The sequence below is a fragment of the Panthera leo genome, chromosome D3, assembly GCF_018350215.1.
Source record: "Panthera leo isolate Ple1 chromosome D3, P.leo_Ple1_pat1.1, whole genome shotgun sequence".
Lineage (NCBI taxonomy): Eukaryota > Metazoa > Chordata > Mammalia > Carnivora > Felidae > Panthera > Panthera leo.
This window is the reverse complement of record NC_056690.1, coordinates 80,290,708-80,434,886: the sequence shown is the minus strand read 5'-3', so window position 1 is coordinate 80,434,886 and position 144,179 is coordinate 80,290,708. Positions and strand designations below refer to the sequence as shown.

At 45.6% G+C, this 144,179-nt stretch overlaps 1 protein-coding gene and 3 long non-coding RNA genes across 7 annotated transcripts in view; all 4 read right to left on the bottom strand.

Moving 5' to 3' along the window:
- Nucleotides 1-2,332, bottom strand: part of LOC122203678 — a 7,428-nt gene extending 5,096 nt beyond the window's left edge. The window contains exon 1 of the long non-coding RNA XR_006195293.1: nucleotides 2,210-2,332. This is a non-coding gene — a long non-coding RNA (uncharacterized LOC122203678). The remainder of the gene's footprint in view (nucleotides 1-2,209) is intronic.
- A 49,865-nt stretch (nucleotides 2,333-52,197) lies between these two features.
- On the bottom strand, nucleotides 52,198-57,342 carry LOC122203676. The gene is made up of 3 exons (XR_006195291.1): nucleotides 56,999-57,342; nucleotides 55,084-55,219; nucleotides 52,198-53,914 (listed from the first exon to the last, which is right to left on the bottom strand). It is a non-coding gene; the product is annotated as an uncharacterized LOC122203676 (long non-coding RNA).
- Nucleotides 57,343-64,056: 6,714 nt separating this feature from the next.
- On the bottom strand, nucleotides 64,057-67,995 carry LOC122203677. The gene is made up of 3 exons (XR_006195292.1): nucleotides 67,058-67,995; nucleotides 65,980-66,192; nucleotides 64,057-65,408 (listed from the first exon to the last, which is right to left on the bottom strand). It is a non-coding gene; the product is annotated as an uncharacterized LOC122203677 (long non-coding RNA).
- A 3,664-nt stretch (nucleotides 67,996-71,659) lies between these two features.
- Nucleotides 71,660-137,317, bottom strand: ZCCHC2 (zinc finger CCHC-type containing 2). 4 transcript variants are annotated; one of them, XR_006195560.1, is made up of 15 exons: nucleotides 136,321-137,317; nucleotides 121,154-121,265; nucleotides 118,274-118,350; nucleotides 115,921-115,992; nucleotides 111,765-111,877; nucleotides 99,122-99,216; nucleotides 96,638-96,721; nucleotides 95,122-95,179; nucleotides 92,688-92,823; nucleotides 91,688-91,752; nucleotides 91,223-91,317; nucleotides 86,026-86,154; nucleotides 78,627-80,117; nucleotides 77,507-77,651; nucleotides 73,586-77,195 (listed from the first exon to the last, which is right to left on the bottom strand). XR_006195560.1 is itself a non-coding variant. In XM_042911545.1 (14 exons), the coding sequence occupies exons 1-14, from the start codon at nucleotides 137,035-137,037 to the stop codon at nucleotides 72,081-72,083; spliced, it is 3,255 nt and encodes a 1,084-aa protein (XP_042767479.1). In that variant the 3' UTR covers nucleotides 71,660-72,080. The 4 variants fall into 4 exon arrangements, 3 of the variants coding, with proteins under 3 accessions (XP_042767479.1, XP_042767478.1, XP_042767477.1); XM_042911545.1 differs by lacking the exons at nucleotides 73,586-77,195; nucleotides 77,507-77,651 and adding an exon at nucleotides 71,660-72,091 and having other exon boundaries at nucleotides 136,321-137,037; XM_042911544.1 differs by lacking the exons at nucleotides 73,586-77,195; nucleotides 77,507-77,651 and adding an exon at nucleotides 72,813-73,011 and having other exon boundaries at nucleotides 136,321-137,037.
- Between the last annotated feature and the right edge of the window lie 6,862 nt (nucleotides 137,318-144,179).

The window sequence follows — 144,179 nt, the reverse complement described above, 5'->3', positions numbered from 1 at the left end:
TAATTGGAACACTGCGGGGGGGGGGGGGGGGGCGGGGTGCAGAGGACAGGTGAGTGTGAGGTCCGGCCCTCATTCTCCAGCTCCCTCTGTCTCTGGCCACTGCAGGGTGGCCCTGTGCCCACCAGAGGCCTCAGCTCTGCCCCCGTCTGCCCTCTGTTTGGGTTCTGGAAACTGCTCCTCCCCCATACCTCAGGGTTCCTAAGGGGACGTAACACCCTATGTCTTGCGACTTAACAGATCAACACAAACTCAGTGGCTTCAAATAACAGGCATTCACTCTGTCACATTGTCTTAGGGCATTCGGGCTGCTATAACGAGGTGCCACAGCCTGGGCACGTACCAATAGCAAATTTGTCTCAGTGTTCTAGAGGCCAGGAAGTCTGCGATCAGGGTGCCAGCCCAGTTGGATGCAGATGACTGCCTTCTCGTTGTGTCCTCACACAGCAGAAAGAGGGCAACATAGCTGCCTGGGTTTCTTTTATGAGGGCACTAATCCCATTCTTGAGGGCTCCACCATCATGACCCAATCACCTTGTGAAGGGTCACCTCCTACTCTGTCCTAACTGCCCCCTAACATTGGGGGTTAGGATTTCAATTTAGGAATTTTGGTCGGGGTGGGGGGTGGGGAGAGTTGTCACAAACATTTAGGCTGTAAAGCAGCCCAGCCAGGGTGCCTAAGGGGGGCGTGGCTTAGCTGGGTGCTCTCTTCAGGGTCTCACAAGGCAGCAATTTAGGTGTGGGCCAGACTGCACTCTTTCCTGGAATTTAGTGGGGTTTTTTTCTCTAAGTTTATTTATTTTTGAGAGAGACAGAGACAGAGTGTGAGCGGGGGAGGGGCAGAGAGAGCGGGAAACACAGAATCCGAAGCAGGCTCCAGGCTCCAAGCGCTCAGCAGAGAGCCCGACGCGGGGCTTGAACTCACAAACCGCGAGATCATGACCTGAGCTGAAGTCGGACGCTTAACTGACTGAGCCACCCAGGCACCCCACTTAGTGTTCCCTTCTAAGCTCATGTGGTTATTGGCAGAATTCAGTTTCTTGCCATTGTTGGGCTGAGGTCTTGCTTTCTTACTGGCTGTGAGCCTAGGGCTGCTCTCAGCTCTTAGAGGTCGCCCGTACTTCCCTGCCATGTGGCCCTTTGGTGGCAGGGCGGCTCACTTCCTCCGGACCAGCAGGGAGATCTCTCCTCCTGTCTACCGTGATGTAGGAGTCTTCCACCGTGACTTAACCACGGGAGTGACATCCATCACATCTGTGGCATCCCGTTGGCTACAAGCAAATCATGGGGTCCACCCACATTCAAGGGCAGGAGATTTGACAAGGCTGTGACGCATTGGAGGTCATCCTAGAATTCCACTGGGTAGTCAATTCACTCTTCCTTCCCTGGAGTTGTTTTCCTGAAACCCTGCCTATGCCTTTGTAAATGTTCCCTCAGTTAAATTCTCCTCAAATTACCCCATCAGAAAGTTCCATCTGTTCCTTCCAGGACCCTTATGAGACAATGCCTCTGCAAGTGGCCTGTTTTGGTAATGTGCTTTCCTGAGTCTTCTGTGAGCCCCGGGGCCAGCTGCTGGCTGGGCTTGAGGGAGCTGAGCTGGAGCTAATGTGCTCAGCATCACACAGGACAGGACGGCCGTGGTGTCCACTTGGCTGCGGCGGGGGACAATGACGGGGGGGAGCGTATGGCTCTGTAGTCAGTGGGGAGCTGAGGAGATGAGATGCCCAGTGGTATGCAACTAAGCCCTCTCACAGTCCATAAAACTTACATGGCTCACTCCTGCCTCAGGTGGCATCTTCCCTTGAGGGGACGGAGGGAGAACAGAGCCCTATGCTTCCCAGAGCACTTGGAACACTATTGTTGATCAACACCAATGTTGATCTTCTTGAAATTTTTAACTTTCATTCCCCCCCGCCAATTATATCATTTTCACACTTTTTAAGAAATTTTTCTCGTTAAAAAGTTCTCATGTTTCTAGACCACTGGGCACGACGGGTAGAGAGGCCGTCCCGGAAGCTCGGAAACTTGCCCTGTTACTTAGCACCCCACGTTTGAGATTATTCCATTAGCTGCCACCCACAATAATCCCATGATCTGTCTTCATAGGATTCCGAGGCCAGAGAAATAAAACTAGAATATAAGCAGCCTGAACAAGGTGATGGGTCACGTCTTGCCCATTTATGTGAGTATTTGAGAGATGAGGAAGCATTACCTTCAAGTCCAGTCTGCTGAACTGCTTCCTGATGACAAAGTCCTGGGAGTCACCAAGGCCATTCACAGACATAGCATGGAACAGTGTTCTTCAAAACATGGTATCCAGACCAGCAGCACCGACATCACCTAGGGAACTTATGAGAAATGCTTCCTTGGGCCCCACAGACCTACTGAATCAGAAACCCTGCAGGCGGGACCCAACCATCTGTGGTTTAACAAGCCACCCAGGTGATACGAAGAGATGCTCCCAGGGCTGGAGGCAGGAAGATAAAGGACTTAGTCACTTTCACCTGTCCACTCTTTAAAAACAGGGGGACAGGGGTGCCTGGGTGGCTCAGTCGGTTAAGCGGCCGACTTCGGCTCAGGTCATGATCTCACAGTCTGTGAGTTCAAGCCCTGCGTCGGGCTCTGTGCTGACAGCTCAGAGCCTGGAGCCCGCTTCGGATTCTGTGTCTCCCTCTCTCTCTGACCCTCCCCCATTCATGCTCTGTCTCTCCCTGTCTCAAAAATAAATAAACATTTAAAAATAAAAAAAAAATAAAAACAGGGGGACAAAGAGAGTTAGTCTCATTCCTCCAGTAGCCGAGAAGCAGTGGTGTGGTACCATCCGCTTAAAATCAGCTCTCCGGGATGTAGAGTGTGGGGGGCACAAGTCTTGCTTTGCGGTATTTGCCAATTTCCATGGTGTAAATACCGTCACTGCAGCCGATTTCTGGCCACCGACGTGAGGTCTCGGGACATGGGATCTTGTAGTCCGGCACAAGCACCCTCTACTACTTGGTCAGACTAGGGATGGGACCTGTGACGCGGCCCTTGATAAAGCCAGTCAAGCTCCCTCGGATTGTTTATCAGGTTGAAAAAGTTTCTTAGATCAGGGTTTCTCTCTCAGTCTTAGCACAGTTGGCATTCCAGCCTGGAAAGTTCTTTGCCCCGTGCGTTGTACCGTGAGCAGTATCCCTGGCCTCTACTCGTCAGATGCCAGGAGGAGCATTCCATCTTAACTCACTGCCTTAGACTGACCTTAGCCCTTCCCGATTCTTTGTTGTTTTTTTTTTTAATTGTTTACTTATTTTTGAGACAGAGTCAGAGCACACATGCGGGATGGAGAGAGAGAGAGAGAGAGAGAGAGAGAGAGAGAGAGAGAGAAAGAGAGAGAGAGAATCCCAAGCAGGCTCCATTTCACAAACCACGAGATCACGACCTGAGCCGCAACCAAGAGCCAAACGCTTAACCAACGAAGCCACCCAGGTGCCCCAACCCTTCTCAGTTCTTTAGGGCATCTTTTCATTGACATCCACCCTTTGGGCTCTTCGAGTTCCCTACGACTCCAGATCTGGCAGCTTTCTTTCCTCTGCTAACTCTACCCAGACACGGACAGGACTTTATGATCCGTGTGCCAGATGTGGCTTCGTATTCACTCTGCTTGTTATTATTATTGTTGCCCTGCCCTGTGCCCCCGATCCTTGTTTTGCGATCAGCAACTTTCAGGTGATGCAATGTATCACGATGGCATTTTCCCAGCATCTCTACAACCTGTTCTACCTGTTGCCTTTTCTTTGTTCTTCCTTGGTTGTCCCTGGATGATTTGACATCACTCTTCCTCCTCACCAGACTAGGGAGTAAAATGATTTATTTGTCTCTAATCTCCCTCTCCTTCTCCACTCCCTGCTTTAAAAAGTAACAAATGAGTCTTATCTCCACATAGTGTAAAAGCCCTTCCAGTTTGTTAGACATTCAATCGTACTTGCCAGGCACATCTGCCCTATGCAAATAGACCTAAATGAACAAAACTCAGGAAGATTTTCCCAGCCCCTAGCATTTGAAAAATCATTGTTAGCCGGTTCAACAGCAAGAGTGAGGGAGGCAAGTAAACTTGGTGCCCTCTCAGTGACAGAGATACCATCAGCACCTGGAAAAGTAAGGGTCCTTGCTCGGGGCCACCTGGAACACCAGACAGGAGGCGCAAGCCTCTGGCAGGTGCTCCCTGTGGGCTATTAGGCAATTCCACGTCTTCTCCACACCCAGACTTCTCCAGTCGGGTCCTTTGAGGTTAGTTTAGTGTCGGAATTTAACAGTTTCAGCTCAGCAGCTCCAGATGTTGAAAGACTCCTCATCCAAGGATGGTCTAAGGTATAGGAAACTATTTTTAAAAGGTCTTTTTTGGGGCGCCTGGGTGGCTCAGTCGGTTAAGCGTCCGACTTTGGCTCAGGTCATGATCTCGCGGTCCGTGAGTTCGAGCCCCGCGTCGGGCTCTGTGCTGACTGCTCAGAGCCTGGAGCCTGTTTCAGATTCTGTGTGTCTCTCTCTCTCTCTGACCCTCCCCCGTTCATTCTCTGTTTCTGTCTCAAAAAAAATAAATGTTTAAAAAAAAATTTTAAAAAAAGGTCTTTTTTTTTAATGATTTTTTCAACTATGTACTTTAGAAACTGGAAGTTGAGACAGATGACCTCTGATAATCCTTCCCAATTTAGAATTTCTAGAGTTCATAGGCATTTAAAAAAATTTTTTTTAATGTTTATTTATTTTTGAGAGAGAGAGAGAGAGAGAGAGAGAGACCATAAGTGAGGCAGCAGCATAGAGGGAGACCCAGATCCAAAGCAGGCTCCGGGCTCCGAACTGTCAGCACAGAGCCTGATGCGGGGCTCGAACCCATGAACTGTGAGATCGTGACCTGAGCCGAAGTCGGAGGGTTAACTGACTGAGCCACCCAGGTGCCCCCAAATGCTACTCTTAAAAATATTTTAGGGGCGCCTGGGTGGCTCAGTCGGTTAAGCGGCCGACTTCAGCTCGGGTCATGATCTCGTGGTCCATGAGTTCGAGCCCTGCTTCGGGCTCTGTGCTGACAGCTCAGAGCCTGGAGCCTGTTTCAGATTCTGTGTCTCCCTCTCTTTGACCCTCCCCCGTTCCTGCTCTGTCTCTGTCTCAAAAATAAGTAAACGTTAAAAAAAATTTTTTTTTAAATATTTTAAATGTCATGACTAAAAAAAAAAAAAAAAACCAGATGAACCAACAGTGTGATGTTTTCTTTTTGAAGTATTTCTCATGTTGTCTCTAGTTATTGCCTCTAATGTCTCTTTTGCCGATGCTTTCCCACAGAAAGGGAGGATAATCTGTATGTCATTACTCATTCATTCATTCATTCTACTAATTTTGAGGACCAAAACAATGTAGGAGGAACGGAGCCAGGTGACAGGTACACAAAGAAATTCCAACCCCCTTTCCAAGAGAAAGACATGGAAATAGATCACTACAGAAGGGGGTTTGGATGCAACCACAGGAAAGGGACCGACATGTAGCAGGACCTCAGAGTAGGGACCTTGAGGATGGGGTCAAGGAAGGCTTGGAGGACGACTTGAGTAGGAGTTACAGAGCAGAAGAAGGAGGGAGGCACAGAGGCAAGAAGCATCATGGCGAATGCACGGAGATGGCTGCAGTCCAGATTTGCTCTAACAAAGTCAGAGGCAGGACGTGCCGGAGATGAGACGTGCAGATCAAAGAAGGGGCTATGGCAGAAGAAAAGAATTAGAGGATGATAAGACTGAGGAGGAGACACTGGTGAGGATTCAGACATAGTGGTCCCAGAGAGAATGATGCCCGCCTGGACGGGGACATTGGCAATGAGGATGGAGAAAACTGGACCACCTTGAGAAATACTGAGTGACTGCTTGGGTGTTGATGGTACGGGACAGGAAGGAGTTTAGAATGACACTCAGGTTTCTGGCCTAGTGACAAGTGGTGTTCGCCTCTGTGATCAAGAACGTAGGAGAGGGCCGCCTGGGTGGCTCATTCGGTTGAGCATCTGACTTCAGCTCAGGTCATGATCCCGCTGGTTTGCAGGTTCAAGCCCCACGTCACTGTGCTGACAGTTCGGAGCCTGGAGCCTGCTTCTGATTCTGTGTCTCCCTCTCTCTCTGCCCCTGCTTCCACTCTGTCTCTCTCTGTCTCTCAAAAATAAATAAACATTAGAAAAAAAAAAAAGAACATAGGAGGAAGATATAGTTTAGGCTCTGTTTTAGCATTTGTGAAATGTGGAATAATCTAGCCCTCAAATAGGCAATAGGATAGCTGAGTCCTCTTCAAGGTGGGGACAAAAGTGCTAGAGAAAGAGATTTGGGAGTTATCCGTGCGTAGACAACGTCGAAACAATGAGTGTGGATGAGGTCACCTAGAGAGAGTGTAGCAAGGACTGTGGGTGAAGGATTAAGCCCTGGAGGACCCCTGGAGTTTAAGGACTGAGTGGAGAGAGTCAAGCCTACAGAAGAGAAGGAATCATCATAAAAGTCAGGAATCACAAATGAGCAAGTGTCACGGAAGTCAAGGGGGGCAAGTGTCAAGGAAGGAGGGATAGGTTAACAAGGAACAATAACGGGGCAAGAAGAGGAGTGAGACGCTGCTGAGAGCGATTGGGAAGTCACGTGCGGTCTTCAGGGAGCAGAGCTTTCATAGAAACCAGAACATGGGCATTTAAGGGGTGACAGGAAGTTGAAGCGGAGAGAGAGAATGTAGACAACTCTTTAGAGAAGAGAAATTGGACGGAGATGATTTGCTTTCTAGATGGGTGAGAATGGAATTATTTTTCACCTAAGGGAAGATACCAGAGGAGAGAAGAATCTTGAGGAAAAATTAGAGAAAGGAAATGACTGAGCAAAATCCAGTACATGGTTGATTGACATCACAAAAGAGGCAGAAGCACGTAAAGAGGAAAAATTGCTCGTAGATGCCCGGGGTAAGGGATGCGGGGCCAGGCAAGTGGCGGACAGACCTGAAAGCCTGGGAAGGAGGAGGCTTGGGAGGAACCACATTTTGGTGGCCCCTCGATAAGTGAAGCATAGAATTATCATAGGACAAAGCAATGCCACTTCTACGTCTATGCCCAGAAGAACTGAAAGCACCTACTTACTGTACCTGAATGTTCACAGCCGCATTGCTCATGATAGTAAATAGGCAGACGCAACATAAGTGTTCCTCAATGAACGAATGCATAAATAAACTGAGGGACGGCCATGCAATGGAATATTATCCAGCCAGTAAAAACCAAGTACTGATACATGGCATGCCTGGGTGGCTCAGTCGGTTAGGTGTCCGACCCTTGATTTCGGCTCAGGTCAGGATCTCACGGTTCATGAGTTCGAGCCCTGCGTTGGTGTCTTCGCTGACAGTGTGGAACCTGCTTGGGATTCTTTCTTTCTCTCCCTCTCTCTGCCCCTCCTGACTCATGCTTTCTCTCTCTCAAAATAAATAAATAAACTTAAAAAAAAACCAACAAAAACAAAAATGAATAAACCTCGAGAACAGTATGCCAAGTGAAAGAGGCCAGACACAAAAGGTCACTTATAATATGATTTCATGTATATGAAAGATCTGGAAGAGGTAAATTCATACAGCCAGAAAGAAGATCAGTGGTTGCCCAGGGCTAGGAGGACACGGAAATCGGGAGTGACTTCTTAATGGGTACAGGGTTTTACTTTTGGGATGATGGAACGATTTGGAACTAGATAGAAGGAACTGTTGCACAACATTGTGAGTGTGCAAAATGCCAGTAATTGTTCACTTTAAAACGGATAATTTCGTGTTATGGGAATTTCATTCAATGCAAAAAGTGTCCCAGTTGCCAAAAAAATAGAGGATCAAGGGGCACCTGGGTGGCTCAGTCGGTTGAGCGTCCGACTTCGGCTCAGGTCATGATCTCACAGTCTGTGAGTTCGAGCCCCGCATCGGGCTCTGTGCTGGCAGCTCAGAGCCTGAAGCCTGCTTTTGATTCTGTGTCTCCCTCTCTCTCTGCCCTTCCCCTGCTCATGCTCTGTCTGTCTCTCTGTCAAAAATAAATAAACATTAAAAAAAAAGTTAAAAAAAAAAAGAATAGAGGATCAAAACATAGGTGGAAAAGTTGACCTTGAACCAAAAATAGAAGACAGGATGGATTTTATTTATTTATTTACTTGAGAGAGAGAGCGCTCACAAGTGGGGCAGAGAGACAAAGGTAGAAAGAAAGAGAGACAGAGACACAGAGAGAGACTCTTAAGCGGGCTCCATGCTCTGTGTGGAACCTGACCCAGGGCTCGATCCCACAACCCTGGGATAATGACCTGAGCCAAAATCAAGAGTCAGTCGCTCAACCGACTGAGCCACCAGGGGCCCCAGCAGGTTGGATTTTAGATGTAGAGCACTGTATAGCTGGAAGGGTAAGAAGAAGAGGGAAACAAGCTTTGGTAATGGCCTCTATTTTCTTAGTAAATGAATAAAAGGAGAATTTGTCTCCCTTTGGGAAGCCAACCAACTATCACTAGTAGAGCTGGTGTTGTGACGATGGAAGGGTGGCCTGGACCAGAATAAAGACTTATCACCGAGCATCCTAATCTTGGAAGGAGGGGCTGTGGAGCCCTCGATTTGACTGGCTCCCGACACGGAGGTCATTCAAATGCGATTGTTTTTCCTCGTTTGTTTTGAGGTCAGAATAAGAAAAATCCCGCAAGTAGATTTTGCTTACTCTAGGACACTAGAAGGTACTACAGTCTCCCAACATTCCAGCTGCAGGGTCCTGACGGTTGTGTTGATCCTTGGTCCCTGACCTAGCCTCTGTTCATCACAAATCTTCCAGAATTTAACATGGCTGCTGTTTTATTATTTTTTTAAAAAATTTTTTAAATGCTTATTTATTTTTGAGACACAGAGAGACAGAGCGCGAGCAGGGGAGGGGCAGAGAGAGAGGAAGACACAGAATCTGAAGCAGGCTCCAGGCTCTGAGCTGTCAATGCAGAGCCTGAAACAGGGCTCGAACCTACAAACCGCGACATCATGACCTGGGCTGAAGTCCGACACATAACTGACTGAGCCACCCGGGCTCCCCTTAACACGGCTGCTCTCTTATCAGAGTCTCTCTGATAATAAATAGCAGGGATACTTTGTGGCCAGGAGGCAGGTTGGATTGTAAGACCTGTTTAATTTCTTCCAAGAAAAAACACAATACAAAAAATAAAAGAAAACAGTCTCTGATCACTGGCAAGAGGAAAAACCAGCCCTCTGCATAGAAATGTTTACCTTCTACAATTGCAGGAGATCCAACAAATTCATGGACTCAGATCATCATCATTATTACATTGGGTCACCTCACATAATTTTTAGAATGAGTGAAGGAAATAGATGAGTAATTGAATGAATGAATGATTATTATGGTTATAATGATTATAATTAATTAAGGCATAATAATGCCCAGCTCTTATTCTGGGTCAAGCTGCCAAATGCTTTATCCCCAAAAAGATCCCTAATTTGGAATCTGGTAAAACACAGAAGGCTTTCATTAAAAATGACTGATCACATTAACTCAGAATATGAGTCTTCTAATGTCACCCTGGGAGAAAAAGGGCCTCTATACAAGATCTGTAAGTTAAGAGTAAAACTAGGTGCCCAACAGCTAGAGAGAAAGCAGAACTTTTTCAGGAAATCGGACTCATTTGGACATAGTGTCTTACAAAGGGCTCTCAGCTGGCCTGTCATTTGACTTCCGTCCACCCTTGGTTCAATAAGCATAGAAACTCAGGTTCCCATGACAGGAGCCCTTAGATGGGGAGTGTGTGTTGTTCCAGGAAGTCTCTTGGATTAAACGGCAATTTTTACTCCCTTGTACTTAAGTGGCACGGGTTTGGGTGGAGTCCTATGTATAAAGTGTGCCCAGCCATTCCCACTTTACAAACACTCAGCTTACAACTGGCCTTTGCATTCGCCCCTGGAGATACCTCTTCACCTCCAGGCCTCGTACCTCCAGGGAGGGACACCGCCGCTGCCCCCAAACCCCCCCTTCTGGGCTGGGCTGCTCCCCACCCAGGCCCCGGAGTGTTGCAGTTACTGTGGCAACAGTGAGAAATATTCTGGTATTTGTGGGTTAGCCCTTCTGCACCTACTCACCATGACTCACGTTATTTCCATGGGAAAATGCTCTCTGAGGTCTGAGCCCACAATTTGCAACTCGCATTTGAATACTTCTATTACCCTTCTAATGCCTCTTCTTGGAATTTTGTGTAAATGAATGTTCCTAATCATCAAAATGAACCAGCGAAGTAGCTGAGCTCAGGGCTACAAAGCTCTAGAAATCTTAAAAACACAGCTCATCCGTGTTTCTCTAGGTAAAATAGTAAGTTACCTTACTATTACTATCTCAGGCCAGAAGCTTTAGTTTTCTCAACCACGCAGGGGAATGTTGAGGATCAACTGAGAGAATGTGAAAGTGCTTTTGAATTTATAGATGATCATGTACCTTCGATATTTTTATCCTTACGCAGTCATACAAACGAAGGCTCTGGAGTAGGACTTCTTTGGTTCAAATCCTGGCTTTGAACTATTCATTCTATTTGAACTCTTCTAGCCACGTGACTTGTACAAGATGCTTAATTGCTCCGTGCCTTATTATCCTGCCTGGGGTCATAATCCACAGTCACTGCAGGCAATGACGGTTGTGAGGATGAAAATGCGAGAAGTTCTGGGCACATACGAAGCGTTGTGCAAGTGTCAGCTATCATACTCCGTATCTGCAACTTTTCCAGCAGCGGCATCTGTGAGAGGCAACGCGGTCTAACGGAAAGACAATGGCCTGGAAAGACAATGGGCTGGGAGTCTGATAGTGCTGAGTAGAGTGAATGGTTCTTATTATTGTAACCATCTGCAGCTGCTTTATTGGTCATTCAAGAGGAAACTTGGTAACTATTTGAGATATTTGTTTAGTTAGATTTAGGCATCTCTAGATAAAACTGCGAAGTAGATCAATGCTTTTCTTTCTAACCTGCAATTCTTTTAATAATCCGTATGGGTGTGGATGTGAACTAAAAGCCTGAGATTTCTTAGCGTAGACTCGCCCAGGTTTGTCTTCTCAGCTACGGCTGTCAACTTCCCGTTAACTCTGCAGATTGAATGCATCTCTCCTCCCCCTCCAAACCCACTAAGGCAGCAACAAAGGAATAAGATAGGAGGAAGTGAATGGGAGAGGGAATGCAAAGAATATCAACACGTTTTTGGAAGATGTAAAGTGGTTGGACAAAGGGCGTCTACTTTTGTTTTAGTTTTCTCCATTCTGCCAAAAGTCTACACCCAGAGAAGCCAACAAACATACATTGAAACCATCATGGATCCTCAAGAGGCTGAGGGTTTGGAAGCACCAGACATCTCTGAATGCAGGGGTCAGGATGGGGCTAAAACCACGAGGAGTCGCTCATAAGTCTGTATGAGAAGGAGCTAGACTCAGACCTTCCTCCTTGCCCCACACAGTCAGGGGCTATTTATTGCCCCTTTATCATCCAGCAGATGATAGATCTGCTCTTGTCTGAAGGTGAGCCCGAGATATTCTGATCCAGGGGACAGGAAGCACAGCATAGGGCAAGAATACAAAGCCCTTCTGAAAACAGTAGGGCTCCCAGGGATCCTATCGGACAGACCACCTGCACCCACTTGCCCACGCCTCCCAACACCACAGTGCGGCACTGCTTTCTCTGTAGGGACACCGTATTGCGGACTCTAGGGAGCCTTCATTCCGTATACTGAGCGTGAATGGGGCTCCCTGGAGCTGTGCGGTGAAGTGGCCCTGGGGGAATTGGCCGGTTTCTGCCAACCCTTTTCCTATTTCAGGCCTTGCGATGGTGTGCCTCGCGGAAGAAGAGGGGCAAAATCTCTCACGCTGTGACAGCAGCTGACACCTCATTGGACAGAACTGTGTCACATGACTGCATCTACCAGTGAGGGTGGCTGGGAAACTCCAGTTAGGCACTGGCCGTCCTGTGTAGAGATACTCTGCTAGTAATAAAGAAGAAAAGATGTACTAGGTAGGCAATGAGCAATATTAACTGCAGAAAGAAACATTTTCTCTAGAATTTAAAGACATGCCTTGATAGATTTAAAGAGTCCGCTGAGCACCTAGAATGAAAACACACACACACACACACACACACACACACACACACACACACACACACCAAGCTATATAATATTGTAAAAGGAAAACACGAGGGGTTAAAAAAAAAAACAACAAAAAACTCCTAGAAGCTTTCAGAGAAAACAAGCAGGTAATGCATGGGGACCAGAATAAGAAGCATCTGTCCCCATAGCAATACTGGAAGTGGGCCCTTTAAATGGCTTGGTCAAGATGTTTGTTGATATTTACATCCACCATGGGAGCTGTTGTTCTGTCACTGATCACAGGAAAACCAGAAGGCACTGCTCAAGAAATAGCAGCGTCTCTTTCAAGGTAGCATTTATTTTAAGAAGTTAAGTAGCTATTCCCACAGACAACAATTTGACATGTGTAGCTGTCATTTGCACATCACTCTGTGGTGTGAGTGTTTGTTTATATCAAATAACTGTTCTCCTAAATTCATCTTGCTCTTTTTTATTTCAAATTCTCTCACAGATAGGAGACCTGAGGCAATCGCTCTTTGTGTTGGCTCCATTAGCAGCAACAGGACTTTGCAAAGGGCTGGTGACAGTGGTTTGATATGCGCATCATCGGATGTTTCAAAAAGAAAGGCAGGTCAGCCCAGTAATGGCATTTATTTGTTGTTTCTTACAAGTCATGGAATCGGTGTAAAGTTTGGGGAGGTTTATTCTGCTAAAGGTGAAATACATGATGTTATTTTATTGCTAATTCCTTTGTGAATTCAGGTCAAAAGGTCATCATTAAAAATAAAATGATTTGTTTTTGCAGGTAAAATGTAAATACAAGTTTTGGAGGAGCACTGCACCATAGGAAAAATAATGCACTTACTCTTAATATTAAAAAACCAAACGGTCTTGGCAATGATTTCTTGGATATGACAGCAAAAGCACAAGGAACAAAATCAAAAATAGATAAGTGGCATGACAGTAAACTGAAACGCTTCTGCGTAGCAATGGAAATCGTTCACAGAGCGAAAACGCAACCTACAGAATGGGAAAATACGTGTGCAAACCATATACAGGGGTTAAGATCCAAAACATATAAGGAACTCCTGAAATTCAATGGAAGAAAATAACCCAATTAAAAATGGGCAAAGGACTTGAATAGACATTTCTCTAATAGAAAGCATATGAATGGTCAACAGGTATATGAAGAGATGGTCAGCATCGCTAATCATCAGAGAAATGCAAATCAAAACCACGATGAGCTATCACCTCGCACCTGTTTTAATGGCCATTGTAAAGCAAAGAGAAAATAACCAGAGTTGGCAAGGATGTAGAGAAACCAGAAGCCTTGTGCACTATTGGTGGAAATGTCAAGTCGTGCAGCCACTAGGGACATAGGATAGAAGTTCCTCCAAAAATTAAAAATAGAACTACCATATGATCCAGAGATCCCATTTCTGGGTATTTATCCAAAAGAATTGAAAAGAGGATCTCAAAGAGATATTTGCATACCCATATTCACTGAAACATTATTCATAATAGCCAAGAGGTGGAAACTCAAATGTCCATTAACAGAGACGTGGATAAATATGTAGTACGCACTTACAATGGAATATTATTCAGCCCTATAAAAAAGAAGGAGGGGCGCCTGGGTGGCTCTGTCGGTTAAGCATCCGACTTCGGATCAGATCATGATCTCACGGTCTGTGAGTTCGAGCCCCACGTCGGGCTCTGTGCTGACAGCTCGGAGCCTGGAGCCTGCTTTGAATTCTGTGTCTCCCTCTCTCTGACCCTCCCCCGTTCATGCTCTGTCTCTGTCTCAAAACTAAATAAACATTAAAAAAATTTTCTTAAAGAAGGAAATCCTGCCATACATGGCAATATGGAGGACATGATGCTAAGTGGAATAAGCCAGTTACAGAAGGACAAACACTGCAAGATTCCACTCATGTAAGGTACCTAAAGTAGCCAGGCTCACAGAGGTGCAGAATATGATAGTGGTTACTAGGAGCTAAGGTGGAGTCGGAGGGAAATGAGTTGTTATTCAATGGATACAGTTTCAGCCGTGCAAACACGAAGCTCTAGCCATCTCCTGCATAACAGTGTTCATGTAGTTAACAACACTGCACACTTAAAGAAAATAGATTTCATGTTATGAGTTTGGGGTTGTTGTTTTTTTTCAGCCACTGTTTTAAAGAAAAACCAAATGGAGCAAAAATTTCTTTGAAATTGTTCATGATACACATAATTTGTAATTGCATCTGATCAAGCTGTGATAGTCTTTCATTCAACAAAGTGGTGGTACTTCCTCCTGGGACTTCCTTATTGTCTCCTCACTGAATCTCCAAATCTACCTGACTTTGTCTGACCTCTAAGCATGGCAGTGCCTTGTTTCACCCTGGTCCCTTTTCTCTTTATCTGCAGTCACTCCCCAGGTAATATTAATCAGTTCCATAGTTTAAATACCATGTATATGCTGATAGATCGCAAATCTCTAGGCCTGAAATGATCCATTCGAATTCCCAACTTGAATATCTGATCGATTGCTTAAATGCAACCTGTCCAAAACGAAATTCAATTTCCCCTGACTGAAACCCACCCGTCCCTAGTCTTTTTCCATCTCAGTGACGAGGACCTTCACCCATGTGGTTCCCCTTTTCCTCCACCCACCACGTGCCATCTGTTAGCAAGTGCTGTCACTTCCTCTCCAAAACAGATCCTGAATTTGCACCTTTCTTCCATACCCATCACTCCTACCCCAGTCCCAGCTATTATCATCCCCTTCCCGGACCTCAACAAGTCCTTCCTGACCTGCCTCCCTGCTTCCTACTCTTATCCCTTCTTCTTGCAAAACCATTCTCCTTGCAAAAACTAGGAGATCATCTGAAAACAGAAAGCCAGGCTTGGGACTCCCCTGTGTTTGAAGATTCTCCAGTGAGAGGATACCTCTTGTTCTCTACTCTGCTCTGACTTCTGCCAATTCCTAGAACATATCAAGATCTTTCTTACCCGAGGGACTTTGCACCAAATTGTTCCTTTTGTCGGGGATATTCCTCCCTCAGATCCACATGTAGCTGGCCCCCAGCTCCTCAGAGAGGGTTTCTCTAACCAGTCTATCCAGTGCCACTGTCTACCATATTACTCCATTATATTTTCTTACTTGTATCCACCACCACTGAAAAGCACTGCTTCGTTAAATAAGTTTACTTTGGTCTGTATTCCCCACCAGAATTGGAGTGCCACAAGAATAAGGTGGCCAGATTCAGCAAATAAAAATACAGAGCACCCAGTTCGATGCAAATTTCGGATAAACAAGAAATAATTTTTAGTATAAGTATGTCCCATGCGATATTTGGGAGATACTTATGCTAAAAACAATTGTGTTCATCACTTATCTGAAATTCACATTTTAACTGGGCCTCCTGTACGTTTATCTGCAGCTCTACCAAGAGCAGGAACCTCGACTGCCTTCCCATCCAGGCACGTCTAGTGATATCTGGTACATGCCAAGCACCCCATAAAATATTCATAAAATGACACAGTGATTGAAACGAGTGAAAGAAATTAAAGGTATCAATTTGCCTGATGCTCGATCTAAAGACTGGTTTTAGTTATGGTGACAGTTAATTTTATGTGTCAGCTTGCCTGGCCCAGAGGGCTGGTAAAACATTATTTCTAGGTGTGTCGGTGAGGGGGTTTCTGGAAGAGATTAGCATTTGAATCGGTGAACGGAATAAAGTAGATTGCCCTCCCCAACACGGCGGGCATCGTCCAACCAATCCGCTGAGGGCCCCAACTGAACAAAAAGGTGGGGAGGAAGGGCAAATGTGGCCTCTCTGCTTGAGCTGAGACACCCATCTCCGCCTGGCCTCAGACACTGCTGCTCCTGGCTCTTGGGCTTCGGGACTCAGATCAGGACTTACCCCATCGGCCCCCAGACTATCAGGCCTTTGGATTCTGACCGAATTCCAACACAGCTTTCTTGATTCTCCAACTTTCAGCTGGCAGATCGTGGGACTTCTCAGTCTCCGTAACTGCTGAGGCAATTTCTACAATGAATCGTCTCATAGATATATCTCCATATGTAGCCTATTGGTTCTGTTTTTCTGGAAAACCCTAATATAGTTAATTAGTCTGTAACCCAGTGGTCCTTGTATCAGGATCACCCAGGAGCTGATTGAAACAGATTGCTGAGCCCTGGCTGCCGAGACCCTGTTGCAGTAGTAGGTTTGGAGTGGGGCCTGAGAATATGCATTTCTAGCACCTTCCCAGATGAGGCCGTTGCTGGCAGTCCAGGGCCCCGGCCAGGCTTTGAGAACCACTGGCTTAGCTCAAAGCTGAGGTCTCTGACTTGCTTATTCAACAGACAACCTTTACTTCAATTCAAATCGGAGGACACAGAAAAGAACACTGGAGAATGTGGTTCTAGTCCATCCGGAAACAAAACACAGACTGATTCTCATCTGTAAAGCAGGATTACCTTTGACCTCATGCTGTATACAGTGGATTCAATGTTGTTGTTGTTGTTTTTAAAGACCCCCAAGGCTGAGGAGTAAATCTCTAGTCATATAAGAACGTATTTTAGGATGAGACACATACCTTTAGTGAAAACATACAACTATCAGAGCATCTCAGTCAGGGCAGGAAGCGGAAGAGTCACGTGATGGTGTCTTAAAATGTGGCCAAACAGAGAGAAGTCTCCTGAGGCCCCATTTATGTTTTCCAAGTTAATGAAATTTATTTCATCAGTTGTTTCAAAGCTAGTCCTCTCTCCAGGACCGGTAGCCCCTGACAACAGACAAAGAGGACAAAGGCACAGCTCCACCAGGTGGCCATGTAAATTGTGTATCAGTACAATTTACAGATGTTCAGGGACTCCTTAGACCCCTTCATTTCCATAAAATGACTCCTCACCCCTCTTCCTGAGCGACTTTACCCGTTTACCTTGGAGACAGTTTTTTCTCATCTCATTTTCTCTTGGTCCCATGTGGCCATAACAGCACCTTGTAATAAATTTTAATGTGCTTACAATTATGAGTTTAGAGACCGAATCCGAGGAGGCCTATATTGCAGGACTGCAAATACACCTCGAAGATTCCAGCTACAACTCCAGCCGCCCCTCCCCCTCCTATGTTCCCCCTGTCCCAGGTTTTCAAGCGAGAATCCATTTCCTGCCGCCAACTCCCATTCTTCTGCAGGTTCTACTACTGCATAGCCTTGACCCTCCATTCTTGTCTTCACTCCCACCCCCACCCCCGCCCCGGTTCAGGCCCTCGTAACTCTTTCCAGCGTTCCCTGCTCCCACTCTCTGCCAGTCCATCCTGAGCACACGTTTTTATTCGTTGATCCACTCAGTATCATTTACTCAATACTCACTCCGTGTCAGGTTGTGCTAAACACAACGAATGGGGAACAAGATAATGTCCCTCCCTTCTTTTCAAAGCAGTTGTCTGGTCATCTCATCCTTCAGAGCCAGCCTGAACTGGGACATGGCCTGAACTCCAAGCATTTGGATCCTGCCTGAGCTTTCTCCTCTTGGGAAGTGCTCTGTGCCTCTCTTTGTTGAAGTTCTTCCCCACATAATTCTCTCTCCTGCACTGTCCCCTATCATGTTAAACACATCATAGTCATTCATACTGGTATTGTTGTGGCATGTGTTGGGTCTGCTTCTTGGCTTCACATGCTACTTATCGTCAGGAAGTTTCCCAAGAAATTATTCCTCTAGGATTCCTTTGTGGCGGTAGGAGAGGCAAAACTTTACCGCTACTTGGCTTAGGTTTTCAGCTGGGACTCTTCAACAAAAAGATTAACAAAAGGAAAACAGTTTACTGACGTGTGCATCACACATCATACAACAGAAACCAAGAGGAAAAGTAACTCAAAATGGCGGCTTAGAATTCCAGCTCGCGTGGCATCTTCCACAAAGAACAATAACACATTTCTGGAGCTAAGACGAGACAAAGAGGTTTGCGCCTGGGTAGTAAACTGTGGAGCAGTAACTAGGAAGATAAGGGTGAGTTTAACAAGGTTTGTTCGTACAGATTCTCAGCCCCAGTTCCCCATCTCTGGTGATAAGAATGTCTTCTCTCTCCGGGGACAGAAAGGACACCTTTCACACAGGAGTTTATCCCCTGCTTTCAAGAAGAAAAGGAGGGTCAGGGTGCTTTTCTTACAGCTGCTATCCCTCAATGGCCTTTAACTCAAAATAATTAACATGCCAAAGTAGAATATTTTGGGGTGACATGCTCTGAATGCCTTCACAGTTAAAGGGTATTAAAAAGGGTACAATTGTACTACCCATCCACTGCAAGATGGCATAAAGGTCATCAGTATACAGTCTACGTCTGGAGAGAAAAAGCATGATGGGCTCATCTTTATTAAAGCACATGGAGGGGCGCCTAAGTGGCTCAGTCAGTTGAACATCTGACTCTCGATTTGGGCTCAGGTCATGATCCCGGGGTCACGGGATCGAGCTCCGTGTCGGCTCCACGCTGAGCAATGAACCTGCTTGAGATTCTCTCTCTCTCTCTAAAGTAAAAATAATAATAATAATAATAATAATAATAATAATAATAATAATAAGGCACATGGAATGCTGGTAAGTCCTCCCCACAAAGACATCCACCAAACAATTAAATCTGTCTTCTACTCCCTCGTGTTGGAAAACCCAATACGACAAGTGGCACTTAAGCAGCATTAGAGTCAACCGTATCACAAAATTGACTCGAGCCAAAAAATTCTGAGACCAGCAATCTGTTGTCTTTTTCTTTTGACTCTCCTTATAGTTGTTCTAATGTTGCATTTTATCTATTTTTGCTTATTACAAAACCTTTATTATAACAACATAAAAGGGGAAAGAAAAAAATCCCCACCTCAATTCTAGCGTCTGAATACATCTGTTCTGATTTTCTGTATTCCTTCTCAGGCTCCAGGCTCTGCTCTTCAGACATTAGTGTGTTTGTTTATATGTATATATAATATATAATATATAATATATAACATATAATATATAATACATAATATATAACATATATATTATATATTACATATTTTATACATATATATACATATATATATTCTTAATCATAGGACATGAGCAATTGTGCATTCTGTTGTTACCAATGAGTATTATATTATCAAGTTTCTCCTACGGTGTTACCTAATTACGACTTCTAATTGCAGCATAAAATTCTACTGGATAACATGCTCTAATTTATATAGCTATTCTACTAACACTGAATAATTGATGATATGTCCCTTTTTCCATATGCATCCTTCCTCATAGAGTCCACCGCAAAAAAAAAAAAAAAAAAAAAACCATCTTGAAGTAAAAATACTTCGGGGCGCCTGGGTGGCGCAGTCGGTTAAGCGTCCGACTTCAGCCAGGTCACGATCTCGCGGTCCGTGGGTTCGAGCCCCGCGTCAGGCTCTGGGCTGATGGCTCGGAGCCTGGAGCCTGCTTCCGATTCTGTGTCTCCCTCTCTCTCTGCCCCTCCCCCGTTCATGCTCTGTCTCTCTCTGTCCCAAAAATAAATAAAAAACGTTGAAAAAAAAAAAAATTAAAAAAAAATACTTCAAAATCAGCTAAACATTTCTTGGGATCAATTCCCCCAGCAGTGAGGGGTATTATTGTATGAGACAAAATTTTTTATGATTTTTGATTTTTTTAATGATTTTTATGATATTATTATGATATTATGAACATTTTTATGATTCTTGACACCACAGCTAAACTGCTTAAGGGACGTTATCAGTTTATGTGGTAAATTTGTACAATACATGGTCAGGATGCCCCCACACCTCACATCAACACGGGAAACGGTCCATTAAGCTGGTGTTCTCGGATAGGACTTTCTGAGCGCCACACCCCACATATGAACTGAAGAGTGTTATGTTCATACCCACTTACGGTCTGCCAAAACACAGGCACAATTTATGCAAAGCTATAGCAATGTGACCTCCGTTCCTAGACAACTTCCAAACTAACTGTATAGTTATTTCTTTCCCTTGAAGGGTGACATTGCTGGGTGTTCTATGTGTAGATCTCTACTGCAACTACCCAGGTCCCAAGCAGCGGGGAGGGAGGCATGTGAAAGGAGGGGATCCATACTGAGAGTCCACGGAAACGCAAAGCCATGGGATTTTCCACAATTGGCAAGAATTCAGGGAAACTCAATATGCAACAAAGTGCTAACCTCTGGGCTGCCATTGTTCCACCTCTTAAATATTTTCTTTGAAAATCAGATCTGGCTCAAAAAGCATTGGGGTAGGTAACTGACAAGGAACAATCTAACATTTTGCAATCTCTCCATGGGGGCGAAGAGCTACTTGAGGCTTCTACCTGTTACTCCTCCCTGTCTGTACATTTCCCACCCCAGTCCCCACCCCAGCCCTGCAGCTGGGTCTCTAAGAGCAGCTTAGACACTATGGTGTCTCCTTCACGGTAAACATTCAGCTCGTTAACCCTCTTTCTATTTCACAGGCATGTGTGAAGGTGAAATCAATCATATGAAGCCTTTTAAAAACTAGAAACAAAGCATTAAGGTTCAAGGATAAATATTTGTTGGTATGAATTAACATGAGCATTTCCAATAAAAGCAAGAAAAAGAGATACTATTGCTAAAAGTAAGAAATCGGGGGGAAATATTGCTGATGTAGAGGCCAATTTAAAAATCAAGTCGGACATGGTTTTGCAAGACAAGTCATAAATATATCAAGTTGGTATTAAAAGTGTTGCATTCTGGGTCAGTCCAAGTAAATAGCATTTTTTTGGCTTCCTGAGAAATTCGAAATCTTAGTGAAATATGGTGAAAAAAATCTGCTTTCTTGACATAGTCTTCTCTCCCACCAGACAGATATGTATGAAATTTTAGCTGATGTATGTTAACACGCCGTTGCTGAGATAGACACCAAGGCAATAACTGGGGGCCCGTTAGTAGGTAATATTCTAATATTTATCCCATAAACAACCCTTGAAAGCTTGCAATGCTCAGCTTGCTGTGGTTGGCACTTTGGAAGATTAGATAAGAAAAAGAAACCCTATCATTTCCATTTATAAATATAACTTTTTCTCATAAGGAAGGGATTGATGTTTGGGTGACGTGTGCAAATTGCTTGTTGCTATACTCAGGGCTGAGGGAGACCTGGAGTTGAACCAACTAATGAATCAATGGTTATTAAAATGGAGATGCAGGGAACATCACAAACTGTCATTTGCCTATTTGATGTGATTTCTGGGGCACCAGGATAGCTCCTTTGAGCAACAAACTCTCTTGCGTACTGTTCCCTAAAACCCTGAGGTGCATGACTCCTTTGCTTTCGGACCCTGACCTCCTTGAAAATGATGGAGGCAACTAGTTGAGCTGGTCGTTGTTGACAGTCACACCTGTCGGTATGACTTAGTTTCAGATTTTGTCTCGCAAGGGGTTTTGTTTAGGCAAAGAGCTTAAGACCCAAAATAGGGAGGTGAGACTTCTGACAGGTTGGGGAACTCCAGGGAAGGCTCTGGCTCGCACCACAAATTTGGTCTAGGATCAGCATTGTACAAAACATCAACAACAAATATTAAGCACACACATGCACACACACACACACACACACACACACACACACACACAACACGGAGCGCCTGGGTGGTTCAGTTGGTTGGGTGTCCAACTCTTGCTTTTGGTTCGGGGCATGATCTCAGGGTCATGGGATCGAGCCTCCGGTATACTCTGCTCTGAGCATGGAGCCTGCTTGAGATTCTCTCTCTATCTCTTTCTGTCCCTCTCCCCCACGTTCTCGCTCTGTCAAATAAATTAAAAAAACCACAGCAGGTAAGGGCGCCTGGGGTGGCTCAGTCGGTTGAGCATCCGACTTCGGCTCAGGTCACGATCTCATAGTTCATGGGTTTGAGCCTCAGGTCAGGCTCTGTGCCGACAGCTCAGAGCCTGGAGCCTGCTTCAGATTCGGTATCTCCGTGTCTCTCTCTCTCAAAAAGAAATAAACATTAAAAAAAGCACACACACACACAACAGGTAACTCTGTGGTCTTTCTGTAAAAATGTGGAACAATGTGATATTCCACAAGATGCATAGGGAAAAAGGGAACGGGTCTCCAAGAGAAACTTTTGGACCCATCCCGAGAGTACGTTGCACTAAGGTGGAACTTTGACAATCTAGAATAAATCGGGCCTGGAAGAGATCGATGGGCACAAGAGGGAGCCCCCTGAAGTACTTAAGTGCCATCCCAGCTGCCAATGGGCAGTATTAAATAGATGGGACTGCTTTGTGGGAAGCCAGCTGCCATGTCACTTGAGCGTGTGGCCTTTTTCAGCACCTGCCACTTCCACTGCATGATCTTAAAGAGACAAGAAAGTACAGAATGCCCAGTGGCTTTCATTCTCCAAACTTGCTTTCGTACAAAATCGTTTGGGACTGAACATGCAGATTCTTAATCACCGTGTCCGCCTCAGATGTGGTGACTCAGGTGGAACGTTCCCAGCCGCGTAAACCATGGCTCTGCCCACCGCCGGTCAAGGAGCGGTGCCCGGCTTTGCTCCGCGGAGGATCTGTTCCAAGACCCTTAATCTGCAAAGCCCTCTGTTACAGCAGCCTAAGGAATTCTTCTTAGGACTGAAGTCTTGTAAAACAGCCAAAACCTCCCTTACATTCTTTCTTGAGAGGCCCCCTATTATGTGGGGAAATGCCAGCTCCACCCTGGAGACGGCTTCCTGCTTGGCAGTTCAGAAAGAAAGCAGAACAGTGAGCTTTCCGAGCCCATTATTCACCTCTGAAAGGTAATCAAAGGGAATGCCTTTCCTCCTATTATCCTATTGTTCAATTTTATGGAGGACTGCCTCTGAATACAGATGTTGTCGAAGAAGCCAAGAACCCTAAGGTAAACAAAAATTTCCAAATAGTACTTGTTCTCGTTATCTTATCCCCGTGGTTAGCTCTGCCGAGTCCCTGAAGGGCAGGGGGCCATCGCGACTGGAGCCTCCATGTAACTCGATTCGCTTCGACAGCTCCACATTGGTCTGTGGGACGCCCAAGAAGGCCACGAGGGCACCAGCTTTCAATGTCATGTAAATGGAATCATATGATGTGTCTTCTTTTAGGTCTGGCTTCTTTACTCAAGATCACATCTGTGAGAATTTATCATGTTGTTGTTCGAAGCCATAATTGATCATTTAAATGTCTGGCTAGCCTTCCATTAGGGGGAATATACCACCATTTATTTGTACACTGGGCTCGTGGTGGACATTTGGGCTGTTGGCAGTTTGGACCACATGTTAGTTTCTTATTGCCACTGTAACAAATTAGCACAGATTTAGTGGCTTAAAGTAACAAAGTTGTTATCTTATTGTTCTGGAGGTCAGAAGTCTAAAATGGGTCCACAGGGCTGTGTTGCTTTTGGACCCTTTTGGAAAGAATCCATTTCTGTCTTTCGCAGCTTCTCCAGGCCACTTGTGTTCTTTGGCTCACGGTCCCTTTCTCCATCTTAAAAGCGAGTAACAGCATCTTTTCGCCTCTCTGACATCTGCTTCCATCCCTACCTCTTCTCTCTGACTTTGACCCTCCTGAGTCCCTCTTAGAAGGATCTTTGTGATTGCATCGGGCCTGCCTAAACAATGCAGAATAATCTCCCATCTCAACACCTTTATCACATCTGCAAAGTCCCCTTTGCCATGCAAGGTGACATATTTAGTTTCCAGAGATTCGATTGCATCTATACGTCTTTGGTGTGCACAATTCTGCATTTCTCTTGGCTGTATGCCTAATGGGATTGCTGAGTGATAGGGTATAAAAACATTCAGTTTTAGATTCTGTGAAGACAGTTTTCCAAAGTGGTACTAAGTTAACATTTCTACCAGCCCAGCAGTAGCATATGAGAGTTCGAGGTGACCCACATCTTCTCCAACATCTTCTCCAACACTTAATAATGATATTTAACCGTTACAACTATATAAAGGTATCTCATTGTGGTTTTAATTTGCATATCTTTAATGACCACTGAGGCTGAACAGCTTTTCATATATTTATTGGCCATTTGGATATTCTGTCTTGTGAAATGCCTAGGGCTTCTTTCTTTCTTTCTTTCTTTCTTTCTTTCTTTCTTTCTTTTTGGAGTTTTTGGCCCATTTTTCTATTGGGTTGTCTTTTCCTTATTGATTTGTAGGAAGTCTTTATATGTTCTGTATCCAAGCCCTTTGTCACTTATATTTGTGATAAATGACTCCTTCCCCCTGTGTGGTTTGCTTTAATGGTATCCTTTAAATGCATAGACATTCCTGATTTTCAGGTAGTCCGATATCCTCAAGGAAATCTCAAGAAATGCTATTAAATATTTTGAAAAAAATGAAAACAAAAACACAACATATCAAAATATATGAAGAGAAGCCAAATCAATGCTTAGAGGAAAACTTATAGTACTAACTTGGGGCACTGCTGATTTTATCACTCGTAGACTTATTTTCTATCCTACTAATTTCTGCTTTTTTATTTTTTTCCTTCTTTTTACTGTTAGATTTGACTTTCTGATTGCTTTTCTAAATTATTTAGATAGATTCTTAGATCATTGGTCATTGGTTTTTCAGCTTCTAAAACTTTTTCTAATATAGGCATTTAAAGTTACAAATATCTGGGGTGCCTGGGTGGCTCTGTCGGTTAAGCATCTGACTTTAGCTCAGGTTATGATCTCACGGTTTGTGGGTTGGAGCTCTGCATTGGGCTCTGTGCTGACAGCTCAGAGCCTGGAGCCTGCTTCGGATTCTGTGTCTCCCTCTCTCTCTGCCCCTCCCCCAGTCACGCTCTGTCTCTCAAAAAAGGAATACACATTAAAAAAAAAAATTAAAGCTACAAATATCTTCTACACTTGGCTTTAACTGCATCCCTCAAGTTTTGAAATGTGGAAATTTAATTATGGCTTAATAAAAATATTTTATAGTTTCCATTGTGATTTCTTTTTTGACCCATGGGTATTGTCAGTGCTGAATTTCCAAACATATGGAGATTTTCTCCTCAACTCCTATTCCTTATATTTGGCCTGCTTTCACTGTGGTCAGAGAAAACACCCTAACATTGGCACTGCAAATTCTCAATATCTTGGTGGTTCCCCAATGCCTCAAAAAATGTTCCTGTATTTAGTCCAGCTTTTCTAGCTGTTTTCAGAAATAAACGTGATACAAAATAACCTATTCTGCTATTTCCAGAAGCATGATTACCACCAGTGATCATTAGTTAATTATGGTGCCACCACACCCAGAGATCACCAGGAAGGAAGGAAGGAAGGAGGGAAGGAAGGAAGGAAGGAAGGAAATAAATAGTCATCACTGCATATGTGGTCGAGTTAAGTATTTCAATCTTAGAATTCCATCTTATCTTCTCCAAAGCCCATGTCATGCCACTTATCACTGCTCTTAAAGTCACCCCTGACAGACACCACATTTTCTATCTGATATTATTTCTCCTATATCTTTCTTTTATTGATTTATTTTGAGAGGTGGGGGGAGGCAGAGGGAGAGAGAGAATCCCAAGCAGGCTCCGTGCTGTCGCTGAAGAGCCTGACGCGGGGCTCAATCCCACAACCGTGAGATCATGATCTGAGCCAAAAGGAAGAGTCCGGCGCTTAACCTACTGAGCCACGCAGGCGCCCCTCTCCTGTGTCTTAACGTGGTCCCCCCACCACACTCTTTTGATACTCTTCTCCCTCCGGATGGCAAATACCAAATGCTGCACTCCCTATAATGTTCCTTTGTTACGTTATTCTTGGCCTCTCTTCACATTTCTTTGAAATGTCTTTCCTTTAATTATTTTCGTCCTACATGTAAGAAAACAGATACGTAAGTATTAAAGTAAAAAGGAAGGTCATCTCTGTGTCACTGACATTGTCTCAAACACCAGCAGTGGCACAGGCCACATTCGTGGGAATTGTGAGCTGGTGTGCAAGCCAGGGGCTTCACCTCACCTGGAGGGTAGGGGCAGGTCAGAGGGTTCATAGCGACCCGTGGGGATGTTATCAAAAGGAATTATATGTCTAACAGCATCACACGGCATGGTACCTACGATACTTTACATTTTGAGTTTCTCATTCCCATTTCAAACTCTTGGAAATAGCACACGGTTCTAGAAGCATTTGTTTTATTTAATTATAATTTTTAAAATGAAAATACTCTCTACAGCCCTCCTCCAAAGCTGGCAATTGCAGACCGCCCTCCAAGATGGGAAGCGCCCTTAGCTGGAGACAGAAATAACCGTACTATTCGTATCCATGGGCTCCGCAGTCGGGCAGATATCTGAGTGCAACCTGGGGCGAGGGCAGCCGACAGCAATCGCTGCATTCCCCAGACCAGAAGGCAAAGCAAACACACGACAAAATCACAACGGAACTCTCCTCTTTGGGGAAGAGGAGTTGGTGAAGTGGTTTCGGCATGACAGGTTTGTTCTTTCTTTCTGAGACTGTTGGGCAGGGTAACGCTGACCATGCCAGGCAGACTCACATCTCGTTGAGTTGTCAAGCCATGAGGAGAAGGCCACTCCGCCAAGCCCTTGCCGCTCCCATTCTAGGACTCGATCCTTCTGCTGTAGTCTGAGGCTATTTCCATTCCTTCGTTCCTTACTGGAGGTGGATTAGGTGGTCACCACGTCTATAAAATAACCCCCGAGGTTCTAGACATCACAATTATTAACCTGTTCCTCAGCCCCTCCCTCCAATAATCGCTGTCATTTTAGCCTTTCCTCATGGCCCTAAATGACCTGGACTCTAACGCTACCCTCTCTGACTCTTCTCTGAATCTGTCTCACCCTAAAGACAACAGAAGGGTGCAGACGACAGGATACGTATACATAGAAAACCCTAAAGACTCCACCAGAAAACCACTACAGGCACCAAACGAATTCAGTAAAGTTGCAGGATACAATAATATACAGAAATCTGTTGTGTTTCTATCAACTCAACGAAGTAGCAGGAAGAGAAATTAAGAAACCAATTCCATTTACAGTGGCACCAAAAAGGATATAAAGTATTAGGAATAAACTTAACCAACAGGGTGAAAGGCCTATACTCTGAAAAACTATAAAACACTAATGAAAGAAATGGCAGATGACATAAAACAAGTGGAAAGATAGTTCATACTCATGGATCGGAAGAATGCGTACTGTTCCGATGTCCCATATTATCCCAAGCATACAGATTCAATGCAATCCCTAGCAAAATATCAACAGCATTTTTTCCCAGAACTAGAACAAAGAGTCCTAAAATTTGTATGGAACCACAAAAGACCCTGAAGAGCCAAAGCAATCTTGAAAAACAAGAACACAGCTGCAAGTATCATAATCTCGGATTTCACAATATACTACAAAGCTATGATATCAAAACGATATGGTGCCTGTACAAAGATAGACACATAGATTGATAGGACAGAACAAAGAACTCAGAAAATGGTCTCACACTTATATCATCAATCTATGGTGAAGTAGGCAATAACATATAATGGGGAAAACCAGTCTCTTTAATAAATGGTGTTGGGAAAACTGGACAGACACGTGCAAAAGAATGAAACGAGACCACTTTCTTAAACCATACACAAAATAAACTCAAAATGCATTAAAGACCTAAATGTGAGATCTGAAACTATTAAATTCCTAGAAGAAAACATAGGCAGTCATCTCTTTGACATCAGCTTTAGCAATATTCTTCTGGATCTGTCTCCTCAGGCACGGGAAACAAAAGTAAAAACAAACTATTGGGACTACATCAAAATAAAAAGCTTATGCACAGCAGAGGAAATCACCAGCAAAATGAAAATGCAATCTAGTAAATGGGAGAAGGAGTTTATAAATAACATATTCTATAAGGGGTTAACATCCGAAAAACATAAAGAACTTATATGACTCAACACTAAAAAAGCAAATAATCTGATTTAAAAAAGGGCAGAGCACCTCAATAGACATTTTTACAAAGAAAACATACAGAAGGCCAACAGACTATGAAACGATGCTCAGCACTAATCATCAAAGGAAGCAAATCAAAACCTCAACGAGATACCTGTCACAGTGGCTAGAATCAAAAAAGATAACAAGTGTTAATGAGGATGTGGAGGAAGAACTGTTGGTTGGAATGTAAATTGGTGCCTTTACATGGTGGGAAACAGTATGGAGCTTCCTCAAAATATTAAAAATAGAACCATACGATCCAGTAATTCCACTACTGGCTGTTTACCCAACCAAAATGAAAACACTAATTTGAAGAGATATATGCACCCCTATGTTCATAGCAGCATTATTTACAATAGCTAATAGACAAACACATAAAAATGTAATACACATACACACACATACGTGCATGCACAACGGAATATTACTCCGCCATAGAAAAGAATGAGGTCTTGCCATCTGTGACAACATGGATGGACCTAGAGGGTATTATGCTAAGTGAAATAAGTCAGACAGAGAAAGACAAACACCATATGATTTCACTTATATGTGGAATCTAAAAAGCAAAACAAATGAACAAACAAAAAGTAGAAACAGACCCATAAAAGCCGAGAACAAAGTGAGGGTTGCCAGAGGGGAGGCGGGTGGGGGATGGACAAAATGGGTAAAGGGGAATTGGCGGTGCAGGCTTCCAGTTATGGAATGAATGAGTCACGGGGATGAAAGGCACAGCACAGGGAATGTGGTCAATGGCATCTTAACAGCGTCGTATGGTGACAGGTAGCAGCTATGCTTGTGGTGAGCGTAGCCTAATGTACAGAGTTGTTGAATCGCTGTTATACATGAAACTAAGGTAACCCTGTGTGTCAACTATACTTCGATTTTCAAAACCTGTTTTAAAACCCATTAAAAAAAAGAAGTGAAATCAGTTCTGAATGTCACAGGACAACAGAGGAAGGGAGTGTCTCACCCCAGAATTACGCACGCTGTGACAGACAGGGCTACCGTTCTGTGTCTTCAGAAGTGACGTATCACAGTGAAGAAGGTACAGATCCTACTGGATAAGATCCCTGACAAGGCGCAGCTGACACAATGATGTCATTCCCAGGGGAGGAAAACAAACATCCCAGGGTTTGAGACCAACTCCCCAGGGAGATGAAGCCAACAGACCAGGAGGGCACTTGCCAGCAAAAAGTTGTCAACCAATTGAGGCAAACGTGAGTGAGGCCTTTTGTTCGAGGAGATTATAACCCTGGGAGAGCTGAGAAGCATCATACATATGTCATGCATCACGGAACTACCATAGAGCAAGGCATATACAGTAAATACGTGCAGTGGTGTCTTACACCTTGTGATGCTTACGCTTCACAAGCAGTAAGGAAACGTATCAGCTGATAACAAGCAACCATTTCCTTGGCCTCCTTGCCTTACGTGAATCTGAAGTCACGTGCTCGGAGTAGAGAGGTGGTAAATTATTCAGGTCCTGTTAGGGTCTTCGAGGGCTCCCAAGAGATGGCATTCTTCTTCCCTGTCTGATTGATGAACCAGTTGAGAAACAAAGCAAGAGAGATGGCAGGGGTGGGCTCTAATATCACCTTTATTAATCTGATACTGAAGACGTAGCTTCTCTCTGTGAGCAAATAGGCTTTCCAATACTGAACTCCTGTCACAGCAGCCCAGACCGTGCTAGCCTCCCACACTGGCCTTGCCCTGCCCCAGCTCACCCCCTAATTCGTGCCTGGACAGCGGGCTGGCTCCCAAAGAGGAAAACAGAGAGGGTCTGAGCCAGTCACATTGGTTTGTTCTTCGCCGATTTTCTATCAACCAAGTCACTCCATCTTCTCTGAGCTGAGGGGTGTTACATAAAAAGAGCCCCCTCCTCCTGAAAGAATATAGAGAATAAGGGTACCTCAAAAATATAACCCTGGTGCCTCACCTCCCTTATTGGCTGCACTTGGGGTCCCTCACCAGTCCACATCCAAATGCTCTTGGCAAAACACCTCTTTAGCAGGTAATAATAAGGTGTGAGTGTCCATGTGTCTCCATGTGTGGGTTTGTATGTGTGCGTGTGTGTGTGGCCATGTGTGTGTGTGGGTCTGCCTGAGGTGCAAGTGTGTGCCCATGTGCATATTATTCACTGTGAGCTTGCATGTGAGCGGTGCATGTGAGTGTACACCCATGAGCGAATGTGTGTGCAAATGTATGTGTGCATCCTACGCATGTGCGTTAGCGTGTGCATGCATGGGTGTATGTGTGTGTGCCTGAACGTGCATTTACATAGGTGTGCCTACAGCACAGGTGTGCGTGTATGTCTGTATGAAGCTCTGGAGCCAGACACTCAGGTGCATATTTAGACAGACTCGCTTCAACAAACGTTCCTTGAGTACCTACAATGACCAATGCCTTTGACAACCAAGAAGAGGAGTATTATGTGTCTCTAGATGCAAAAAAGATTATAAGCTGGTAGAAAAGATAGACACATAAGCAACCATACTCAGCACGAGATCAAAGATGCTAAATGCCATAACAGCTCAAAGAAGAGGAGAGTCATTCTGACACGTGGGATGGTGGGGATATTTGAGCGCAGCTTGAGAGAAAATGGGAGATGCCAAAAGGGCATTCCAGGCAAAGGCATGGCGGGAACTCAGGTCAAAGGTGGAAATAGAGGGCCTGTTTAACAAGGAGACATTTGTTGTGGCAGGCCAGAAATAATCTGAGAGCTACTATATCGGGTCAGACCAGGGATAACATCTGGCCTTTCTCCACCTTATTTTGCAGGGTATGTGCTGATGAGAGATGGGCGAAGGTCAATTCATGGAAGATTTTGACTGTTGTACTAAGCACCATGAACTTCCCTTCTTAAGGCAAAGGGAAGCTGCTATGTTGGAGTGGAGATGGGGATTGGAAAGAGTCGTGTTGGAAATCTCGGGGGTAAGAACTTATTGCATTGGCTTAGCTGAGAGATAATGAGGACCAAACTAGGTGATAGAGAGGAGGGGTCATAGAGGGGAAATTTTTACAGATACACTCAAAAGTATTCTATTAGGGTGTGGTGGTTTTCAGACCTGGCAGCTGGCTATACAGTGATGTCAGCAACAGGAGGAGGAAGAGGATGATGGGGTAGGAAAGATGAAGTTAATTTTGAACTACTGTGTCTGCCCTGATAAACTACCAAAGCTAGGCTTGGTAATCCCAGAGCTTACACAGATGTCGACTCTTGGGAATTGTGTCCTCCTGCTGGTGAGGCACCAAGGAATGAATGTTTTCTGTTGCCACCCTGCTCCTTCTGCCTGAGAAAATCATTCACTTCTGGAGGAAGCCCATACCTCTCCCATCCAGAACCTTGGATCTGTAATGAATTTATCTCTACAGCTCTAACTCAAGAAGAGTCTCAGTTTGGGTCTTCAGTGGGAGTTCTGAAGAAGCACGTTTCCTAGAACACAGGAGATACTCTTCTTGCTCTGGTCTGCTCTGCTCAATGCCTAGCAAGCCACACCTGGACACTACAGTAGGCATGTCCGGTGGTTCATGACCTGACATGGGGATGAGGGGACATAATTCCCATTGGCTGTGAATAGGCACATTTGTGTGTCCAAGGGAAAGTCAAGTTCCAGTGGAGGACAGGCTGTAGGGTGGCTCCAGTCGATGGATAAGGATCTGCTGGGGCAGATGCAGACGTGGAACCTAGGACCGTCAATGCGCCACATCGACCGAGATGGGTGGGGAGAAGGTCTTTAGCTTCAGAATTCAGCAGAACTGGGGCTAAAGATAGGATGGAGTTGGAAAGGCAAACACAAGAGTAACCGAGGTGGATTCTAAGAACGAGGAATGGCCAGAAATGGGTCAGATCCCAGCAGTGGGTGGATTTCCTAGTTTGGGGACCTGAGAAGCGAAAGGGACTGAAAAGTCAAAGATCCAATGACACAGTCACGCACGGCTGAGGGGCTGCTGTCTGAGACAGCCAAGTGGACACTGGGGCTCACTGGCCTGGAGCAGAGACGGTGGCTGTTAACTGAATCAGAAGCCCCTGAAAGGCAGAGAAGGCACATGTGACATCTTGGTCAGTAGGCAATCAATAGATATTGATTGAGTGATTGCTTAAATAAGCTTTTCAAGAGTCTAGCCTCTAAATTGCTACCTTATAGCTTCGGAATGGCGTTGATTTCCTAGTTTCTCTCTCTCTCTCTTTTTCCCCTGGCAGCTGTTACTGCCTCAGCAAACTGAAGCTGTTGCTATTTCAGCATCATTGCTAAGAAGGGCATCAGAGCATCTTTATGTCAGGCTGAGCTCACTCATCCAGATTAATTCCTTAGATGTTCAGCATAATTTCTGGTAAAGTCACCTTTCGGTCGGAAAATACAGATAACTCACGTTATCTGTGAGCCTTCTATCTTGTCGGAAAACCGAAATTCTCATCCCTTCCAATTTTCATGGCAATTCAAGAAATTGCTAGAAGAGGAACCGTGGACTTAGGGAAGATAGGTAAAGCCAGCACTCTGCTCCTCACTATCCTGTGAATGCCCCACCGTCTCAGCAGTTTCTGATTCGGTTCCATAGGGATTACAGACACATGGTGATTACTGTATTTCCTAAGCTTCCCACTGGTCCGAAGAAGTGACCGATTTTCACTTTTATTTATAGAAACCTCAAGAATTATCTCCAAATGCTCAGAGTCCAAGAAGATACCCAGAATTTGTTTGAGAGGACATATGAGGTCATCTCAACCCTTCGTGTGTCACTTGGGTAAACGAAAGCTCAGAAAAGTGAGTCTTGCCTAAGGCCCACCCCAGTGGAATGCTGGCACTTTGAACTGAGCTCCCCAGGTCCTACTGTGTCCCACCTCTTCATTAGCTGCAATACTTGCCCTGGATCCGGATATTAAAAAATAAATGCAAAAAAGGAAAGGATTAAAAATATAGCAAAAAAGCAATCCAACCAAACAAATGCAAAAATCAGGGGGAATCGTCTTTAACAAAAAAAATTAGCCTTATGGTATTTGCTCCCCAGACCAGGTAATCATTCTGCTAAACGCACACAGGCAGCAACAAGACGAAGCACTCTCAAGCTGTCTAAAGATGTATTTCTCAAAAGGTTTGTTATATTCTCTTTTTCTTTAAAAAATTTTTTAAAATGTTTTTATTTATTTTTGAGACAGAGAGAGACAGAGCATGAGCAGGGGAGGGGCAGACAGAGAGGGAGACACAGAATCGGAAGCAGGCTCCAGGCTCTGAGCTGTCAGCACAGAGCCCGACGCGGGGCTCGAACTCACACACCGCGAGATCATGACCTGAGCCGAAGTCGGACGCTCAACCGACTGAGCCACCCAGGCGCCCCTATATTCTCTTTTTCTATGCAAAAAATGACAAGCAATGAGCTAGGAATGACAACCCCCAGCACCCAGCATTATGGAAATGCAGGTATATAAGTTTCGAACTTCATGTTTCTGTGTTTATCCCCCAGAACAAAGGAAAAGTACAGGCGTTGTGCTGATAATGGAAATGCAAGCTTCCGCCCCACCCCGGTTATCTGTTGCTGGGGTATAAGACCACGTGTGCCATAAAACTCGCTCCCATCTGGCTGGGTTTTGAAACTTCTCTGGGACCCAGTTTCTACAGTTGAGCAGTTAATTCTCCTGAACACTCGGGAACTGTCGAAATAAAGGAGACTCCGAAGAGGGTCATTCGTGACCTCGTGCCTGTGTGAGTTTTGCTGAGGCGGACATCTTGGGTTACCGGGAGAGAAAATCTACCAAAAATCTCTTGGGTGAACACTTCAACCAGATAATTTCACTCTGAAACTAACCGGTCAGTGCATTTTATTTTTTTTTTTTTTCAACGTTTTTTATTTATTTTTGGGACAGAGAGAGACAGAGCATGAACGGGGGAGGGGCAGAGAGAGAGGGAGACACAGAATCGGAAACAGGCTCCAGGCTCCGAGCCATCAGCCCAGAGCCTGACGCGGGGCTCGAACTCACGGACCGCGAGATCGTGACCTGGCTGAAGCCGGACGCTTAACCGACTACGCCACCCAGGCGCCCCTGGTCAGTGCATTTTAGAAGGTATGGTAAGCGGTGTTGCCTCAGATATTAATATTGTTATAACTCTGGATATTATGCTTTTTCCTCAGATCCAGGGCTTTACTACATTTCACTAATTCCATTAGGCCACACCTATAACACTTGAACTCTGGTAAAAAAAAAAAAAAAAACCAGGGGGGAAGAAAACCAACATTGTTTGGTATTATTGAAAAAACATCAAAAACTGTAAAATATCTATGAATTAGCCTAACCAAAAAAAAAAAATATATCACATGAAATTATGGATAATGACAGTAATGAAGGATGAAAAAGACTACCTAAATAAACAGAGATACGTGCCGATGGGACAGCTTAGCACAGAACAGATGTTAATTTCCCCTAAACTGATCTCCAAATCCATGAAATTTTAATCAAAATCTCAAGATGATCGCTTTATTGAGATAGAACATAACATTAAGTAAGCTTAAGGGGTGCGATGTGATGATTTGATACATGTACGTATACATTGTGAGATGTTTACCACAATAAGCTTGGCCAACACATCCTTCGCCTCAGATGATTACCATCTCGTTGTTCTTGTTACGGTGAGGACATTAATGGTCCATTCTCTTAGTAACTTGTGAATCTACAATACGGTACTGTTAGCTATAGTCACCATGCCGTACCTTCGATCCCCAGAACCGGACGAATTCAAGATGATTTTTTTAATTGGGATTTTTTTTTTTTAATTTATAAAGAAGAATAGAAATCCACAAAGAGCCAAGGGAATTCTGAGAAAGAAAAGCAAAAAAGTACTAGCTCTATCGGATAGTAACCCATATTACAAGCATCAACATAGGAAAGGCAAATAGAACAGAAAGTTTGGGGACAGAACTACATATATGTGGGGAATCAGTATATGACAGGTCTTCCATCACAGATCGCAGGGAAGAAGACAGATGCTAGAATAACGGATCTTGGAAAATGTGGTTCATTCTGGAAAAAAAATAGATTTAAATTAAAAATGTTTTAATTTAAATGTATTTTTAATAATTATATAATACGCAATTATATTAATGTGTGATAAGTCCAAATATGTAATTACAAGTGAAATATTTAAAAATTTAGACAACTTATTCAACGACATTCAAAATCACAATCTAAAGAAAGAAACACCAAATAGTTTTAAGCCTATAAAGCTACTAAGAGGAAATAGAGGAGGAAATCTTTATAAGCTTAGAGTAGCAAGGTAGATTGGGAATAATAAAACAAAATATGGAGCACAGAGGATTTCTAGGGCAGTGACACTACTCTGTATGATACTATAAGGTGGTCACATGTCATGATACATTTGTCCAAACCCATAGAATATACAACACCAAGAGTGAACCCTCAGGCAAACTATGGGCTCTGGGTGACAATGATGTGACAATGAAAGTTCACTGATTATAACAAGGGGGATGTTGAGAGTGAGGGAGGCTATGCATGCTGGGGGTGGGGGACTAGGTGGGAAATCTCTGTACCTTCTGCTCAATTTTTCTGTGAACCAAAACTGCGTATTTTTTAAATTATTTTTTAAGGTTTATTTATTTCTGAGACAGAGACAGAGCATGAGTGGGGGAGGGGCAGAGAGAGAGGGAGACACAGAATCCGGAGCAGTCCAGGCTGTCAGCACAGAGCCCGACGCGGGGCTTAAACTCACAAACCGTGAGATCATGACCTGAGCCGAAGTCGGTCGCTCAACCGACTGAGCCCCCCAGTCTTCTGGAGACCCTGAGGCCACCATGTGAAGAAGCCTGGGCTAGCCGCCAGGAGCCCGAGAGGCCATGTGGAGTGAGAAGCCCAGCCACCCCAGCGATGTCCCCATCGTGGAAGGCCACCACCCTTGACTATCCAGCCCCAGGAAGCAGGCCTGGTCCAGAAGACCCACCCCTTCCCCAACCCACAGCAATTAATCATCGTTGATTTAAGCCACTATGCTTTGGAGCGGTTCGTTTGATAGCAAAAACTAGCTGGTTTGAGCAGGGGCACAAAAAGTACAAACTTCAAAGGAAAAAAATAGAGGGATTTAAGGACATCAAAAGTAAAGCTCACCCTTTAAACCAAGACCCTAGACAAAGGTAGCACACAGGAGATGTGCTGGAAAGAAGTAGAGTTTGCAAAACTGGGACAAGAGCTTAAAATCCAGAATATCGAAGAAACTCTTGCAGTGTCAGCAAGAAGAAAATAGAAAAGTGGGCAAAACTATGAAAAAGAAATTCACAGAAGTGAATTGAAGTGAAACTGGAATGGCCAACAAATACGTGAGGAGCCCCTCAAACTCCTCCGTAGTCAGAGAAAGGCAGACTTGTGTTTAAAACAAGACACTGCCTTCCAACCATTAGACTAGCAAGAACTGAAAAGCTGTCGAACGGCAGGTGCTGCTAGGGATGTGGGGAAATGGAACCCCTTGCGGCACCACAGATGGGCAGGAGTCACCTGCTGCCACCATTTTGGGAGGTCAGTTGGGCGGTATTTGGTGAGAACATGGACGCGTGTATGCTTTGTGTGACCCAGAAATACTGTTCCTGGGGGACACCAAAGAGAAACCGAGGGTGCCCCAAGAGACGCACGTCAGCACGTTCGCATAAACATTTCCATGTCAGCAGCTGTAAACAATCTGTCCTTCCGAGGGAGAGAGGATAAGTAAACCGTGGCACGTGCATCGATGGAAAAACTAGACAACAGTCAGAAGCGGTAAGCTTTGCTCATATCAGCAAGGCTATATCTCAGACACACCACAGTGAGTGACAAAGTGAATACAGTGAGATGTATGAAGGTGTGCAAGGTGGGTTAGAACCCACATTGAGACCCGGAATGTGTGTTTGAGAGGAGAATCATATGGGCAGTTGAGGGACGAAACTAACATGAAATCAGAAAATTAATTTTATACTTGTACCTATTGCTTATGACAACATGAGTTTTACTGATAAAGATATGACTTGGAAAGCCATCAAAACACACACACACACACACACACACACACACACACAAGAAAGAGCCTCTTTTATGTAAACAGTACAAAATGCAGAGCAATCCCCCCAACATCGACAACATTCTACCGGTACCACAAAGCATCATCATTAATCTGTATCGCTGAATCGATGCCCAGTGCAAAACACGACAGAAGTCATCTTTCCTCTTCTTAAAGGAAGAACCCATGTAGGGAGCCCCCCCAGGCTCGCTGCTGAAATCATATGTGAAAAGGCCAGTGGTCCCCTTCCCTCATACCCAAGAGCTGGCCTCTGCTCACAGTGTATCGTGCTCGATGGCGGCCTTGTGGCTTTGTAACAACCACTGCCCCAAATATGAAACCAGGGCCTCCTACTTCATACCACCCTCGAGCATAATTTATTTCATCTAGTTTGCATCCAAAGGTCAAACCAAAGCTATTTTGTATTCTTACCTAAAAACAGCCATTTATGTAAGAATCAAGATGTTCTTTGAGTTAAGAGTTTTTCCCAGCCCTGGTCTTATCACTTGGGTTACATCTGGTTGACTTTCTCATAGCCATTTAAGTGTGTGGACCACAGATCCTCCCCTGCCTTCTCCCCCATCGGGTAACCCATGACAAGATTACAGGTATGAGTGTGGGGGCACTCTGGGTGGGGGAAGAGTCAGGGTGAGGACGGGGGAGTGCCCTGAGCACCCAGGCAGAGTGAATCTAAGCGTGATGGTTAATTTTATGCGTCAACTTGGCCGGGCCATGGTGCCCAGATATTTGGTCAAACATTATTCTGGATTTTTTTTTTTTGTATGAGTATTTTTAGATGAGATTAACATTTAGATTGGTGGACTTTAAGTAGAACGGCAGACTGTCTTCCGTATTGTGGGTGGGCCTGAATAGAACGAAGACTGATCTCCAAGAGCAAGAAGGAATTCTCCAGCTTGATGGCCTTCGGATTGGTACCACAACATCGGCTCTTCAACCTGACAGCCCAAGCTGCAGAGTCTGGACTTGCCAGCCAATCAGTTCCTCAAAACAAATCTCCTTTCCATATATACACATCCCATTGGTTCTGTTTGTCTAGAGAACCCTGACGAATACACCAAGCAACTCCCGTAAGGGGCTGATCAGAAGGAGATCAGCCAAAGGGTTTCTGCCATCAGCTTTTGACTTCAGGGTTGGTGGGCTGGGATCAGCGAGAAGTAGCAACTTCAGAAGAACAGAGTGGAAAGAGATGCTCAGATTTCATGTAGGCAGTGCCCAATTTCCAACAAACAGAAGTGTTTGTCTGAAGGAGACACATCCCTAAAGCAACAAGGACCCGCCACCAACCCCAAAGCTCTCTCAGTTTTAACCACAATAATTCACCAGATGGCTCAGCTTGATTTCCCAGGATGTGAGACAATTCTGTGGAGGAAAACTAAGCTGATTTTAAACATTGGAAATAACTCAATTACACAGAATGCTTTTTTAAGTTTTCTTAAGGTTGTTTGCCTTTTGCTTTAATCTCTCGGTAAGGCCCATTTGCCAGAATGTAAGAATCCTGTGTGGGTAAGGTTGGATCCCAGGTTAAACGTTAATGAAATCCCAGGAAAATCTCAGGCAGTGAGTGAGAAGAGAAAGTGGGTCACTCAGGCTGTTGGGATAGTAGGACCACAGGGAATGTTTCTCCCTGTTTTAAACCTCTAATATTGCTGTCATGAAATTGACCAATAAATAACCTTTTCTAAATTTAAGCATCCTTAGGGACAAACAAACAAACATGCTAATCTTTCCTTTCCATCATGTTCTGGAAAAGCTGGACTCACGCCCCGGGAGACTAGAATCAAAGCACTTTTTCCTGGTCATTCTACACGATTTAACTACAGGCAAAAGAGGACACAAAAAATAATCAGAGCCATAAAAGATGGGGAGGTGGAAACAGAATTCTAGGGTTGGAAGGAATCTTGGAAATGTCTTTTGTCCATCCCTCCAGCTCTCGGGCCACACCTAAACTTTTAAAGCCCTTAGGAATTTACCTCTAAAGACAATACCTAATCTGTTTTAGAAACTCATTCTGGAGTCTAAGAATACTTACTGTCAGGAAATTTGGCGTTGTAAGTTCGGGCTCCACTCACACCCATTTCCTCTGCCTCTGAGCTCTGGGAGAAATGGACAGCAGCTGGACACACGTCCTAGCCCACTCAGCGAACACACGTGAGACTTGTCACCAAAACAGCCTCCCCTGCCCCACCCCCACCCTCAGGTTTCTCTTCTCTGAGTTAAATGGTTCTTTACTCTCTTCTCATTGTTTTCACTGTCTGAACTGAACCTACTTGTGCTTAATCTTTGACAAATAGCCCAGTAGAGGCTTGATTACTGCCGGCTCTAGGGTGACCAACTGTCCTAATGTGCCACGAGCTTCCCAAGACACGGGACTTTTAATGCTGAAACCAGGAAAGTCCCAGGCAAATCGCGACAGACTGGCCAAGCTGGCTCTCCAAAGAGGAGAAATGTCTCACCCCCACGTCTCAAGGAAACTGCCAAAATAATAGATTCATGGCTGTGCCTCGGCTGTAATCCTCAGGTTTGTATGGAGCCTGACTCCTCTCCCTCAAATTCAGTGCCCAAAATGTGTCCCTGTTGTTGGAAGGGATATGGGCAATGAGCCATCCTCTGGTGCTAAAAGGAAGCATCTCAATTAATGACATGTCACTGTGCGGAGACAGGAAGATCCATCTTGAGTGCCTCGCTTGTTGTTCTGTTCTTAGCACAGACCTCCGTCAGGAGGGGACGCGGCAGGGCATCGGCCACACCGCGCACGGCATCTGCGTGCGGCCACCTGGGTGAGCCGGGCACACCCGGAGATACAGCACCTGCGGCTAGGGAAAACAATCCGGGGCAAAACCAGGAACAGATACGAAAGTGTGTGGAGGGGAGGAGAAACAGGGCAGGGAAGAAAGTCAAAAATAAAGGCGGGGGGGAGGGGAGAGGTGGCAGGAATAGCCCAAAGGGGTGGAGGGGAGGAAACACTTCAAGATTAACAAGAGGAACACCTGTATTAACAGGTGCATCATGTGTGCACAGAAGTGCTCAGTGAGGAGTAATTCACGGGGTAGTTGGGACTTGGGCTTACACAGCATCTTAACAAAAGAACAATAAATGTTTAGAGAAGTAGCGAGACCAAGAAAAGGACTGGGAGTTTGTCGGGTGGCGAACTGAGAAGGTTATCACGTCGGGGGACTAAGGGAAGACAAGGGTGATAGAGGCGTTAGGTAGGTGTGTCTGCTGTGGTCTAGGTAAGGGTCGAGAGTTCTCTCCGGCGGTTCACTTCTGTCCTTCCTGGCAGAGAGGGAAGCTGGGCGCCTTTACAGAGTCTTGTTCTGCGTTTGGGTGAAGAGGCGACAGCAGAGAGCTGTTCTTGTATCTGCTTCTTCTCAGTTGCTCTCAGCTCAAAATAATCCTGAGGCCAAAGTGGCATGTTTTGGGGGGGGGCGCATATTCTACTGCCCTGCAAGGGCTAGAGCAAAAGCAGGAGAGAATAAGGTTAGAATCTACTCAGAGAGAGGGAGGAGGGGAAAAAGGAAGAGCATGAGAAGCATGAAGAGAGAGGCTCCTGTTGGTGTGAGAGGCAGAGACACCTGTATGCTGTGAGCTCATGCCCGTGGGGCATCAGGCAGAATCTTCCAGAGAGCCCTGCCCACCCTCTTTGGATCTCCCTCACACCTTTTATTTATTTATTTGAAAGTGTATTTAGTTATTTTGAGAGAGAAGTGGGAGGGGCAGAGAGAGAGAGAGGATCCCAAGCAGGCTCCGCACCATCAGCTCTGAGCCCGACACGGGGCTTGAACCCACGAACCACAAGATCATGACTTGAGCAGAAGGCAAGAGTCAGACACTCAACCGACTGAGCCACCCAGGTGCCCCCTTCCCTCACACCTTTTAGAAGAATGGTTCCCAGATTCTTGGAGTTCACGGACCAGAAACGAAAAAAACAAGGGCTAACTTAAAGCTCTCAAGAACATAAAACCAAAAGTACCTTCTACTGGGCTCATTATTTATTTCCAAAAGCAAAGGACGTTGTGCATTCTCCGAGGAAGAAAGCTGTCGTTAGCTACCAAACGCTAACACGCACACATACGACTTCGTTCTTATTTCTCCCGTTTTGCCAAGTTACGCTGAAAACCCGTCACAGACAGGTGCCGGGTGTCAGCCTGGCGTCCGGGAGGCCCCGTTTCGGTGGATCGGCGAGTTCAGCCGTAAAATGCTTTAGAAAAATGGGAAAAGCTAACAGTTAGCGAGCACGTACCACCGGCCAGCCCCTGCCCTCAGTTGTCATCCCGGGCCTGTTTACTGTCCTCGTATTCCAAGTAAGGAAACGGAGGCCCGGAAGTATTGCAAAAAACAAAACAACTTGTCCGTGGTCAAGTGATAGAGGAAAAGTCTTAGTCTCGGTCACCTGACTCCAGGGCGAGCATTTGATTCCTAGACCACGATGCTGCATTTTGCAAACCTGCTCCTTGACAGAGGACGACTTTCTGGACCACCTGGAAGGGTTTTCACAAGTTCTGCGTCCATTCTGGTCACGCTTCCAACTGAAGAAATACAAGGGTCTCCCCAGAACTATCTTTCCTGAGGCAGAAATACGGGCTTGAAATGCAGTGATGCCCGTGTCTCCTTGGCCCAGCCCCAGCTGGCTTCACCTCTGGGCCCCGTCTCTGGCTCCCTGTCAGCTCGTCACTTTACATCCAGGGCGGGGCCTGTTCTCTCCGGTTGCTATTCCTATCTGTATTTGTTCAGAGGCTTCCTTCCTGCCTCCTCTTGCTCGTAAGGTCCTCCCTTCTCAGTGCTCGGCCTTGATGTCTAACTCAAACCGAACCTCAACACCCGAACTTCAGAAAGATGTTGTCAGGAGGGGTCCCTTTCGTAATTGTTTTTGTACTGGAGACTTGGTACTCGTGGTCAAATACGTGCTAAAGACAACAGCTGATGCCTGTGAGATCATCCGCAGGGGGGTTGGTGACTGGATCGAAAGAACTGGGTTGTCCTCTTCAGACACAGGTCGTGTCAGTGCGTGAGTACGTTATCGGTCCACCATTTGTTGATTTGGTTTTATTAGCAATCTGCTAACGAGGGAAGCTTTCACTGTGGCTCTTCCATACCCTTGAGGGAAGCGGTCTGCCTTAGTTTACTATGCTGCTGTGTATGGAACATCAGCATCCAAGCGGGAAGGGAGCCTAAAATCACCGCCCTCCCCACCAGCCCCCCAACATCCTTCCAGACAGATGAGAAAGGCTCCCAGCTCGAGAAGTCTCTAGAGAAGACTCTTCCACAATCAACTCTTTTAGCCCATCCCGATGTTTAATAATCCCCCATTGCTAGGAGATTTTTCTTGTTTTAATGCAAAGCCTTTCTGCTGTAGTTTAAACTTGTTTCTTACGGGGGCCCTTAGTAAAGCCAAAAATACTACCATCCTTTTTAATTTTTAGTGTAGATGTCTTATCTGAAGGAGAAAATTATTTGCTCTTTCTGCATTTTCCAACCTTTAGAAGCTAACCTTTCTAGCCTCTTTCAGACAGTCGTAGGACTGGGAAGGGATGACAGATACATCCTGTTTAGACATTCTCAGACCTAACACTTTAAAGCCCCCTGTGGGTCAGTGCAATGCCAGGGTCCCTCCCCAGTGGTGCCAAATCCGAATTGTCATGAGCGGGACTCCAGAATTTATTTTTAACAACGCCGGGTGACTCTGAAACTGACCTCCTTCAGGCAGTCATCTGGGACCCTTGACTGAGTCCCCTTCCTTCTAAGATTTCCTCATGGCCATCACGCGGAACCCACCCAACGAGGGTACAGTCACTACGCCCCAAGAAAACCCTCCCCATGACCAGGGCCCTCCAGTCATTAAAGTCTTTTCCTTTCACTAAGTGAAAGTTTGCCTCTTTGAAGTCTCTCTGAATTACACTAGGTGTGGTCTCTGGTGTCAGAGTATTCGTAATTCTCTTCATTAACTTTCCCAACCCAGTAACGCCCAAATCACATTTCCAGGCCAACATTAAAAAAAAAAAAAAAAAAAAAAAAAGAATAAACTGTCCTTTTCTTCAGTAACCAGTCACAGACGTGGGGAAACTACATATCCACTTGTCCAAAAGCCCTGGTTCAGTCACCAGCACATCGGTGAAAAAGGGAGGTGTCAGAAGACAGAGCTCACAGTTCTCAGACTTCGGCGTGACTCAGAACCACCCACAGGACTTGTCAAAGCACATTCCTGGGCCCCCCGCCCGTAGAGCATCCGCTTCAGTAGGTTTGGGGTGGGGCCTGAGAATGTGGTTCTCTAACTAGTACCCCGTTGGTGCTGCTGCTGCTGCTGATTCCTAGACCACACTTTGAGAACCAGTGGGCGAGGGCATCATTTCTTTCCCTGGGGAACGAGAATCTACTACATCAGAATCAGCTGGGGAAGCCTTAGAACATATAAATGTCTTGGGGCGCCTGGGTGGCTCAGTGGGGTAAGCGTCCGACTCTTGATTCCAGCTCATGTGATGATCCCACAGTTCGGTTTGTGAGATCTTCGTGAGATCGAGCCCCACGTGGGCTCTGCACTGACAACATGAAACCTGCTTGGGATTTTCTCTCTCTCTCTCTCTCTCTCTCTCTCCACTCTGCCTGCTCTCTCTCTCTCCCTCTCTCTCTGCCCACCCCCCCCAAAATAAATAAACAAACTTTTAAAAAAATACAAATGTCTAAAGGACTCAGGATTCTAGCATTGCAATAAAATTTCCACGTAAACCTTCTTGCTACGATTCGAGAACCCCTCCACTGTGGTTTTGACCCTCTTAAAGAGATTTGGATAGGCCTATGGTTCTCAAAGTGTGGTCCCCCCTCAGCGTCACCTGAGAACTTGTTAGAGATGCACATAACATTTGAGGCTAAGCTCACAGAAAGGGCCAACATCCCCCACGATTCCCCCTGCTCCTGCTTCTTCCCAGTTGTGTGCTGCTTTATTTATTTTTCCACCAGAGAACATGTTAGTTTATTCTTTTGGAGCTTGCTAAATCTCATGGGGTTGACATACCAAGTGGGGAAGATGACCTGGAAACGAATTCTGAGTTCGAAGGAAGCTTATCTACTATATTATGGACTTAAAAAAAAAAAAATGTATGGGTGTCTGGGTGGCTCAGTTGGTTGAGTGTCCGGCTTTGGCTCAGGTCATGATCTCACGGTTTGTGAGTTTGAGCCCCGCTTCGGGCTCCCTGCTGTCAACCAGAGCCTGCTTCGGATCCTCTGTCTCCCTCTCTCTCTGCCCCTCCCCCACCCATGCTCTCTCTCTGTCAAAAATAAACATTTAAAAAATGTATTGTGGTAAGATATACATAATATAAAACCTAACCATCGTAACCATTTTTATGCGTAGAGTTCAGTGGGACATTCACATTGTTGTGCACCCGTCGCCCTCATCCATCACCAGAACTGTTTCTACACCCCCTACACTGAAACTTGGTTCCCATTAAACACGAATTTCCCATTCCTCCCCACTCAGCCCCTGGCAGCTGCCATTTTACTTCCTGTCTCTGTGAATTTAACCATTGCAGGCACTTTATACGAATGGAATCAAACAGGACTTGTCCTTTTGTGTCTGGCTTATTTCACTCAGCATAATATTTCGGAAATTCAGCCACATTGTAGTATGGGTCAGAGTTTTCTTCCTTTTTTTCCCCTTACTTATGTTTTATGGTGCTTAGAAAACATGTAAAATTTACCATCTTAACCATTAAGTGTACAACTCAGTAGTGTTACGTATCTTCACATCGGTGTAAAACAGATCTCCAGAACTTTTTCATCACGAAAACTGGAAACTTTATCCATTCAACAATCCCCTCCCCTTTCCCCCCCGGAAGCCCCTGGCACTCACCATTCCACTTTCTGTTTCTATGAATGTGACTGCTCTAGGAACTGTCTGTGAGTAGGATCATAGAGTATTTGTCTTTTTGTGGCTGGCTCCTTTCTGTTAGCGTGATGTCCCCAAGGTTCATCCGGGTTGTAACATGGCAGAATAGTCTTCCTTTGTAAGGTTGAATAAGATTCCACTGTGTGTACAGGCCACATTTGATTTGAAATGTTTTTTAATGTGTATTTATTTTTGAGAGGGAGAGAGACAGAGCGTGGGTGGGGGAGGGAGAGAGAGACAGGGAGACACAGAATCCGAAACAGGTTCCAGGCTCTGAGCTGTCAGTGCAGAGTCCGATGCGGGGCTTGAACTCACGGACCACAAGATCGTGACCTGAGCCAAAGCTGGACGCTAACCGACGGAGCCACCCAGGCGCCCACATTTTGTTTTAGCCACTCATCCACGGACGGGCCTTCGGGTTGTTTCCACCTTTTGGCTGCTGTGAGAGTGCTGCTGGGAACAGTGTGCAGATAACCGTCTGAGGCTGCTTCCCGTGCTCTCCGCCGACCCACTGACAGCTCTTCTGTCCAGAGTCCCATCTTGTTCCTGAGCCACCCATAGTGAAGGCAGGAACTTGACTGGTAATCTGGCAGGGTTTACAATGAAGCCCTAGCTCAGGTGTGTGCTCTGGGACCTAGTTATTAATCCTAAATCCTGCTATCCATCCCAGCTCTCCCCCCAGAATGGTTTTGTTTTCATTTTGTTTTTTGTTTTCTTCATAGAAGCAGGAGCCATGCTTTCTACTATTGCTATGTCCCCAGCTCCCAGGTCACTATCCAGCTGTGAGAGGAGCTCAGCATATATGCTGAATGAGTGAACGCTCCTTAGTGCCAAGATCCCCCGTAGATGTTTCTGGGTCACAGAATCTCTCACCTTTACCGAGGGGTCCTGAACCAAGGTTTCATCTCAGCCCTTCCCACCTGCCCTGATAGGCAATCCGGCCTGTCTAGAAGCCAGTTCTCTCAGCTCAGCGCCCTTCCTGTTGTCCCCAGGCCCAGCCTTTTCTTGTTCATGGCAGACCTCTTCCCTGGTCCCGATGGCCATTGGAGTTCTACATGGACAGCCCCCTAGTGGACACTCCGGACTCGCGAGTCCGGAGTCCCACCTCCATCCTCCAAGGCTAGTGGAACTCCTGTCTTGCTTCGTCTTTGGCCCCTGGGAGCGATGTCTCAGAGGTAACATGGATGAGCTCCCGGCCTGCTCTGTTCTGCTGTGCATCAGGTCCCGCTAATGTCATGCAGAAAGGAGAAGGATAAAACAGATACTCGCTGGGTGACCTGAAGCCCTATGGCCTTAGCGCAGGCAAGCCACAGCAGGTCTAGTATGACTTCTGGGCAACAGACAGCTGTGAAGCGTAAAGTCTCCTGGACTTAGAAGCTTGAGGTGGGGGCCAGGCGAGACAGAGTCGGGAGGTGCGGAAGATACGTTGTACCACCCTTGGCCCACATCAGCCACTTAAGCCACTGTCCTGGGAGGCCACAAATGAGGGAGACGATATTCACTTTCCAAAGGACACTTTTTCATTTGCCTTGAATTGGCGGTTCAAGTTTTTTTGTGGAGAATTTTAAAATCTGATGGACAACGAAAGACAGACGGTCCCTGCCAGATCAAATTTACCGTTTTATAAATGCTAAGCTATCACCTCCACTCCACACCCACCCACCCCATCTGCAGCACGAGCCTGATTCTGAGCTATTATAGGTTGAGGATGGCCACGGTCTCCTCGCATGTTGAACACTGTGCCAGTTCAACCAGTCTGGCTCCTGGACAGTTACACCAGGGGGGATCTGGGAGAAAATGTTAAGTGCTGGGGTCTGCCGTAAAGTCAGAGGAGTGTGAAGAGTTTAGAATCAAAGCATTTGCCGGAATTCTTCTCCTGATACCTTAGACGCTTTGCTGTATGGGTCTGCTGGACCAGTAGGTAATTCCTAAAAGCGTTTATTATCTTCATCTTTATAATTATTACAAGCTAGGGATTCATGGCTGAGAGCTCCGGTTACGATGGACACGTATAGCTCATACCTTGCACTGGCCGTGCCAACTTTCAATTGGATACTAAGTGAAAGCAGTGACATTCGTGACCTCGAATACCCCTCCGCTGTCATCAGCACAGTGAAGTATCCAGAAGAATTCACTTGATAGGCAACATCATTGCCTTTACCTTCTATATTGCTACATACGAAACATTAAGGAAAGCTATGTTTGCAGAATTTGCGTGTGTCTTTTCACACACGCACACGCGCGGCTTGGAAGGGAGACAAGAGCTGAGGGCTATTTTAGAACCTGTATTTTCAAAGGAGAGTAACTCTGCAAGTGACAAGAGAGCAAATAGAACCGCTTTCCGAATGAAAGGGGAGGGGAGTAGGAGGGGAGGGGCCACACGGTTTGGGATGATGAATAAGACACAGTCTTTACTCTGAGGCTGGCATCTAGCGGCGTGGGTGCGACCAATGTACGGAAATAGTAGTGACCATATTTTCCAAATTCAAATCTGGGACGCATGGCTTGAAAAGAACGGGAGCCCTCTAAGGGGACAACTGGAGCCACTACTTGAAATGGCGGCAGATTGAGGACACGTGGTTGCCATACTTGGAACAGAAGACAGCAAGGAGACTCTTTAGCAGTGACCTGTAGTGTTCCGTGGCTTCACCAGGCCACACTCTCCTCGGTGTCCCCGAGATGCCGACAGTGCAGCGCTCGCTTCCCGCCGTCCACACTCTCTCTGCCAGGGGCCGGGGTAGGGGCTGGGGTGGAGGTGCTCTGGGCCAGCTGCACACTTCCCTCTGCCCGGTCACATGCGCTCCAACACGAGCTCCAGCTGCTCATCGCCACTTCCCAAATAAAAATTTTAACTAATTCGGGGGCGCCTGGGTGGCTCAGTCGGTTAAGCGTCCAAATTCCTCAGGTCACGATCTCACGGTTCAGGGGTTTGAGTCCCGCATCGAGCCCCACGTGGGTCTCCACACTGACAGCTCAGAGCCTGCTCGGGATTCTCTCTCCCTCTCTCTCTCTCTCTCTCTCTCTGCCCCTCTCCCACTGGCTCTCTCTCAAAATAAATCATAAATAAACTTTAAAAAATTAAAATAATTCTTTACGTAATATTTCATACTATTGAAGAAGGAGGAGGAGGAGGAAGAGGAGAAGAAAAGGAATAAGGAGAAGGAGAAAAGGAGGAAGAAAAGAAAGAAAAAAAAGTCTGTTAGGCCTCAGGGAAATTGGTTATTTATACATTGCCAGTGGAACTAAAAATAAGTTTATTCTTGCAGAAAAGAGATCTGGGAATATGTAATGAGATATTAAACCCTTTATACCCTTTGACCCCATAGTTTCACTTTGAAAGGCTATACCTCAAAATGGAAACAATTTCATACAAAATACATAGCACCACTATTTATAAAATAAACAATGAAAGCCATTAATACTCAATAAAGAAACATGAATCCATAAAATATTGTTAGCTACCAGATATTGGGATAATGTGCCAGTAAATGGAAATGTGTAAATGAAATACTTAGTGAAGAAAAGTAGAATGTGAGATTGTATGTACATATTGACTACAGCTTTGTAAACTGATATATATTATCAACACATACCCAAAGAGAATTTTTGTGAAACAAATAGCTGTTTTCAGTGTTTATTAGCTTTTTCTGTAAGTTACTTGCACTGGTATTGTGTTTTGTTTTGTTTTGTTTTGTTTTGGGGGGGGAAGGAAAGAGCAAGTGTGTGGGGGAGGGGCAGAGAGAGAAGGAGAGAGAATCCCAAGCAGGCTCTGAGCTGTCAGCATGGAGCCTGACATGGGCCTCGAACCTACGAACCATGAGATTATGACCTGAGCCTAAATCAAGAGCCAGATGCTTAGGGGCGCCTGGGTGGCTCAGTTGGTTAAGCATCTGACCTCAGCTCAGGTCACGATCTCATGGCTTGTGGGTTCGAGCCCCGTGTCAGACTCTGTGCTGACAGCTCAGAGCCCAGAACCTGCTTCAGATTTCATGTCTCCCTCTGTCTCTGCCCCTCCCTCCCCCCTCAAACAAATAAGCATTTAAAAAAAGAACTTTCTAAAAAAAAAAAGAGCTGGACACTTAACCAACTGAGCCACCCACGCACCCCACAACCTCACTGGGTTTCTTTTTGGTTTATGTTACTAAAAGGCACGATGCCAGTCATTTGTCATTATTAGTTAAAGTAATGGCCTTTTGGTTTATTACAGTATTTTGACAGATGACAGGCAATCCAGTCTTGTCTCTAAAACAAAGTCACCACCACAGGCATGTGTTTTAGGACGTTTTTTCTTTTCTTTTCTTTTCTTTTCTTTTCTTTTCTTTTCTTTTCTTTTCTTTTCTCTTCTTTTCTTCTTTTCTTTTCTTTTCTTCTTTTCTTTTCTTTTTTCTTTTCATGTTTATTTAGTCTTTTGAGAGAGAGTGTGTGAGCAGAGGAGGGGCAGAGAGAGGCAGAGACAGAGGATCCGAAGGGAGCTCTGTGCTCACAGTGCAGAGCCTGATGTGGGGCTCGAACTCACAAACTGTGCGGTCCTGACCTGAGCCGAAGTTGGAGGCTCAACTGACTGAGCCACCCAGATGCCCCTAGGATGCTTTCTTCAGCAGAGGCAGGACGGTCCCACCTCACCCCCGGGTGCATGCAGGCTCACGGTCCCGGAAGTGTGTCACTGCCATGTGAATGCCAGTTGCCGTGTGACAGAGGTCAGAACTGACAAGCCGTTGTGATACTCATACCGGCGTTGTTCCCGAAGTATTAATACCGTGCTACCTGATCTCTTCAGTCTTAATCATTCCATTTCCTCAGACCTTTTTGTAAAGGCCTTCACTGGGGTCCGTCTCATCCTCCTCTTGCCCACATTCTGCTCTGTCGGCCAAAGTCCCCACAGGAGCCAGCCGCTCTCGGCAGCTTCTCCATCTCGGGGACTTCCCAGTTGTAAGACTCGGCCAATGTTTTCCTCGAGCTGTCTGCAACACTGAGTGCTGGGGGCGGGGGGACCACCTGTCTCCTCAGCACTTTCCCCAGCTTGGGCCCGTGGCCGCCTTGCCGACAGCCAGGAGAAGCTGGCGTAGAGACCAGCAAGATAAGGACACAACAGAGCGGCTTCCCCAACAAGGTGTGCTATCGCTTCTGCCTTCCCGGGGCCACACAGCCGCCCCCACCGCCAGCTGAGAACAGGGGAGGGAGTGGATCCCCTGTGGGACCGGTCCCCTGCCAGCCCCACCCTGGGACCGCACCCCCACCGTTGCTGGGCCACAGGCAGGGGGCAGCAGTTTGGGAGACTTCCGACACGGGAAGGACACGACCACGAGAAACCTGGGGAAGCCAGGGGAACTCAGCCACCCCACCTCCCTGCCCCCTCTTCCTTCCAGTTGAAAGCTGGGCCACTGTGTGGCCAGGCCCTTCTTCAGAAAGTGCTGGAATTCCTCCCTGGAGTCCTCAGCTTCTATCAGTTGAATGTGCTGTACATGGAAAGGGTTTCCCTTGGCTTCCTAGAAAGCTCCCCACGACTGCAGAGGCAAAAATGGCTGCCAGCAAGGCTCCCACCAGAACAGTGGTAGGGATGAGGGGTGGCCTCCCTGGCTCCACGGAGGCCTCCAGGGCACCCCTGGGGGACAGCAGGTTCTCAGCTCACAGTTTGCAGACTGGAAGGGGGAAAGCAGTGGAACCCAAGCAGGTTCCGGGCCTCCCCAGCAACACCCCTGGGGTTGTGGTTCTGCCTCATGGTCAAGGCTAGTCCTGGTTTAGTGGGATGATCTCAGTTTGAAGGGCAGGGGCCCAGGGAGGGGCCTGGCTGTCCTCCCTGAGGTCCAATGGCTGATGCCCTTGTCACACACCTCAGAGAGGTGCCCACCCCCGTGCCTGCGTCCAGCTCCACTCAAAGGCTCATCTCCGCGAGTAATAAAGCAGAGACTTGTCTCTGGGATTCCTGGCTTGACCCTTGAACCTCGGGAATGGCGCTGGGCCAGAATTCCCCACAAAGCCCTGGTCTCTGTGGGCCTTCGGGTAGGACTTGCTCCTGGTGGTGATGACAAGGGGCGCCCGGAACAGAAAACTGAGAACAGAAGGAGGGAGCAGGGGAGAAGTGTGTGTGTGTGTGTGTGTGTGTGTGTTGGCGTCAGAGGGGTTGGTGGGGAGCTGCTGAGCTGGTCCTGCAGCTGGGCTGCCATGTGAGCTGGGCAGTGGTGGGCCCCATGATCCTGAGGGAACGGCAATACCGTGGCCTCCATGGACATTCGTTGTCTGCCTTGGGACCCTGAGAAAGAGCTAGAAAGTCTCACACAGTTTCCTGGACAGGCAGCCCGCAGAGCAGGCCAGCTGGCAAACGGCTTCCCACCTCTCACCCTCCCTGGCGGATGAGAGCTCCGGAGGGGGCCGTCGGCCCTAGAAGCTTCCTGCTGCCTGTGCTACGGAGGCAGCAGCCTCTGTGACGTTAATCAGCAAAAATGGCTGGAGAGTTTCCAGATCTCAGGGAAGAGCCTGCTCTGGACCGAGCGCATCCCCTTGCAGATTCACGTGTTGGCATCCTCCGCCCCACCGCGTGATGGTGTTAGGAGGTAGGGCCTTTGGGGGGGGGGGGGGCGCCTAGGTCAGGAGGGGGGAGCCCGGTGAGTGGGGTCAGTGCTCTTGTGAGAGACGCCAACCCTTCCGTCCGCCACGTGAGGAAGAGCGAGAAGTGGGCCGTCTGCAGCCAGCACGAGGGCCCTCGCCAGAACCAGGCCACGCCAGCATCCGCTCTCAGACACCCAGCCTCCAGAAATGCGAGAAAGAAGTTTCTGCCGCTTCCCAGCCACCCAGGCTGTGGGATTTTGTCATAACAGCCTGAACAGACGAGGACAGAGCCCAACTCGGGCGACTGGCCCATCCATGCACCCGGCACCCTGTTACCACCTCCTTAGATCCCCCTTTCTCTTCCTGGGATTTCTCCCCCCGCATCATGGCCCACTCCCGGCACTCGGACTGCACCTGTTGGGGGGCTCTCAGCTCTCTTCTTACTTTTCCTCTCCTGTCTCCTCCGTCCACCTCCTTCCTTCCCTCTTCCCTGATGCCGGGAACTCCTGGTTCTAACAGCTCAGAGCGCGCGGCTTGCAGCCTAATGATATCCAGCCCCGGGAAGCTGGCAAAACACGGAACAGACAGAAAGGCACCCCTCATCCCAAATCCCACTGTAGCCACCCACAGCTGTGCGCAGGGCAACTGCAGCGCGGACTGGCTGCTGCCCATCTGCTGTCACCCCCACCTTTCCCAAGTGACATCTTCCAAAATCAAAGACACTGCCCAGCTGTCAAAATAAGCGTTCGTATTTTCATACACAGGACAATGACTGCTGAAAAGAGATGATGTAAACACACAAACAAACGAAGTGGAGGAAGGGGAGGGCTGGTGGCTTGCCTTCCTCCAAATTCATCCTTCTCACAGAAGCAGGGACCGAAATGATGACCTTCGTGAGTCCTTAGAACAGCAACTGACAAGCACATCCTCCCAGCCATAAAGGCTTGCATCAAAGGAAACCAGAAAAAGGGATGAAGGTTTTGATCTCCAGAGGAGAGAGAGGGAGCACGCTAAGTGCTCAGGACAAAAGGATGGCCAAGCCCGCGAGTTAATTATTCGTTCTGCCCCGGCAGAACAATGTGTAATGAGCACCGCAGAAAGCAAAGTGAATTTCTAACAGAGATAACAAGGGCACCGAGACAGGCAACGAGGAAGCCTGGAGGCATAGAGGACGTTGACCTTCTTAAGCATTTAGTGAGGCTGCCCTTCCTTTCTTGAGAAACACCCCTCGTGGACACACCTCCTTGCTAAAATTATATAGACTTTCTCACATCAAACGAAAGGCCTAGAATAGGGCTAAAAGTGAAGAAATTAAGGTCCTTGCTCTTGCCCTGTCACCCTGAACAAATCACTTAAATGTTCTCTGCCTCACTTTCCCCCGTTATAAGATGGGGAATCCTAAAACCAGGATTGTTTGGAGGCTCACATGTGATCCCAATCGGGGAAGCCGAGTGTGGGCCACCTGGGGCCCTCCGTGGGGTGAGTGACGCTGTGTGTGGAAATGCCAACCCACTGACCACCTGCCAAAGTGACTGGGTTTATTTTTAAATGTCGTTGAACTTCATACATCATGATAGCCTGCAGTGGGTGTTTCTCTGTGCCTGCCCCACCCACAACTTGTGTGTCAAAGCTCTCCACCTGCCATCATGCAATAAGGTCAAAATCAGATCCAGGAGGAAAAGCACTCAAATGCTAGGCTCTCGTGCCCTCGCACTCCATGCCGGCCACTAGCGTGGGGAGGCCAGCCCGGGTCATTAGGAAGCACAGAAGGCTGTGGGGCTGTGGTCTTTTAGGCCCAGTTGTAGCTACTGAGAGCTGGCCGTGGTGATCCAAATACATGGAGCTGTAAAATCATCCATCTATAAGCCCAAATACCCCAGAGCAAGAAACTGAGGGGCAGCTCCCACAGGTTCTGCAGGGGCTAGAGCATCATAAAAATCCCAGACCTAATAAAAAGGGGCGTGTCTCCCTCAAAGGAGTGTTGCAAGGATTCTTGGTCCCTCAGTTAATCCGGAGACCTCGGAACAGAGCTGGAAAGCCAGGTGGCCCTTCCTGTGGTGTAGGCACCGGCCGCAGTGTGGAAGAAATCTTCCAGCAGGCAGAGTCTCCAGAAGTCACATCGAGCAACCAAAAGTCACTGCGGGGCAAAGGAGTGAGGCCACGTGGGGACCCCAAATTCTCCCGCTGCCCACAGGTGGTTAATCTAATAGTGGAGGTCCAACACCGTGAGGCTATGATGGCATCTGCAGACTCACGTCAGACTGCGGACAAGTCACGATGATGTCGCCACCCCTGCCATCGCTGGAGTTTCTGGGTCCAGGAGGTAAGTGAGAAGGTGGCTCTTTGTGCCCATGCAATTCGTCCTTTCTACTTCAGTGTCGTATGGAAACTACAGTGGCTGTGCTTACATGAACCATTTAGTAAATGGACTGCCGAACGGAGAGAAATATCTGGAAGGGACACCAACATAACCAGGGATGAAAGTGACTCTGTGATGAGCAAGCAGTTTCTGAAACGGCCCTGCCCTACTCTGTCTGGGACAGTAATTGGCAGTGGCTTTGGATGAGATGCCAGTGTATTTGAAACTATGTACTGGACGGCATGTTATGGGGTCTCTTAGATAGATGCTTGCCCTTTCTAGGAGAAGCAAGCTGTCCCCACTTGTAGGCAATGTCGTGCGGCCTAAGACACACTCTCCATAGCTGATCAGAACAGATGTGGCCCGATTCTGAGGACAGCCTTAGCAAAGTAATTCAAGGGCCAGTCCACTCCTCTCTCAGAAATCAGAGCTAAGAGGCAGTCGGTGATGGAAGGGGACTCAGAGATCTGGAGAGGTCTGGAGAGAACAGGATCCGTGAGTAGGTAGAGGAAGCCAGCGGAGGGCCGGGGAACACACAGGGGAGGGCGTCTAGGGAGAAGCAGAGACGCTCGGGGACTAGGGTCCTGCTGGCCAGCGTGCAGAGCCCCCAACCCCTGATAGTGTCCCATGCCAGTCGTCACCTGTCACGGGTATCCTGAAAGTGAACTTTTTTTTTTTTTTTAAGTAACTTAAGACTCTTACTATGAAAAGGGCCTAACTTGAGCAGATAGCATGGGCCCTACTGGTCTAGGAAAGGATAATATTCTATGTGGGTGATAGGGATCTGGTGATCTAGCAATTGCCTAGAAATTAGGCCTCAGCATTGTCATCAAAACACACAGGAGCCCTGGTTTCTCAGCATATCCACCCTGAGTACATTTTAATGCCCTAATGACTAAGATAGCTGCTTCCTTATTCTTGCTATCCTTAGTAAGGTTAAGGGCTGCTTTTATCGTGATTACTGTTTAGAGTCTTCATCGTCTCCAGTAAACGGGGGGCCAGGCAGAGAGAAGGAGAAGGCAAATGCATTGTTCCCTTTCCAGTGTGAAACAATGGCTGGGTTTCTTTAGCGTCAGATGAAAAGACAGGAAAAGACAGAAAAAGCCAGGGACTCCTGGGGACCCAGGGAATGAGACATGTCTGGCCAGCAAGCTAAGCCAAGGTCCTGCGAATTCCCCAGGGGCATCTGTGCAAACCTCTTCAGGCCTCCTGAGCAGGTTCTTTCCAGCTAAAGCCTGCTGCCTCCGTGGGGTTACTTACTTCCAAGCCCTGGTCCGTCTGCACAGCTGCCTTTTCTGCTCCCACGCGGAAGTGTGATTTCCAGTTGGAGGTGGTTGTTAATTTGGAGACTGGAAAAGAGCACGAAGCATCCATCGGGGGGACTCCCTGTGGGGCTCTGGGGGGAGGGTGCCCATAAGTCCTAGCCACGCCCCAACTGGCCTTTTGGGGTGGTGTTGGATGCTCACAAGACAGGAGTGCCCGGAAGCTTCCCAGACAGGGCTGCCTTGCTGACTGAGGAGGACACTTCCAAAGGGCTCCTAAGGACAGGTGACCTACTTAGTGCCGTGCGGGGGCTGCAGGATGATCTTCACGGGCCCTGGGTGGCACAGAGCCGCACAACGCCCACCCCCCGGACTCCCGGCTGAGGAGGCCCCTCCTCACTTTTCTGTCTAAATGCCTCCTCCTCTGCCCTGGTGTCCAGGCAGCAGCCAGGGAGATTTCCGACAAGGCGGCGAGCTGCGGAAACCGTGGCGTGGTCACCTGGCCCTTAAAACCGGCTCTACCGATGGAGGTCACATCAGGGCCACTGGGCCGTTTTGTTCCAGGACCAACCTGCCGTTCACCTCAGCTCTAGCTCCTTGAGAGGTGGAGGCCAGAGGGCAGGGCGTATCATCCTGAGGGCTCCGGATGGGTCTCAGAAAACCCATGACCCCTGGAAGCAGCGGGTGACACCTCGTGACCCCTGGAAGCAGCGGGTGACACCTTGCGGGCCTGTGCATTTTTCTGGGACAAATCCATAGAGTTTGTCCAGCATCTTGGAGGCATCTGTGAGCCCAGAAGGGTTTAAACCACTGACCTAGGGGTCTTCTTGGAGGAAAGGAAAGATGATTGGAGTCCTAGGGTTTTCAGGAATAGGAGGTAGACAAGAGACTCCCGTGTTTCCCACTGAGAAGCCTGGGACACAGGGGAGAGTCTGGGCTCTGGCATCAGGACTGCACCCCTGTCTTGTGAGCCTGGTGTGTCCACTACAGATCTGAGACCCAAAGCCTTTCCCCTGATGCATGAAGCCTTTCACGGTGTCGTGCGTCCCTCCTGGGATCCCGTCTCCTACCCTCTCCGATTCCCCAGGCTTCCTGCATTTACAACCCCTTCCCTGAATGTTCTCTTCCCCTTCACGCTCAGACCAAACCGGGCTCGGTCCTGAGGGCACTGCGGCTGGGAGCCCCTCAGGTGATGCCCGTCCTCCCCTCCGGGCCAGCGAGGGCCAGGTTTTCCCATTGCTCTTCCAGGGCTTACCCCTCCCTCCTCCCTAAGCCCGCCACACCTCACCCTTCCCTCCTCACTTCCCGAGTATGCCTTGTAATAGGGGTCTCCAGAGAGACAGAACCAATAGGATATATGTATATCTGCAGAAAGATTTATTACGAGGGACTGGCTCACGCAACTATGGCGGCCTGCCATCTGCAAGCTGGAGGCCCAGGACAGCAGGAGGCCCAGGATACCTGGGCCCAGGACAGGTAGAGGCCCAGGACAACCAGAGCCCCAGGATAGCTGGGCCCAGGACAGCGGGAGGCCCAGGATAGCTGGGCCCAGGACAGCTGGAGGCCTAGTCTTGTCTAAACACCTGAAAACATGGGCGCCTCAGTTAAATCACACCCCTGCCGAGTCCATGTCCGTGCTCACGTGGCTGCGTCTGCTGAAGAGAGTCACCAGCCCCACGGGGCCGCCTCTCCTTACGTACACACGCACACGACCGACCACCCAGGGCCCTTCCTGCTGCCCCACACTCGCCCATCTCCCCGGCCCACTCCCTCTCCGGCCCACTCCTGCCTACTTTCCCCTCGTCAGACCCCCTCAAACGCCTCTTCGTCCACCAACCGCCCCCCCCCAGCATCTGTGCCACACCCTGTGCCCTCCCTCTCTCGCGGTGTGGGGGCCAACTGTCCCTGCTCACCTTTGCAGCAAGACTCTTCTGTTCACAGTCACGGTCACTCGCTTTTCCCCTCCCCTCGTTGGCTGGAGCCACGCCACTCAGCCTCTTACTCCGCTGCTCCGTGGAAACCGCCCTCGCCAGAGTCACCGGTCGCCTCCTCCGTTGTCAAGCCTCAGTCCTCACCTTAGCGACCTGTCGGCACCCCTGCCTTGAGACACGTGCGTCACTTGTCTTCCCAGACACCACACTCTTCTGGATTTTCACCTACTCCCAGGTCCTTCCCTTCCTCTGTTGGTGGGCGCCTCCTCACCTCTCTGGCCACTGGAGTGAGCCAGGGCTCGGTCTTTGGACCTCCTCTCTGGCCTGTCTACGCGCACCAGCCTGCTGATAAATGCCAGCAGTATGGTGATGGCTCCCCAGTGTCCCTCTCCAGCCCGGACTACTCCCCACGGGCCAGACTCCTGTGTCCAACCAGTCAGTCCACATCTCTGTGCGGGTTTCCAGTAGGCCTGCCCTTTGCAGAGTTCTCCCCACCTCACCAAGCCCATGACCTTCTGAGAGAATTAGTGCCTGAGAAGTCATGAAGTCACCCTTAAAAACGTCCTTGACTCTGGCAGACACGTAAGCAAGAAGAACACCTCCAAGAGCTGGATGTTGTCAAGGAGAAGGACTTCCTCCCCAAAGAACGCTTCAGGTAGAGTCCGGGGGGATCAGGAGAAAGGAAAGACTCCTGTGAGGTGAGGATGAGATCATGGAGGAAAATGGGCAGGGCCTGCCCTTCAGAGGTCAGACCAGAACCTAATCCGGGAACTTCGCCCTTCCCAGAGCAGGGAACCCTCACAAAGCCTGTCTCACAGGAAGGAGTCTATCGCTTCCCTGGACCAGGGGCTACAGCACTCTCCCTTTTCTCAATGGGAGTTTCGTTATTTCTACTTCGTGACTGCGTGTCGGCTGTGGGGTGTGGGGCAGACAACTTGTCCCCCTAAGTGCACTGATCACCGGATCATGTGGTCTCAAGGGAGAAGAACGTACGTGACCTGGAGATCCTGGATGTGACTTTGGGTTGTCTCCCTAGAGAAGGGGATGAGTATTTCTGTGTGTGGGAAGAAGAATGAGATGGTCTGGTGACCAAAGCGACGTACTGTTGCAGAGACAGTGCAATTTCCCTTCCTCTTGGGCACACAGGAAAAGGATGTTTCCCAGTCTCCTTTGTAGCGGGTGGGGCGGCGTTACAAGATTAGACTGATGTAAGACAGGCAAAGACTGGTCCATAAAAAGTTACCCTTATGTAATTTTCCCTTTTATCCCCTCCCAAGGTGACCTTAGAGGCATATGTTGTGGACGTCAGTGCCACAGGATGGATGCAGCCCAGGTCCCTAAATGACTACATGACACAGAGTCCCTGGATGACCTACTGACCCTCCCTAGCTTCCACCCTTTTTCCATCTCAGATCCCATTGAACTTGAGGTAAGCGAGCAAGACTTTTATTGCATTAGGTCACTGAGCTTTTAGGGTCGTGTGTTAGTTAGCCGATCCTGACTTATATAGAAGGCACTCAATAATTATGGTGACTGAACGTTCTAATTTCAGAGCCCAAGCTTTTAACCGCTACACTCTCTTGACTGGCCTTCTGGATGCTCTCTCCCCTTTTCTTTATAACATTCCTTTCTGAGTTTAAAAATATTATGTGCTCAGAAACCAACACCACCACCACCAACAAAACCAAACTGATTAAAAAATGGGCACAGGACTTGAACAGACATTTCTCCAAAGAAGATGTACAAATGGCCAACAAGCACTTGAAAAGATGCTCCCAACATCACAGCCTATCAGGAAAATTCAAATCAAAACCACCATGAGCTATCACCTCACCCCGATTATGATGGCCACTCTCCAGAAACCAGAAAATATCAAGGGTCGGCGAGGATGTGGAGAAATCAGAATACTTATCCACTGCTGGCGGGAATACGAAATGATGCCATGCTCCGGAAAAGAGCACAGCAGTGCCTCAAAAAATTAAAAGCAGAACAACCCCTATGACCCGGCAATTCCATTTGTGGATAAATGCCCCCAACAACTGAAGGCAGGGCCTCGAAGAGATGCTCTGCTTTATTTACAGCAGGATTATTCACAAGAGCCAAAGGCAGAAGCAACCCAAGTCTCCATCGAGAGATGAAAGGATAAATGAAATGTGTCACACACATACACTGGAATTATTACTCAGCCTTAATAAGGAAGGAAATTCTGACCCACGCAACAACATGGTTGCCTCTTGGAGACATTTTGCTAAGTAAATACGCCAGGCGCTAAGACAAATACTGAATATCACAGATTCCACTCAACGTGAGGTTCCTAGAGTAGTCAAATTCACAGAGACAGAAAGTACAATGGTGGTTGCTGCAGGTTCACGGGGTGGGGTGGGGGGGGAGGGAATGGGGAGCCGTTTAATGGCTACAGAGTTCTAGTTTTGCAAATGCAAACAGCTCAGAGATTGGTGGCACAGTGTGAGGGTACTTAACACTGCCGAACTGTATGTATCCTTAAAAATTGGTTAAGTGGTAAATTTCATGTTAAGTGTATTTCACCACAATTAAAACTCTTTAAGAGGTTATTATGTGCTGGCTTTTAAAACATAACAACACAGAAAGGAAGTTTTAAAAACGGCATCCTCTCTCACTCCAGTAGAGATTGCCACTGTGGAGAGGCTTTTTATGGAGCCAAAGCGGAGTTGTTTCATAAAACACTGATTCCGCCGCACACAGCGAAAGCCCGTTCTGGTGGAGAAAGAAATCCTGTTATATAGGGTGAGAAGGAGCCCACTTTCCGCTCGCAGGCAGGCTGGAAGAGCTCCAGGATTTCTTCGTCTTCACATTTGAATTTGGTGAATATTGTCCTTGTAACAAGAAGCTCAGCGGCCCGAGGCAGAGGCCAGCATTTGGGCAAACCAGAATCAGTTCGATTCAGGACCGTACAGATTGATACCTGGGGCATTTCCTCCTTTCATTTACACACACGTTCACTCATTGAATAAATACTTGTTGATCGTCTACACACACTAGACGCTGTGCTTCAGGCTCAGGAGACAGCAGTGACTAGAAGAGGATGTTTACCTTCTCGTTGGGGAGAAGAACTGCGTACATGTAAACCAACAGAAATTGCAAACTGTGACGGGCTCTGAAAAAAAAATGGACAGGGTAGAGATATGGAAAGGAAGGGGGGAGTGGACATTTGAGCTGAGACCTGGCAGATGGGAATGAGCTCCCACAGAAAGTGCTGGAGACACAAGAGGACATGTGAACAGACCAAAGGAATCTGTGGTGATGGGGTCAGAGCAGTGGTTGCCTCTGGAAGGGTACTGACTCAAAGCAGAGGGGGGGAGCCTTCTAGCCTGCTGGCATCTATATCTTTACTTTGGTGAATATCTACGTACGGAATTATGTAAAAGCTCACCGTGCTGCACACTTTAAAGTTTGTGCACTTTACTACATGAAGGTTATACAGCAATAAAAATAAAATAAAATACCCCTTCCCGAAAGAGAAAAGAAAGGGCGGAGGTGGGGGGAGGTTCCAGGTGGAAAGAAAATTAAGCGCAAAGGCCTACAGGTGCGGCTGGCTTGGGTGGGACAGCAGGTGATCCCAGGTGGAAGGCAGAGGCCCAGGGGCCAGGGGTCAGAGGACAGTGGGTTGAGTGATCACGCCTCACATTAACAGCAGTCATCCCTGGGGAGACAATTAAGATCCGGGCTCCGAGACCAGGGTTTTTAACTGTTAACTCTCAACACAAAAATGTTTTTGAACAAGTCTTCATGTCTCACATGTATCATTTTAAAAATAGATAAATGAGGCCATTTGTTTTTGCTTTGTTTTTTTTCCTGCCTTTCCATCTGCTTGTTCTAAGGAGGCTGATGGCTCAGAAGGGCCTTTTCTTGTCTCCGTCGGGAAAAGATCCAGGGGTGGGAAGCTCTCATGATTTCTTCTTATCAGGCCTGCGGTCCTAAACCGTCCACTCAGAGAATCATCATTTGTTGCTTCTGGGAAGAACACTTCACTCACCCAGCACCGACCGAGTCCTCACATGCGCAAGACGTTTCTTGTTCCGCAGATATTCCCAGGTCCAATCTCTCCCTTCTCCTTTCAGGATGGAGCCAAATGCAGAGACCGCAAACCTGAGGCAGCTGGGTAGGAATCCGGGGCGATGGAGAAGGGGAGAAGATACCGCCAAAGGAAAAATTTCCCGACCTCGTGGGCCTGCCTGCCAGTCTGGGCTCCAGGGCGCAATCCGGCTGAGGCCCTGGGGATGGGCTGATGGGAGCAGGGGAGCGTTTTCAAGACCACCAGCCCTGGGGAAAGCTGTGTCTCGCGCCTCTTGGAAAGTGTCCTCTCTCGCCTCCTTGCAGGTGCCCACTGGCTGGCGCCCACCTCCCCGCCCGGCCTCCAGGCCCCGGTGCAGGCAGCCCGGCTGGCTCGTCCTCCCCGGGCCCCGTCGGCCTTCAGCAGGGGCGACCGCAGGTGGGACCGGGCTGTCGCCAGAATCTTTCTGGACAGTTAGCATCCTCCGTCCTGGCATTACAGCAGCCCTCGGGGCGGCCTCCTCTGGAGCGGGGAGGTCCTCTGGGCGCCTCTCTCTCGGTGCTACAAGGGGCAGGAGAGGCGAGCAGGGGTGTCCCCGCCCGCCTGGGGATCGAGCCGCGGGGAGTCTCACCCCCCCCCCGTGCGCCCACCTCGCCGTTCCCGCAGCCGCCCAGCGAGCCGGGGGACCCCACGGCCCCAGGCTGCCCTCGGGGCGCATGCGACCTCCCCCACCTCCCCCCGCCATGGCACCCCCCGCCGGGAGGCTGTGGGGTTGCGACCCCCCCCCCCGGCCGCCCACACCCTCTCCAGCCCCTGCACCCCCAAACCCAGCGGGACCCTCGGTCCCCTGCGGTTCCACGTGAGGGTCTCATCCCAGCGCTGCACTGAGGCCTCCTCCCCAACATATTTTTGTCAAATGGATATTTTCAAACACAGATACTGGAGGAGGAGGAGTTGGAGCCTGAACTTGGTCGCAGGACAGGCTGAGACGACCCTGCGGCCGCCCTCGGGGAGGGCAGGAGTCCTCTGTCCTGTGGGCTCCGGAATCGGGGTGAGAACTGCCAAACTGCCAGAACAGATTCACTGCGGGGCCTCGCTGGCCCTGCAGTGAGGTTCCCGGTCCCGCACAGAGAGGCTCTGGGCACAGAACTGCCTTTTAACACCCCCGGGGGTTTCTTTGTAATTCTGTGTACCTGGTTTCGCGCACTTAAACACTTATTCTCTGGAGGGGCTGTGGCTTCCCCCGGCCACACTGGACAGGTAGATCACCCAAGGGTGCGTGGAGTCTGAGGAACACAGCTAGAGAGCAACACACCTGTGCTCCCAATTGGTACGACTGAAGAAAGGGGCGTGCTCGACAGTCCTCACACAATCACAACGTCTACTTAGTTTCCTAATCACCAACACCTTAGATTCCCAGCGTCAGGAGACCTGGATTCTCCTGGCTGTGGCTTTTTGTCCTCAATCCTGTTGAGATCCGACCCCATCCCTTCCCGTCCAGGGTCCTGTCTCCCTCGTCCAGTTTGAACCAAAAGATCCATCGCTAGAGGAGAGGGAGCTTTCTACGATTCTGCCGCTTGTCAGTGCTACCTCTGCGCCCCTCCCTCCTCCTCTCCTTCCTCCCTCTCCTCCTCCCAAGTCACTTAGCAGGAGGTCTCCCCAGCCTCAGAGCTCATCCTGAGGTTTCCCTACCCCCTTTCCCTACCCTCCAGCAGCACCTGCCACGTGGCCCCTTTCTAACGGCCTGTCCTGATGGCAGACGATTGCTTGTGACAAATGTCCCTCCCCTCCACCATCCATTTTGCTCTGTAGACAAAAGAGGCAGTGGGCTCTTTGGCCAGAAGAAACGTTCCTTTTTAGTAGAACTTCCTGCCAGCCTGGGGCAGGAGATGCTGTGTTTGTACCAGCACTGTGGGATAGAACTTTCTGCTATAATGGGAATGTTCTCATCCAATACGGTGGCCACTAGCTACACGAGGCTATTGAGCACTGGAAATACGGCTAGGGCAACTGAATTTTAAATTTTGTTTGAACATTTAAAAGTTTCAACAGCCATTTTGAGGTATAAAAGGCATCAATGAACTGCACATGAAGTGTAAAAATTGATGTTTTGACACATGTGCCTGTGAAAGCATTACCACAATCACAGTAGTGAATATGCAGAGCATGTCCAGAAGTTTCCTCATGCCACCCCTTTATATCCCTCTGTTGTTGCCCCCTCCCCACCCCCCATGCACACACTCAGGTAAGCACTGTTCCACTTTCTGTCATTAGAGATTAGTTTGCATTCCTTAGGATATAATGTAAATGGAATCGTGCCTTCCATATATATATATTTTTGGGGGGGGCGGGATCTGGCTTCTTTCATTCAGCAAAATTATTTTGAGATTCACCCACGTGGTCTCTGTTGGTTTCCTTTTATTGCTGAATAATATTTAATTATGTGGAGATGCCACAAGGTCACCTGTTGATGGATTTTTCGGTGGTTTCCACTTTTTGGCAATGAACACGTGAAGCTGCTATGAGCATTCTTGCACAAATCTTTGCAGAGACATAGGCTTTCATTTCTCTTGGGTAAATTCCTACAAGTAGAATGGCTGGATCATGGTGGGCGTTTTGTTTACCTTGTGAAGAAACAGGCAAACTTCTCCAAAGTGGTGGTACCGTTCCTGCCTGGTCCTCCACGAACCGGCCAATGACGGGTATGATCAGTCTCTAATTGTAGCCATTCTAACGGGTCTATAGGGTTATCTCATTGCTGTTTTTTTTTTTTTTTTAATGTTTCTTTTTGAGAAACAGAGAGTGCGAGTGGGAGAGGTGCAGAGAGAGAGAGAGAGAGAGAGAGAGAGAGAGAGAGAGAGAGACACAGACTCGGAAGCAGGCTCCAGGCTCCGAGCTGTCAGCACAGAGCCTGACGAGGGGCCTGAACTCACAGACTGCACCATCATAACCTGAGCCAAAGTCGGACGCTTAACCGACTGAGCCACCCAGGCGCCCCTCTCATTGCGGTTTTAATTTTTATTTCCCTGCTGTCTCATGATGTTGAGTATCTTTGCATGGGATTATTTGGCATTGGTGTATCTTCTTCCGTGAAGTGTTCATTTTGTATTACATTGTTTTCTTATCACAGAGTTTTGAAGGTTCTTTACATATTGTAGATGCAAGTCCCTTATCAAATACGTGATGTGCAAATATTTTCTCCCAGGTGATTACTTGTCTTTTTAATTTCTGAATGTTTTTCAAAGAGGGGAGTTTTAATTCTGAGGAAGCCCAGTTTAATTTAGTCTCTTATGGGTCATGTTTTCAGTGGAGCACCTAAGAAATCTTTGCCTAGCCCAAAGTCGCAAAGGTTTTTTCACTACGTTTTCATCTATAAATTTTATAGATCTTTTTTCCTTTCGATGTATGGTCCATTTTGAGTTAAATGGACCGTTAAATGCACTACTTTGCATACGGGGCAAGGCGGGGATTGTTCAGTTTTTTCAATACGAATATACACTTGTTTCAGTACCATTTGTTGAAAAGATCACCCTTTGTCCACTGAATCACCTTTGTCCCTTTATTGAAGATCAGTGTTTGGTGTCTGTGTGGGGTCTATAGCTGGACTCTCATATTCCACTGATCAGTTCATTTAAACTTAAACAGCCGCCTGTGGCTAGTGGCTACCAAGCTGGGCATCTCAGGTTTAGACTGTAAGCATCTCAAGAAGGATACAATTTGTGATTCTCATCAGAGAAAGCTCTGCTGTAGGCTCCGGAATAATAATTATTTGAACATTCTTACCGTATGGTTGCTAAAGGGGAACTAGACTCCCCCTGTTGCCCAGGAAGTGGACTGCAATTTTCCTCCTTCAGTTTACTATCGGGCTGCAGACCCAAGGAGACGGGAGGGCTCCAGGCTCCGGGGTCCCACGTTCAAACCCTGACTCGGCAACTTACTGGCTGTGTGACTATAAGCCAGCTGCTTAACCTTTCTCTGCCTCAGCTTCTTCATCTATAAAATGGGTATCATAATCATAACCTATTTCAAAGGATTGTTTGAGGATTAAATAAGGCGTGGAGTGCTTAGGATAATGCCCGGTGCATGATAAGGATCAAAACCTCGTCATTACCATTACCTCCTATGGAATAAAACACAGTAGCAGAAGAGAAGGACGGTCTATACTTTCCGAGACCCCTTTCCCTTAACTTCAGAGAAGCTCTCGTATGTTTTAGCGCGTGTCGCAAACACTTTAGCCTCCGTACTTTCGGTAGCTTAATTAAGGTACTTACATATTTGTCCAAAGTCACACGGCTGCTGCAACTCCTACAGGAAGCCTCAGCTTAAAAACTGGCTCACTTATCCTTACTCCACGTGTCTCTGCAAATACAACAAGGAGGAACTCAGTCTTCTGTGTCCCACATAAGGTTCAAGGAATTATGAGGCAACACTGTAGGCCCACAATTAATATTGAATTAATTCATATTCAATGAATACTGAACTTCAGAGAAGATACTTAGCTATTCTGAAGCCTCGGGACATCGCATCTAAATCCACGTTTTAAGTTTCTAAACTCTGTGCTTTTAACTTCATGATTTTCAAAATCAGTGCACATCTGAGCAGCCCGGAAGCCTGTGAGATGCCCCCGCTCAGCACCCCCGCCCCTCCCAGGTATGCTGCACTGTGGGGCCGGGTGGATCCTGGAGTGCACGTTTCTCAGGCCCCCCAGACGGCGCGCGGAGGGCCCTGGGATAAGCCCCTGGCCCACTGCATTCTGCCACTTTCACTGGACTTTTCCAACTGTATTCAATCAAGAATGAATTGCCACAGCAAACACACCTCCACCTTCCATTAGGCGGAAAGTCCGATTTAGGAGGGAGCTGGGATTCAGAACCAGCTTTGCACAATGATTTGTTTTCCCTGGGGCCGTACACACTGCGGAGAATCTCACTTTCTCTTTGCCGTGCTTTCCAATACAGCCGAACATGTGCGTTTTCACACTGAACTTCAGAGCCTCAGACGCTTTGTTATTCGGAAGCATTAGGACACTGCCTCAGTTTGTCATGAGGTGGGTGGGGTGGGAGGAATGTTCTGGAGACCCACAGGAATAGCCCCTCCGTGAGGCTGGACTTCCCTTTCACTGCCCACGCACTGATTTTCCATCCTGTGGGAAGCAGACAGGATTAATGGTCTAGCTTATTGTCTTTTGTTCTGCCAAGGCCCTACGAAGGTCTGTGTGTGTGTGTGTGTGTGGGGGGGGTGTTCCAGAAAGGAGTCACAGATGCACTGAGGAGCCACAGGCCACACCTGCAGCCCCCGCTTGAAGCCTGCATTTAAAAACTGGCTTACTTCTTCTTTTACTACGCATGTCTCTATAAATAAATCGCGGAGGAACTCAGCCTTTGTGTCCCAAATAAGGTTGAAGAAGTTATGGCGGGGGGGGGCACGCCACTGGAGGCCCACGATTTCTGTCTTCCGGGCAAAGAATAAAAGGGGTCAGCAGTGGCCAAGCCCCCTGAAAGTGCCTGGCTGTCCCTACATGGAAGTGACTTGGATGCCCCCAGGGTCTACACCCACTGCCAAGTGACCTGTGCCAGCTCTGGGTCAAGGGCTCGGCAAACACTGAGGAATCCATTTCTGGCACATCAGTGAATGCACCAGGAAGTGCCACTGGGGACTGCTCGGTGTGGCATCCGACAAATGTAAAGACAGAGTGAAGCCCTCTGACCGGTTTCTGTCTCTTAACATTCCCACATTTCCATTTCATTGCAGTGGAAAGAACAAAGCAGAAACAGAATGAAAAGACAAAGATTTTCAAAACTCGTACTGGACAAAACATTAATATCCAAAATATACAAAGAACGCTTAAAACTCGGCATAAGAAAACCAACAACCCAGCTTTTAAGAATCAGCGAAAGATCTGAACAGACACCTCACCAAAAAAGATGGCAAACATATGAAAAGACGCTCCACGTTGTATGTCATTAGGCAACTGCAAATTCATACAATAATTACCACTACATACTTACTAGAATGGCTAAGATCCAAAGCACTGACAACATGAGATGCTGGTGAGGACAGCAGGAACTCCCATTCACTGCTGGCGGGGAAGCAAAATGGAAGTCATACAAAATGGAAGACAGTTCGGCAGTTTCTTATAAGACTAGACATATCCTACCATGCGGCTTAGCGACTGCACTCTTTGGTATCTACTCATAAGTTGAAAATGTACATCCACACACACCCTGCCCACGGATGTTTAGAGCAGTTTCACTCATAATCGCCAACTCCTGGGAGCAACCAAGACATCCTTCAGTAGGTGGATGGATAAATAAACTGTGGTCCATCCAGGCAATGGATTCTTCAGCAAAAAAGGAAATGAACTATCATTTCACGAACAGACACGGAGGGACCTTAAATGTGAATTACTTCACAAGGCGATCTGAAAAGGCTACGTGCTGTATGAATCCAACTAGGTGACATTCTGGAAAAGGCAAAACCATGGAGACAAGAGAATGATCACTGGTTGCTGGGGATGGAAGGATGAGTAGGCAGAGCATGGGGGAGGAGGCAGGGAAACTACTCTGTAAGATACAATGGGGCCAAAATGTCATACATTTGTCAAAACCCACAGAATGCACGACACAGCAGTGAACCGAACGTCAACTAGGGGCCTTAGTAGCCAAGTTTCAGTATTGGCTCATCCGTCATAAAAAGGAAAGCTATAAAATGCACGTAGAGAATGACTGTATGGAATAAAAACGGTTAACAAACAAAACAAAGTGCAGTCTGGTCCACAGAAAAGAGGCATTCCTAACTTTGAAAGGTCCTAAAATAGGAAGGCGGGTTTGGAATAGGAAAACATTTCTGAAGGAAATGTACCGATGTGTTAGAGCTCCCTGCAGGCTAGGGAGTGCATTAACGCTTGAGTGTATTAACCCTCACAGTGCCCCGTGGACACGCCTGCAACCTGTATGTTCAGGTAAGGGCGCTTACTCGGACGAGGCTCCAGCTCAAGTGGCCGTTTTAGGATTCAAACTAGTCTTTGACGATCACTATGTCACATTGCCTTTAAAGAAAATGAGCAATTGGACGGAGTTTAAAAGACTGTCCAGGGACCTCCCTAAAAACAGACGTATGGTATCATTTGTTGGTTAGTAATTAGATCCTCCCGAAATGCTTGCAAAGTGCTTGCCTAGCGGTGTCAACGTTGCCCCGGAAACGGAGTTCGTGCTCCTCCGTCAGGCAAGCTGCCCTCCCTCCCCTCCCCCTGCTGTCCTGAAGGCAAAGTTCAGCCACTCACCTTTTCCTATTACCATAAATCCCCCGGAGTCGAGTCAGATGTGGCTTCCCTGTCGGCCTCGCTGCTCCTGCATCGAGCCCAGCCCGTAAAAAGACAGCTCCTCCGGTGGCCCGGGGACTCTCTTCCGTCCCCCGGTGGCGTGAGGCTCAGGGGTGGCTTGTGGACCGGGTGGGGGCCTCCGGGGACCTAGCGGGGACCTAGCGGGGACCAGAGGCCGCGGCCGCCCGGAACCAGGCCCGCAGCCGCGGCAGCGCCCCCTGCCGGCCGCGGACCCGCGCTCAGGCCCGAGCGGGAGGCGGCGGAGGGACGGGAGGAAGGAAAGGCCGCGGCGGTGGAGCCAACGCACGGTCTCCGCGGGGAAGCCCCGCTCTCCGCCCCCCCCCCCCCCCCCCCCGCCGCTCCCTACGGCGGTAGAGAGGGTCCCGCCGCTGCGCTGCGCACCCCCAGCCGAGCCCGGCGACGCGGCTTCCCCGGCGCCCCGTCGGCTCCCGTTCCAGGCCGGGCCCGCTCAAGCCCGGCGCCCCCGGGTCGCCGGTCCCTTGCCCCCTGCCACCCCGCGCCCCTCCTCTAGGAAACATCGGCCCAGCCCGGGCGAACCCCCACTGGCCGCGATTCCTGATCCCTGCTGCACCTGCCAGTGATGGCCAATTCTTTCGGGGGCGGGGGGGGGGGGTGCTCATCAAGGGCACACCCTCGCTCTCTCCATCTTGGGGTACTTCGGAGTTCTCATTCTCAACCTTCTTGGACGGCTCTGCTTTGCTCCCACTCCCCAAACTCTTCCCAAACAGGAACTTCCGTTCTGTAGACCTGAGTTGGGGTAAGGAAGGGCGAGTCCAGGGGACCTGTGTTTTTATTTAAACCCTTCAGGTGACTGCAGCAGGTGATCTTTGAGACCAGCGCGGGACTAGCACGTGTCACTAAGCGCCACAAGTTCACCAGTGAGCAAAACGACTCCTGATTTTCTTGGCGACCTGCTTCTCCCGCCTCCCTCCCAGGTGCGGGATAGGCCCGCTCCTCAGTCTTCACGCGCGCCGTGCCAACCGCTCCCCACACGGCCCCCGCCGGGCTCCCGCTAGCTCCGCCTGCCGTCTCGGCTCCTGGCCCGACACACACCCTCCGTGGCAGTGTGTCTTCCGAGACCCATGTGTGGTCATGCGGTTCTCTTTGCCTTGCCAAGTCTCCCCTCTTTGCCAGGGAACATCGGACTTCGTCCTTCTCGGCCCAATGAAGACGTTGTGCCTTTGAAAACCCTCCCCCAGTTCTTGGCAGGCGGAGTTCACCTCTCCAGTCCCTGTGATCCCACGCTTGTCACCCCGTCACAGCTAGTTGCGCCCCTTAGGACCCTCTGAGGTCCCAGCCAACAGGTGTTTGCTAAGCGGCTGCCTAAATGTGTGCAGGCCTCCTCAAGCACCAGATGCTTTTATGGCGCTAAGAAGACGCAGCACCCAAAGGGCAGAGTGTAAATTCCTACACTCCCACATTTGGAACCTTAAAGACCTTGGGAAGTGCATCTTTATTTAGAGGAGGTCGATAGAGGTCAGGGGTACACAAGCTTTTTTTCAGACAGATTGTAAGGATTTCAGGCTCTGGTGTAGCTGTTCAACTTTGCCAATGTAGGACGAAAGCAGCCGTCATGACGCGTACGTGAGTGGCTGTGTTCCAATAAACTTAATTTGTAGACGCTGAAATTTGAATTTCATATACTTTGCACGTGTCAGGGACCTTATCTGTGGACCTTACGGGTTGCCAGTCTGAGAGCTATGTTCAACCCCGTGTCCTTTGGCACAAGACTCGGTATATATGAGCTTTATTTTTTGACTCAAAGGCCCCGCAAATGAAAACTTTACGAGTAGAGAAGAACCCAGAAACGTCACGCTAGAGGGTAAGGAGGAACAGAAACTACTCTTCAGGTAGATGGCACACAGCCAGAACTGTTCGTGCTGCCATCTAGAGACTGGGTAGCCTCGCCTGAGGTCTTCTCTCGGAACTCTTACCCCCCAAGGGCCCAGAAAACAGTCTCCCCTCCCATCAGCACACGGAGACGGCTGGGGTTGGGGTTTGTGTTCCTGACCACCCGCAACAAGGCCTTCAAATTGGTTAAGCCAAAAGTAAGTGTACAGGCAAAGAATTAGAAAACTTTGATAAACCTTTTAAAGTGAAAAAAGCAAGCTTCAAGTCACAGAATCTTGAGATCACTTAGTTCAATTTCTACCACCCTTTCCCAACCAAGCACTCAGCGTTCAGATAAGAAAAAGAAAGGTCTAGGAGGGCTGGTTGTTCTGAGGTGACAGAGGCTAAGACGGAGCCTGCCTGCGAGTCCCCCTTGTCCGATCCTGTCGCCGGAAGCCCCGCAGAATCACCCTGACGGGCCTACAAAAATCCGGTAATGTGGGCACAAAGCAGCGGAGACGCCCAGGAGGGAGGGCCGCGGGTTCCAATCCCACTGTGTCACACAACTGCTCTGTGCCCTCGGGTACTTGGCCTTCGTGCCATCTCCCCAGCTGCAAAGCGGGGCAGAACACCTGCCTCCCAGGCTTGTTGGATGCTTAAGTGGGCTAACGGTGTTTTGGCCCCTAATGGGCATTAAGGCTTTAGTAATCATGAATTCCTTGAGCACCTGCTGTGTGTCACATTTAGCTTTACAGATGTTGCCGGATTTAACCTTTGCAACTATTTTACAGAGTGAACATTATCTCCCTTCTGTAAGTAAAACCGAGAAAGGTCACGCGTGCCGTGGGCGGGCGCTGGAACAAAACGGCGACGGACGCCGCCTCTTACACAAGTGTGCGTGACGAAGGCACCCAGCATGCAAGGGACGTGCCAGGTTACAGCGGCAGGCCTCTCTTTCCCGCTTGCCCTGCTGCTCCATTTCTGCAGTTCTGTAGGCTTGCAATGAATGGAATATTTGCGTAATGCTCAACTTATCGAGACACCTGGAGATAATTTAAAGCTCAGTGTTTCAAGAGAGGTATTTGCACATGTTTAGTGCACGTAGGTGAGAGCTGCTGCTCCCCGAGTTTATCTGAGACAGGCGGATGCTTAAAGCCCAGCTCTGAAAGTCCCGGGGTTTCCCATCTCCGAAAACCTTCCCTCATCCCACGTCTTCAAGTCCCTCAGCGAGACACAGAAAAGACACGTTTGGACTGACCGGGCCTGGGCCCCGTCCTCTCTCAGCAATCCAGGGGCCCCAGGGTGGTCTCTCTCATTTTACAAGGCTGAACAGGTCACTGCCCCTGGCTGAGCGGAGAAGCACCAGTGGGGGGCAGGAAGCAGCACGTGAGATAAAGCACCAATGTGAGGCTGGGGCCGGTCGCCAACGAGGACATCGGCGTGTCTGTGGCACTCACCGCATCTGAACCCTGAGTTCCTGACCTGTGAGACTGGAAGGAGGAAGATCCCATACCCTTCACATTGTGCTGCCCAATGAGCACAGGGGAAAGTGCAGAGGAAACTGTGAAGTTCCAGCAGTACTGGATTAAGATGTTTGTAATAAATTGAGAATGCGGTCGCTGAAAGAGGAGACTGCTCAAGTTACATTTATGGCCAGCTGCCTGCGTTCTTTACGGTTTTGGGCACAGGCTTACAGTCTCAAATGTTTTCTGTCTTACGTTCAATTTTCTCTACGTTAGGTCAGTGGGAAAGAACATCCGTTTGCTTGCATTGTCCTCGTCCCCCACCAGGCGGTGCTGCTTCCCAATTAGCAATTTCTTTTGGTGAGGGAGGCTGGCTGAGACCTCCTTTTAAGCGGATTAAGTTGGAGCTGAAAGACGAAGAAAAAAAAAATGAAGAGCCACCCGGCCCCCCACCTCACCCCACCCCCCCCCCCCCCCCAAATTTCAAGTAGCAAAACGGGATCTGAGAATTAACAGCTCTGGTGACCGAGAACTGCTGTCACTGCACAAGAGGTAGATTGCGGGAAGAAGGGTCTTTGATGCCGTCTGTGATGTGCCCCAGTCTCCAGAGCAGAAAATTTCGAAGCCTACAGCCTCCGTGCTCCCAGGATGCACAGACATTTGCAAACACACACAGAGTTCAGGCAACATGTACCCACGCTCCAATCCAGAGGGCTCACGTTTTTCAAAGGAGGAATGCATTTAAGAATTAGGTCAGTGTCTCAAGACAACTTGCATGTTACAGGCACAAATGCTGTGTTGTAAGCAGTGAACAAATGCTGACGTTAGATGGACCTTCGGAATCCAAACTGCGTAAAGCCAATGTGCTAATGGGCGTTCTCTGGGGGACAGCGCTGCCCCCCTGTGTACGGACCTTGTGATGGGTACACCTGAGTTGACACCTTGGGACCCCAGAGCCCTTCATGTTCATAAGAGCCGGCCCCTCTACCCCCTCACCACCCGCCCCCCAAAAGGAAGGTCCGGAGATACGGCGACCACGTTTAAAGTCAGAGCACCCCTCTTCCTCACTTACTCCCCCACACCTCATTTCTCTGAAAATAAATGGCCCTTTCTGTGGGGTGGCCGGGGTGGGGGAAGTCAGCATTTTTCTTTATTCTTTGGAGATGAAGCGATGGAAGGGTTATGGGGTCGAACTACTGTCACCGCTTGCCTCCATTCGGCTTCACTGCCTTAACAACCTTAGAGTGCTTTTGTAACCAGTATGTAGAATTGAAAAAAGACGTCTTCCAAGCTCAAATGGATGATGCTTTTAAGTACTAGATGCTACCTGTCAAAAAAAAAAAATTATTTTACACTGTGCTTTCATCTTTCTGGAACCTTGTCAGAAAAATTTGATTTTTAGCACTTAACGTGAAAAGTTAAATGTGGATCTGCCTTGTGAACGAACCTATTCTACTCCAGTATCGAATAATCAGAACCGCACGACTCAGCCCATAGCCGCCATTAGTTGGTAGGCTCTCCGACTAGAGTTAATTTTTGAGGACAGGGAATATTTGGGGTCTTTTATCAGTGGACAGAGCTGAAATAACTGAGTCCAACGTAACGCAGAACTGTGTTTTGCTAGGTTCCTCACCACCCCTTCCTCCTAGATTCAGTTCCCCTCCGCATTTCCAGGTCTCTCAACCGGTGCAATTCTCCTGTTCATCAAAAAAGAATTCAACAGACATCGGCGTGCCTCCTTGGCGCTATTTCATTACGTTCGAACTTTCGCACGTGTGATTTCATTTGACCCTCATGGCTATAATTTAAAATAAAGTCTCATTTCCTCTCTGGGGAAAATAAAGCTCAGAGGCCCCAGGTTCCTTCCCCTTGCCTCCTTCTGTCCCCACTTTTCCCGCTGCCTCACCGGTGCCCTAACCAGCCTTCGAACGGCCAGACTTTCTTTCCTCAACCATCCACGTTTCTTTAAATACGTAAAACCCTGGATTGCGAGGAACTTGTTCTGCGAGCGTTCCACAAGGCCAGCAAACATTTCTAATAAATTTTAACTTGATAAATGAGTGATGTCTTGCCATACGAGTTGTACATTCGGCCAAACACCACATGATCGCAACCGAGTCAATGGTTCCTGAAATACGCTTTGATATATACAAGTACTTTGGATTACAGGCATGTTTCCGGAACTAATTATGCTCGCGAGCCAAGTTTTTACTGTACCATCATTAACGTGTTCTTCCTCTACTTAAAACTTGGTAATTTCTAATTTTTCAACTGACCTCAAAGTCTCCAGCTTGACTCTATTTTTACCTGTTGAACCACACACCTCACAACTCTTTCCATATGTTCCATCTCCTACACCGGCCTTCGTCTCCTCCTCCCACATCCCCGGCCACAAAACACAGTCGCTTCCATTCCCGAGCCTTGCCTTGCGTCCCCTCTTCTACACTGGGACCATCCGGACCCTGCCCCTCTCCACATTCCCCTCCTCCACAGAGCCTGACATGGGCTCTTCCAGGGTATGCTTGGCCCTCCCATGCCAAGCCTTCCATGGCACCGTCACCTCCATGCAGGAGGGTGTCAGGATACGGACTGAGGGACTGGATGCTGTCAGCACGAGTGTAAACCACTTGGGAAACAATTTGGCAAATCCTGGAAAACTGAGCATTTTTGTGTGTCTTACAACCCAGCACTTGGCACTCCTGGATTTATATCCTAAAGAACCTTCGCACGCACGAACCAGGAGATGGTACAAACACGCTCCAGTGAGAGCAAAAAAAAAAAAAAAAAAAGAAAAGCACCCACGTTTGTGGACAGAATGGAAATTGTGTGTGTGTTTGTGTTTTTCCCCCATGAGACACAACAGAACAGTGGAAAGTTAGAGACAATGAATACACTGCAGGAATGTAACATCAGGACCCCAAACCAGTAGAGACAGTCATGCAAGACTATGTACGAGACACCTTTTCCATAAAGCTCAAGAAAAGTAGTACACGGTGTGTGAGGGAGGAGAATGTGACATGTGAGGGGAAGGGCATGGGGACGATAAAGTTTACAGTCGTGGGCTCCTTGGTGCAGCGGCAGAAAAGGAGGGAGGAGGGGACACAGGTAAGGACACGGGCAGCCTGCGCATTAACGTGAAGGTGGCTTACGGCTTGCGTGTCCCACGTGTAGGTGCACGGGTGCCAGCCGAAGGGGAGAAGGGGAGGGCTGGGGCCTCGGGAATGCTGTGATCATTTGGAACCCACCGTCCGAATGGGGCCAGAGGGGACATTCATTAGATGCCTCTGGACAATCGTCTGCTGTCCGGTCAGCTGGAGCCCTTGAGTGCCCGCTATTGCGTGAATGCTGGGGGACAACCATAGGACAGACAGGGCCTGGGCCACGCGACGAGACCTCAGGGACCGCCACCAGACGTGACTGTATGGTGCACACGAGGAAAGGGTCTCCCCGTAAATTACTGACTGTGTAAAAACGGACTGGAGACTGGGTCACGGCCAACAGAACCGGTGAAATAAAAGCTAGTCAATAACGCACGGAGAGTCGCCCGGAAAAACACCATCGTAATGAATCTGCGAAAGCAAATCGTGTTCTCTACACTTTGGGGGAGGGAAGCCTCAACCAGAAACACAGCTCTGGGCACGCGGCGTGCGCTCGGTGGGCCCGGAAACACAGTCTCTCCTCTCCGTGGTCACACAGGTGACCTCCGAAGCAAGGCTGCTGGAGAAGAAACTGAAGAACATCGAGGTGGTAAAGAAACTTTGGGATTCGGCGCCCCACGTCCCAGGGGAAAACGGCTCGATTCGTTAACAAGAAAAAACAAATCACCGTGTGTGAGGCCCTCCTCCTTTTCATTTTTACAAAATCTGCAATAAACCACAATTCTTAAGCTGTTTTTCATTTTTTTTTATTGCTGTTAATTCAAGGAAAAAGGGTTGCATAAAATCCAATCTGTTCTAGAAATATAAGTGGCCTTTCCAGTACATAACATTTCAAATATCAAAGTATATGGTAAACATACAAATAAGGAGAAGGTAACATACCTCCTATATACAGTACAGTATTTTAAATCATAAAATAAGCTCCATAAAGTACAACTGGCAAGTGGTTCCCGACACGGCCCATACGTGGCTCATCAAAACTCTCACTTGGAACAACTCAACGGCAGCTTAGCAATTAATTTAATAATGTGGTCCAAAAATACCCAGATCAAATAAAATATATTTAATCAAAATAATTTCCTTTATGCGAACTTTCTTCTTTAAATTAAAGCTTTCATCTACCCCTTGACACCCACCCCTTTCCCTTCCCCCCGAACTCCCACCCTGAAAGTTAGTTTCAAAATGTACATTGCTGTTATAAATATAAATGCTACCCAGGAAGCATTAAATGAAGCTTCTCTTTTCTTCAAGTTTTTCCTTTTATCTAGCCATCTGCTAGGCTTCTGAACCCAGACCAAGGATTTAAGTTCCTCTGCTGGGCACTGACATTGCCCCACACGACACGAATCTATCCCTTCTGCTCTGTACTGAGGAATGGGAAAACAAAACCAGCCCGACCCCGAACCCCTGACTGTCCGGGGCAGATGCTCATTGCTGTTGAATGCAGCAGTTCCAAAAATACACCCAAGGCTTCCAGATAATCTCAGTGCACTTTAGGAAATCAAAAATTACCTGGAAGCAATTTAGTACATAGATTGGCTTTAAAAAAAACTTTTTTTTTTTTTTTTTTTTTTTTTTTTTTTTTTTTGAAAACAGCAGCATTAAACTTAGTGACAGGACACAGACATGATTACTACTGTCTGCACACACTCGGAAGCCGGTCTTTCACATTATGATCACGCAGAGTGGGAAACTTATCAAAGTGACTTTGCGACGAGAGAGACGGCTTAGGGAACGAACCTGACTTTCGCAGAAACCAGAGCTTCCGCTCGGACTGCAACAGACCACACACATCTCGAACACAACGTATCACTGCTACAGTCGGCGTGAGAAAAGAAGCAATCTTTACTCCGGTAGTGTCTCTTTAGCACGACACGGTGACAGACTACAAGAGAGATCAGCCGTCGACGTTCATCACAGACACAGACACACACACACACACGACACTCACACGTTTGTTCACTTTATGTCTCTCTGAAGCAACAGGCTAAAAAAGTATGACGAAGTAAAAACTTTTTTTGTTGTTTTGTTTTTTTTAAGAAAAAGCTCTTTGTCCACTTCATACATCATATTTTTTCAGTTTCATATGGTTTTACTTCTTCCGCTCTCTTCCACTTAACTTGAATTTTGATTTGGACAACAAGCACTGCATATATGTATTTACGTGATGCTGTTTATTACATATATACACACGATTTGGGGAACTTGATTTCTCCTCTCAGATGAAGGTGAAGCACTTCACCCTGGATTTACAGGCCACAGGAAAGGGGGTGGCGGGGAGACGTGTGTCCTTTGCGGTGAAAGTGAGAAAAGCTGGGAAGAAGCAAAGTTTCTCTTTTTCAAAACCATATGACTGTCACCAGTGTTGTAAAAAAAAAAAAAAGAAAAAAGGTCAAATACACAGTTTTAAAGATTCAGTAAACATTGCACACAGCAAGTATTCAGTGTAAAAAAAAAAAAAAGCACAGCAAACATTTTCCTTTTGATAGTTTGGAGGTTTAAATTACATGTATCATACAGATAAGCCTGTTGTTGAACCAGGAGACCAGAGGCTCAAAAGCAACGCATTCTTTTTTGTTTTGGACATCAGTACAACAGAAATGAAAAACCCCAAGTGCATAGAAATCTAGGAAATGTATAGACAAAGAAACACAAACAAAATACCTTTCCTTTCCTCCCCTCCACACCCCACCATGACTCCCCAACACGTCAGGGTATTAAGCAGTCAAGCTTTACGCGTTTCAGTCTGCAGAATCCAACGTATCATTAGAAGGGGGGAGGGGAGGTGCGTATCTCAGTCTGTAAGTGCCTAAAACGGGAAAGACAGAACTGCTAAGTCACTGCTTACAACGCAATGCATCACAAACCACTACAAGATAACAAAAGGGCATGCTCGCCAGAAGGCAGCTTCCTCCGCACTACTATGGTCCCAAATGGTACACAGGATTACCTTCCAAAGTTAAGAGGAAGTTTGTGCTTTAAGTCCAACCTAAAGCTAGCAAACCCAATCTTCCTTTCAAAATGCCAAATACACATTCGCACTTCAAGACTTCTTTTCTGGAGGAGACTTGGCAAAATTGACAAAAGCCAAATCCAAGTGAGAGAGAACAGTCTGACGTCTACGCTGAGTTTGTGATCTTACTCCCACTTATTTAAGAACATCTTTCTTGTTCCTGGTGGCGAGAACATTAAACGGAGTTCAAGCTAACTCCCTTGCTCCTAAACCAGTGCTTAAATATTTTGTTCCTTAAAATGCATTAAGCATCTTTTTTTAAGCATCTTCTGGGAAGGGAAGGGGCAGCGTGGCTGGGGCGGGGGGGGGGGGGGGGGGGGAGTGTGCATGGGACCAGCCGGCTGTGCATACGTGTACCACACTATAACTAACAATCATACCTGTCGGGTGACTAGAATTACTTCCCACTTCCTCCTATTTAAAACTTTCGCTTACTCTACAAAACAGGACTGTAGCTTTAAAAAAAAAAAAAGTGCTGCGAACAAGAGATCTGCTATCATGTGACACAAATTCCCATTATATTCCTTCAAAAGTGCCTCAACGGTTCTTAGGCTCTCACTGGAAACTCAATTCCTCAACTCCCTCGCGCTGGGTGGCCCGGGTCTACGCTATGTTTTCCCATTTGCCTCTGAACGATCTGTCACTGAAAGCACACCATCCGTAAGTGAGCACACACCAGCTCCTTCTGCCACAACAGGCTCCCCGCGCTCAGTGAGGTGGGGAGAAGCGGGCACACTCAAAAACAAGTCCTCTGGGAGCTCTCATGATTACCTTGTTGACTGGCCTCCATGGACGACTGCTTGCACTCCTGTGCGTAGTGCCCGCTTACACCGCAGTTGTAACATGAAACGTTCCCGTTCTTCTTGGGCCCCGAACCGCTCGTGTTGGCGACTACATTAGGTGCTGGATACACAGGGTAGAATCTCCCAAACCCCGCCATTTGTTGCATGCCGTAGTTGGCTTGGCTCCCCATGACCGGGTCGTGCACCAGGCCGTTCGCATACGGAGTCTGAGGCAGAAAAAAAGGAAGTTGGTTTCCATTGCTCTGATGTGCTTGGTTGAGGTAGCTGCCGTTGCAGATGGATGGCAGAGTAAAGAACGACGGGACTCGGTACATTGGTCCGGGCATCGGGTTGGGATAATAGTAACTGTTCAGCTGAAGGCTGCCGTTGGTCCCGCAGCTGCACCTTCGCCCGCAAGAACCGCAAGGACCCGAGCCCATCTGCTGCGGCGGCAATACTGTCCCGTTAGCGTTCGTGTTTCCCACAGCGCTGATGTAAGACGTGCTGTCGCTCTGTGCGGTGCTGTGTGTCAGGGCGGGGCTCGGGCTGGGGGCGGGGCCTGGGGTGTGGGTGGGAACCGCGGGAGGAACCGACTGGGCCTGACTGATGCCCGCACCCGCGGACTGGGCCGACGCCGCCGCCGTGCCGAGCACGCTGGAATTCTGGCTGGGCAGCACGCCGGCAGCAAGCGGGGAGCCCGGCAGGGTGTAGGAAGCTGGTGGCTGTGCGGCCGAAAGGCCGGCTGCTGGGAGAACTACCTTCACATTGGTAGGCTGAGGGACTGTCCCAGTGTTTCCCTCGATTTGAGGCACCATTTGATTGAGTCCTACCACCTGGGATGCAGATTTTGCGATGGGGTCCGTGGTAGCCACAGGAGATCCCGGAAAACTACCTGGGCTATGGACAGGGATAAAGGCAGTGTTTGGTGATCCGATGCTCAGACTCGCGGGTGGCTGCTGCGGGATGTTAACCGGGCAACTCTCGGAGGACCCCTGTGGCGGCGGCAACTTTAGCCTCTGAATTGTCAGGTGCAGAGCAGGGGCGCTGCTGTGCGGGAGGAACGCCGACGGAAGAGGTAAAGGGGAAGCCAGTAATTCGAGGTGTTTTTCGGATTCTCCGGTAGAAGCTGTTGGCCCCAGTATTCCAACAGGGGTAGAATTCGTGGACTCCCTTATTGCAGAAATTGCAACGGGACTGGGAACAAGCATCCCTATTGTCTTGCCGTCAGCAGATTTGGGTGGAGGGACGACAACGTCAGACTTCTGGGCACCATTGTGCATGACACAGTGTAAAGTTGGCATAAAAGAAATATGCTGATACTTGGGCGCATGTAGGGGGTCTCCTAGAAGGCCTCCGTTGTCGCTTCCTAACGAAGCAATCTGAACAGGTGGCTTGACACTGACGGTCTGGTTGACAGAACCACAGCCTGTAAACCTGGTTGTTGACGGATTCCCAGAATCCTCAGAATTGCTGTCTGTGTCTAAGGAAAACAAACACAAACAGCTGTCAAAGCGGAACTCCGATCTCTTGCTAGAAATAAACTTGAACTATGTATCTAAAATGAACTCTGAAGTTTGGAAGTGGAGGAAATGTGTCCCTCGGTTACCTGACAGCCAAGAAATTTTGGCTGTCTATGGACTTCGTTTAAAAGAGAATCGGGACAAGGCGAAACCACGGAGATAATAAAAAGACCAGTGGTTGCCAGGGGTGGGGAGCTGGGGGGAGAGATGAAGCACAGGGGATTTTTAGGGCAGTGAGAACGATCTGTAGGGTATCATAATGGTAAATGTAAGTCATTATACATTCGTCCAAAGCCACCGAAGGTGTAACAAGCAAGAATGAATCCTTAGGTAAACAATGGGCTTTGGGTTGGTAACAGTGCGTCAGTGGAGGTTCACCCTTGACAAAAGACGTATCACTTTAGTGAGTGGTGCTGATAACGGCGTAGGCTATTCATGTGGCAGAAGCATATGGGAAATCTCTGTACCTCCCTCTTTATTTTACTGTAAACCTGAAACCGCTCTAAAACAATTAAGTTTTTAATTAAAAAAAAAATCCATGGAGAGATCAGCAACAAAAAAGTTAACTGGAGGCTGAATGAAGCACAATACAAAGACTGAGATTTATTTGGTATCACCTGATTACTGAGAAAAGGACTGGATATTTTTTAACCTTCATCAATTTTAGGCAATTCGCTTAATTTATATTCTGTACTCCAAACCCAAGGTCTTCACAGATGTCTCCCGGACATGACACAATTTAAAGGAGCTCAATCACAAGATTGCATTTAACCCAAATATCTAGAGCAAGGGAATGGAAGACAATGGAATAAATGCTCTTACTCTTAAATATTTCAGCGGGGAAATAAAGCCACGGCTATAGTCATAAAACAAATGGTGTTAGAACACAAGAAGCAAGACAAATGTAAGAGTGCTGCCATTTCTCCAACGGCAGAACCAGTGAAGTGGCAAATACAAAATTATACTTCATACGGTGTTATTGCTGCAATCACTCTTATGCTTGTATACAGAAATAACTGCAATCTAAACTTCCCCTGGATTTCCTGACTTTTGGTATAAAAAGGGCAAAAGAGAAAGTCCAGTTCACAGCATGTAAACATCATAAACCCAGATACTGCAATAATATGTATGGAAACCATGCAATTAAATATTGTGCCTATTTCAATGTCTTTTTGCTCATAAATACAGGCAGAACTGGACAATGTACTTAAAATGTTTACATTTATTAAGGTAACAGTGGCTATAGTCAGCTGTTAAAAATTTTTGAAACAATACTAAAAACAAATCATTAACAGCAGTCTTTCTCAGGAAAGGTTAAACAGAACCTGCCTACTGACACAGAATGTCAACAGTTTATTAGCTCAATTACTAGAAAGAAGAAATTCAATTTATCAGTAAGTGGTTCTAGTAGAAACTTCCCTTAATAACTGAGGTGCTTCTTGCTAAACTTTTTTAAAAAAAGTATCCAAAATTAATAACTTATCCAAGGCATTTTATCTGTAGCTGTACCATCAGAGGAATACACAGTAAAAGATAAACATTTCATGGACCCACGAACACATGGCCAACTAATCTTTGACAAAGCAGGAAAGAATATCCAATGGAATAAAGACAGTCTCTTCAGCAAATGGTGATGGGAAAATGGGATGGAGACATATAGAAGAATGAACCTGGACCATTTTCTTACACCATACACAAAAATAAACTCAAAATGGATAAAGACCTAAATGCAAGATAGGAAGCCATCAAAATCCTAGAGGAGAAAGCAGGCAAAAAAACCTCTCTGACCTCTGCTGTAGCAAATTCTTACTCAACATATCTCCAGAGGCAAGGGAAACAAAAGCAAAAATGAACTACTGGGACCTCATCAAGATAAAAAGCTTCTGCATGGTGAAGGAAACAATCAGCAAAACTAAAAGGCAACTGATGGAATGGGAGAAGATATTTACAAATGACATCTCAGATAAAGGGTTAGTATCCAAAATCTATGAGGAACTTATCAAACTCAACACCCAAGAAACAAATAATCCAGTGAAGAAATGGGCAAAAGACATGAATAGACACTTTTCCAAAGAAGACATCCAGATGGCAAACAGACACATGAAAAAATGTTCAACATCACTCACCATCAGGGAAATACAAATCAAAACCACAAGGAGGTACCACCTCACACCTGTCAGAATGGCTAAAATGAACTCAGGCAACAACAGATGTTGGCGAGGATGTGGAAGAAAAGGGTCTCTTTGGCACTGTTGGTGGTAATGCAAACTGGTGCAGCTGCTCTGGAAAACAGTATGGAGGTTCCTCAACAAGTTAAAAATAGAACTACCCTACGACCCAGTAACCACACTACTAGGTATTTATCCAAAGGATGCAGGTGTGCTGTTTTGAAGGGGCACATGCACCCCAACGTTTGTAGCAGTGCTATCAACAACAGCCAAGTATGGAAAGAGCCCAGATGTCCATTGACAGATGAATGGATTAAGAAGATGTGGTGTGTGTATATATGTACATATGTATACACATACACACACACACACACACACAATGGAGTATTACTCAGCAATCAAAAGAATGGAATCTTGCCATTTGCAACAATATGGATGGAACTAGAGTGTATTATGCTGAGTGAAATTAGCCAGAGAAAGACAAATATTGTAAGACTTCATTCCTATGTGGAATTTAAGATACAAAACAGATGAACATAAGGGAAGAGAAGCAAAAATATAAAAACAGGGAGGAGACAAAACATAAGAGACTCTTAAATATAGAGAACTGAGGGCCCTGGAGGGGTTGTGGAGGGATGGGCTAAATGGGCAAGGGGCAATAAGGAGGACACTTGTTGGGATGAGCACTGGATGTTATATGTAGGGGATGAATCAGTGGATTCTACTCCTGAAGTCATTATTGCACTATATGCTAACTAATTTGGGACATAAATTTAAAAAAATAAATAAATAAACATTTTTTTAAGTTTATCTATTTTTGCGCGCGCGCGAGAGAGAGAGAGAGAGAGAGAGAGAGAGAGCGCGCGTGCACACATGTGCACGCGCTAGCAGGGGAGGGGCAGAGTGAGGGAGACACAGAATCTGAAGCAGGCTCCAGGCTCTGAGCTGTCAGCACAGAGCCCGACGTGGGTCCCAAGTGGCAAGCTGTGAGATCATGACCTGAGCTGAAGCTGGACGCTCAACTGATTGAGCCACCCAGGTGCCCAAAAGGTAAACATTTAAGTCCAAAGAAGATACAATATTTTTCAGGTGGTCAACTAAATTTCCATTTGAATTGGGCTTTCTTTAAATCTTAAGTCATAGTAAATGGCCCCATGAGTTTAAATGATACCAAGCGGTTTTCTGAGCACTGTAAGGACTCATGTAGCAAATCAGGGATGGTCTCTCCCTTTTTTGCACTGGCTTTGAAAAGTATAAAAGTGTTGAAACAAAATCCCATAATGACCAACAGAACAACAAAGTCACATGCTTTTTAAAGCAACCTTTTTGTGTACTCAAAATTCTAAAAATGATTAGAGTTTTTTTTATCACAGTGGACATCTCCCCCCCTGCTGCTTTTAGATATTCCAAATGATTCTTCATTCAGGGAAGGCTCATTTAGCCACTTGATAACTGATATCCTAAACTGATATCTGACGACACGAAAGGGAGGCTGCAAAGTAACCCAAGGTACAGATGCACTCCTCACAGTTCTCAGAGAGGCCAAATTGCACTACTGGCATAAGAACCCCAGGATTACTGGTACGTCCTCCAGAATTGCGCATGGCATGTGAAATGAAACACACCGAACGCTGGTCTATTCTGGAGAAGGCATAAAAATTCTCTCATTTAACCTTCATAATAGCTCTAGGCGGTTATTTCCTTTTTTTTTTTTTTCTTTCACAAGAAAACTGCAGACCAGAAGTACACTGTTGCCTCAGATGAGCAGAACCGGGGTCTGTAGAGTCACTGCACACTATGTCTGATAGGACTTCACAACAGCTGCACAGTAAAGATCGGTTTTATTTGTACGTGATGCAGGAGCACTTAGGGCCATAGCTCCCAAAGACCTGACCGGACGCTCTGACACAGAAGCTCAGGTCTCAGAAAACTATGGTAGAAGGATCTCTACAGATCTTCAGGTGGCCCGAGAGAAATCATTTAATACCTCCTACTACCATGGGTACACCTTAGAACCAAAATGTTACCAAGCAGATGTTCATAACCAAGATGTTACCAATCAGATGTCTTTACCATGTGTGAAGAATGACATCCCCATTCAACATACACATTTTTGAAATCTCATTTCCAGAATAGTAAGGTAAGGATCTCTGACACTCCACTCCTGCATAAAAGGAACAAGAATTCTAGCAAAAACTGTCAAAATCAACTTTTTTAGAACTCTGGAAATTAACTAAAGGCTTACAGCCATCTGAGGAGTGTTTATTCAAGAAAAACTACTGAATCTCTTAAGAAAAGTGAGCACTGTGGCATTTTAACTTGCCCTAATTCCAGCATACTTTCTCTAGCTCAGAAGTAGCCTTATAAAGGAATAGTTTTGCAACTACAGTAGCTATAAAAGCTAGCAGCCTAGCAGCCACCAGAAGAAACACGGGGGCTATTTAAAGCCCCATCCCCCCAAAACTGTCAACGTCTATCTAGCAGTTACAGGTCACTCTGTGTTAACAGCTGCTTACCCACAGGGCATTTGTCACAATCAATCAGCAGCAAATGTTTAACAACCTGGCTGCCTGAGGCAGCATTACCAGTTGGGACTAACAAGAGACTGACCAAAAACCTTAAAAGGAAAAACTGAAGAATGAGATGTCCGCAGGGAGCTTTGAAAAGCTTGCACATATTCTTGAAAATCTAGAAGGCCATGTTTAATGGCTTAATGTCAGGGCTGTTTACATACAGCCATTAATGTCGAGGGCTGTATGTAAACCCAGGAAAGCACTGAGAAAGCACTACAGTCTCACTTTTGGCCGACTCTGATCTTCTATTTGAGGAAGAAGTGAAGACCTAAGACATACAGAAAACAAATAGCAAGACGGCAGATGTGAATCCTCCGTTATCAGTAATTACAGTAAAATTAAAGGGATTAAACACTCCAATCAAATGGCAGAGATGGGCAGCATGGCTCAAAAGCCATAATCCAACTCTATGCTGTTGTATCCTAAGAGAGACACACTTTAGATTCAAAGACACAAACAGCCTTAAAGTGAAAGGACAGAAAGGGGCGCCTGGGTGGCTCAGTTGGTTAAGCGTCTGATTCTTGGGTTTCAGCTCAGGATCTCACAGTTCATGAGTTAGAGTCCCACGCTGGGCTCTGAGCCAATAGCGGGGAGCCTGCTTGGGATTTCTCTCTCCTTCTCAATAAATAAACAAACAAACAAACATAAAAAATTTTAAAACACACGTGAAAGGATGGAAAAAGTAGTGCCCTACAAACAATACCCAAACGAGAGCTGGAGTGGCTCTATTATTGTCAGATAAAATAGACTTTCGGCCAAAAACAGTCACTAGAGACAAAAAAAAAGAGTATTTTATAATGACAAAAGAATCAATCCACCAGAAGACAGGAAACTTATAAATATGTACCTCTAGCAACATACACATTTTCAATCTTTCTACACTAGTAAACTACTTTATTATGACTCTTTTCTTTCTACTTAATTTCATATGCAGTGAAATAAGCTTAAAAAAAATCAACACTGCTAGGAACTTCCAAGTCAGTGGTCATTAAGGCACCCTTTATACCAATTAAATTTAAAATTAATAATGACAGTTATAGGAGCATAAAATCACTTATGTTGGACAGATTTTAAGAGACAACACACATTTCCCTCCACCATCCCCATATCCCTTCCAAAGAGCAAACCTCTGTCTTTTTCTTCTTCGCTTTCAAAGCTTTCTCTTCCATCATGTCGTGGGCTAGAGGGAGAACTGTAACTCTCTGAAGAGGTTTCTCCACATGTGTCATGTCCAGATCCAATGTCCAAATTCACATCTAAAAATAACAATTCTATTCTTAAAAAATCATGTTAAGTGTATTAATTTCTGAATTGAACCATTAGAATCAGCTATAGCCGGGGCGCCTGGGTGGCTCCGTCGGTTAAGCGTCCAGCTTCGGCTCAGGTCATGAACTCACAGCTCGTTGAGTTCGAGCCCCGCGTCGGGCTCTGTGCTGACAGCTCGGAGCCTAGAGCCTGCTTGGGATTCTGTGTCTCCCTCTCTCTGCCCCTCCCCCACTCATGCTCTGTCTCTGTGTCTCTCTCAAAAATAAACATTAAAAACAAGAAAAAAAAAAAAAAGAATTAGTTATAGCTGTAAAAAGTTTTTTCTTTTAGTTTTTCTATAATCACCTAAAAAGCTGGGCCTTGAGGTAAAAATTCATTATTACAACACAATTTTAATTGAAAATAATTGAATAACAAGTATATTCTTAAGACAAAGGCACAGGGACAAGTCAATCTTACTGACTTTAAAAAAATCAGAGTTAAAGTTCATCATAGGGTCTGCTCAGTAGGAGCACACTGAGCCATTTTCTGAGTCTAGACATTTTAACTCCTCAGAGCTTGCTGGAAAATTCATTCTTTATCAGAACTCAGGAAGAGAACTGACTGCCGGAATGTTTATTTGGTCGAATCACTATGCCTGAGTATTTGAAACAGAGGAAGATGCTCCGCATCTAGTAGACTGATTAGTCCCCCGAGTTCCGCCCAGAAGCCAGCACGGGGTGGGGCAGGGGCTGTGGTGCAGATCTGCCCCGACCAATCAGCTGTTTCTGTTCGGGGCCCAGAGAAAAGATTACTGGTACACCTCGTACTGGACACTCCCGCACTGGCCCAAACTTAGGTCACTGTTCTAGTCATTCCTGTAAACCCAGCTGAGCCAGCAGAGATTCTGCCTCGCAGCAAGCACCCAACACACGTTTAGGACAGAAATCCCCACAGAAGGAATTCTGGAGAGATTTCAGGACTATAGATGAGTGAACCACTTCTTCGGCAACCTGGCAGAATCAATAAAAGGTAATCACTTGGACAAAATAGGTGTTAGAAAAAAGAGATGGTTTGTGTAATACGCAAATTAGTTGACTAATCTGTGTCTTTTAAAGGCATTAAATTATAAGGAGGTTAGTACTGTTAAAGATGACCCACCACTCAAATGGTAAGTCAATATTAAAGAATAAAGTCATCAAGAATGCAGATGATGCGGAATCCCTTTGGGTAATAAAATGCCAAACTGCCAAGGGAAAACTGCACAAGATCTCATGAGGCTGTAAGAAAAGTGGCAGAGGAGCGACTTGGACAAGAAATAATTTTACAGAAAAGTCATCTGGAGTACACTTACACACGGTAATAGGTTCTGAATTTCCAGGCACAACATGACTAAGGAAAGGGACGCAAGCGAACGCCAACGGCACCTGAGGACAATCTAATGTGCCACGGTGGCCAAAAAGCCTGGCATTAACTGGACTACTAAAAATGAAACCTCTCAAACTGTGGCATACGTGCAAACTGCGCATCTAAGTATTTCAACCAGCATAATGAACAAAATGAACAATTCAGTGAAGAGAATCAAAGATTCAATGACCATCTCAAGCCAGAAATGATGGGCTGACAGGGAGCCCCTGGGGGGAGGGTGAGCGGAGATCTATCTGCTCACTACAACTCAGACAGTGAAACTACAGTGGAGTTGTTGAAACTTCAAAGAGCTAAGTTTCAGACCAGGTTTAAAAAAAAAAAGCAGCTATTTCTCAAAATCACAGTTTACAGGATGATTTACTCTCGATTATATTAGCCAGTAAATATTCTCATCACCAAACTGCCAATATAATAATTTGCAGTTTTCAAAGAACTAAATACATAAATCTAAATCTATACTAAACAGAATTTTCTTTTTGATCACCTAGAAGGTGCAGAGTCTTTGGAATTTTTATCATCAGAAATCATTATTATGTGACCCTATAGAGTCAGAGTGTGGAAGGGGAGCATGAAACAATTATGCCAAAGGATGTTTCATGCACCGTCCTTTTCTTTTTCTAAGTTTATTTATTTTGAGAGAAAGAGAAACAGAGCACATGAGCAGGGAAGGGGCAGACAGAGAGGGAGAGGGTGAATCTCAAGCAGGCTCTGCGCTGTCAGCACAGAGCCCGGCGTGGGGCTCGAACTCATGAACCACAAGATCGTGACCTGAGCTGAAGTCAAGAGCCGGACACTTAACTGACTGAGCCACCCAGGCGCCCCCCCCACACTCTCCTTTAAATAGAAGCATAAACCTTTTTGTTTATTATCACGTCTCAAAGAGTAAAAGCTTGTGCGTGTTATTAAGAAGACGAAAAGCAAAACCTTACAATATTAAACACTATTCTAACAATACAAATCCTGGTTATTAGTATTTATGAACAAAGAGAAGTTGGGTAGACTTAAGAACCATTTAGATACATGAGATGACAGAAACACAGTGGGTTATTATAGGAAGCTGGAGACTCTGAAGTCACTGAAATCTGTCATAAGAATTACTGAGAGGTCAACCATCTCACTGCCCCCAAACTTCTTGGTGCCACAATCAGCAACAGATGAATGGGGTGGAAGAAACACAGGCGATGCAGTGGGAAAAAGTTCTTAATGCAGATGAAGTAAAGCACACATCCTTTTAGCGGAGAGTCTTAAAGCTTGAGGTTTTAAAAACAAACACAATGCAAAGAAAACAGATGACAAATAGCAAGCACTGCCACCGTTTTTCGGGGACACAACATGAAGGGAGGCAGTGAGGGACTTTTGGTCCCTTCTGTGTTTTTAGAATTTTCAACAATACAAATGTCTTATTACTCAAAATAGAAGTTAAATTTTAAAGTTAAAACTAAGACCCAGACAACCTACCAATCAGAAGGATCTGACATTTTTTTTTTTATTTTTTGTAATGTTTTATTTATTTTTGAGACAGGGAGAGACAGAGCATGAACAGGGGAGGGTCAGAGAGAGGGAGACACAGAATCTGAAACAGGCTCCAGGCTCTGAGCTATCAGCACAGAGCCCGACGTGGGGCTCGAACTCACGGACCGCGAGATCATGACTTGAACCGAAGTCGGCCGCTTAACCGACTGAGCCACCCAGGCGCCCCGGATCTGACATTTTTAACTCCAATACACTATCTACTACTTTATGACATGTAGGATTTGTTCCACAAAGAAACAAAACCTTAAATATATCTTACGTTTACTGAATGCTTAAAGGTAATTCCTTCTTTATAACCTAATATTTCCAAAGGAAATTAATCAACAGAGGTTTTTGTTGTTGTTGTTGTTGTTTTAAATTGGAGTCAGCAAACATCTGAGTTACATCTGGTATCCATGCAAAGCTGTACAAAGTATATTTTATTTATAGTCACACTTCATGACAAAGAATAAGGTTTATCTTAATAAGAAATCCTGAGGTTGTATTTTCAGAGTACTGGAAAATAAAGAGAAAAAGGAATTGGAGTTTGGGATGCTATTTATAAGCTCTTAATAACCTACAAGTGTATGTTTTCTTCTAACTTAGAATAGGGAAAAGAACTAAATTATTGAACACCTATGTGCTCAGCACTAGTTAAGTGCTTTTCAGATGTTGCCATATTTAATCCTTACAATCCAGGGCGGGAGGTTATTAGTCCTGTCTCTGAAATGAGAGAAGGTAGGCTGCAGAGAGGCCACACATTTATGAAACTGGAGGACAAGACTCAAACCCACATTTGTCTAAGATCAAAGTCCACAGAACTTCTCTGCAAGTATGAGGCTAAAGAGGAGAGAAGACTTGTGGCTTCTTCAGTGAGCAATAGTTCCCAAATCACACGAGGGACGAGAGACAGAGCGATCTTCTGAGGGTGGGATACGTTTGACAGAAATTTCAACTGGGGAATGATCCGATTTAGGATGTGACCTAGGAGATAAATATGCGGGCAGTGCAGGAAGTAGCTGGAAGGAGGAAGAACAGAGACAGGGAGATCTGCCACAAGTAATTTTCAACCATCCGCCGACAGAGACCTTTTGCCATTCTTATTTTAGCTTTTTTCCTCCTCCTTTTAGCTGCCACCACCACCACAGGAAACCTCAGAGATAGTTAAGTGTTACAATATACTCATAAACGACGTGTTTTTTTCCCCCATGTCATTTTTTCCCCAAGGACAGTTCAGTTAGTTAATTCAGTAAGTTGGCCAGCTGATTTTAGAGGAAAAATGTAACCGTATTTCCTGTATCAATATTCAATCTCTGTGAATAAGTACCTGGTTTAAAAACACACTCCATTAAAAAATATATATATTCTGGTTATTTATGTTGTATCATCACAACGGAATGTACTAATACTTGCATAGAATTTAAATAAAAAAAAAATCCTTAATTTGTGAAATCAGTCCAATCAACAAATGTGGGAGGTACACACATGAACAAAACATACTCCTAGGGGTCTAGGGCCTTTTATTCTCTTTTGTCTTTGCTATTAATGGTACACGTAACACAGAAAAGTTATTAATGAACCAGCAGAAAGGACACTTCTCAAATGAATACAAAACCTGAAAATGAAGAAAACTTAAAAGCAGGTAAATGGAAACTATACACATCTAGTACAATAAAAATCGGAGTGTCTGCATTCCCCTAGAACTCCGTAAAAGCCCACAGAGGACAGTCATTAAAACATGAAAACGTCAACAAGATTCTAAAAACGACTTTACACAAGGACAGGGACAGGCTTCCATGAGGGCTGAAAGGATCCCCCAGCTGCTCGGACCTGTGCTCTGGAGCAGGGACAGGCTCGAGAAGTGGACAAGTGAGGAGCCCGTGGCCTGCGGAGGAAGGAAACGGTGGGGAAGCACAACTGTGGCAAAGGAAAGGTTCGCCTCTATGGCTGCTTCCGACTTCCTAAATCAGTTCCGTTAATACTTCAGAATGGTTTAATTCAGAAACTGCTATTCCCGTCCGTGCAAGGTTAACAGTATAATTTCAGGATCTGACACCACAGCTCAACAGCTACTAAAACAGGTATCATGCCAAATACATGTAGGTGATGGGTATTTGAAAGAAAAACAAACTTTCTTACCTTTCACAGAACCACCATGGGCATGCTGGGAAGTTGAGAGTCTGATACCATTTATTCTACTATTCAATCTGTTGTCAGTTTTCTTAATTTTCTCCCTAAGCCCAAAATATACATGTTACTGACATTTTTTTATAAGGCTCTCTAGAGAACACAGTAGACAGTATTACTAAAATTCTGTTTTTTATAGTAACAAAATTTTTAGTAAGGTATAATCTAAATGCAAGATTCGCCCTTTAGAGTACAGTTCGGAGAGTTTTGCCCCTCCAAACTGAATATATTTTGACAATAGCTTTATTTTGATCATCTGCATTTGCTGACTATTTTGAATTAAAAAAATCAGGCCTAGAAATAAAAATGTAATGAAAATACTATTTATTCTATATAAACAAAACATGCCCATAGTCAAAGCCTACATGTTGCCTTTCTTACCAATTCCTATTACTGGAAACGTTAAATTGAACCTACTTTTCTATTTGTGGCTTTCCTTTCTTCTTATTTATTGAAGATAAGCTTCGTTTTTCAGTTGAATGCTAATGGAAAGAATAAAAAGAAATCAGACTAAAACTAACCCACACTCACGTAGATATCCTTCTATTCTCCTATCAAACATTAATCTAAGAAAAATACCTATTTTTGAATTTTGCTTTTCAAATGGCCCCATATTCTTTCTTCTGAGCACAAAAATAAAACATACAAGTAACTGGCATTTGCTTACACGTTCAACAGTGTTCTTCTGAAGTACAACACAGTTTTATCGACTTTAAGAAGAAAAGGTGTAGGCGCTGAAGTAGAGAGAGTAAAGGTATAACTGAATAGACTCTGAAAACAGGCCATTAAGTATGACTAAGGTAACATACAACTTCTCAAAACATTTCGTTTGTAAAACCACATTCCAGTAAAGGTTAACATTTGGAGCTGAGTGCTGACCAGAAATAAACATCAGTTAACAAATATATTTTCTGAAAAGAAGGTGGCTCTCTCCATAGCCTCACCAGTAAGCCTTCCCCTGCATCTACGGTGCTTGCGAGCATTCTGCGCTCTGATTACACCAACTCTGGAGAAAGCAAATATTTCGTAATTACATTCCTAAATTACAATGTAATTTCCTAATTACATTACATTACATCCAACTTCTCATGAGGGACGGTCAGGCTCAAAATTCACAACACCAACAGCAAGATAGTGACTGAAATGTGAATAATTCTTCCAAAAGCAAAAAATCTGGCAGAATCATTTGATGTATCCCTAGTTAGAATAAACATGATGATTCGCATTAAAATGTACTCCTTTTCTGGGCAATAAAGGCAATCTCAAGATATTTTTTTGGGTGTCAGAAGAGTTTAGACCATGTATTCCAATTAAGTTGAAAGTCTAACAGCTATACTATCTGACATAATAATACTTAAGAGAACTCAACTCTTGTAGAGCAGCAATGCATGGAGACAAGAACAAAACCCTCCAATACCTGGTCAGCTAAGGCCACACAGTGCTCCGGGTGCTGAACGGCGGGGCAGCTCTGCTTTCTCCAATCCACAATTCCGTTCTGTTCAGAATATTGCACGGTGAGCCCATCCAACGGAGAACAACTTGTACCAATGGTGCTATCAGAAGAAGTTTGTAAGGTGTGAAAATCTGTCCTCAGTACTCAAACCTATACTGTCTCATATAATGAAGAAGCTATAGTAACCCTTTGTTCAGTGTATGTACGTGTGTGTATGTTTTTTAAAGAATGCCTAGTGATATCTCTAAGAAAAAAAAGGATACTATGAGAATAAATTATCACACAGCTATCTTACCTAATAAATAACACCTGTCTCTAAGGAAATTAGTAACAAGTGCAAGTTGTCTTCAGACACTATATATGGTCACCTTGTGCCACTCACAGCTGGAGTGTGACCCCGATCTTGAGAGGATAGCTAAGTACTGTGTATATCTAAGGCATGTCAAAGGACAGGGCAATGTGACTGAAAAACACAAGAAACAGACATCGGAAACAGACTCCAAGAGAATCCAGAGACAGAAGTTACTGGACATGGCCTTTAAAATAACAGTGTTTAATAGGTGACTACAAGAAGATGGGAAATTTGGGGAACGTCCCGAGAAATACAAACAAGAACCACACTTAAATTCTGGAACTGTAAAAGAAACTGAAATTAAGAACTCAACGGATAGTGGGGTGCCTGGGTGGCTCAGTCGGTTGAGTGTCCGACTTCAGCTCAGGTCATGATTTCATGGTTCTTGAGTTCGAGCCCCGCATCAGGCTCTGTGCTGACAGCTCAGAGTCTGGAGCCTGCTTCCGATTCTGCGTCTCCCTCTCTCTCTGACCCTCCCCTGCTTACGCTCTGTCTCTCAAAAAGGAATAAACATTAAAAAAAAAAAAAAATTAAAGAACTCAATGGATAGAAGCAGACACACAAAGTCAGTAAGGAGGAACTTTGGCCAGAAGAAACTAGACTGAAGCTGGAGAAGAAGAAAATACAGAGAACACAGAAAAGCTTAGGAGATACACAGGGCCTGGTGGAAAGTCTAACACACGAAGTACCCCAAGTCTCAGAAGAGAAAACAAGAGAATCAGGTGGAAGCAGTATCTGAAAAGGTAGTGGCCTGGTCTTCTCTAAAATCAAAAGGTATCAGGCTTCAGGCTTAAGAAGTGAAATTCATTCAAAGACAGCCACAAACAGTATCTTAGAAAAGTGCTCAAAACCAGATGAGACAATCTTAAAAAGCAATCAGGCTGTGAAAAGCACATCCACTTCCAAAGAGCAACAAGGCTGAAACAATGAATGCCAGCTGTCTTTGTTAGTTCTCCCCAGAAGGAGAATCTGGGGTGGCATGGTTGATAGGGGAGGCGAGCTCAGGAAGCAAAACAAAAAGTGTGCAGAATGAAAGAGGAAAAGAGGAAAAACCAACTTGTAAGGGTCCATTACTGAGGTTGCCAACATAACAACAGAGGCTCAAACCAGCTGGGACCTCCCAGAATTATCTATCCAAAGGACAGGAAGCTGGAGCCCCCCCATCAGTTGAGTGCTGACCCCCTGGGCAAATTAACTTGCATTTCTGGACTATGCTGGTCTGAGTGCCAACCAGGTCCCCAGAATCAGCCAGGGCCCCGAGGCAGAAGGTGGAAAGTCTTACAGCTTGGGTGGGACAGGGGAAACTTGCAGAGGGTCCTAGAGCCGGGCTGAGGCTATCATGCGAGGGACCAAAGGCATTAAACAGGAAGACAGTAAAAACTTGACTTTCAAAGCACTTGCAGAAAGTCACTGCCAACCTAGAATCCTACATCCAGGAAAAGTGCAGGCAAAATAAACATTTTTTTTTTCCCCAGGTAAAAACAAAGTAAATGCATCAATGGCAGACAGAGCTACAGGAACTACTGCAGTCCTTCAGCAGGAAGGAAACAATCATGGACGGACGCTAAGACACATGGGAAAGAATGAAGGCAGTGGAACGGCAGAATCCAAGTGACAGGTGAAGGTAGGTTTCACAAGATCTAAACCACAGGGAGAATAACGTACAGGACAACCACAATTTGTAAGGTGGGAGGGGTAAGTGAAATAACAGCGAATAAAGGTCCTCACAGGGGAAGTGCTGCAAGCACCATTAGTACCAGACCTTAGAGAGTCCAAGATGTAGAATACAATCTCATGACCCCTCGTTACCACTAGAAGAATCGAAAACATTACCTAACTCTCAAAGTTAACAGAACGGAAAAACAGAATAAAACCGCCTTACAGCAAGAAAGGAAAGAAAAGGAGGATGACACAGAAAAGGCTGGACAAATAACAAGCAAACAGTAAAACAGCAGACTTCTAGGCAAACGTCTCAGTGATTAAAGTAAATGTGACACAGTGAATTCCAAACGTACAAAGACATTGTTTTAGGAATTAGATACGTACTTCACAAGGGGACTCTTGCCGGTGTGTTTCTTGTGGATTATGGTGTGCTGTAACACATCTACGGTAGAGGAAGAAACAATTATTATACCAAATGTTGCTGCCAAAAATCCAAGGGGATGACGCAACTAATTTATGTGACGGTGACAGGATCACCAGACCATGCAGAACGCTTCTAAGCACTTTTCACAGAAAACTCTTTAAAGGGGCAACTTTTCAAAAACCGGCTACAGTACTACTGTAATGTAAACGATTTTCTTAACATTTTCTTTTGTCTCGCTTACTTTATTATAATACAGTGTCATGATACATCTAAAATACAAACTATGTGTTAACTGTTTACATTTTTGGTAAGGCTTCTGATCAAACAGCAGGCTAGTATAGTTACATTTTGGGGGAGTCAGAAGTTATACATGGATTTTCGACCGCAAGGGGGGCAGCGCCCCTTACCGCTCTGTTGTTCAAGGGTCAACTATGTTTGCCTCTTTTCATTAAGAAACAAAATGTATCACAGAAACATCCGAAGGCCTTTCTCCATTCCACTTGACTTCCTCCCTCTACAGAGATAAACTAGCTGAAGTATTCTACGGCGTGTTTTTATTAAGATTCACCGCACCCGGGTGACACCCAGGTATTTGCTATTACACACAAGGCTGCTGTGAGGACTTCAGTCTCCATCCCCTGAACACACGGACAATTTTCACAGCAGCAGAAGTGCTGGGTGGTGGCATGAAATTAATTACTTCCAACCTCACTACACAGTGTCAAATTTCTGTCCAAATGAGTTGTACCAATTTATGTTCCCATCCGCAGCGGATCAGAGCTCCCATTACTTCATACTCCTGGTAATGTCAGACTTGAAAATGTTTTACCAATTCGGGGAGCATGAAATGATATCTCGTTGTTTTTACAGTGTGCATTTTTCAGACTACTCGTGAGGCTAAACACTGCCTAACTGCCATTCACATTTCCTCTTCCATGAATTAACTATCTTTATCTTTTGTCCTTACTGTCAATTAGACTGATGCTCTGAGTTTTTGGACGAATATTTCTATTGTCTGGATATAGTCTTTCTTCAACTGTGAATAGCCTGTAAATATCTTCTAACTGCCTGTTTTTTGGTTACAAGTTCAGTTCTATCTTAGAAAAAAGATCTCCACCACGGTCACGTTCTGCTTTGTCAAGAAAGCCTTCTTGTCCCAGGTTATTAACATCTAAAAGTTCAGTTTTACATTTTATATACTACATTAAGTTTATATGTACTTATCTTTTGTTACTTACTTGAAATTTTTGTGCATGATGTAAGTAGGGATCTAATTATATAATATTTTTTCAACTGGAAAGCCAGCCAACATCATTTATTGAATAGTCTATTTTTTCCTCACTTATTTATAATGCCACCTGTCACATTCCAAGTTTCCATATGTCTGTTTCTTGGCTCCTTAATCTGTTCTAATGGTCTGCCTATCCTTGTGCCTATATCAGGCAAAATGACTTATTCCAGTGAATCCACACTTACCTTCTTCTTGACTTGAAGCTTCTGAGCTGTCTTCCTTTAAGTGTTCTAATATTTTAGAAGTCTTCAGAGAGGACTGTAAGTTATCTGCAGGAAGTATTCAGTACCAATTAACTTTTTAGGAAAAAGGTAATAAAGAAAACACACAGAAGGATTCCTTCTGCCCCAAGAAGAGGAGAGTGGTGAGTCAGTGGTAAAGACAACATTTCTACTAGTTAGGACCTTTACAACACCAAGGTGACACAGCACAGAACACTGGACTGGGAGCGGGGACCCTGAATCAGGGAGCCTGCTCTCCCCATGAAAACCACAGGTCTGGAGCAAGGGGCTTCACCTCCGCCAGCCCCAGGGGCTCACGCGAAATAGGAGGGGATGCGCTAGATTAGTGCTTCTCAGACATCGGTGGTGTGGGAAGGCTTTGCAAATTTCTAATGTGTTGTGAAGCATTCCTTTTATAAAATATAAGCAGGTGTGGCAATGTCCAACTGCTATAAAGCCTCTCAAGTGTCCGCAGTGAGTTTCTATTCTATTACAGAGCAGTGGCCCACGGGGCACATTCTGAAAGCCCCGGACTAGTCCTCAGGTAAGGTGCAGACTGGTGGGGTTCCAGAGCGCAATATGCTGAAGTCATCTAGGAGTTAACATTTGTTTTCTCAAGTGTCAGGACACAGACTAAGTACTACTGTCTACCCCTGGGGACAAAAGGTAGAGCTGTCATTTTTTTCAAAAAAGTGCAAATGAACTTTGACAACAGTGTGTTCCCTGGTGAAACAATGTGGACATCCTGACCACATTTTCCACACTCCCAAAACATGTGCTTTAATACATTTTAATTTTGCAACAATTTGAGGTCTTCCAATGTACTACTCCCTTTAGCACCATGCATGTAATTTAAATACTGTAAAGCTCTCGTGATGAGTTTTCTCTTATTTATATATGCGCTACTCACTTGGGCCAGTTTTCCTGGGTCGCCTGTTAAAATCGGAATTAAAAGTTTAACTTTGTGTTTTCGGCATGTGTTAAACAAACGCTATTTATAGATATTCCTTAAAAAGTACTTCCACTCAGTTCAAGCAGAAGAAAGCACTGACTGTTAGATCTATACAGCTCCAGGGTGATTAGGATTCTCCTTAAAAAACAACCAGCTACTGTCACTGTTCAGACAGAAATTTAACCGTGGAGTCACTCATCTCGTCTCATCAACTAGTCATCAAGAATCTCCCACCCTCACCCCCCCCCCCCCACACACACAAGAGAGAGAGAGAGAAACTTTAAAGGTTAACCCGTTATCATATCCAATCATATTACTTTTTCTAAATTCTCTTTATTCCACCTCAAAATGAGCAAATATGCATTTTCTTTCCTCTTTAGGTACAAGAAAATAGCACTTTGTAGATAGCAGAAGGAAAGGTTAAAAAAATAAACAGCCACTTGCCATAATGGCTGTGCTTTAAGTTAGCACATTCTCCTAAAGCCCACATCAATGTTCCTGGCAAAATATTTGTTTAAAAAGGCAGCTGAGATAGATGTGCATAGAAGCACACATAAGGCTGACTGTGAGGAAGGATGAAACATGAGGGCAAAAGCAACTTACAGGAACAGAAGGAAAAAAATGGGGGAAATCTTCAGGAGGTACTATTTCAGTTGGGTCTTAAAACAGGTGTGATTTTAACAGGCTGTGCCAAAAGGAAGGACATTTAAAAGTTCAGGTGCAGAATGAGCCAAGACACTGGGACAGGAAATGGCAGGTATACTGAGTAGATGCCAAGCCTTCAAGCAGCCAGAGCCTGAGAGACTAGCAATGAGGCACAAGGAGGCTCACGGCAGGGCTTGAATTTCAAACCAAACTTTTAAGGTTTTGAAGAGGGGATTAACCAACTGATCCCTGAGGTAATCCTGGAGTAGGTTAAAGTCAAGTGAGAAACCAGAACTGGAGACATGAGTGAGGAGGCTTTGTGCAAGGTGTGCATGGAAGAAAGGCTTAACAGCCCACAACGGACTGGTAAGGAGGGGCAGAAAGGAAGGCACCCCCTGTCCAGCGTGGCTTGGCCTGTAAATGACTGAATGTGAAGAGGAAAAGTGGAAAGAGTAACGCCTGGTTTCCAGCCAGGGAGGCTGCGGAGGTCACTACGGGAACATGGGAACACGGGACCCGGGAGGAAAGGCAGATTCTAAGAGGTGACACCCCCCGTGCCCGGCAGGGCAGCACCTCCGCAGCCTGTACACCAGGTGTGACAAGGCCCTGGAGGACCCAGTATGTCCACGAGATGGAGACAGCTGGCCTTTCCCTTGCAATCAGTCTGTTTTGTGACTTTAGCTTTGACACGCTATTTTCTGTAAAACTGCAGCGTCAATTTCACTGAAAACTACACGTTTCTTAATCGTAGGCCGCTATTCCTCAACTGCCAGCCCCATACAAGGCAGCACAGTGAAACAGGAACGCTAAGCAAGAACACATCCGATTTCTAGAGAGGAGAAGACGCTTACTGAGGCTGTGCAGAGGGTCTGGTGATATGGACTGAAAGAAGCTGTGCACTTTCTGACTCTGTAGAAAAGCTTGGGATGAAGTTGAAAATAGCTGCCTGCACATAAAAGAAAAGAGAGGTGTTAATTTCACGTAATATAAACCCACAAGAGTCTCAGTTTAGACTGTAAGGCAAATTTATGTGGCAGTTTAATTCAGGCATTATAAGTATATCGGGGCGCTTGGGTAGCTCACTCGGTTAAGCGTCCGACTCTTGGTTTTGGCTCAGGTTATGATCTCACGGTTCGTGAGTTCGAGCCCCAAGTGCTCTAAGCTGACAGTGCAGGGCCTGCTTGGGATTCTCTCTCCCCCTCTCTGCCCCTCCCCTGCTTGCACGTGTGCATGCGCTCTCTCAAAATAAACAAACAAAAAATACTTTTTTCTGAGGAAAAGAATATTATTTTCTAATGTATTTCCCATAGGAAGAAGTGAATAAAAGTTAAACTTATTTGCAAAAATCTGGTAAATGGGCTTCTTTTTAATTTTCTATAATCTAGTGGCATGGTTTCACTTCTGGCAATAAAAAAAAAAAAGTTACTTCAGCCTTTTGTCCAAGTGGTCCAATAGCTATCTTTCTGCCAGATAAGAACTGCAATTCCTTTACTCTTCTTCACAGGCGTTCCTTTTCATCACACGGCTGTACATGGAGGAGCCTTCCCACACTCTGAACCTAAGAGCTGGGGTGCTAGGAGTCCTGGAAACTATGGAACGCAGTGTCTGGTCAAACAAGTATTACTACATCCCAAGGCCTGACTAGCTGATGATTCACTCCACTGTGTATCCTTCCCATGATTCTACGCTGTTATCTTTGAAAATCAGCTTTCCTCACCTTTTACTAGTGTAATTAAAAGATTCAAACTCAAGTCTTCTCTCCGAAAGGGACCTTGCAATAAGGGGTATAGTTACATCACAGAAACTAATGGAAAGTTTCCTCAAGGATCTGGATACCAGCTCCACCACATAAAAGCTGATCTACTCTAAATAAGTTACTTAGCCTTCGAACGTCATTTTCCTCAGAGGGAATGCTACTAGTTCATCAAGGTTATGACACTCACGCAGCACACAAAGCCGTCACCCTACTCAACGTACAAATCCACTTCCATTACTTTTGAACACTTTAAATACTCATTTAAAATTCTTAAATTTCTCCCCAAGGTTCCTGACCTGTCATTCAGATTGTCAAGTCATTAAATACCTTATCAAGAGATGACCCTTACAGACCAAAGTCACCTTGTACATTAGGCAAAACTGCTTCTTGGTATGCAGATGTGGAAATAAATATACAATAGGAAGACAAACGAGAAATGGAAGACATGGAAGAGATGGAAGACAAACGAAGTGAGGAGCTGATCTAAATCCCCAGCTCTGCACACATTACTTGAGACTGGGGACCAAGACCCGAGGGCAGTGGTAGAACCTATGACCCATTTACTTTCACAAACCAAATGGTCCAAAGACAGACAGACACACCTTTAATTCAAGACTTGAGTCCCGAGAGACAGCTTGGACACCGACTACCAGTCCAAAAATCAACCGCATGTCTGCTGTGGGAACACGGTGCTGTACATTTAAGCCAAACCGGAGAGAAAGGCACAGGCTTGAAGTCAGAATACAGACTGAAGTCAAAGTTCAGCAACGCATAACCACAAGACAGCAATTACACCTATGTTTGTTTCCAAATCTAACTGGCTAGAAGCTAACATATTAAATTAGAAAAACAAGATTATATACGGACACGACAAATTACCCAATCCCAGTGTACATTTCAGTGGCATGTTTTCATTTTCCTAACATACAGTGTAGCTGGAATGGTATTTATGCAGTGTCCTGTGCCAACCCAATCTCTACTTCTCTTATAAACTCATTTCCTATTTCTCACTTACAATCCCCCCTTCCTTTATCATCGCTACCTTTCTTAAATCACATGAATGATAATCATCCTAATCTAAAATTCACAAATTCACAAACTGAGGATGAGGTGCCCTGACAGCCTATCAATAATGCTGTTGAGACCACAAGCTAGCCACAGAAATCAAAACATTTTTAAGGGAAATATTAGACAATAAGCCATTTTTAAAAATAAAATTTTTGAAGAGGAAAATCTTTCCAAGCAGGATATAAAACTCTGAAACCATTAGAGAAAAGATTGATAAATCTGACTATCTAAAAAAAATTAAACTGTCTACACGGTCAAGAAGTAGCAACAAACGGGTCCTTTAACAAATAACTCTTACAAATCAGCAAGACCAATAAAAAGTGGGGAGGACTGAAAAAACCATTCACAAGAAAGTGCACATACGGACTAAATACAGACTCAACTACAGACTAAAATGAGAAAGTCTTCCTCTCTGAGACTAGCAAAGATGAGAGATTGAGAGTGTATGTCTGCTGTGTGGTTGTAGAGATACAAACATAAGGAAGGCTTCTGGGGTGTACAACGTTGCTACCTCCTTAGAATTTAGAAACATCACTTATTAAAAAATGTATAACTTATGACCAACTTCAATTCTAGAAATTTCTCTTACAGATAAATGTATCAAATGTGTTAAGAAACATATGTGGACATTCCCTGTAATACTGGTTGTAGCAGTTTAAAAATATTCAGACTCCAAATGGCCATAAAACATAATGATTAGTTATGATACAACTAAAAATGGATTATGTAGCAAATAAAAAGGCAGCAGTCTTTTTACATGTACTAATGTGTACATGTATGTATATTTAATGAAAAGATTAAGTGGCAGAAAAGTCTGTATAGGATAATTCAATTTGCACAGTGTAGGAAATATACACAAATACATAAAATCAAAGTTATGTACGTGCACAGAAAATTTCTGAAAAGTTATGTAAGATTTTTAATGAAGGTTATTTCTAGTGACCAAATTTGGAGAAAGGGCAATTTGAGACTTTTGGCATCACACCTTCCTTTACATTCTACACGAACAGCTTCAATAGCACCTTTATAAAGGACTTACACACACACACACACACACACACACACACACACACACACACGCCTCTGTGATTATCACTGTGGAGAACCCTAAAAGCTGTAATAAGGAGTCAAACATACACTTCTTAATTGTCATCTTGGCCACGAGCCAAATTTCTAAAAGTGGCTCCTTCGTAGTTTTTCTCCTCTGAAAATCTCCACCTTATAGAAAAGTTGCAAATATGGTAAAACATCTATTTCTGAACCATAAATAACTCCTCTCTGACACCCCAACACCTGGCAAGACATTAGCATTTCCTTCAAAGACATCCCTACTGCAATCATATCAGGACACTAACACTGAAAAGTTAATACCTAATCCTCAGACCCCATTTAAGTTCTGCCAGCTAATTCCTAAGTGTCCTTTTCACCACAAAGGCCCAGCTGCCACCACAGCTCATCATGGTGTTAAGAGGTCAGGCCCTGTAGTTTGTGGAATGGTCCCGATGTGGGTCTGTCTGATGTTTCCTCACAGCAGGAATGTAACAGGGCTAGGCTGTGTTCTTTTGCTACAGCCTACTGTGGGCTAATTCTGACTGACCCCCTCACTCATCAAGTTCAAGTTAGGGATTAAAGTGGTATCTGTCAGGTTTCTCCACTCTAAAGCCACTCTTCCTCCCTTTATGAATAATAAGCATTATTTTGTGGGAAAGGACTTTGATACTGTAAATATCCTCAAATGTTCAATCTATTCATTTATTATTTACATTAACACGGACTCATGGTTTCCTATTTTATTCAATATTACTGTTTTATTTATTTAGATGTTCGATTTGCTCCAGATCTGACCACTAGGAGCCCCTTCAAACTGGCTTCTGTGTCCTTTTGACCAAACCACTTAATTCTTTGAGCACTTCCTTGCTTTTGGGTACAAGAGGCTCATCTTGTACTTTTCCTGCCCTGGCCCTGCAATCGGCTTTTTCTCCAAGGAGCCCTAGTTGTGCTCCCTGGTGGAGAATGGTATCCTAAGTCAAGCTCGGGACACCAGGTATTCCCATTGCTACAGGCTACGGCTGCTTCCAGACCCTTTCTTTCTTTCCTTTCTTCTTTTTATATGTTTATTTATTTACTGTGAGAGGAGCACAAAGGAGTCACGAGTTGGGGAGGGGCAGAGATAGGGAGAGAGAGAAAACCAAGCAGTCTCCACACTGTCAGCACAGAGACCGACGTGGGTGGGGCTTGAACCTACAAACAGGGAGATCATGACCTGAGCCAGATGCTTAACTGTCGAGCCACCCAGGTGCCCCCAGAACCCTTTCAATAAACTGAGCCAGGGAATATATGTGTACACACACAACCGTATTTCTGTATCTTCCTATGTATACCCCAAATCATGATACACCCAATATCTTTAATTCCAATCAGACACTCCAGGGTTCATTCTAGTTTTCTTCTTCTCTATAGTGTAACTCCCTTCTCCAACAGAGAGACACTTGGTCCTCACTATTCTTAACATACTAATTAGGTCAACTCCCCGTGGTAATGCTTTCCCACTGTTGCCCTACCCACCTCCCGTGTACGTGCCCTCCTGATGCCAGCAGAGCCCGAATGCCCTGCCAGCCGCCTCTCAGGTGCACGCCCTCTGACACACTGTGCCAGCCTCCCAGCACCATCCCCATGACTGAATGACTCCTCCTTCCACTTGGGGTCCCTTTGCTAGTCCATTAGGGCACACCCCCTAAAACCACTGCTGCTGACTGCCTTGCTCTGTTCCACTGAGTGGCTTTATGACTTTCTTGTTCAGGAGGGGCGGGGGGAAAAGAGGACAGGAACTGATGATCACTCTTTAAAAGTCAAGTCCTACAAAGAACCTAGACACTCATATTCCTGAGACTTGAACCATAGTTTAGCATAGCTCCCAGAGCACACATGCATTAAGTTTTAAAGTAACAGATTAAGCTGAATAATAAATACCTGAGAACGTGGGAGAGTATTTCAGAAATAGTACCGGGGGAGGAAAACCAGATCTATCAGCTACGAACAAACTATAAAATTCTAATAATTAAAAAGTGATCCTGGAACAAGAATGAGATTGTCGCAAGGAAAAATCCATGAACAGGTTACATACCTAAGAATGAAGGAAATCAGTAATATAGGAAAGAATCAATTCACTGTTTGGAAAGAAAAATAGATTTAGATCCTGACTTCACTTGGTTTAACAATATAAATCCAAACTGATGAAAGGAACAATAAGAGAAACTATCACATACACAAAAAGTACACTGATCGTGTTTCAAAAGATGGATAGCCTCAAGCTTTTTTAAATAAGCGAATATATGTGGCCCAAACTCAAAGGTTACCAAGTGATCAGCCAGTCTCATTCCTATTGCCAGAGCCCCTCTTCTTCCCTAGACGCAAGCCTCTCTGCTATTTTATTGCTTATTTTTCAGAGATAATCTTTGCACACAAACATGTACATATCCTTTAAAACGGCGACATTCTACTAGCTGTTCTCACCTTGCTCTTGCTCTCCATTGTTCTTTTTCAATAAGGCCACAGGGTATTCCAGTGAATGAATGTCCCATGAGTTAACCAAGTCTCCATCAACATCTAGCTGTTTCTAGTCTTTTGTAGTCAAATATTACAACAGTAAACATCCTGAAACACTCATCTTTGCATACAGTGGGAATATACTTGTACGATACATTACAAGAAGTGGAAGTCGTCAAAAGTTATCTGCACTTAAGTTGTGATTTCGCCAAACGGCTTTCCATAGAAATTTTACCAGTTTATGTAACTGGCCAAGAGTACCTACCAAACTTTTGGATCTTTGCATATTCAACAGGTTGAACAGAAACTCACGTAAGGTGAAAAACCTGTACGCTGAAAACTGTAAGACACTGAGACGACACAATAGTCCATGCTTACTGATTAGAAGAATATTGTTAAAATGTCTATACTTCCCAAAGCAATCTACAGATTCAATGTAATCCTATATCCAATAGTATTTTTCATAGAACTAAAACAAATCCCACTAAAACACATGGAACCAACAAAAACCCCAAACAGCCTAGGCAAACTTGAGAAAGATGAATAAAGCTAGAAGTATCACAATCCCAGATTTCAAACTACATTACAAAGCTCCAGTAATCAAAACAGTATGGTAACACAGATGCACAGTTCAATGGAACAGAATACAGAACCCATAAATAAACTCACACTTTTAAGGGCAATTAATTTATGACAAGGGACACAAGAACACACAACAGGAAAAAGACAGTCTCTTCAATAAATGGTACTGGGAAACTGCACAGCTTTGTGCAAAAGAATGAAACTACCATTTTCTTAAGCCATACACAAAAATTTGCGTGTAATAAACTCAAAATGGATTAAAGATCTAAATGTGAGATAGGAAACCATAAAACTTCTAAAAGGAAACATAGACAGTAAACTCTTGGACGCTGGCCTTAGTAATATTTGTCTGGATCGGTCTCCTCAGGCAAGGGAAACAAAAGCAAGAATAAACTATTGGGACTACATCAAAACAAAAAGCTTTTGCACAGGGGCACCTGGATGGCTCAGTTGGTTAAGCATCTGATTCTTGGTTTCAGCTGAGGTAATGATCTCATCAGGCTCAGCACTACTGGTGTGGAGCCTGCTTGAGATTCTCTCTCTGCCCCTTCCCCGTGCGTGCACGCACACGCGCGCTCTCTCTCTCTCTCTCTCAAAATAAACTTAAAAAATAAAGCTTACGCACAGCAAAAGCAATCATTAACAAAATGAAAAGGCAACCCTACTGAATGGGTGAAGAAATTTGCAAATGATATATCCAATAAGGGGCTAGTAACCAAAACATATAAAGAAAACTCAACACCAAAAAACCCACAAATAATCTGCTTAAAAATGGGCAGAGGACCTGAGCATATGTTTGCCAAAGAAAACACACTGATGGCCAACAGACACATGAAAAGATGTTCAATATCACTAATCACCAGGGAAATGCAAATCAAAACCCAATGATATCATCCTATGCCAGTCAGAACGGCTAGTATCACAAAGACAAGAATAACAAGTGTTAGTGAGAATGTGGAGAAAAGGGAACCCTTATGCACTGTTGGTGGGAATGTAAATTGGTGCAGCCATTATGGAAAAGAGTAATGGAAAACAGTATGAAAGTGTCTTAAAATATTAAAAATACAAATATCATACAATCCAGTAATACCACTTCTGGATATTTAGCCAAAGAAAATGAGAACACTAATTTGAAGAGATACATGCAGCCCTGTATTTACTGCAGCCTTATTCAAAATAGCCAAGACATGGAGGCAACCTAAGTGCCCATCAATAGATGAATAAAGAAGATGTGGTATACAGAATGGAATATTACTCAGCCATTAAAAGAGAATGCCATCTTGCCATTTGGGACAACATGGATGCACCTAGAGGGTATTATATTAAGTGAAGTAAGCCTGAAAAAGACAAATACCATACGACTTCACTTATATGTGGAATCTAAAAAACAAATGAACAAACCAACAGAAACAGGCTCACATACAGAGAACAAACTGGTGGTTACCACGGGGAGGGGGTAGAGGGATGGGTGAAATAGGCAAAGGGGACTAACAGGTACAAACTTCCAGTTATAAAATAAATAAGTCATGGGATGAAAAATAGAGCACAGACTATCGCCACTAATACTGTAATAACTCCGTATGGTGACAGATGGTAGCTACACAATTTGTGCTAAGTGTACTGTATTATACATAATTGTCAAATCACTGTTACATACCTGAAACTAACACAATATTGGATGTCAACTACATATTTCAATTAAAACTAAATTTGGAAAATTTTTAAAATTTTAATATTTATTTATTATTGAGTGAGACAGAGCACGAGCAGGGGAGGGGACACAGAATCCCAAGCAGGCTCCAGGCTCTGAGCTGTCAGCACAGAGCCCACCACAGGGCTCGAACCCACTGACCACAAGATCATGACCTGAGCCGAAGTCGGACGCTCAACCAGCTCAGCCACCCAGGTGCCCCTAAATTCAGAAAATTTTTAAATTAAAAATTTTTTAAATGTAGTTGCCACCTAAAAAATCAAAAGCCAAGGTTTTAATTTATATTTCTGATTATGAGCAGCTTTTCATATGTTCAAATGATGCCTAAAAGTCCAGTTTCTCTGTGCTATTTGTTCATATATGCTCCCATTTTTTCCCCTGCTTTGGACTATTAGTTTCCATTACATTATTGATTTTTAGGAGGTTTTTTTTTTTTTAATAAGAAAGAAGTTATTATAAGTATTTTTTCCCTGAATTTGAAGTTTGTCTTCACTTTGTTTCTAGTATATTTTGTTCTTTAAATTATGTAGAAGTTGGATTTCTGAATACTTAAATTTCCATTTTTAGTGGTTTCTAGGTATCGTGATACTTAGTAAAAAATTTTTTCATACACAAACTAGAAATTTCACGTTTTCTTTCTTGCATTTAAATCTCTGAGCCATCTAGATTTAACTTTGATGTAATGAATGACACATAGTTCCAGCCTAACTTTCCCCCCATATATCTACAGTGATGTACCTAACATTTTTTTTTTTTTTTTTTAATTTTTTTTTTCAACGTTTTTTATTTATTTTTGGGACAGAGAGAGACAGAGCATGAACAGGGGAGGGGCAGAGAGAGAGGGAGACACAGAATCGGAAACAGGCTCCAGGCTCCGAGCCATCAGCCCAGAGCCTGACGCGGGGCTCGAACTCACGGACCGCGAGATCGTGACCTGGCTGAAGTCGGACGCTTAACCGACTGCGCCACCCAGGCGCCCCTGATGTACCTAACATTTAATAAACAACCTAGGAATGACTTTCTTTAGTGAAGAGATAAACAGAAACATAGAAACAAAGACTGACAAACCTAACAGAATATTTTAAACTTCTTTCAAAAATCATCACTAACTGGGTGACTGAATGGCTCAGTTAAGCGTCTGACTCCTGACTTCAGCTCAGGTCATGATCTCACAGTTCGTGAGTTTGAGCCCCGCATTAGGCCTGCATTGCCAGAGCAGAGCCTGCTTGGGATTCTGTCTCCTCTTCTCTCTGCCCCTCCCCTGCTTGCTCTCTCTCTCTCCAAATAAATAAACTTAAAAAAAAAAAAAAATCATCACTAACTGAAAAATACTATATTACTAAAGATAAGTTGTAAAAACCACTAAGATTCAAAAAGATAAATTGATAAAGGACAGATGATATTACAAAATATAAAAATGGCTAAACTTACAAAAAAGATACTGAATTTCACTAATAAAGAAAATGAAAATTAAGCCAATGAGATCATCATTCACCTGTCAAATTAGCAAATATTTTTAAGTGATACTCAAAGCTAGTCAAGCTGTGATAAACAAGGAAGTTCAAACACTAAGAACATGTACTCCTACTTACATAACTTTTTCATTAAAATAATAATAATATATGTGTTATTAGGGATCCTAAAAGAGGATCCTGCTCTTTAAATCAGTAAATCAATTTCAAAGAATCTCTCTTCAGTAATTACTCATAAATCTGGAAAATGTTTTAGGCACAAAAATGGTCAAAACTCTGGAAAACACCCCAGAAAATGGTCTTTCTTCCTCAAAACAGAGAAAGAGTCAGAGGAATGATGTACGGCCAGATGGGGAAGATATTCTGCAGCCACTCGAAATGATCTTGAAGAATTAAATAAAAAATGCTTAGAATTTGAGAACATAGGATAGAAAACTGCACATCTAATATTACAGGCAAAACAAAAAAAAAAAAAAGGAAAAATGAAAAAGGCCAATATTAAGTTATTTGAATAACTGTCATCTTTTCATTACTTTTCTGTGCCTTCCAAATGTTCTACGTCGAGCAGTTGTCAGGTTTACCAAGAAAGCCCCCAACTACCTAAATGCACTGAATGACCACATGGAACACTGTAACACACCAAGATTGTATTATATTTTATCACTCTGAATTGGAGTGGTATGCAATAGAACTCTGAGGCTACTACTGGTCAGCCACGGGATCTCGGGCAAGGTAAGGAGCTCGGTTTGAAGCCGAGGCCCAGCAGCACGCAGCGTCAGGCTGGAACAAAGCGCACCCTGAAGCCAGCACAGCCAGGGTAGCGGCACGCAGCGATCCGCTCCCGAAGACGGAAAGGTGCACACTCTGTGGCTCCCCACACCCCACAGGCTGCCATCCGGCATCCTCACTCCCTCTTCCAGCGCAGATTCTTCCCCCCCCACCCCCACCTGGTCCATGCTGCCAGATGCCCCTCCACACCCCCCGCCAAGTGTCACAGCTGGAGAAGCTCCCTCCTGAGCCACTTCAGAGGCAGTGGTCTGAGAGCCCGCTCGACGAGCACTCCACGGACCACGAGCATCTCTGCAGCCTACCGGAATCCCAGGACAGTGCCCACGGCGGGACTGTGGAGTCTGAATCTGCACCCCAACGACATCCCCAGGGATGCACAAGCCCGTGACTTCTGAGTAGCACAGGAGACCCAGGAATTCAACCAACTCTTCCTCACCGTCACCACCCACCCTCGCCGGTCTCATCCCTGGAAAGCTGTGACCACGCCCTAGGGCTCCTGTTCTTTCTCTGAACCTTCCCTGCCGCGCCCTCTGCGAGGCCCCACGTATCCGGGCTCTTCAAGGAACAGATCTGCACCTCCTTACTCAGACCAAAATCCCACTAGCCCCTGGGGTCTGGCTGTCCTCACGGCCCGTTCGGGTGGGGTGCTCATTCCCCACTCACAAGGGCTGCAAGGGTGGGGGCACCCCCTCAAGGCCGCCTTTCAGCCACTCCGCCTGCCAAGGTGGTCACACACCTACCTTCTGGTCGTGTTCCCACATTCGTACTCAGCTTGGCCCCCGCCTGTCTCCTCCACCCGCAGCGTTCCACAGTCCTGGGGGAGTTCAAACTCCACACGGGTGAGCAGCAAACCCTTCGAGCCCTCTGCTTGGCTGCCTTTCCACCAGTGACCTCTGTCTTCCACCTCCTCTCTCGTTCCAGTCATTTACTTCCACACGCACATCCTGGACCTTGTCACACGATGAACAGATGGACACCCTCTCCTCCCCAGATTTCGGCTTCTCTCCGTCGAGGAGTAAACACTCACCCCTTTTCCCCAGCCCCACCCAACCTGAAAAGGCTCACGGGTGCCCCCCCCCCCCGTCAGAGGCAGAGGGCCGCTATACTAAACGACGCCCATCTCTGCTCACCTCTGCCTCAGCAAGGCTACTTCACTGGGCCGCCTCGGACTCCGCTCAGAGGCCAGACAGCAAGTCCCACTCAAGCCCTGACTCGAAGCCACAGATGTTCCAACGCTGCTTTTCCTCATTTTACTTACTAATAACTGTAAGTTTCCAATAAAACAGCATTTGTTTCCTCGGCCATTACTCCTTAATTTCTCTCCCCTAAAGGGAAGCCCTCAGAGAGGGGCGAGCAAAACAATTACCACCCACTGCGGAGACCACACCCCAAACCTCTAACAATCACCGGGAACTCTCTCACCTCCGAACGCCCTAACCCACACAGTTCAGGCTCGTTTCAACTTGATTCTGTCTGCCTACTTACTTGCTTACTCCCTGACACCTCTTCTCCAGCTGCGGTTCACTCTACGGTCAGACTCCATCTTCGCTCTGTGAATGTGTCCAAAAACCTCACACTCTTCCCTAAATTCCCTTGCCCCACCTGTCCCTTCATCACATCCAAGAACGTCCTTATCCAACGACCTGCTATCCTAACACTTGAACCTGAAATGCTCGCAAGATGTTTTCAAAATCCACACAGCACGACAGACTGACACCGCTATCATTTACTGACACTCAATGGGCTCCAAACCTGGCCAGCTTATGGGGTTTCCTTTATCGGGTTGTTCGTCACCCTCCCCCGCAACTACTGTTTAAGTCCCTTTTGCTCTCAAACACTTGATCCCTGCGCCCCCCCCCCCCCCTTATATCCACTCTTAAGCAAACTCTTACTTTAGGAAAAAAAATACAAGCCATCAGGCAAGAGATCCTTCAACTTCCCATCATGAAACAAGTACATTTACCCACATCCACACCCGTCCTGCCCACACAGGACCTTGTGCCACAGTTGCTGAGCTCGCCGGTGTGTTCACCTCTTCGTCACGGCCCGGGCACGCAGGGTGCTCCGGGGGCCGACCCACCCCCGGGCCTCAGCCAGCGTGGACACACCATCACCGGGCCGAGCCATCACCGCTGCAAGCTCGCCACGGGACAGAAGAGCAGGCGTGCGAGGGAGTGTTCATCTCCCTTCACCTTCCAACCTGTTAGCCTGATCTTCCATCTTACTTGACAACTTAGAACAAAAAACATTTCCCAAGTTGAGTTCTTGGACAAGGAACCCTTCCAATAAATATTTTATGGAGAAAATAGGAGGTTCACTGAATGTCTGCAGATTTTAGAAGCAATTATTCATGTTATCAGAGAGCCAAAAAAGTCCAACGATAAAAGTAATTAGCTTGATGTTTCCTGCTGTGAGCCTAGACCTAAAATAACATGTAGATAAAAAGTCCATTTTAAAAAGTACTCCACAGCAAAAATCTCTTGTCACCTCCCTCAAACTCCGTTCTAAGTCCTCCACTGCCGACGAACCTGTCTGTGATGCTGTGGTGACAGCATCAGGTAAACTGTTACCTTAGGATGGGCTCTAGGTCAGGATGTCGCCGTTCTTCCCTTTTCAACGAACCCTGATTCAGGGCTCTTAAGATGGTCTTGTCAAAAGTCTCGGAAGACACTTCCTTTGGGAGCTAGAAAAGAAAAACCGCAAGGCCAATGTTAAGTTTCTCACTTACTGCTAAGTATGTTACAAACCAGAGGCATAAAGGGAGACAAACGTCTCTTGCTCAGTAATCATCCCAAAGCAGTTCCTCTCTACATCTTCAAGACAGAGGCCCCATACTGAAGCAGCATAGATCTTTCTACTAGGAAAGTCTTCTGCCTCCTGGGCACACATCGGGGCTCTGCAAAGGTGCAGAATAACCCCGGCAGGATTCGGTGTGCTTCTGGGACACGCCTGCATATCCCTCACATTCTAAGTTCCACATGCCACACGAAAATGACACCCACGCCAAGGTTCTTCAGTTAAACGGGACATTCTGCATAGCGTAGCTACAATTATTTTAATCCTCAAATAGTACTCTGTGAAGTGTTATCCCTGCGTTTATAGTGATCACCTTAGTACCTCCTGTTTCACATCTGAACCCCAGGCAATGTCACACCACCAGCGCTATGCACCAAATAAAAAGAAACACGGGGTGAAAATTCTCAATCCTGCTTACATAAAAAGCACTAATTGAAGGGTTAGGAACCTTTCCCTCAACATGATGAAGGTGCCCTCACAGCAATGGACCAGAAACCACACACACACACACACACACACACACACGCACAAAATAATCGCTGGGCCAAGAAAGTTTTTATTTAAAAAACAAAATTTACGTCATTCTGTTTATTAACTAGCTTCTTAAAATTCCTAATAAATTGATTTATAAGATTAGCTTTCTGATGTTTGAAACTTGACTTCTGATGGTCTTTACACAATGAACTCCTGGATTACCGGTACTTTCACTAACATTAAGAGAACCATTCACACAGTATCGAAAGCGCTGCAGGAACAGAACAATCTACACAAATTGTCTGTTTACGTGTTGAACTGGAGAACCCAAAGCAAGTATTCTTTTGACAAACAAGCGTTTTGAGTCAACGATTCCGAAATGGAAAATTTAACAACAGCAGCATAAAGCATTACTCATTTTAGGCAGTGAGACTATGGCATCAAGATGTTTCGTCAGAACGAAGCTCTTCCCGGTTCTTTTATAACCCGGTAAGGCTGAGGGCCCTGCTGGCCACGCACCACTGTGGAGGGCATGTCCTCTGATCACTAACAGGAAGAAACCAGTTCTGCATCTACACATTTCCCAAAAAATGGCTATTTCAACATTTACACTTAAATACTATTTTAATACAGATTAAGGACACTAGGCATATTTCATATTGCCCATTTTAAACATATCTCCTGAATTTCTGTACACAGCCAAAGAAAACCTGCTTCAGTGGGGAACTATGTTTCCACTATCGAATCACTGATGGTTCTTCTAAGTGCAGGAAGGCAAGAGTATATAAATTTTCACCTAGTCAATGACTGTTCATGTGATTGGGCAGAGTGCGGATATGCAGTCATCAGTATTTGCAAAACGCTTTATTTTCAAGTGGTTTTTATCTTCAATTTCCAAGGACTATTTCCAGTCCTAGAGGAAGGCACATTTGCTAAAAATACAGCTTTAAATCATGTCTCTTCTATTCTAGTCCCTTCTGAATTTCCTCACCTCTCGGTCTTCCTTCCAGTACCCAGACTCCCAGAGCTGGGCCCCGGCTCAGCCTTGAACCAGCTCACACTACTGAAAGATCGTTCTCCTCACTGTTACAAGCTTCTCTTTAAAAACACTGAGGCCTAATGGAGAACCATCTACAAAACCCCATTACAATCGACTTTTTGTAACTCTTCTCGTTCAACACTCGTTCAATCAACAAATATTCAAATCGAACCCTGTCCCAGGTACTGTTTTAGGCACTGTGGATATAGCAGTGAAAGATGCAACAAAAACCCTGCCTCCATGGAGCTGCCATTCTCGCAATGAGAAACAGACAGGTGTCAGATGCGGTTTCTAAGCGGCAACAGCAGGGGAAGGGGGCTTGGATGCGAGGACAGAGGCTGCCATATACACGGAGGAAAAAAGGACTGGAAAGCACTGACCTCAAACTCACTCTTCCACATTATAGCAAACAGTAAGTGCAGTTAAACAGCATCTACAAAAGTTAAAGGTTGTTAGTATGTACAGGCTATCAAAAGGACAGGTTTTGCTCTTAACTTTTGTAGATGATTTTAAAAGGAAGGTAAAAAGGTGAAAAGATATGTGGTTGACTTGAGGGGATATTTTATAATAGGCAATTAGCCTCGAAGCATACAATGTTGCCAATCTTTTAACGTAACTTGATATGGCATCTGTCCTACTTTAGAAAAATTCTATGTTCAAATGTTGGCTAATTGGGAGGATCATAACCATGATTCTGAAGACTGAATCAGTTATTGGGGGCTGTCTTTTTTTAGAGCACTTGAGCTTTCAGAAAAATTGCAGGACTGAAAAAATGAAATCTGTCAAGACAAAGAACCAGCCGAAGCTTAGGGAAACCCAAGAGGAGAGACTCTGCCGGGTGCCAGGCCCCAGGCTGGCAGCCGGTCATGTGCTCTCTCATTAAGTCTCTCAGCACCACGCGGGATAGGCTGGTAGCACCCCCACCCTAACACGTTAGGTAACTGGCCTTGACGGGTGGCACCGCAAGGTATTTCAGCCTTAGCCTCTATATCCCTGCAACTTACCATCGAGCATTAGAATTCTGTCATGGGAAGGGCAACACAAGAAAAAGAAACAAAGCACGTTGCTCTCTGACCCAAATGACACCTGCTCATGACGACCTGCCCTTAAACCTTGATAGGTTTACTCTGTTGAGATGGAACAGTCGGACATAAACAGAAGAGATGTTGTAAGTGCACGTGCAGCCGTGGTCCAGGGCGGCCCTCCCAGATGCCTTCAACAGGCAGACCGCCAGCGGGGAGCTATCGTCTCCTTTCTCTGGAAGACAGCGCGCACACACCCGGTCCTCCCACGGCTTGCTCTCCTTCCTCACCACGCTGTCTACAGCCTACGGCTCACAAGCTTATGACCTTCGACAAGTGGAAATGCACGGCCCTCGCATCTTTACACGCAGTTAGGTCACTATCCTGAAGTAACAGAAGGCATTCTCATCCCTGAACCAAGAGGGCCCGGTTCAGAGTGAGCTGCAGGAAAATATTCAAGCTGTCCCTGGGTATTTCCAGCGGAACAAACACTGACAGTCCATCCAACAATGTCCTCCTTAGAGCCAGCACTACCACGCTGCCCCAAGTTCCGCAAGCTGGGGACGAAGAGCCTCTTTCAGCTGTAAGAATGGAGACCCACAATTTAAAAACCAGCACCGTCCTGAAAATTTCAGATGTTGTAAGTTCAATAACCACATCACACCTTGACCCAAAAGTCAGTAACTGAGTTGGGAAAGTTTCCTGTTTCTGGACTTTGTTTTATCTCCTTATTAACAAGAAACTTTAAAATACATTTGCTTATTGTAAAATAGCGAAGGTACTGGTTAACCATTTAAACCTGTTTCCTCCTTTTAAAACTGAGCTCTATCCATACACACTTCAATAAAATGAAATTAGCGTCAAAGGAACAGGCACGAATTTGAACAAAATGACTTAAGAAACCTTTTACTTCTGCAAATCTGTATGTTTCCACGATCCCTTATTCTCAATACTCTGTGTCTCTATCACAAGGGGAAGCCGGAACTCAAAGAAGGAATCGATGGACACGTGTTTAAGGAAATCCACAGACGGAGCCGAAGAGCTGTCACCTCTAAGAACCACAACAAATCCTAACAAGCCTCAACTCATTTTGCAGACGCACTCTTCCACAAGAAGTACCCTTGCAAGCAGCCACCATTAATAGTTATCTCGGCAAGGAACCAGGGATCAGGTTCCTTTTTTTTTTTTAACGTGGAAAATCCTTCGTTTCCTTGTATCGGTAATGTAAGAAAATTTACGTTTAGAATAACAGGACATTTTGTACAGACAGTGGAGAGTTCTAAGTCAACCTTTATATAACGTGGTTAAATCTTCTTGGTGTCTGTTTTGATATTGAGGTTTTTGGTTCTACATATTATGTAAAAACCATTTTAACAACAAAATCTATAATTTTACCTTCAGTAGAAATTCTTGTAGTTCTTGGTGGGTTTTTGTTACTGTTGTGACTGAAAGATCAGACCAATTTACCTGATTTAAAAAAAACACACATATTATATGGTTATTTCTTAGGCGGGAACCAGATGAAAAAAAGCCACGTGTAAAACAAAGGGCCTTACTTAAATCTTAAGATTAACAATTAGAAATATAAAGTTAATCTGGCACTGTCAGAATTTCTTCAAAATTGTTAACGTTAACTGTACATTGACATATTCTACTCAAAAAACTTTAATAATTCCTTTCGAATCGCATGGTTCTTTTAAAAAGTTGCCTTTAAAAACGTGACTGTATTTTAGTAATTTTTCAAAAGGGAAAGTTGAAGGACTCTAAGATGATACTTGACGGTATTAAACTATACACCAAGAAAGGTAAAAATTGTACCTCCTGGAACTTATTACATATAAATTCTTCAGAGAAGTAACTAGAGTTTACTGCCCCTCTGTGGTAAGTACTATAGTATTCTTTTTATGGGGATTTATGGCTTATGAAGAGATTTCATCTTTACCTCAATTCTTTAAAATCCTATTAAAGTGTGGAGGGCAGGTCTGACTACCTCCATTTTCAGATGGAGGAACTAAAATTCAAAATGGCTAATGTACTTAGACGTGACCCTAAGTGAGCAGAAGAGCCAGACTGGAATCTATTATGCCATTTTACCTCTCAGACACTTTGAATTTCATGGACTTGATGATGGTCCACTGATAACGTCTACATTACAATTATCTGAGCCAAGTAGACACTCAAACTGTGCAAATGCCTAAGGCTCACCAAGTAATCATACCATTATTAATCAGATATTTAAGAATAGATGCAAAATTGTATCTACCAACCCTTAAAGCAAATATCCTTATTAACTGGCACATCTTTTAGATGTTTTTTAATTATTCAACGTTCGTTGAGCAGCTACTTATGTGAGACACTGTTCTCAGTGAAAGGGACACAGGAGGGGCCAAGACAGCCAAAGTCTCTGCTGGCTGAGGTCAGGGTCTAATTCGTGGAGACCCATTACAACAAATGAATATTTAAGAATTCCCATCAGTGAGCAGGGCTCCAGAGACAATGAACACGGCGTGGCACAGGAGCAGGACAGCACGTCAGAAGGGTGCCAAGCAAGACCTCACGGGAGGGAGCGTTTAAGCCAGGCTAGGACTTGAAGGGACATGAGCTGTGCCATGGTCTGGGGAAGACTGTTCCAGAGCTAAGCTGGGGATGAAAAAGGCTTTCGGGAAGGAACAAGCTAAGAGCTCCAGCAACAAAAGGAGAGCTAGTGTAACTGAATGAAGAGAGCACGGCGGCTTATGCCATGCGTTACAAAAAGGTTAAGTAAAACATTCGGAGATGAGGATTTAAAATTGTAAACTGAGGATACGTCTCCCACAAAGCAGAAGCCAGAGTTCTGAAATTCATTCACCAAACATACTAAGCAAGTCAGATATGGTGGGATGACGGAGGACGAAGATTCCTGCTCTCCATTAGATACTGACCAACTAGAGAGGAAAAACACGTAACCCAAATAGAAGAGTCTGGAAACTTTATGATGGTGGCATGCCTTGAATGAATGGAAACACATTCTGCTGGAGGATCAGAAATGACTTGGTGACAAAGGTACAGCTAGAGTGTGGCAAGCAATACCTTTGGGGAGGAACTGAAGTGAGGGAGCACAGAAACGTGGCGTCGGTCCGTCTGGCTTCAAGGCGTTCAGTCCAACCTCAGGAGAAAGGGCCAGACAGTGAAGCCCAAGCAGGGAGGAATAAGGAAGACGTGGACAAGGAATCCACATTACAGTCAACAGGCAAAAAGGAGACATGGGGAGTAACAGAGCCGGACTCTATGGTTAACTGGACAGCTGTCTGAAGGACAGCATGACAGGAAAGCAATTAGAGAGGAGAGGACAAGGCAACAAAGGCCAGGGAATAAAACCTTCATGGAGAAAGAAGAGGAAGAGAAAAGTATCAGGGAAAAACCATTCCAGGAAAAGACAATGCCCGTGATCTTGAGTTAAAGAATACTAGTGAAAATGCTTACTTTTACTTTTAAAGACACAACTTCCACCTTAAATCGAAGGCTCTTATTTATTTTGAATAAAATCGTCAGAGTAATTTCAATGTGACACAATTAAAAACTCAGCAAACCATGCAGTACATACTGAAAACAGTACATTCCCTTAGTAAGGACAAACTTACGTATACATACAGCTTCTTCTTAAATTAGCAAACCCACTGTAAGTTTTTCCAAAGATCAATTTTTCATTTTTCCCCACAAGGTCATTTAACAGTACACGAGACATCTGTTGGGGGCGAGAGGGGCTTACTTTGAAGGTGTACTCCCAATATTTGTCAGCCCTTTTTCTCTGGACTCCTTTCAACATTATCTTCTCGATGTGCACAGCTGAAAGAAAGAAAACATGCTGACGTGTTCTACAGAGACTAGACGCGTGTTTCAGTTACCCACTGACAAATGTTAAACAATTAAGCTATTTTATCTTCATCTTTACTACTGGTCTTAAACCATGAAAAAAACCAAAAAAAATGCAGAAGCATAGCAATGTGCCACTCATCCACAATTTTTTTTCTATATCCATTCAGCATGCTGAGTGCCTAAAGAATTTCAAGCATTCCGCTGAGCACCAAAAAAATAAAATAAAATGCACCTACAATAAAGATTCATTTTCTAGAGGACAATCTTCAAAACTGCTTGTTATTCAAATTATCACAAACATAGCACTTTATTCAATTATTTATGCTTGGTAGGTATAAACCAAAAGAGGTACAGTTTTTGTTTACATTGAAAAAAAAAAACCTTCAAAAGTAATGTATTAAACTGATAAAAAGTTCTTTCCAACTGGGAATTTAAAAACTGTTCAACATGACCTTTAATATCATATAATGGCATTACAAACGTTAACATGAACTATGAAGGTTCACTATAGCAGAATTTTTCACAATGTATTACACAGATAAAATCGTGGTCATAAGTTACATTAGGAACTCTGAATTGAACTAGGTAAGACGATCAGCTTGTTAATGAAGAAGCAGGCAAATGTGCAATCCCCCGAATTACTCATGTTACACATCCTTTAATAAAAGTATCATCTTGGGGCACCTGGGTGGCTCAGTCAGTTAAGCCTCTGACTTTGTCTCAGGTCATGACCTCACGGTTCATGGGTTTGAGCCCCACGTCAGGCTCTGTGCTGACAGCTCAGGGCCTGGAGCCTGCTGTCTCCCTCTCTCTCTCTGCCCCTCTCCCATTCACGCGCTCTCTTTCTCTCTCTTTCAAAAATAAACATTAAAAAAATTTTTTTAATTAAAAAAATAAATAACGAAAACATCATCTTTCAGGAAGTAAATCTCTTTACAAATTGAAGAGAGCCAGTCTACTAACCATAATATAAGGACTTAAGGGAGGGAAAAAAAAAAACTGTTGCTCAGGGTATAAATAGAAGAAACAGCACTTAAGCAATAATGAGACTGGCAGTAATGAACAAGATAAAGGTCACAGGGAAGAAGTCAGGAGAGTGACTCCGCAGACTGGGGTCCTGTTAAATTCAGGGGTCGGGAGATGGAGAAGGAAAGGAAGGGATTTACTTGGAGAGGAAGAAGCTAAAATAGATGAAGCAGAAGACAGAAAGTAACAGAAGTATACAGGAAGAATGAAGATTGTTCTAGATCAGGGACTGCGGGCCATGAAACATAAGATACAGAAACTCACTGGTAAGCATTCATAACAGACCGAGGAGATACCATTACCAGGATTTTGTGCCAACCTTCCAAATATATAGTGTCCGATGGCCGCTTCTGGGATAATTCCCAACCCCCGCCGCCGTGGGTGAGAAATGTTGAGGACGGAAACGCAAGAAAATCTCAAAAGCCAGGTGAGAAGCCCACAACTCCTGACCAGCGGCAGCACAACAGCGGCTAAGTGGGGGAGGGGAGGGTCTGCCACTTTCAACAGCTTTCCTGCTACCTTCCATGAGGGACGATGCTATTTAAGAAAAACCGTCTGAACTAATCTACATTCAGAAATACAAAGCAGCTCCACTTCTGCAAACTGGCGGGCTAATAAGTAAGGGGCAGGGGACCACTAGGGCATTACGTGTAAGGGAACATGGCTGGGTCTTCGGCCTTGGTCTCAAGTTACCCCTGTCATGACCGATCGGAATCAAGAGGAGGGAGATGAAGTACGGTGGGGAATGGCTGGTAACAGGAGACCCTCCAACCCTCATAAATTGGAACTAAGAAGCACAGAGTACACACATTTGTTTAAAAATAAAGAACATAAGAAAAGTCACCTATAGTACCACCTTACGGTTGTCGGCATTTGGATGTAGTCTTTTGTTTTTCTAAAACATTTTTATTAAAAAAAGAAGAAAAAGACCTTCGTTGTAAAAGCAAACTCTGCTTTAGGTTACTCACAGATGCAGCGGGGCTGGTTGAAGGAATCTATGAGTCAAGTAGTTTAAGGGTCTTGAATGGCCCTGAATAGGTAATTATATAAACTTTTTTTAAACATTCATATCTGTTTTTCCTGAATGGAAAAATGTATAACACAAGAAAGATGACTGATGGGACTGAAAGAAGACAAAATGATGTCGTTCTAAGCTGCTATGACTGAGCGTAGGTACACGTCTGAGGCCGCCCAGGTGGCACATACGCTTTCCATCTCTGTTTTCCCCTCAACAATTATTCGCCCAGGGTAATGGACTCCCAAAAATGAAGAGAAGTGAGCATCTGAACTCATTTCCTTACAGATGACAACGTCCTTCCAATGCCACCATCCCAGTCCTCCTGAAAACTGCATTACTGCAGGAAGCATAGACTAGTAACACATGGCTTCACTTTCTAACAGAGAACTTCTGTAAAATTTCTTTTTTCAGCAGATGCTGAGCACATTCTCCAGATAAAGCACCTTCCCAAACACTTTAGGAATACATGAAGGATTCCGCCCTCCAGAAGCGTGCAACTAGACTTAAGGCAACCGACCACAAGGCAGAACCAGGTCGGCACAAGCCAGGCTGGGCCAAGTGCTGTAAAGCAGGAGCCCAGATGCAGACTCAGAAAAGTGGGGGCCGGGCGTCTGAGCCAAACCTAGGACCTGTAGATTTCTCTACTCCAAAAAAAGAGGGAGAAGAGTTGGGTCAACCAACGTGAACAGTGCTCTGCAGCCGTCCCCGGTAAGGGGACAGAAAACATACCTTCTCGCTGGGCTCTGTGCGGCGCCGCAGGAAGTCCGTCGTGAGGTATCAGGGCTCGTGCCAGCACGCTGGCCTCATGACTCTGCGGGTAGTCACCGTGAGCGGAGTCACTCTAGAGAAGAAAGAGGGGCACGTGTTCATCCACTCCACAGACTGAGAACAGACAACTCCATCCAAATAAACCAGAGTCAAGGCTTATGCTTTTAACAGAAACTATCTTAACAGCAATTTTAGAGACCAGATAGGTGATTACACAGTAAAGGCAGAAAGGCACAAATAGTAAAAGGTATTCACCGGTAAGGAAAAAGAGAAGCATCAACATTTATTTTCACTCAATAGTAATATTCTATCAATTATTTACTGTCCTAGTTTTCTTGGGACACATTGCACGTTGTTACTCAAAATTCCCAACGATGTCAATTCTAACCAAAGTGACCAGAATCAAAGGAACACATATAAAAGATGCTCTCCCCTATGCGAACCCTCCGCATATACAGGAATTGTATTTTTTACATTAATTACTAAGCAATTTTTATTCACTGCTTGATTTCAGTGATAATCTAACAAGATGCTCTGGTAGGGAAAAGTTTTACAAAAGGTTATTATCAAGATCTGCCAAATCTTTCTGAATAAGAATGTGTACAGACAGTGAGTTTACTGTAGTAAATTAGTAGTGTTTAAACCACCTAACGGCGACTGGGTGCTCGGAGTTTGCTCAGCCCATCACTGTCATCCGTGAACTGGAAGAAGTTTTACTCCAAGGAGAACGGCTGCTTGGGAGTCAGAAAGGCCTCCTAACCTTACAGCTCTCCAGAACCAAAGCCCTGGCACGTATATACTGTTATCACAACACACTGATTAAGCCAAAAAATAAAACAGCCTTATTAACAGTTCTTTATCACAACTCACATCTTACCCCTTTCACGTTCAGAATCTCAAAGTACTACTCAGACCAAAACCACCTCAGTTTCAAGAGACAATTACAATTCTACAAATCTGCAATAAATAATATATGTTAATTTTTAAAAATTGTGTAGGGGCGCATGGGTGGCTCAGTCGGTTGAGCCTCCAACTTCAGCTCAGGTCATGATTTCGCAGCTCATGAGTTCAAGCCCCGCGTCGGCTCTGTGCTGACAGCTTAGAACCTGGAGCCTGCTTCAGATTTTGTGACTCCTTCTCTCTGCCTCTCCCCCATTCATGCTCGCTCGCTCTCTTTCTCTCTCTCTCAAAAATAAATAAAAACATTAAAAAATTTGTAAATAAAAATTGTGTAAATTTAGAAATGAAGTAAAGAGAAGACCCTACGCTTCCCAAGAATCCTAATTGAAAATATTGTGTTCTGGGGCGCCTGGGTGGCTCAGTCGGTTGAGCGGCCGACTTCAGCTCAGGTCATGATCTCGCGGCCCGTGAGTTCGAGCCCCGCGTCAGACTCTGTGCTGACAGCTCAGAGCCTGGAGCCTGTTTCAGATTCTGTGTCTCCCTCTCTCTGACTCTCCCCCGTTCATGCTCTGTCTCTCTCTGTCTCAAAAATAAATAAACGCTGAAAAAAAATTTTTTTTAAAAAGAAAATATTTTGTTCTGCTGTCTAATCCTGCATGCTGGCCTGACCCTGGGTCTGGGCTGCCAGGTTATAGCTCTATTTCTGGGAATAAAGCATCGCATCAGATACTCCTGGGAGCTAAGCTTCAGCCTTATAGTTTGTCTTCCTGTAGAAACTCAAAGAAGTAAGTATTTGTCTCTACAGAACCACTTAATGAGAAGGAAAGCAAAGATCTCTTTGTCAACATCCAATTTCCAAAACATTTAACATGATGGCATTCACCAATTTTCAAAATTACAGTAAAAGGCAGACACAGGAATTCTTCTAACAACAAACTTACCTATATCCTATTCCAGACCATATAATCATTTACTGCAAAGGACTAAAACCACATTGGCCTAACACTGCTCTAAGGACTTCACAAACTGATATGAATAAAGCACTGTAATCCTCTCAAATACCTGTGTTAGCCGGAAGAAGTTTAGTTGAATACACTGACCATTTTTTATAGAATATTTTTCTACACTGCGCATACGTGGTTCATAAATTAAAAATAACACCTTCAAATACAAACGCAAAATATGCAAAAAAAACAATCTTCATGTGGGAAATGCAATCAAAACCACAATGAGATACCACTTCACACCTATTAAGATGGCTATAATCCAAAAACACAGAAAACAGCAGCTATTGGCAAGGATGTAAAAAACAGTGAGGCCGTGGTGGAAGGCAGCACAGCAGTCCCTCAGAAACTTAAACAGAGTTACCATATGATCCAGCAATTCCACTCCTAGGTGTCTACTCAAAAGAACTGAAAGCAACAACCTGAGCAAATGATTTTTTCCTAGTGGCATCACTCCCAATAGCCAAAAGGTGGAAACTCAAATGCCCCAATGACGGGTGAAGAGACGAACAAAATGTGGCATATGTACACAACTGAGTATTATTCAGCCTAAAAAATACATGTTACAACGTGGATGAATCTCAAGGACATTATGCTAAGTGAAATAAGCCAGGCACAAAAGGACAAATATTGTGTAATGCCATTTAAATGAGGTACCTAGGATAGTCACAATCAGAGACAAAGTAGAAGTAGTGGTTATCAGCAGGGATGCCTGGGTGGCTCAATTGGTTAATCCAACTTCAGCTCAGGTCATGATCTCACAGTTCATGGGTTTGAGCCCTGCATCAGGCTCTATGCTGACAGCTCAGAGCCTAGAGCCTATTTCAGATTCTCTGTCTCCCCGTCTGCCCCTCCCCAGGTCCTGCTCTGGCTCTCTCTCTCTCTCCCCTCCAAAATAAACATTAAAAAAAAAAAAAAAGCAACAGTGGTTACCAGGGCCTAGAGTAAAAAAAAAAGGGGAAGAGGAATAGTTGCTTAATGGATATAGAGGTTCAGTTTGGGATAAAAGAGAAGTTCTGGGAATGGATAGTGGTGATGTCTGCACAATAATGTGAATGGACTTAATGCTACACTCAAAAAGGTGTTAAAATGGCAGACTTTATGTCCATGTATTTTACCACAATAGAACATAAAAAATGTTTATTTTTTTTTTAATATATGAAATTTATTGTCAAATTGGTTTCCATACAACACCCAGTGCTCATCCCAAAAGATGCCCTCTTCCATACGCATCACCCACCCTCCTCTCCCTCCCACCCCCCATCAGCCCTCAGTTTGTTCTCAGTTTTTAAGAGTCTCTTATGCTTTGGCTCTCTCCTACTCTAACCTCTTTTTTTTTTTTTTTATGTTTAAAATGATTTTATTACGCTGCCTCCACAAATATATTGAAACAACGATGAGAAAGTAGTTTGCTTCATAATCAAGATCACATTTTTGAAGTCTCAAGTTACACACTTTAATAGCCAAGAAAAGGCCTCTTATTTAATAACCTAGAGAGAAAAATGGAGTTGGAGTTTCTATCTAAGGACGTAAGTTCATCAACCCACAAAATACCTACTAATTAAGTCCCACCCCTCACAAATGTCAGCATGCATCAATGCTATAAAACCATTTATAGCAGTTAGACTAAGTTTAGAAACTATCTAAATTTTTATTAAACTAATAAAATTGTAAATTTTATAATCTAATGCCTCATGAGCCACAGAGGTCACAATCAAGTTTACTGATCTCAACGGTGAATAACTCTCCATTCTTCCGTCTCCCATTGCCACGTGTCACATACGCTTTCTTAACTCTGAGTAGGGGGAAGGGAGCCATAAAATATGGGAACTACTGGTTTAATGGAATCTTATAGACAGGAATTACACCCACTGTTCTATCAAGTTCAGATTCCTAGGAAAACACACGATAAATGACATGGCAGAATTGGCATTCTACAAAGACTAGTTAGGTGAAAGTGTTAGGACCAAGTGAAAAGTGGAGAATTTTCCTCTGCTTGGATTAAGAAGATGAAGCTTAAAAATTCTAAGCCTGCAAAATATGCACAGGAACACAAAATACATTAGAATGTGCGTGCTCTTCTTTCTGTAACTCATCTGAGCAAAGCCTTTTCTGTCTATGGCATGTCTGCACTAAGAGCTCCTGGTGAGCTCAAATCCACATGTCACGTAACACAGGCAGGCTGGACAGGTCGTTCATTCCAGAGATTACTCAGATCTCAGTTTTATACATGCATATCCATCCCAACTATTGACGTGGGATGTCTCAAATGTAGGGAAAGTCTGTGAAACAGTCAAGTGGCTGGACAGACACTCTTCTCTGGTAATAACCTCCATCTACAAATAAAAGGAGGCCAATGTGACCGTTGTTCTGTTCTTTGTAGATGGAGTTTATTTTGGCTCATCTAACAATCTTCTACATGTTTCCTTTAGTCCCCTGATGTAGAATAAATTTAAAAATACCAAGATGGGGCACCTGAGTGGCTCTGTTGGTTAAGTTTGTGACTTCAGCTCAGGTCATGATCTCACGATTTGGGAGTTCGAGCCCTACATCAGGTTCTGCACGGACAGTGAAAGGCCTGCTTGGGATTTTCCCTCTCTTTCTCTCTCTCTCTCTCTCTGCCCCTCTCCCGTTCATGCTATCTCAAAGTAAATAAAACTTTAATTAAAAAAAAAAACAAGGAGGGGCACCTGGATGGCTCAGTCGGTTAAGCGGAGGGGCACCTGGGTGGCTCAGTCGGTTAAGCGTCCGACTTCAGCTCAGGTCACGATCTCGCCTAACCCAGTGAGTCAGTGAGTTCGAGCCCCGTGTCGGGCTCTGGGCTGACGGCTCAGAGCCTGGAGCCTGCTTCCGATTCTGTGTCTCCCTCTCTCTCTGACCCTCCCCCGTTCATGCTCTGTCTCAAAAATAAATAAACGTTAAAAAAAAAACAAAAAACAAGGCAATCTGTATTTTTTAAAAAAGCAGAAATTAAGACTGTCTCAGCTTTTTAAAAATGTACAAACTGGGGCGCCTAGGTGGCTCAGTTGGTTAAGCGTCCGACTTCAGCTCAGGTCATGATCTCACAGTTCGTGAGTTTGAGCCCCGCATCGGGCTCTGTGCTGACAGCTCAGAGCCTGGCCTGCTTCTGATTCTGTGTCTCCCTCTCTCTCTGCTCCTCCCCCACTCATGCTCTGTCTCTCTCTCAAAAATAAATAAACATTAAAAAAATTAAAAAAAAATGTACAAACTTCTTCAGACGTCTGTACATTCATCCAATGAGACAGAGAATGCTAACATTACTACACAACAACCTCCTGTTAAGGTTTTGTGGTAGATTAAATATAGCTAGAAATACTTTGATACCCCTTCCACTGAAAGGTGGATCTAATTCCACAGCCAGCGGGTCTGGGCTGGCTCTCGAGGCTTGCGTGAACAACAGAACGAGGGAAGGAACATTCCGGGATGGGAGAGGGCAGGGCAAGAAGCCTTGCAAGCCGGGGCCTACCGAGACACCGTGTAAGAAGTGCCACTGCCCTGAGGATGCCACGCTAGAGAGACCACACTGAGAGATGACCTCCAGTCCCCAGCTGCATCTCCGGACACCCCACAACAGACGAGCTGTCCTTGCTCTTAGCGGCCTGTCTAAATCCCTGGCCCACAGAACTGTGAGAAATCATAACAAAATGGTGTTGATTTAAGCCAGTAAGTATGGGGATAACTTGTTACACAGTTACAGATTTTAAACTCTCTTCTTTCAATAACCAAGGCTGCAACTAAAGCAGCTATTATTTATGCAAGATTCATAGAAAGCCTTGAATGTTAGAAAATGATTCGTTACTAGCAACAATACCGAGATGGCAAATTTTATCCATTTCGGTGGAAAAAGAGGGAAGAAGCTGGGAAGGATGTGAGAGTTACTGACTCCTCTTGAAGAGGCTGTGGGGGACCAGGCAGGCGCCTGCCTCATGTCTACTCCATGAAAGAGTGCACCCCAACCCAAAGTTCTGTCTGCACCACCTTCCAGCACATGAGGAAAGGCAGAGGCCGTGTGAGAAGAGACGAGACTGGTAAGCAGCGTGTGAAAGCCGTACCGTCCGTGACTGCAGCACCATTCCGAGGAGGGACAGCGACACTCAGCCGCTCCAAGACCTCCCAGGTGCATCTCTGCTAGGATCGCAGGCTCACTTCCTTCCGAACTTAGTGTGGCTACAAGTGTGGGGATAAGGTGATTCATCAAGACGAATGTGGCAGAAAGAAACTTATTAAAGCCAGGATAAGTGCACTCTAGCTACTGAATGGGGGCGGGGAGAGAGGGCAGACAGGTCACTGAGCCCGCGTGTATTCTCTACCACCACGGCCCCCAGACCGGACTTGGCCACAGCGACTGCAGCTACGCAAGCTCTCCTCACCATGACACTTGTGCACTAACGGCAGTGACCGGTGCAGAGTAGGGGTGGACTACAACTGGGTGGGTGGCACACGATGACAGATGCAAACATCACTGTATCTTTCTGTGTATTTTGCGGGACTCTGTGAATTCATCACAAATTTAAAAACCATTAGAATTGTTGAAGTTGTCTTTTCCAGAGAACTGAACTCGCAGGACGTGCAATTAGGGAAGCTGGCAAAAGAATGCTAAGGGCGGGCGCCTGGGTGGCTCAGTCAGTTAAGCGTCCAACTTCGGCTCAGGTCATGATCTCACAGCTTGTGAGTTCGAGTCCCGTATCGGGCTCTGTGCTGTCAGCTTAGAGCCTGGAGCCTGCTTCAGATTCTGTGTCTCCCTCGCTCTCTGCCCCTCCCCTGCTCACAATGTGTCTCTCTTGCTCTCTCCTTCAAAAATAAATAAACATTAAAAGAAAAAAAGAAGGCTGATAAAGAAGGCTACTGAGGAGGAGAGCAGTGGAGAATGGAAGACAAGCGAGGGCAGCAGTTTTCACTCCAGGAAACGTCACTGGCCTTGAGGTTTTCCTTGTAAAACTGCCTTCAGGTTGCTGCTTTCAACGTGAATAGTGCCATATGTAGGTGGCATGTGTAGCTGACATGTGGACAGGTGGGAACTATACTGGACCACAAACTACAAAGGTATGGAAGGCCGGACAAAGGTATGGGCAGCCTTCAGCTCCGGTGGGGAAACATTCCTGGAAGCATGCAGAAATGGAAGCTTACAGAGTTCAGAAAGGATCCTTGACAGTGACTTATCAGTTGATAAATGTGACAGATTGAGAAACACTGCATTAGGAGGACTGTGTTTAACGCCACCTGTTAGAGGAGGCACCTTCCTTAACTAAGAAAGCCACACACCACGGCTGTCATGAGGCACCCTCTCTGTACGCATGATGGCCTCTTCCACAAGAAGTAGTCTCCAAACACTATGGGATCATGTTGTCGCTTCGAGGACCAGCAGTGAATTTCAATAATTTGATACTCCCCTCCCCAAAAGACAATTATATCAGGGTAAAGTTATGTCTCTTTACTATCCCAACAAGATATTCCTAATAAGAAACAAAAACTTCCCCAACTCTTAGACTGTAGATGGCTCATTTCAGTGACCAAAATAAGTTTTCAATTTTCTGATCCTAAGCAAGGTCCTATCTCAACTCCGTATCTGACTCCTGCTGGTCCTCAAACAAATCATAAATTGGAACTCAACTACGAACAACTACTCAAATAAGAAAATGGTTTGTAATTTATGACTTTTTCCATTCTATCAAACATCATCCATACGTTTGCACCAATTTATACCCCCCCACACACACACACACAAAACTTAGTTAATATGGACTATAAATGGTCTGATTTTAAAAGAATAATTAATAAATACACCTACTCAGCATTTCCTCATTGAAGATTCAGTTCAAATATATACTGTTCTATGCTTTTCACCTAAAGAAGCAATTCCTTTTATGATTTCCAAAAAAGTTGTGCCTGGACTATATAGCTACAAATACTGTTAAAGTAGCTGAAAAATAGAAGTCCTACAAGACAAAACAACAACAACAACAACAACTTCCTAATGTACTTTGTTTTAAAGTAATTTATCATATTGGTATTTTTCAGAGCCATGTCTAAAAAGCCTAAGCATAGGAAATTTTAAGTGATTTTGTATGATATATGCAATGCTGACCAAAAAAAAAAAAAAAAAAAAAAAAAGGGACACGATGTCTAAGCCTTTGGGGAACTTAAAATCTAGGAGGAAAGGTCAATTTTATAAGTTAAAAATATTTCAAAGTAATATTTTTGGGGAAAAAAACAAAAAAATCATAGAAGTACCAAATTTACAGCACAGAATATACATGCTACTGGAATTCAGAAGCAGCAAAGAATCACAGGGGCAATTCCAGCAAACGTCATGCAAGAGGTGATGACATAGGCCAGCTCTGACTGGGAGGCATGATGTGTGAAAAAAGTGGGAAAAAGGGATTTGGGGTCCCAAGACCTACTGGAGGCCAGGCTCCATCCGTCACTGTGAGGCAGGTGAGATGATCAAATACTACTTTAGGAAGACACACTGGCAGGAGTATCCAACAGGTAAGAGGTAGGAAGGCTGAAAGAAGTGGAATCCGTCAGGAATAAAGTCCCAAAAGAGAACGGTGACAGCAAGGATGAGGAAAGAGTAGATTCAGGGTAGGAGGCGAAGAGAGGATTAAGGTCATCAAGCAAATCAGAGTGATAAGAAGTAAAATCGCTCCCTGAGAGAACCAGATTAGTCTGGAAGATTTTTTTTTTTTTTTCCTGAATCAACGATTCACGCTTTTCACACACATCACGTTTAAAGAAAGCGTCGGTGGCTGTTCTAGGAAGACACACCACTGGCGCGCACACATGTCTCCTCAACGGCTTTCACAGCAGCGTGGTGACAACCTTCTCCTCTCACCAGACCGTCAAGGTCCCCTGTAACCCAAACCCTATCAGCTCTTCCAACTTTTGCATTTCTGTTCATCCACTGCAAATTGTGCTATTCCCTCTTTGAACGATGGACAGATCAAACAATATATACAACTCACCCTTGTCTGCCAAGCATTTTCACACACGTGATCAGGTTCATCTTCACAGCGATTACATGCAAGAAACGGCGATGATACCCCTACTTTATTCGGAGCAGCCTGAAACTTGTGAAGACCAAACAACTTGCCAAAGTGACCTTTTTAAAACCTAAATCTGACCTCAAATAAATTACTTCTTGAATAAGCATGAAACACTCCGAACGAGCCAAGACATTTAGAGGGGAATGAGAGGCCAAATGTTCCCTGGAGCATAGGAAGAACAGAAGGGAAATGGACTACGGGGCACCCAGCAGCTCTGCCACCTAAAACACAAACACGCTTCCAGAGCGACTGTTTACATAGACTGCATGAAGGGAGGCTTTTGTGACAAGGCATCCTCTGTTACAAGTCCTCCGTAATGAAAAAAAGTTGATAAAAGTGAAGCTCAGTCTGCTTCCGGGGTAGTGCAGGTTTTTTTTTGCTCTTACCAAAAAAAAAAAAAAAAAAAAAAAATTAATACCTCAAAGAAAGACAAAAATAATCAGCTTAAAAATTAGCCAATTTAATAGCTTCTATAGAAAAAGTATAAAATGTTCCTTTAAGTGCATGGATTCCAAGCTGTGCTCTGAAGTAACAAACAATCATATAACTTAAAAAAAAAACTGCAAAATAGCTTTAAATTATAGGCCAGTTTCCTAGCTAAATGTGAAAACCGGATAAAGATTTAAGTATGGTTGCCTGGGAGTTAATGATAATCCAAATATGGAATACATATATTCCCCTATTCCTATCCCCAAACCCAATATGGAGAAAATATGTATTTCAATAATTTGTGACCCAGAGAAATGCTTCCTTTGGGTTTATTTGTAACACACTGGATCTCTATAATGTAAATATTAAAAATAACTGCCCCAGGGGCACCTGGCTGGCTTAGTTAGCAGAGCGCACGATTCTTGATCTCAGGGTCATGAGTTCCGGCCCCACGATGGGCATGGAGCCTACTTAATTAAAAAAATAAAAATAACAAATAACTGCCTCAAATACATGGCTCAAACACTACCTTTCCAATTACCCATCCTTCCTGAACACCAATCAATTTAGAGGTATGATAATAGAGAATATGAAAAATATTGTATCATATGGACTTTTATTAAGTGGTGAAGAGAAAAAAAACACGTCCGTTCCTGAAAACCACTGATTTAACCATCTGGATGGTGGCATCTCAGTGGAAAAGAAAAATGCATTGAGCATCATTCTCAAGAGAACGTTCATGCTCAAGACAGGATGCGAATTATTTTGCATCTTATCTCATTAATTCAATCACCACAACCTGAAATGAAAGTTATTATCCCCATTTCGAAGATAAAACTGAAGCTCAGGGACTTAAGTAGCCTGGTTAATGTCACAGAGCGGCAGAGTAGGAATTTAAGCCAAGTCTAGTGCTAAACGGGCTATCACCCTTCAAGGCCTTTGGTAGCCTCTAAGGCACACTTCCCGTGCCCTGCCCCACAAAAATATCATAAAAGGTGTAGATATACCATACTAGTTAATTTGAGGAAAAGAAGTTGCTTCCTTCCCATCTCCACCACCCTCTCCTCCTACTGTGGTCTAAGAAAGACTTTCCCTACACAGTGGAGGATCTCAGTCACTCCCATTTTTCTACGAAAATAATCACTAACTCTGATATTCTCAAAGCCTCTTTCAAATGGCATTTATTAGCTGAGCTGCTTGTATACTTCGCTGCTGCCAAACCAACCTAAAATTTCCTATAAAAGGCACGGCTGCTTCTGCTCCCCACTCCCAGTCTGTGAGACGGTCTACCCACTCTTCTCCCATCACCCTCCAGACAAGGCTTAACTTTTACCGATAATTGCCAACGTTTATTGAAGATCATGCGTCAGACGTTATTCTTCAAGCACTCGTTCGTTTAATCCTCACAATCTCACCTAAGTACTGTTATTATCCCCACAGTAGGAGTGAGGAAAGCCTTCTTAGCGCCCACTGCTCCAGTGACACTGTTCATTTAAAAATCCCCCAGCAGTGGCCAACAATTAAATAAAAGTATTTACTACCTGGGAGATTAGAGCCGTTCTTAAAAATCACTTTCAGAAAGAAAGCATCTTGTTAGTGCCTAATATAATAACAGCAGAAATCCTGACCGCTGACTTTTCTCTTATTTTTAGACAGTGCTCTCATAGGATAGCTGCCACATACACATGCTGGTTATCTCAGAGTAGGAGCCTTTATGCTAAAACTCTTTTTGAAGTCTTCTTTTCCAGGTCCCAACACTACCAGTACACTACGTGTTCTATACAAATGAGTTGAGATTACTGCTCTGTCAGGTACCACGTGGCTAATTCACCTGTGCCATGAGGAAGCCACAATTTTGCAAAATTTCCTTTTTTTTTTAGTATCTTGATTGATTTTTCTAAGGAAAGGACCCACGGCCACTTAATACTTTTTTGAATTCAAGTATGTTTTTTGTGAGTCCAAATAACATTAAATACTATCTACTGCACTAAATACTATCTGAAAATTTCAGTTTCTAAGCTTTATTCAAGCTATCTGCCAAGCAACTATGTTTTGAGGATACTGAAAACACGACCTGCAGAGAACACAGCCAAACCAACAATATTAACCACTAACCACTCCTATGATAGCTTATGTATTTTATGTTTTTCTGCCTTTGTGCTGTTAATTGGGGGCTAAATCTCCAAATGCAGAATATCCATTTTGATGAACAGAGCGTCGTTATGCATGCAAAGATAGGAAGCTTGGCTGTCTTTCCTCTTTTCAATGAAACAGCAACAAAACCAGTATCTTTTAAAATACAGTTTTTTGTTGCTACTGTTAACAAACCACTAAGTTTGGGTCCCCACTAATAAGGGACCCATTTTTAAAACTGATTTTTTCCAGGTATGCTACATATGCAGTCTGTAACTTTATTAACAGAACTACGTCAGTCGCACAAATTTCCTAAAACACTTAATACTGTATGTTGAATTTTATGTAAGTGACTGGCAGTCCACAGCACTTGAAGAACATGAACTTCACGCACAAGTCTCCTAAAGGCAATACTTAAGCTATAATCCAATGTAACATTTACTCTAAATCACATAACAAAACTCAAGACATGTTACTTTTAAATATAAATATCTACTTAAATCTTTCATTTGTCTAAAATGAACTAATTAGCATATTCTAGTGGTAAGTTTGTGGACTGTCACCTCGACTACTTGCATCGTAACGACGGTCTGTCACCACACACTTGCTGACACTGGTCAACCTGAAAGGCATATAATTAACATAAAATTCGTATTAAAGCACAGATTCTACTAGTTTTTTTACACAAAAATTTCAAAAAGCAGCTGTTGCATATTAGGTATCGAATACAAGTCTTGAAAGAGCCAGAAACGCTATTCCGGGCCAGTACACTTATTCTAATGGAAAAGGAAATTAATTCCACTTTATGTGCGTTTTGTATGGATCAAAGTAATAAGAAACGGAATGATTCCTGGCGGAAAGTTACACACGTGTCTGAAAGGTTACTTCCGGGGCAATGAAAGGCTGCCACACGAATTTCCCCTTGCCTTGCTCGGAGCACAGCGTCCACGTGGTTCTCCACTCAGCCCCGCGCCCCGGGCGGCCTAGCCCTCGGAGGCCTAAGGGAGCCCCGGGGAGGCGCGGCCCGGCCTCAGCCCGCCCTCCCAGGGGCGGGGCCGGCGCGCCAGTCACGTGGGCGGCCGCAGCCGCCATCTTGCAGGGAGGGGGAGGGGAGGTGCCCCGAGGGATGGGTCCCCAAACGCGTCCGCCTGTCCGCGGCGGCGCGTGACCCGGGGGCCCTCGGACGCGCAGCGGCGCCTCCTCGAGAGGGACGTGCCACACTCGGGCGCCTCGCTGCAGACTCCGAGGTGGGCCCTCTCCCGCCGGCCGCGCACAGCCGGCGGAAGGCCGAGGACCAGCTGGTCTGGACTGCAGCGAATGAAAATGCAAATCTACCCACCCCCATCAACTGCCTTTAGAGTGACAGCTTGGGAGCAACAAAATCCGCGGAAATGTCTTCAGGGCCAGAACAAGCCACAGATGAGGGCCACGGAGTCCACGCTAACAAGCGGAAAGTGCGGGCTCAGAACAATTTAATGAGACGTGAATGATTTGCTACGGTAACCCTATGCTAACCGAGAAAAAAGTTCATCACGCCACCGATGTCTAAAAATAGCCTTCAGCGTCACCTGTAGTACGTGTATCCCCTATGATTTATTCACTCATTTCAACTGATGGCCCTAGCACAGGGCACTGCCTGAGAAATAATGTCCTGAAATTAATGGCAGAGTGCCCGACCTCACTTTGCCCACTCCTCCCAGCACTCACTGGATGCCAGAAAAGGCCACACACTGCAGTCAAGATAAAAATCTCATTATTCTAGGTTGCACGTATCTCTCCCCTTCTCTAGTCGCCTTCAGACCCTCTCATTACAAGCAAAATTTAAAGGAAAAACAGACTCCTGGCAGTTAAAATCAGAAATCGGTTATCCTTGAGGGAATGATATGAATGGAATGATATAACTGTTCCACTGTGCGGCATTTTTACTATATCTACGATCTAAGATTATCTCGGCGATATATAAGAAATTTTAAAAAATAAGACATAAGTATTGCTTTTGATTTCAGGCTTTCTTCTCCAAATTTAACAGTGACTTCTACGACTTTTTGGAATTATTTTAGTGAGTAGGCTAGGAGTGGAAAAGGACTTTTATCAACAGTATACACAGTTGCATATTACTAGTAAATACACACTACATGACCAAATTTCAAGTTCACCAAGAAAATAGAGTAGTAGCATTACTACATTGGAGTTGGATAAAATACATCCTACAATGTGAGTCACTTCATAGAAGCCTCATTTCAAAAAGGAGGGGCTCAGCCTAGATTATTGCCAAATCCCTTCTAGCTCCTGAATTCCTCGATTCGATGGATATGGAGTCCACACAGCCCTTAGAAAAATTACAAAGTCCGGTTTTAGTTCCAGAGTACTGAAAGATACATAAGACACATAAATTGAATTAACTTTCAAGAAGGGAAAGGGAAAAATCCACTTTTCCAGTAGATCATCCAAGTTGAAAAGGATGGCAACCAAATGACTACCTTTTAAATAACTGTGCGCCACGAAAATAAAGTTATTGTACATAGTTTTTACTCTATTGCACACAGTTTTTACTCTGAAGCCTACTCTCCTCCCCTCCATTACGTTGTTAGGATCAAGGGTTTCATATAGGGCCTAGATTATTATTAGATGCTTTTACAGCTCTACATAATTTCATCTTCGTTTATGTTTGAGACAAGTGATTCATCTGGGTTCTTGTCGACTACATTTTGGTGTTTAACAACTTTTAGAAAACAACATTTATGCCTACATTAAAGGCCCGACAAATGCCCCTGCTTCAACTATGTAGGCAAGACTGAAGCCTGATAGAAAATAAATTATGCCAGAGGTAAAGGGCGTGAGCAGCCAGCTCTAAGACAGTTGTTGTTGTTGTTGTTTGTTTGTTTTTACCCAGACAACCTGCGCTAATACCCATCCAGTTTGAGTCGATTCGCTGCTCTCCACCTCAGGGTTTTTTCTGGGAACATCAAGTTAGAATCAGGAGCCAAAAGACCCTACGACCCCTTTAAACTCAGCATTGCCGGAGCGAAAAGAGCCCCTTTGTGCTGAAGACACGGGCAGCACGCCGGGAGCGCACCTTCGGAACACCTCTGCGAGGGGATAAGGCAGAGCTTTAAACTGTAACCAGAGCGCCAGATGGCGAGACAGAGAAGGCGCTGCCCGGGGCCGGACTGCAGCTAACAGTCTCCTTTGCGCTTCGCCTTTCCCAGCACCTGGGGCGAGAGATGCTCCAAGTCAAAAACGTCCCGAGACCTTGCCTCGGAGAGGGGGACCGGGCTGAAAGCTCCATGTTTTCCGTGGCAACTCCGGCACGGAAGAGACTTCTAGAGCATTCTGTTATGGCGGGTGCCTGAGTGTGCATGGGGGGGGGGGGGGGGGAAGGTGGGGGGAAGGTGGGGGGAAGGGTGGGAGAGTGGAACTGAACCGCCCAGCAGAACGAAGATTAGTTAGTGTTACGGGCTGGGAGCCGTGGGGTGGGTATTCCGAGCCACCTGCGCCGGGCTGAGGCTCGGCCAAGACGTATCCGAAAGCCAGGCCGGGGAGGCCGCCGGGGCGGTGACCGCAACGCGGGCGCCCGGAGGCTCGCGCGCCTTACCTGGGCCCGGGGGCCGGCAAAGTTGCACGGCTCCACCTCCACCTCCACCTCTGCGTCCTCGGGCCCCCCGCGGAGCGCGGTGCGGAGCCTCTCCAGGTGCTCCCTCAGGGTGACCCGCTGGTGGAAGGAGAACGCCGGGTGCAGCGAAGCCATGGTGAAAAGCAGCAGCAGTTCCTCCTGGGCCCTGAAGCCCAGCCCGCCGCCGGGCCGGGGCTCGGCGCCGCTGCCTTCCGGGCCGGAACCGTCCTTCTCTGCGTCCTCCTCGCCTTCGCCGTCCTCCCCGCGCTCGCCGGGCTCGTCCTCCGCGCCGCCCCGCGAACCCTCGCCCCGAACCGCGCGCAGACTCTTGAGCACCGAGTCCACCTGGGGCAGGAGGCGGTGCAGGCGACCGGCGGCCTCACGGTTCTCCGAGCCCAGCAGCGCCAGGTAGACGATGAGGCGCGAGCGCACGGCGGGCTCTCGGAAGTCGGCCAGCGGCCCGGGGTCCGAGAGGCCGTTGGCCTTAGCCTCCGAGTCGCGCAGGTAATGGTAGTCCTTGCGCGCCAGGTCCTCCAGGCACGAGCCGAGGAAGCGCAGCTCCAGCGGGTTACACAGGTCCAGCAGCCCGCACATGAACTCCAAGCGCTGCGCCGAGCCCAGCACCAGCCCAAACCACTCGTACACCCGCTCCTGCTCGCGCAGCGCCGCCGCGGGCCCGCCGCCGCCGCCGCCCGGCATGCCCGCCCCCGCCGCTGCTCCGCCAGCAACAGGCGGCCCGAGCCCCCGGGGCGGCGGCGGCGGCGGCGGCGGCGGCGGCGGCGGCGGGGGGCCCCGCGGCGGGCCCGCGGGAGGCGGCGGCGGGGGGCGGCAGTCCCGGCGGCGGCGCGGCGGCGCCTTAGCGCCCGGCCGTGCGTCTGCCTCGGGCTCCTCCGCCTCGGGCGGCGGCTCCACGGGGTGCGTCGGCTTCAGCGGCAGCTTCATCCTCAGCATCCTCGGCTAAGGCGGCGCGGACATGCGAGCGGGGGCGGGCAGGCGGGCGGGGCCGGGAGGGGGGGGCGGGAGCCGAGGCGGCGGCGCTGCCGTCAAGAGCTGGGCCCCTCCATGCCGCCGGGGGAGGGCCGGGGCCGGGGCCGGGGCCGGGGGCGGGTCTCGGCCGGCGAGGGGGGCGGTGGCCGGCCGGCGGGGTCGCTGGCGTCGTCTTCCCGGGCCGGAGGCGGGGCGTGCCCGCGGCGGCTCCTCCCCCTGGGCTCCGCGCCGGCTCTAGGAGCCCGAGTGCGGGTGGGAGCAAGCAAGCGAGTGTGTTCTCCTTCCTCCTCCCTCTCTCCCGTCGTCCGCACTGGGCTGGGGCGGCGGCGCCTGAGCGGTTCCCTCGCGAGCCGGTGTGGACCCAGCGGCTGGGAGAGGAGGAGGAGCGGCCGGGCCGGGCGGAGACGCTTGCGGACTCCGCGCAGGCACCTCAGCCAATCAGAGGCCAGAGTTGACGGTTGCGTAGTTCTCCCCGCCCCCAAGGGCTGCCTCTTCGAGAAGCCACGCCCAACTGCTACGCGACCGCCCCTCTCTCTCGGCGGCTTCCGCGCGGTCCTAATATCTGGTCTTTGCTAGCTTAGGGTAGGACGTTGGTGGGACGGTGGGGCGGTGGCTGGATCGCTAGGTGCGCCGAGCGCGGCGAGTATCTTGCGAGGTCCACGTGAGAGGACTAACGGGGGTCATTTCACGTTTTCCGAGGGCCCTAGCCCTGTTTTTGACTACTGACTCCCCTGTTCTGTCTCCTCGCCCGGGCCACCGCCCCACCTCGGCCAGCGCCGTTCGCCGCACTGAACATGTCCTACGAGTGGAGGTTCTTCTGAAGTGAGCGCGCTAACCCAAGGCGAGCTCTTTCAGTCTCCACAGCCTGGCCGACTTTCGGGTAGTCAGCAGTGGCATAATTCCCACCGCAACTTCACAAGGATCGGTTGTGTTGACTCTCTGAGTTGCAGATCGGGGAACTGGCTCGGGAGGCAGGATTGTGGCTGTGGTTAGGGGGCCCGGACGCCTCAAAGCTGAGCGAGCGCCCACGGCGTGTGCCGGCTGCAAGGTGCGGAGATGGGGACGCGCGGCCCTGGGGGCGCGGAGGCGACGCGACCCGAGGAGTTCCGCGGCCTCTGGGCGGAGTGGGGGGCATGCTGATGTGGACGCCGCTGGCCTAACGGTTACCTCTGATCTGTAACGCTTTTGGGAAATCATTTCCACGACAGTTTAGCAAAAGTCCCTCTCCGCCGCGCGCCTCCATCTTCTGGGGATCGTTTTACTTGCTAAATAACGTTTCTGTGCCTGACGCCAACATTTTGGATCCTTGTGCCCGTGTAAATTCCCTGTGATTCGAACTTAAGATACCACCTTGACAGGCTCTCAACTTTATTTATTTTTGTTTAGTTTTTTTTATATATATATATTTTAAAGGTTTGAGTACCTTCAAAATGTCTTTCTCACATTGTGGCTTTTTTTTTTTTTAATATAGCCCCAATTTTTAGTACCTATCTGGATTTTCTGAAGGTTAATTTGAAAAGGTGGGATTACTTTTAAATCCTTTTTGTTTTAAGTCTTACTACAGCTGTATAGTAGGAGCATGTAAAAAACAGAAATGACACTGTAACTCTGAGATATTGGGGCATCTGTGGGAGAGCATTCGCTGAGCCCTTTATCTCACGTTTATGCCCTAAGAAGCTAATTTATAATTCAGTAAAAGGCTGAACTGAAGCCTAAAATCAGTTTTCAGCAATAAAGCAGGGAGAAGGAATTATTTTCAACACATTTAAGATTGACAAAGTATATGAGAGCCATTCTTCCACGTAATTTACTAATTCTTTACATTCTTTGCGTGTTACGTAGAAATCATTACAATCAGGAGAAAACTTTGCTAAGGACTGTTAATTAACAATCCTTGCTCCCTTTTGCTGTCAGCTTCAACTTCCCTGGAATCTTCTACTCTATCTCATCTACTCCCACATTTCTAAAGCTCAGGGTGAAATACCTTAGGCAACCAATAATCGTCTTAGTCTGGCTGGATACAGGTCTGTATTGAGTCACCTGTCCAGATTGGGATATCGTGTGTAGTAAGGTAATACTTAACCTTGGGAGGCATTTTTCCATGTAACTCAGGCAAAAGGTCTTTACATTTTCCTTGGCAACAGGAAGCCATTTGGTAGGAACTCTCAACAATACTTGACCCATAAATTTTATATTAGAATTGAGATTTGTAAAAATAATAATGTTGACCTTTGTCCTTCTATCTTTGGCCAACATTAGAAAATTCAGTGATCCAAGCTTTTGAATATATATGACGTGTATAAAATGATTTAATATTCTGGTTATCATCATGCATCAGGTGCACAATTTGCCATTTACCCCCCAGTGCGTTGTTTCAGAGCCCTCTTTCCATACTGCAACTCACTAGACCAGGCCTCAACTTTTTTCCAACTTTTGTATGTGAAAGAGAGAACACATTCTCTGGGTAAGAAGAATGTACTGCATGCTTTTCTGGGAGCAGCCCAGATGGAAATCCCAGGATGAGATGTAGGCGTGTTTCATTGGGAAAACTACCCAGATGATTCTAATAAGACGCCCTAGGAAGGTATTCCTCCCACCAGGCCTACCTATTGAGAACTCCTGATCTAGATTCTCTGGTATTTTACATAATTCCTGGATAATCATTCAGATAGGACAGATATTGGTACTGTGGTAACGGTGGGAGTATGTTTGTATCGAAATTGTTCGAGGAATATGTGCCATAAAAGACATCTTTAAGGACACAAAGTAGTGCTATTGTCTCTTGTCTCTAGATGATATTTAAGGCATATTCAATGCACTATTTAATGCACATTCACTGTGTTTATTTGCTTCTTAGCAATGAAAGAGGATATTATTGACATTACTGCCTAAACGTTTACACGTAACCAGAAAACTGGTTTCAAGTTATGATTCTACTTTGGATTAAGATACTAGCCAGTGATAGAGGATTGAGCAGAGACTTTGCAACCCTCCCTTTTGCAATCGGGTTACTGTAAGAAATTTCAGTAAAAGCACAGTTAATTGAATGGTCAGAGCACACTAATAATGATACCTACTCTATAAGAAGGATGCCCAGAGACAGCTACTTCTAGCTCAGACGAAACTAGTAATCTCATCCATACCAAGGATTTGTTCTTTCAGTGTTTGTGAGTGTTGACTTACTTGCTCCCTCTCCCACTACATCTGTTTCCTCCATTAGAACAGAAGTATCTTGGGGCGCCTGGGTGGCTCAGTTGGTTAAGCGTCCGACTTCAGCTCAGGTCACGATCTCACACTCCTTGAGTTTGAGCCCCGCATCGGGCTCTGGGCTGATGGCCCAGAGCCTGGAGCCTGCTTCCGATTCTGTGTTTCCCTCTCTCTCTGCCCCTCCCCCGTTCATGCTGTGTCTCTCTCTGTCTCAAAAATAAATAAAAACGTTAAAAAAAAAATTAAAAAAAAAAAAGAACAGAAGTATCTTAACATCAGTCTTATTCAATTTTATTTTTTGCCATCTGGAACACAGTTGCTGTTAATGAATGTTTGCCGAGTAAACAAACAATAATGCACCAGGAACCAAAAGTAACTGCCAACTACTTCTGGGGTTACCTGAATCTTTCTTTGTTCATATCTAGAAGGGAAAAGAAAACATTTGTGTTCCAACATTGCCAGACTAGTACTGAGACTCATTCTACATGAATTGGCTTAGGTTACATGGCCATTACTGATTATTCAATGGAGCCACAGAAGTGGAGTCAGCTTTGTCAGAACAATGTCGGTCCCCCACCCTCCAAAAAAATCCAGGTCTGTTGGAAAGAAGCAAGGAAAACATAAATTCTAAGGAAGCAATATGTATGTCCAAAGCCATTGTTCTTACAGTCTTTACCTTCGATCACTTAAATTGTCAAGGATTTAAGGTACCTCAAAAATAAATTTTTGTTTAGTTCATATTGTTGTTTAGTTATATCATACATTTAAGAGTTATTAAATAATATCTTTAAAGATTACAGTTAAAAAGCTGTTAAGTTCTTGGAAACAACACAGATGAATTATTCATCTATAACTTAAGGAAAAAATTGTATATTTAAAATTAAAAAGATATGTCTTGGTAAGGTTTATAAAAGCATGCTATAAGACATGTTTGACATAGAAATCATCAGTATTGATGCTATGACAGTATTCTCATTGGTAAGCTAGGAATCCATACCCAACATGGGTGTATGGCACCTTTTCTGGAAGATAAGTGTTTGGATAAATTCAGAGTCTCCCTAGAGTTGTGGCTTCATTTGTCAGGAAGATTCTTAGGAACTTAGATTTACCAGGTGGCCCAAGTTCTCCCACTTGTACATTGAAACTTTTGGAGAAGCCCTGGAATCCACCAACCTTCGTTTTTTATTTTTTGTTATGTTTATCTATTTTTGTGAGAGACAGCACGAGCGGGGGATGGCAGAGAGAGAGAGGGAGACACAGAATCCGAAGCAGGCTGCAGGCTCTGAGCTGTCAGCACAGAACCCCACAGGGGGCTCGAACTCACACACTGTGAGAGCATGACCTGAGCGGAAGTCCGATGCTTAACCGACTGAGCCACCCAGACGCCCTGAGAATCCACCAATCTTTGAAGCCTGTCTGGAAATAAACTTGATTCTAAAGTAGATTGGTTAGGAGGCACCTGGGTGGCTCGGTCGGTTAAGTGTCTGACTTCGGCTGAGGTCATGATCTTGCTCAAGCCCTGCATTGGGCTCTGTGCTGACAGCTCAGAGCCTGGAGCCTGTTTCATTCAGATTCTGTGTCTCCCTCTCTCTCTCTCTCTGCCCTTCCCCCACTCACACTCTGTCTCTCTCTCTCTGTCTCTCTTAAAAAATAATAAACATAAAAAATTAAAGTGGATTGATTTGGAAAATCTTCGGGCTACTGGCTCATGGTAGAAATTCAGGAACCAGGAGTGCCTGGGTGGCTAAGTTGGTTGAGTGTCTGACTTGGGCTCAGGTCATGATCTTTTGGTTCCTGTGCTGACAGCTCAGAGCCTGGAACTTGCTTCAGATTCCTCATCTCTCTCTCTGCCCCTCCCCTCTCACACTCTGTCTCTCTATATATATCAAAAATAAATAAACATTTTTAAAAAAGAAAAATTCAGGAACTGGTACTTGCCTGGTTCTATGAGATGTCTGCAAATAGACTTTTTGCCCAACTGTAAAGCCTGTCTACCCAAAAAAGACAATTCTGCCGCCTTTTTTTTTTTTCAAAATTTTTTTAAACATTTATTCAGTTTTGAGAAAGAGCGTGTGAGCTGGGGAGGGGCAGAGAGAGAAGGAGGCACAGAATCTGAAGCAGGCTCCAGGCTCTGAGCTGTCAGGACAGAGCCCGACGTGGGGCTCAAACTCATGAATCATAAGATCATGACCTGAGGTGAAGTCAACCACTTAACTGACTGAGCCACCCAGGCGCCCTGATAATACTGCCTTCCAGGGACCCATGGACAGTAGATTTGAAGTTTCGGAAGTTTGGCTTGCTAGATAGGAAAAAAACAACTGCCCCAGTAGTGTTCTCTGGAATGGGATTTGCTGAATTCGTATACTTCTTTAAATATGGTTACATCAAATTATTGGTGGGCTCTTTGTGAACCCAGCTTAAACCCACTGTATCTTATCTTTTTGCATTCAGAAAAGAAGCCTAATTGTTTTCAAGCATCCAGCCTTCTTCCGAAGATCCTATGTGGTTTGAGTGATACCTTTGCCAGCTGCATAGATAGATCTTGATCAGTAACCGAATCAGAGTAGCCCACACTTCTTGCCAGTTGGTTTAGAAATCCTGACCTATTGCGATATGTCGAAAGGACACCCAAGCCAATAAACTCTGTCAAATTGGCACATGAAGGGGCTCCTACTCTGCAAATCCAGCAGAATTTGAGTATCACAAAGAATAACATACCAGTGAATCAAAAAAGAATCCAAGTCCATAGAGATTCTCAGAGGAAAAACGGTGGACGAAGGTCCAGGGAAAGCTCTTCTCTACAGAAGCATGCCAGCCAAAAAATTTAGAAGGAAAGTGTGAGGAAACTCTCATTTTGCAACCACCATGTGTAATAGTCGATTCACCGCTGGGTGCAAAGTTGCTGGCAAAAGGAACATTCACGTGCTCTCAAAATAGTGCCTCAGTTAAAAGGGGGAAAGGTACTTATTTGTGGATAAATCTGATGGACGCCACCTTAACATGTCACAATGAGCATTACCAGTAGTGGGACGATCTAATATTCCTCCTCATGTCATGGACGTCATTGGAAGAACATACTATTTGTGGTATTCTTGCCAAAATGTTTACACTGAATCTAATCATGACAAAATAAGGCAAATCTGGATTATGGCATACCGTATAAGACAACTTAAAATCTTCAAAAATCTTAAAAAATATATCAATGTCATGAAAGCAAATACAGAAAGAAAGCAAATTGTTCTAAAGAAAACTAAGGAGGCAAATGCAGTGAATGATCTGTGATTGGATCCTGGGCTTAAAAAAAAAAAAGACTCTAAAAAGACATATTGGGGATAATTCGGTAAGTTTGAATAGGGACTTCTAATTAGACATGGTTGCTTTATCAATGCTAACTTTCTTGGGTGACATAGTGACCTTGTGGTTTTATAGAAAATTGCCCTTGTTTTCGGCTGATATTTGCTCAAGCACTGAAGGTTTATTTTTTTTTTAATTTTTTTTTTAACATTTTATTTATTTTTGAGACAGAGAGAGACAGAGCATGAACAGGGGAGGGGCAGAGAGAGAGGGAGACACAGAATCGGAAGCAGGCTCCAGGCTCCGAGCCATCAGGCCAGAGCCCGACGCGGGGCTCGAACCCACAGACCGTG

Excerpts from the sequence above, each read along its gene's own strand:
- ZCCHC2 (XM_042911543.1), bottom strand. The coding sequence starts at position 137,289 with ATGCTGAGGATGAAGCTGCCGCTGAAGCCGACGCACCCCGTGGAGCCG. Across the intron at positions 95,180-96,637 it reads AGCTTCAAGTCAAGAAGAAG|ATGTGTTACAGCACACCATA; the intron begins GTAAGTGTGGAT and ends CCTCTACCGTAG. Across the intron at positions 80,118-86,025 it reads CGAAGAAGAAAAAGACAGAG|ACACAGACAGCAATTCTGAG; the intron begins GTTTGCTCTTTG and ends TGTTTTCCTTAG.